The 144,179-nt window shown below is 41.6% G+C and overlaps 4 protein-coding genes and 1 long non-coding RNA gene across 11 annotated transcripts; 2 read left to right on the forward strand and 3 right to left on the reverse strand.

The window, feature by feature from the left end:
- Positions 1 to 15,268: 15,268 nt before the first annotated feature.
- On the forward strand, positions 15,269 to 46,093 carry lad1 (ladinin). 2 transcript variants are annotated; one of them, XM_067240347.1, is made up of 12 exons: positions 15,269 to 15,415; positions 16,119 to 16,307; positions 18,376 to 18,661; positions 19,472 to 19,548; positions 19,805 to 19,967; positions 20,162 to 20,221; positions 20,716 to 20,759; positions 20,872 to 20,914; positions 21,268 to 21,311; positions 21,487 to 21,553; positions 23,154 to 23,285; positions 45,483 to 46,093. In XM_067240347.1, the coding sequence occupies exons 1-12, from the start codon at positions 15,378 to 15,380 to the stop codon at positions 45,579 to 45,581; spliced, it is 1,242 nt and encodes a 413-aa protein (XP_067096448.1). In that variant the 5' UTR covers positions 15,269 to 15,377; the 3' UTR covers positions 45,582 to 46,093. The 2 variants fall into 2 exon arrangements, with proteins under 2 accessions (XP_067096448.1, XP_067096449.1); XM_067240348.1 differs by having other exon boundaries at positions 15,332 to 15,415; positions 18,376 to 18,637.
- A 1,509-nt stretch (positions 46,094 to 47,602) lies between these two features.
- On the forward strand, positions 47,603 to 56,605 carry tnnt2a (troponin T type 2a (cardiac)). Of its 2 annotated transcripts, XM_067240859.1 has the most exons (12): positions 47,603 to 47,652; positions 48,260 to 48,337; positions 51,647 to 51,667; positions 51,917 to 51,938; positions 52,108 to 52,171; positions 52,699 to 52,815; positions 52,970 to 53,047; positions 53,150 to 53,257; positions 53,633 to 53,742; positions 53,873 to 53,963; positions 54,216 to 54,256; positions 56,283 to 56,605. In XM_067240859.1, exons 2-12 carry the CDS (start codon positions 48,277 to 48,279, stop codon positions 56,314 to 56,316), a joined length of 747 nt encoding a protein of 248 aa, XP_067096960.1. In that variant the 5' UTR covers positions 47,603 to 47,652; positions 48,260 to 48,276; the 3' UTR covers positions 56,317 to 56,605. The 2 variants fall into 2 exon arrangements, with proteins under 2 accessions (XP_067096960.1, XP_067096959.1); XM_067240858.1 differs by lacking the exons at positions 47,603 to 47,652; positions 48,260 to 48,337 and having other exon boundaries at positions 50,952 to 51,938.
- Positions 50,649 to 91,434, reverse strand: LOC136946502 (plakophilin-1). 5 transcript variants are annotated; one of them, XM_067240855.1, is made up of 15 exons: positions 90,710 to 91,432; positions 89,222 to 89,337; positions 86,731 to 86,904; positions 86,460 to 86,641; positions 86,011 to 86,152; positions 84,860 to 85,067; positions 84,438 to 84,606; positions 84,073 to 84,190; positions 83,051 to 83,218; positions 82,787 to 82,960; positions 82,467 to 82,620; positions 68,516 to 68,702; positions 68,068 to 68,152; positions 67,612 to 67,699; positions 50,649 to 50,938 (listed from the first exon to the last, which is right to left on the reverse strand). In XM_067240855.1, the coding sequence occupies exons 1-14, from the start codon at positions 90,882 to 90,884 to the stop codon at positions 67,625 to 67,627; spliced, it is 2,127 nt and encodes a 708-aa protein (XP_067096956.1). In that variant the 5' UTR covers positions 90,885 to 91,432; the 3' UTR covers positions 50,649 to 50,938; positions 67,612 to 67,624. The 5 variants fall into 5 exon arrangements, with proteins under 5 accessions (XP_067096956.1, XP_067096955.1, XP_067096957.1 ...); XM_067240854.1 differs by lacking the exon at positions 50,649 to 50,938 and adding an exon at positions 65,726 to 66,685 and having other exon boundaries at positions 67,624 to 67,699; XM_067240856.1 differs by lacking the exon at positions 50,649 to 50,938 and adding an exon at positions 65,726 to 66,682.
- Positions 91,435 to 99,615: 8,181 nt separating this feature from the next.
- Positions 99,616 to 100,277, reverse strand: LOC136946535 (uncharacterized). The gene is made up of 3 exons (XR_010876911.1): positions 100,086 to 100,277; positions 99,890 to 99,992; positions 99,616 to 99,712 (listed from the first exon to the last, which is right to left on the reverse strand). It is a non-coding gene; the product is annotated as an uncharacterized lncRNA (long non-coding RNA).
- Positions 100,278 to 119,383: 19,106 nt separating this feature from the next.
- On the reverse strand, positions 119,384 to 120,574 carry LOC136946443 (piggyBac transposable element-derived protein 4-like). Its single transcript, XM_067240780.1, has one exon. The coding sequence runs from the start codon at positions 120,572 to 120,574 to the stop codon at positions 119,384 to 119,386; it is 1,191 nt and encodes a 396-aa protein (XP_067096881.1).
- Between the last annotated feature and the right edge of the window lie 23,605 nt (positions 120,575 to 144,179).

The following is a 144,179-nucleotide window of genomic DNA, read 5'->3' on the forward strand; positions in this document are numbered from 1 at the left end:
GTGATGAGGTGCTGTGTAGGGTACTCCTACAGGTGAGAAAATATGGTGCCCAACTAATGTGCTCCTCTAAAGGAAAAGTGCACCGCCAGTGGATAAAATGTGATATAGTGCAATATAGGTCACCTTACAATGGGATAAACTTGATGTTCCTTTCTGATAAAAAACCTCATAAATTGGATGCCCTTCCAAGTGAGAAAACATGTTGAAATACCCTTGCAATGGAGAAAGTAAAGAAAATGAGATGAGGTGCCCTACAGTCTCACCTACAATGTGCCCTGCATGCATTACCAAAGCGGGTCCCATGATGACGGGGGTCCCTGCCAAATAGGGCCTGCCCGACGCTATAGTGAACTAAACGGCTGCTTAGTGCCCCCGTGGCCACCAGAGGGCTCCCGCAGTAGGGCTGAAATGATTTGTCAACATTATCGACAACGTTGACAATTAAAAAAAGTCGACAATTTTTCTGTTGTCGACTAGTCGTTTGATCTCATATGACCTATTGAAAGGGCCTGTAATTACGCAATTTGATCAGTGCAGCGCTGTAGCTCTAGACTGTAACGCTACCTCCCGAATGCAATCCAATAGAATAGAGCTTTGCTATGCATACATGCAGGGTGGAACATGGGAGCACAACGTGCATGTTGGAGCATCTAAGGCAAAAACATGCACGAGGCATGAGAGGACATATAAAACTAGCCAGGATAGCCGTTGTTAACGACACCAGTTGATAAAAAATGGCTAAATGTCTGTGTCCTCTCAAAATTTACGCATAGGCCTACTAACACCCTAGCAACATGTCCACAGACAGCGGTTTGACAGTAGTGCACGACCATAATGACACTTGGAAATTCAGACTTCCGAGTTACACCTAATGTTAAATCTTTTTACAATTAGTGAATACAAATCAGAAAAGAAAAAATAAATAATATTATTAACATTATTAAATAATAACATTATTGCAGTAAAGTGATAGATTAAAGCGATCTAGCATAGGAGTCGGGACAGTTTTGATAATCTTAACAGTATTTAATTTATTTTTTACATTTGCTTTACATGTATTTTTTAAATGAGAAGGAATCTTTAATAAAGGAGGCACTGTAGGATTTAAGTTATTTGATTTTAATTATAGTTTATTCATGCTCTGCGTTTTGGCACAGAAAAGAATTTAAACCAAAAGCAATTATAGTGTTTAAATTGCTTACAGTAAATTATTGCCTTGTTTATTTTGTTACTTTTCAGTACACAATGGACAGTATGCCACTTAATATCACTTTGAATATGAGCGTGCAGATTAACACCAGACCACTCTAATGAGTTAGCTATTTTTTTTAATTAAAAACCGTAGAAGGGTAAAAATATGCCCAGTTGACATTATGTAAGCAACAAAGCCAAACATAATACAATAGATAATGGGTGTGTAAGATTTATAGTAGGTGTGCAAATTCTCAAGCCTTGATAAGTCAATAGTATTGGTGGCCTGAGGTGGTGGGGCGCCCCACAATAAAATGTTGCCTAGGGCCCCTGAAAGGCTTTGGCCAGCTCTGCCGCCAATTTTTTATTTTTATGTTCAGGAGTCATTTTTATGTTCAGGAGTCAGGTGGCTGAGCGGTGAGGGAATCGGGCTAGTAATCCGAAGGTTGCCAGTTCGATTCCCGGTCATGCAAACTGACGTTGTGTCCTTGGGCAAGGCACTTCACCCTACTTGCCTCGGGGGAATGTCCCTGTACTTACTGTAAGTCGCTCTGGATAAGAGCTACTGCTAAAATGACTTTATGTAATGTATCTCTCAAATCCTGCTTACATTCAGAAAATACATTGTATGGTCATCTAACAAATGTTTTCTGTGTTTTTGTAAGGGGTTAATAACTGCACTGTCCCATGCTTTTTCCTTTAAATACATTTCCTTTCGGTTAGGTTGACTGTATTTGATAGTAAAAGACAAAGTAAATTGTTACCATCGATGACACAATAAAGCAAAATAAAATACTAATTCCCATTGTTACGCTAGTGGTATGGTGACCATATGTTCTCTTTTTCCCGGATATGTCCTCTTTTTCGGACCTTAAAAAAGCGTCCGACCGGATTTCAGAATTTTTGAACATGTCGGCTTCACTTGCTTTATTATGTGCATCTGGTCTAATATTGCATATTTGCATTTCTTTAATCCCTCTGTGTAAATCCAGCCTTTTCACACACCAAGTGGTCAATTATAAGAGGCCTGCAGAAACTATTGGCCAAATTCCTGCCAGTCAATATCTCTGTGAACGTGCGAGGCGTGACAGTAGCAGCAAATAACAGCAGAGAGGAAACAATGCCCAAACTATATAAGTATTTGTGTGTCATCCTAATAAGAAGTGTTTTTTTCACTGTATTAAAGCGAGGTTGTTTTCAGAATTATTTTTGTTTTACTAGTTGAAGGTCTCTTCACATCCTGATAGCAACAATGGGACAATTTTGTTTTCAACCAATCATTGCATTCAGCCCAAATGTAATGATAAGATGTACTTCCTGTCTATCAATCTATATTTGCAAACCTCCACACAACGTGTTTGCGCCGACAATCACACGTGATTAGCGCAGGTTCAATGTTGCTGTGCAGAGCGAACATTTCAATGGAAGGCGAACAACAGCAACCTCCAAGTAAAAGCCAAGACTAAAAGAAAGACTGTAGAAACATCAACAAATTAAAAACGTCTGGATCAACAGAGGTCAATAAACTGAATCAACAGGTGTTTCTTTTCCACGCTGGAGGCAAGTGCGTCAATCGAATTATCTGAAAACCGTTGCCTTTCAAAGCTAGCTTGCTAACTGCTAGCCTCTCCAGGGGCGGACCTTCAGGAAACGCCTCACCGTGAATGCCTGATGGCCGTCGATAAGACGGGGAAAAGGGAGGACGCCTAGGAACGGGAGACAAATAACAGGTAGAGACAGGTTTAACACATTGAATGTAGGGTGGACATGAAGGGTGCGAGGCAACAGTAACCTAACAGCCGAGCGGCTAATGACCTGTGCAATCCGAAAGGGTCCGATGTAGCGGGGGGACAGTTTGTGGCTCTCTACCCGAAGAGGCAGATTCCGGGTGGACAGCCACACCCACTGGCCCACACGATAGTGGGGAGCCGGAGTTCTGTGGTGGTCGGCTTGCCGGCGATACCTGGCGCAGGTGCGCAGGAGAGCTGCCCGGGCCTGTTTCCATGTCTGACGACAACGCTGGACAAACAGCTTGGCGGATGGAACCCCGACCTCCTCCTCCTGCTCCAGAAACAACGGTGGCTGGTAGCCGAAGGCACACTCAAAAGGGAAGACACCCATGGAGGAGGAGGGCAGAGTGTTGCGGGCATACTCCACCCAGACCAGGTGTCTGCTCCAGGTGGTGGGGTTGTCCGAAACCAGACATTGCAGTACTGTCTCCTGGTTGGCCCGCTCTGACTGGCTGTTGAATTGGGGATGGAAACCTTAGGACAAGCTGACCGACGATCCGATAAGGGTGCAGGATGCCCTCCAGAACTTAGACGAAAACTGAGGTCCCCGGTCCGAGACAATGTCAATGGGAAGCCTGTGGATTCGGAAGACTTGCTGAACCACCAGCCGTCTCCTTGGCAGAAGGCAAGTCGGGTAGAGGTATGAAATGAGCAGCCTTGGAAAAGCGATCCACTACGGTAAGTATGACCATGTTGCCATCAGACGGAGGGAGGCCACTAACAAAGTCCAGAGAGATGTGAGACCATGGTCGCCTCGGAACAGGAAGTGGTTGCAGAAGGCCTGATGGGGTGTGACGTGGATTCTTGTTTTGGGGACACATACTGTACTCGCAGAGACAAACGCCGGAACATCGACCCCCATGGTGGACTACCAGAAACGCAGACGGATAAAGTCCAAGGTTCGGGTTGCGCCAGGATGGCAGGTGAGGTTAGAGGAGTGACCCCATTTCAGGACCCTGGCCCTTGCTGGGCCAGGTACAAACAGACGACCAGGTGGGCCGCCTCCGGGATCAGGTTGCAGCAGCTGCGCTTGGTGGACCTCCTTTTCAATACCCCAGAGCAGCGCTTCACATTAACATTTTTGCTCACCAGCCACTGTGGCTAGTGGTTTTCCAAAGTTATCAGTAATTTCATTAGCCACAATTTTGTTGTTGGGAAATTAAGTTTTATTTGATTAAAGTTGACTATGGTTTGCTACAATTGACTTGAATAACTAGTTTTACAATCCTTTCACATGTAAATGACCATTGTCAACACCCAAATCAATCAATTTTATTATTTAGTAAAAACAAGCATCTCCAGCCCCCCTCAGCCTGATTAGCAACCGGTGCGTCGAAACCCACCCTGTCCCGTTCCACCCCGTGACAATGCCAACCAAAATTTGGCTGCGCAACCCAACCCACCCCCGAGACGAGATTTCAGGGGTGTTCCGTGTTCGCACGTCGTGAGCTTGAGTGTTGCTTCACTCAGTGTATCTGCGCCTCGTCCATTACTGGTTACAACGCTAGCAGAAATACTTGGTCGTTTCCTTCTCAGCGTGAGAAATACAATGTGTGGCGTGAGAGCGTGTGAATTGGTTGAAATTTTGATAGGTGTAAACCAAGCCCTGGGTATTTTTCTCCGCCTTTGAAAATTAAAGCTCAAATGCTCCGATCTGAAAATCTTCCCCTTATGTCATCATAAAGGGAAAGGTTACCTCCCCTTTCTCTGCTTTGCCCGCACAGAGAATTTGGCCCACCAATGAGAAAATGATCTACGACCGTGCAAGCGCAATATTGTTTTTTCCTCGAGAGACATCATGGCTTGCAATGGCAGTTAGCCCCGCCTATCTCCTCCTCATAGCATTTAAAGCTACAGACACAGAAATGGCACGTCCTAAGGAAAGCTCATTGTGGGACTGCTGTAATTCTGCACCAACGCTGAATTTCGGGAATGAGACTTCAGATACAGTATTAGGGGACCACTAAGGCCTATATAAAAGCATCCAAAAACAGCATGCCATGGGACCTTTAATTACTTGCCATCTTTTAAACCACATCCCTTCTTGTTTTTTTTATCATTGATTGGGATAAATTTATTGCAATAGAAAATACAGTAGGCCTACATTATGAAGTGCAAAATGAATTTATTTTAGATTTCAACATACTATGGTTGGGGCACAGATGGTCAGACTCGCACGTGCTTCATACAGTCGTTGTGAAGCTTCAATGTTTTGTGTTTGAATTGTTTTGACGCTGTAAAAATTGTGGACAGTCCTGCAATTGAAGGCCCACATAATATACAGTACACACAGTGCATTGCTCCGTCTTGGTACCTTAACCATTGCCGCCTGTGAAATACATTTTGGGCCTATGTACGATGAATGTGTTTTAGGAGAAGTTTACAGTTGGTTAAGAAGCTTGATACAATGAATGTTGATTCAACTCCATTTGGTAGAGATGCCATTTGCAGTTTTATGACACCTAACTAGGAGACGTGAAGTCTAAGAGACGGGAAGTCTGGGTGACCTGAGAGAGTTCTTGTCACCTGGGGGGAAGAGACAGTTGGTCTGAAGACAATGTGGATTCAACTGTATTGTTCTAAGGATTTAAACAATGACAGAAGAGATTTGGTATAGCTGCATGTCTGTAGGATGGACCAATGACTTTTGAAAACTGTTGTATCTATAAAATGGTCTGTTGAAGAATGTTCTGGGGGTTCAGGGCCATCAGCTGGGTAGTGCTGGTGGGCTGGATTCTCCCGGTTCCATTCTAGAATGCTAGATGGAGCTGTATGGAATTGTCTTTGTGTTATTGTCTTATGTTTGTGTGTCGATGAACGTTATTATGTTTAAATCTACGTCAAATAAACATTAACTCTGTACTTCACCCGACTTCCGCCGTCGTCAGTATTGCCAGTATTGCCATGGCAATACTACTTTTGAAACAAGTATTCCCTCATTTGCCTGTAGTGAGGAATCTTAAGCGATACGAAAACATTAGACCTTTCAACAGCCTACACGTTGCGCCTTGCACTGGCGAAAAAGTTTGGCAATACTACTGATACACTGGTGGTGGCACCGATGACCACTGGTATTCTTCGAGCCACTGGTGTCGAAATTCATATGTCCATATCATTCTCACTCACATGCTCCGTACATGGCGAATTGTCTGCTTCATTTTAACACATCAGATTGAGTATCCTATATGCGATTGCTGCGTGCGTCTTGACGAGAGGTTGTTTTTTTTTATCAACATTAGGCTACACCATTCTGGGAGGGGGGCGGGGGGGGGGGGGGTCGCGGGGCTAAAGCCAACTTGATGTGTTGAATGCTCAGAGAATGTCTTAAAACGTATTCTTAAAATACACATTACCGTTTTAACAAATGCTCATAATAAATCATAGCATATTGCCTAAAACCTACGGTTAGCACAAAAATAATCAGTGATACATTTGCGCCGCATTACGGTCGCAATGGCATTTCAAAAGGTCGCAAATGCAACCATTTCGGTCGCAGTGTAGTGTCCTGGGTTGCGTTTCCCGATAACGATGGATCGTAGCTGTTACGAGGGTTCTCTATGATCAAAATAACGATCCATCGTTATTTCTTACGTGCGTTTCCTGAACATGCTCGTAAGGAGAACCATCGTACGTGTCTCTTAAGTTGCGCTTAACAAGACACTGTCCATTGTACTGAAATGTGATTCTTCCGACGCAAATTTAAGACTTTAAAATGTAAGCGTTAACCAAAATAATTGACGAATTACGGTACACACAAAAAATATTTTCTGTCGCTACAGAAAACTTTACATTTATTATAGTGTACTTATTTTAGTACTTTTCAATGTACATTGTATGATGCTACATGAAGACAAAGACAATAAGGTGAACGTGCAAACTATGCTGCATCTAAGTTTTACACCGGTGTCAGTTCCCTGCAATCAGCGTGACGAGTATAAAAATGCTCAGGTAACGCCCAAACCATTCTATGAAAGACCAATGGCGTCTGATAAGAAAAGAAAGGCTGGCTTCAAGCCCGAATAAATTAGCATTCTTATTATTTTCTAGGTTCAAAGGTGCCCACACCAACAAAGAAAAAATCAAGGTGTGGGAGGAAATTGCCCAAACATTGACGGCAGTCAGTGGGGTCAGGAGAGGGGGAACTGACGTCAGGAAAAAATGGCAAGACTTTGCCAGTCTTTCAAAAAGAAAGGCTGCAGCAGTGAGGGTTTCTCTGAGCCAAACTGGTGTTGGCCCAAGCTCTGCCACATCTCTGACACCAGAGGAGGAGAGGGCAATAAACATCATTGGTGTCACTTCCACTGATGGAATCACTGGGGTTGTGGATATCCACTGAGTCTCTTTGCTACAATGCACTTAGCGATCTACGACTGGTCTGGAGCTCTCGTTAATCTACGAGGATTTTCAAGTGCTTCTTTAGCTACGATGGCTTCGGGAAACGGCCCGTACAACTCAGATACATCGTACGATGGACTCTACGATCAACTTAGGCTTACGACGCTTTCGGGAAACGCACCCCTGGTCATGTCAGCTATACGACCAACAGAATGACCGTCCAAGGCTGTTGCTTCAATCGGTGTCTGGAGAGGGCGAGTAGGTATTCCCAGTTGTTTGAGAAGAGCAGAATCCATAAAACACTCCAGTTCGTCCTTAATAGGCCCGGATAATTCAAAGAGGAAAGCATCAAACAAGGACTCAGGATTCCACAAACTGTCTGCAGCGAGGGTTCGGAACCTAATCGCATAGTCGGCGACACTGCTGGACCCTTGTTTTAGCAGCAACAGTTGATGTCCTGCCTCTCTGCTGGATTGTGGAACGTTGAACACCTTTTTTAGCTCTGTTGTAAATGCCTCCAGGCTATGACAGACGGGTGAGTGCTGTTCCTTGACAGCGGTAGCCCAGTCCAGAGCTCTCACGGACATCAGGGTAATGAGATATGCAACTCTAGACTGTTCAGTGGGAAAGGACAATGGCTGGAGATCAAAGATAAGGGAGGTAAGTGGGGCTCCTGTTGATGTAGTATGGGGGGTTGAGAGGCGGCTGACTCGGGACAGGCAGCTATTGGGTTAGCCTCTCCAGGTGCTGATCGAGACTCTCAGTAGCTAGCCTCTGGTGCGCTCTCTGTGCCCGAAGCTCCTCCATCGAGGCACGTAGACCCTCTTTGTGACGACCCAAAACAACCCCTTGGTGGGCTACGGCATGCTGTAGGCGATCGAACTCCGCTGGGTCTGTCATGGCCAGATCGTTCTGACAAAAGGCAGGATAGTGGACCCAAATGCGAACAGGAAGCGGGGTGGTTTGTAGTAGAACAGTTTATTTGTTCACAAAGCAATCTCGTAGTCCAGGGGCAAACACAGGTGGCAACAGAGTAGCAAGGCAGAGTTACACTGGGGCAGGCAGGCTCGTTGGTCGGTGGGCGGTCGGTATCGGGGCCGAATGGCAGGGGTACACTGGGGCAGGCAGCTTCGTGGGCGGTGGGCGGTCAGAGGTCGGTATCAGGCCGAATAGCAGAGATACACTGGGACAGGCAGGTTCGTGGTCGGGAGGCTAAACAGGCAGAGATCAAAACAGTGAAGACAGAAAAAAACGAAAACTAGAAACAGGAATACTTAGTGTAGCACAGTCAACAGACCAACACGGTACCATCACACCTTCTCCTACCCCCGACAAGGAAAGGGTTTTCCCCCTTGTCCTTATCTCCCAGAGGAGAAGCTTCAAAGCTTCTGGCCCAGCATGGGGTCAGAAACAGAGGCCACAGGGCCCACAGTATTCTCTGAATTCAGACAAAGGATTTCTGAGGAAGAACTTTTCTGTTCTGGATTTACAAACATATTCTCAAGGACTATATGGCTCATGGACACTATTTCAATGACAGTAGTTGATGTGTTATAATGTGTGCTTTTCTCATTTACTTAGAACGTTGTTTAATTGAGGTTTGATTCAGCGTCGGAAATACACGAGGGCAAAGGGCAAAAATGCCCCTAAGAAATATAATTTTGCCCCTGATCACTAGGAGAGGGGCAAAAATTGCCCCCAAAACAAACGTTTTGTAATTGTTTTAATCGATAGGCAGAAGCGCTCATTGCCACAGGCAGCAGCACTCGCTGCTCGCTTTGTGACGCGTTTGATGTCAAACGCGTCACAAAGCAAGGGACTCAGCAGAGAAGTTGGTCTTAACTCGTACGTCGGTCATATGTCCGACTTTGTGATTTGAATTTACAACAAGTGCACCAAGCTTGACAGACCACGGTCGTAGCTATGCATGGTTTTAAGATGCACGTCCTTGTTGAAAATGCGAAAGCGTCAATCGTTGCCAAGCAAAAAAAAAAAAGTAAAAAGAATCAAAGAAAACACTTTGAATATGTAGACTACTGCTTAGTCTTATTTTTGCCATTTGGTGACAATTGCTCATATAGTAAATAAGCATATGTATTATCTTGAACAAAGGTTAAATGTTATTTCACAATTTTCAAAAAGTGCCCCCAATTTTTTTTAAATGCCCCTGGATTTCAGTCAGTGGGGGCAAAAAAATTTGGGTGCCCCCCAAAAAATACGTAAATTTCCTACCCTGGTTTGATTATAACTTCCCTTCAGGTATAGTTAAGTCAGAATCAGAATTGGTGTTTATTCGCCATGAAAGTTTGCACAGACAAGGAATTTACTTTGGCAGGAGAGCCTACCTAGGCAGCCATTTTCGGCGCCAACTAGAAAGTTACAGCATAACATGAGGAGAGAGGAGGAGAGAAAAAGGCAACCCCCAGACAATGCTCCTAGAGGAGTACAGTGTGGGAACAGTCAAAAACCTCAGCACATAAGCCCAACAACATTTACAAGACTTGCAACAGGGAGTGGGGGAAGGGGTAGACAAGCAGCATCTGGACCTGCAGCCATGGTAGGCGCTGGACACAGACCCGCCAGCCACCCTGGGGAAACAAGCAGGCGAAGGCGTTGGATGGGGGTGGGGGGGTGGTGATATCTGTAGTAGGTGAAAGTTAATGTGTGAGTAGGTCTGGGTTGGCACCCTCGACCTAGGCCACAATCAGTCCGATTCTCCCTATCCAGATTGTGTTGGCAAGGAGACATCCTTGGTCATGACCCGGGCAGAGACCAAACCACAGATGTCGGTGGGGGGGGGGGGGGGGGGAGGGAAGAGCAAGATAGTCTCGCTTCAGCGCTCTCCAGGGGAGTTGTTTTCCAGCAACGGCCTTGGCCAAGGCCTGTGCTGGTTACGGGGCCAATCTTGATATCAAAATGATTGTACCATACTAACACAACCATGTATTGTTATATTCTGAAGTTTAAGCATTCCATGGACAAATATCGGAACTCATGGCTCTAGCCACTTCACACCTGAGCAGATCTCAGGACGACGCCCAGGTGGGGAGTAACTGACCAATGAAAGAGGTCACCTTCACAGGGACCCCCCCTGTTCTTTGGAGCATAAAACCCCCAAACGTACAATCACCCCTGCTTGTTCGTAGGATTAAACTGAGGTGAACGTGTCACTCTCTAACCTATTCCTCTCAATCGGCACATTCACTGAGCGCCCGGAACTTGACAAGAGATTCCGTTTTATATTTCGTTGGACATAACGGATCATTGACTCCTTTCTTCAAACCGAAAAAAGTAACTGCGATTTGCAATATTTCTTACTTGTGACATATTGCAAGTTGTGATTTAATTGTTGATGTTTGATTGTAGTTTACAAATGATTTTAACTTAACCCTCGTTAAGTCAGTTGCCCTTGATCGTCCATTGTTACTAGAAAGGCCTACCTCTCCCTCTCTACCTCTCTCCCACTCTCTCTCTCCCTCCCCCCTTCACACGCGCTTTACACAGCCATTGTGTTGCTCGCCCTCATTAGCATCCAGCCACTGTACTACTCTGACTAACCCATAACTTATCTGGTATTTGTTCATTATAATTACATTTTCCTAAATAAATCATTGTGTATAATATTCGCGTATCTCTCACGTTATCTGATCTGCCCTACTTTCATAGAATCCACTACTTAAGATTAGACTGATTATTACAAAGGCTATTATTCAATATTATTCAATGAGGTTTCCTCTGTCCCTTTAACAAATAAGAGGTGGTGCCCCCAAGAACTACATACTTTATTATAAATTAAGTATTGCTAATCTTAAACGAGCAAACCCCGCTACATTAGTAACACTGAACGCTGGAAACAACTGTGAGACACAAGACGATCTGGCAACTGCCAGAACAGAGGTTAAATACAGAAGACAATAGGGGACACCTGGTGAGGGGTGGAGACAAACCAACAGGTGAAACGAATCAGGGTGTGACAGGATTACACATAATAGCTTTAAAGTTTGCATTCATATCAGCCCCCCCCCTTCAGCCCCCCAGCACTCTCCCACTGAATTGCATAGTAACAAACCAGACATAGGCTAAATGTAACAAACTTACAAATTCATGTCTGAATGCACAGAATAACAATGAGTCCAGTGTAGTAATGTTTAAGTTACATAAAGATCCAAAAACAATATTCTGTATTAACAGTAATCTAATCTAAAGTAGGCATGTGAATAAGCTCTGGATAAGAGTGTCTGCTAAATGACTAAATGTGAATATGTGATTTTGGTGGTAGGTTATATGCTGTTCCACTATGCAAAGCCATATGTGCCAAAACCTACTTCATAGGGGTCAGATGGCTGAGCGGTTAGGGAATCGGGCTATTAATCAGAAGTTTGAATGTGCGATTCCTAACCGTGCCAAATGACGTTGTGTCCTTGGGCAAGGCACTTCACCTCGGGGGAATGTCCCTGTACTTACTGTAAGTCGCTCAGGAAAAGAGCGTCTGCTAAATGACCAAGAGAACATGAAATTACAGTTTAATGTACCGTTTTTCTTTGATTGAACACTGCCCTCGATTAAACGCCCACTAGTGCACTGCTAGCTAAATACGTTTCAAATATCACATCAACATACCTTACTTAGCAAATGACTCTAGCTAGCTAGAGACTAGCTGTTAGTCGGCATTAGAAGGGAAGCTTACGAAAAAATAGTCAGAAAACGAATAGCAGTCTAGCCTATTGCTAACGCCTGTCTAGATTATCTATTGAAAGAACTGGAGAGAAGCAGGTGCTCTTGCGTTAGCAAGCTAAACTAGTTTACATGGTTACAGTACAGTAGTTAGTATAGGTGTTTTCGCTATCTAACTGTTCTTGCATTCCTTGCAAATCAGCGTTAATAAAAAGCAGATTAGATAGAGCTAGCTAGTCTAACTAACATTGACATTTTCTCTTTGCTTAATCGGTGATTTAGAAAACCGTACTGTTCAAACTATCTAAGAACATTACTGTAGCGAACTAACACGTTAGCATGCTAGCGCAGCTAGCCTAAAATACCGTATTTCTTCGATTAAACGTTGCCTTCAAATAAACGCCGCCCTCGAATAAATGGCGCACAAAAATGAACAATGTATAATACATCTAAGTTTAATCGAAGAAATACGGCAATAAAGAAAAAATTATAATAATTGGCGACGCCGAGGGGCCCCCAAATCAATTCTGCTGAAGGCCCCAAAAAGGATTGGGCCGGCCCTGCTGCCACTTCATTCGTTTCCGAGGGGAAACCAGATAACGATCATTGCAAGAGAAAAAACAATTCAACACACTCAACCTATCTTGTTTTAATTAAGGTTCAGAAATAATATTAATTGGCAGCAGTGGCGTACAGGAAATGACTGTGTGTCCCCGCAAGATCGGAGCGTGAGCCCCACTTATATTGAGCGCAAAGTCTAGCCTACATTAGAAGAACAAAAAAAGTGTGATTCAATTCAAAAACATTACGAAAACATATCGAACGATTAGGCTTGGGAAGCCTTTCATAGGCTTTCATTAGCCTTCATAAGTACGAATGGGCTGGGCTGTACATTCGGAGGAAACGGAGACGCGTCGTCCATTATTTTTTACAGTCTATGGCAGGGTTCCCCAAATGGCGGCCCGGGTCGACCCATTGGCAACCGTAAAGCGTGCGTAAAAGTCAGATGACTTGCGCGCTCTCTAGAGTTCTCCACTATAGCTAAAGCTGCATGTCGCCTAGCTGTCGTATCCGACTGTTTTAACCAGTACGTCTCAGATAATTGATGACTGTTGGCCAATAACAACATGGCCTGCATGAAAAAGCGCAAAGTTGCATGCTGAAGATGAATGCGGACCGTAGCTGTCTTCAAAGCAGATAATATGACCCTAAACCCTAACCCTAAACCGCACTTTATTACTATGCACGCTGTCAGTTTTACTGCCAACTACCCAACAAATTCCGATCATTAATAACTAATTATTGACAAAATAACTACATCATACAAGCACTCTGTTTCTACTATTTGCAAATTAACATCAGCACAAGAGTGCTAAGGACTGCTTCATTGCTTGTTTCATGGAACCTTAATCTAAATCAAAGAAGCCATTGGCGGGTTATGCTGAGTATTAATTAGTGTGCAATTGACATGTTGGTGAAGTTATAATGAAAAATACAAGAACATTTTTGAAGGCCTATTAAAGAAGGTGCGATTGTAGACACACACACACGCAGTGCCGCTGCTAGCCATTTTGGTGCCCTAAGCATAATTCCTTTATGATGCCCCCCCCCCCCCCCCCCCCCCTAAAAAACCCCGATTGTTTATGCCAGTTTAACTTTTTATTACCAAACATATAACTCAATACCAATAGCCTAACACAACAGCAGCATCACAATGTAACACCTATTGAGAGGTGGTGGTTCTCTGCTGTGTATCTGTCCCTAAACAGCTGGTTGAGGGTGGTTGATCAGGACTTGGCAGGGACGGACTGAGTGAAAATAGGCCCTGGACTTTGATCCAGACCGGCGCACCAGAACTGGCCCCCGTATACGCCACCACAGCTGCCCTGCCAATGCATCCACATTCTGTGTTTGATGTAATGCTAGTTACGGAGTTCCCAACGTAATGCGAGCGCGCGACACGCGCGAGCGAAAAGTTTTGGCATTTATTTGAGCGCAAAATAGTTTTTGAGCTTCATGTAAAATAAAAATCCGTTTTTCAATTGGTAAAACCTTGTCTAGTGAAGGTGATGTATTTTTGTCTCTTAATGCTTCAGCCCCACCCTTACGTTTCTTAGCCTGGTTTTCCAAATTATAAACATTTAAAACTGAAAGCATGCAGCAAGGAGCTCTCCACCTTTATTACTCATTTAAAAACGATTTGTTAAATCGAATATAAAAGCATCATAGAATGTAAAGTAAAGTAACAGCTAGCTGGCGTCAGTTACTTGTAAAATGCATAGATAATGTTTAACAGTAAAATCTCTATTTAGCTTGCACCTAACATATTTGAGTGTGCTAACATTAGCAATAACGTCAGCTAGTTCGAGGTGTATGCATAGGCTAACCATAAAATTAGCAGCACATTTCCCGTATTTAACAATGATTAAACATGGACTGAAAGTGATCAGGTGCATCGATGCACGGGCATCATTTCGCAGTTTCTTTCTCTTTCTTATTTCTGCCCCTGACTCCTGTTGTCTTTTTGATGCCATTTTCGAAAAGTTGACCCTACTGTCAAAGTTCGTCAGGCCACTGAGATAGGAAAGGGCAGCCACTGCGAGCTTGGGAAGTTGAGTGTGTATTTGTTTTTGGGGGGGGGGGGGGGCACCATCGTAACTTTTTTTGAGCAATGAAATATATCTCTTGTTCTGCCTGTTTTGTGATATACATGCCTAAAAGGTGCCTAATATTGATATACTGATATAATATCGGCATTATAATTATTAGTACTATGATGATTTTTGAGTTGGCAATTTTTTGGTGCCCCCTCAGGACTTGGTGCCCTACGCACAGCGCGTAGTGCGCGTTATGGGAGCGGGGGGTACTGGGGGGGGGGGGGGGGGGGGGGGGGGGGGGGCGCTGATGGGACCAGAGAAACCAGATCAGCCTACCCTTATAAGAAAGTTTGAGTGTAGCCTACATTATCTAATTTAAATATATATTATATATATAATATTTGGCTCCTCCAAATGTCAACATTGCATTTTATTCTTCTCCAGTGATGGGTTGGATCCGATTTTAAGCATCAACATTAGGCCCTAACTGTAATTTAACTTCAGAAAGATAATTTATTTTAAAGCTGCTATATATATATATATATATTATAGCGATTAGAATTTAACTTATATCATAACTATTAAACTATAGATTGACCACATAGCTCCGCCCCCCCCAAGGTCCTACCTCCCCTGTAATCATGTGATATTTCTTGGCTGCGCTGGCTATAGGTGGACCTCACATTTAAGTATGATTACTGCTGTGGCAGTTGTCTTTTTCCGCTCTTGAGTCAAGTGCCTCGCTCAGCTTTACTTATAATACTTTTCCCGTTCGGAGTTTTTTTCTGAAATGTCATTGAGCAGGAAAAGCTGGTCAGCTCTTACCAGGTAAGCATAAAACATTTTAAATAGACCGTTGAAACTTTGAACAGCTGTGCACTTGCCAATAAGACACATCAGCGTTTACGAATGGAAACCTGTTTCTTTATCCGTTATTCGTACATTATTTTCTGAAGTCTGAAGTAGAGTGTTATTGTCTTATACGCGGTAGACTTTCTAAAGACTCGGTGGGCTACACGACAACATTTGATTGACGTGGGTAACATTTGATTTACACTAGCTTGAACTAGACTTGAACTACGGTTGACAATGGTTGATTTCATGTGAGCGGACTATGTTCAATCTACCTGCACAATTATGTCTTGGCCATGGTCCAGTCTCTTTTCATGGCATTTGTGAAGAGAACTTGCTGTATTGACAGCTATCAGGGCTGGGCTTCTCCCTAGCGTGAAGTGATTATATGGACAGCAGTCTTTGCGTTTCTTGATTGTAATTCCCCAGGTGAGCTAGTTATACAGGTTATATGTAACAGTTCATTGATTGCAACCAGAACATCAATATTTCCAGTTTGCCAAAGACAAATAGTGAACTAAGAGGTTATACTCAGCACCACTGAAAGTCTATATCTCACTCTTACTATTCTAGTACTGTGTGTCATGTAGTTAAGGCAGTGATTAGATGAAGATGTAGAGAATGTGAGTGTGTGTCTGAGTATAAATATTGAGAATATTTGTATGTTCGTGCGCCCTAGCCTGACCCGCCAGTGGACGATGGAGGACGAGGAGGAGGTAGAAAGGGAGAAGAGGCGGAGGGTTAGGAGCTCCATCAGCACTGCTGACCCTGATGAGCTTTCTCCCGGACACTCCCCCAAAGGCAGCCTCACCAATGAAGGCGCTCCTGAGCAGATCTCCAGCAATGACAGTGCTGCGGCTCGAAGCAGGTCAGAGGAGAAACCCTTTTGTGTTACAAATCAGACATCACTTTCAGTTTAGCTGTCAATGCCATTGGCCTGTTCTCATAACATGTATTTACAATTGTTCTCAATCGCTTAGGCTTATTTTTTACAAATATATTTATTATAAATTGTACCTCCGCACAGTACGTAAGACTATTCCATGTCATTCCACGTAATAAACATTTATGAAAAATAATATCTAATCAGATTTTGATAATTGAATAGATAATTTTGCTTGTGATGTCTCACATGATTAAATATTGTTTAGTAATTTTGAAGAGATTCACTGAGAATCAACTCATCAACAAGCCATGTGCATGTTATTATTGTGCCATAACATGAGGGATTGCTTTGAAATGAATAGGAAATTCAAATCTGGTGGGGACAAGTAACTACTTTGAGATTTGAACTTGTTTTGAAAACGATTATTCTCATTCAAGAATGGAGTAAAGCCTTAGAGAAAAACTGTTAAGTAAGAGACTGCAGCATGTTGAATATTGCTTGTGGCTAGGCATACTCTTTAAGTCATTCACATATCTTACCCAGGGTTCAGTTCATCCTTGGGGAGTGTTTCAGTTCAATTCTGTAGCACCTTTTACTATCTACAAGTATAAGTGTGAATGACAACATTCATGGGTAACATTGTCTAAACATCCCTTAAAAAACTGCGATTTAATGCAATCTTTACCAAAATGGACAATTCAACTTCTCACCTGAACCCCTGATGCTGATTCATCACCAACCTGCTCAACATCTGTATCTTCAGGGTGCTTTTTTTCCTTCACAATAATTCATCAATTTAATACAGACACTAACCATGCTTAGTTGATGGCTGATTGGTCGAGCTTACAGGGATAGGCATATTACTATCCAAGGGATCATATAGGCCTACTTATTATCAGTTAATATCACTTTTGAGTTGCTAGCCTGCTGGTACTAGGCTAAACTGGCACAGTCCCATTATGTGGGTAGGTTAACTTTATCATTCTGGCTTCAACAAGAACACACTGGTCGAAAGATTGCAGACGCTAGGGATAGATTTAATACAAGCAAAAGTTACATGCTCTACTACACTAACAACTTTTAAAACATGTCCATTGTACAATTGGTGGCGATGTAAGGCTAGCAGGTTTGCACTGTGTGTGTAGTTTTCCTACTAGTTAGCTAACTAACAACGACCTTCTTTATATCTACTTACTCTCTGGGTGGTGAAAAAATGTCTGATATCTCTCTTCTTTTTGGGTGACATTATCTCACTATCTATAAAGCACAAAAGGGTCAAAAATATCAATGCTGAGACCAAACGAAATACTAATATGAGGCTTTATGATTTCCTGGCGTACTGCCAGCTCTCTTTCTGCAAGTCACGATTCACGAAGTGTTTCTGACTCTGCCACTTCAGCCAATTAACTTAAATGACATCATCTTGTCTCGCAGGCTCGAGGGCGCATTGGTTAACTTGTAAATGTATTTTTCACTTTTCTCGGCGACGAACGTAGTATAGATGAGTGGTTCTCAAACGCGGAGGACAGGTTTGAGAACCACTCATCTATACTATGTTCGTCGCCAAATGAATGGGTCGATGTCTAGGTATGCAGAAGCCTGACCCATTCATTTGCATCAGGTGTGTTGGAGCAGGGAAACATCTAAAACGTGCAGGACAGGTGGTACTTGAGGACAGGTTTGAGAACCACTGGTATAGATGATAATATGAATGAGTTTTGCAAATAGATATCTTTTTCGAAAATTAACAAAATATTGGTGGGGATGATTGTTTCTCCCAAACTTTGGTCGTTTCTAGTCCCTATGGTCCCTATGCAAACCTACGCCCTTGTGTCAAGATACTATATAATATATAACTAACAAGTGTACATTTCTATCTGTGTTTTTGAAAATGTTATCTTAAATTAAAAGATATATATTTTACAAGGAGATTCTGTAAAACACAAATAATAAAAAGTATATAAAGAAGGTATAGTAACAGAGAATGAAAGCTCTCTTATGATTTATTGCATTATTTGAATGGGCTTGTGTCTGTGTGTGAATGTTGTAGTGCAGAGCAGATACAGCTGGACTTTCTGAAGATCCTGCATGTCCGAGATGAGAAGAGGAGGAAGAGGCATGTGGAGACGCTGAGACAACAAAAGGAGGGGGAGGAGAAAGGAAGTGGGAGCCAACAGGTCAGGGTGGAAATCTTGGGGGACCTAGATGCAGAAGAGGACGAGGCAGAGGAGGAGACAATAAGGAAAGAGAAGAGTCCTCCACAGGCAGCACCTACTTCCGTGAAGGGCTCCGGTCCTGCCTGCGCCTCTACGGTAACCACCAGCACCGATCCACAGGTGTGCGAAGGGAGATAGTGTGCGTTTGTGTGTGTGCAAGAGATCAAGTTCAATCTAGGAAGCTTTCTTTATTCTGCTAGTGTCTTTGCTGTCCCTTTATTCAGTGGTTTCCAATACTGGTCCTTGGGCCTCTCTGCCCTGCATGTTTTAGATATTTACCTTTTCCAATATGCCTGATTTAAATGAATGGGTCGTCATCAGGTTTCTGCAAAGCTTGATAACAACCCATTAATTTCAAACTGGGGTCCCAAGGACCAGTATTGGGAAAAGCTGCCTTAGTAGTTAATTTTCTTGACAATCATTTGACATGTATTCATAAACAGTTACATTCTTATTACACTACAGAAGTACAGCCTACTGTCTGCTGTTATACCACAGAGGGTTTGTTGGCTGTTAATTATCTGCTGGTTTTATACCACCAGGAGAGACGGGAACCTTTCCCCTTGACCAGAAAAGAAGTTGCACACATCAAATTCTGACCTTTATTCACACAGACATGAAGGCACACACGCACACAAAATACAAAAAAATAAACACATACAAACAGTAAAGGCTGCTGCATATTCACAGAAGCTGGCACAGACCGACTGACATACACAAACACTTTTCTTTTTATCTTAATGTTGTGGTTGTGGTTTTTTATACTTTGCACTTAAGTAAAAGGCTATCATCTTAGTGTTATCTTTTATAGCACCATATAATTACTGGCAACATAGCCATACTCTGTTGTGTAAGTCAGGTGAGTCCTTGTCTTGATTGGGGTTATGTTTGTTATATGTAATTGTAATATGTTCTGCACTGCTTTTACAGCATGAAAATGGTTCCTCATTGAGAAACAAAGACTCAAGCACCAAACCACCACCAATAGGTTCTCATAAGTTTGTCAGGTAAGATGGACTAGACACATAAAAACAGTTTTTACACGTGTTTTTACAACGGCTTCTGACTGTATTCCCTTTATCTCCCTCTCTCTCTCTCTCTCTCTCTCTCTCTCTCTCTCTCTCTCTCTCTCTCTCTCTCTCTCTCTCTCTCTCTCTCTCTCTCTCTCTCTCTCTCTCTCTCTCTCTCTCTCTCTCTCTCTCTCTCTCTCTCTCTCTCTCTCTCTCTCTCTCTCTCTCTCTCTCACGCACTCCATCTCTGTAGTTCTATGTCCATCTCCTTTGACAACAGCTGTAGTCATACTGAGAGGATCAACCCTACAACTCCCACAAGCCCTCAGTCCCCAACCCTATTTTCAGCACTGCAACCCTTGCCTGCCCAGACCCCTAGAGGGGCCCAGAGCCCAACCCAAAATGGACAACTTCCAGTAAAAAAGCTGCTCAGACACACACACGTTTGGTGATATCTAATTCATTAAATTATGACATTCCCGAGTGTTGCAATCACACATTGCATTTCACTCTATTTTCTCTTGTTGGCGAGTAACCTATATTACATTATGACTTAGTATATTTGACAAGTTATGAGATCTCTCAGTAACACCTCTGATTCATACCACAGGACAGTTCTAACAGCCGTCCTGCCTTCGTCAGACAGAGCTCCAGGACGGCCTCTTATAGGGTGATTACTCACACATGCACGCACACAGACATAAACACACATCTTCACAAATGTAGTTATAATCAGTGCACAAGCCCACTCATCCACTATCTCTACATAACATGTACCCCACTCACACATACCCCTGCACACCCAAACCCAGTACACACACAAACACACACGATTCTGACAGTAGAAGATGGACACTGATTGTTCCCTATCCTAATTTGACTGTCAACTCAAGTCTATATACATAAGTGCTCTCATTCAAGGAGCGTCTAGGTTATTTTCTTGTGTCACCCGAACCCAGCAATAACCTTAGATATTAAGTGCCATACTGCCTGTTGTAATGTTACCTGCTTTTACTGTAATCTCTGTTCAACTTCTGACATTGGAACATTGACTGGAATGTCCATATCAGTTTAACATTTCCAAGTTGATATGTAGTGTGTAGTATGTATGTGTGCGTATACAGTTTTTACTCCTCATGCTTAAACTCTTCTGCTCTTCCACAGATGCTGAGAAAGCAAGAAGAAGAAAGAATGCCTTTACAGAGGAGGTGCATGCACACACACACACACTAACACAAACTGCTACTACTGTAATATGCTGTAGTTGTTGGTATTTCTTCTCATGGTGAAATTATAATATCTATGCTACCCTTCCATCAGTGCGAGTGTGCGGACCACCTCCAAGGCCTTTGAAGCTAACGCGGTGAGACTGGCAACCACACATTACAATACATTAAATTACAAGCTGCGTGATAAATTCATTCTCCATATTATACTTATCCAAGTTTTAAAGAAATCTGTTTTGTGCATTTAAATTAGTTGAGAATGAGCTAATATATCTTTCTGGCAATCTTTGGAGAAACAGCTATATCTATAATGTTTTTACCCTTCAAGTAATGTCTTCACATCACTAGCATTGTGTATTAATGGAAACATAATTATCCTATATAGAAAATTTATTTTGAGTAACAGCATTATGAAATGCCAATTAAACTTGAATCACAGTATCTGGAGTTATGAAGAAGATACTGAAGGTGTATAATTTCTCCTACTTAGGACCAGGAGCAGGAAGAAGACAATACATCACCTTTCCAGAGAAAGTGAGTGTGGATTAAAAATGCACCATGTATCACTAGCCTGTCATGTTCCATGTTTACTTTCAGTCATGCTCAGCTTGAAAAAGATGTGGCTCTACAACTATTATTCTGCCCCTAAATAGGGTTACAGGAAGTAGTTAGAAGTAGTTGGTGGTGAATTCTGTCATGTTCCTTCCAGCTCCAGGCAGAGGGTGTCATCCCGCACCATCCAGGAAAAGATGGAGAGACTGGCTCATGCTGCCCAGGTTGGATGTCAAGTACTAAACACAATGTTACACAACACAACAGAACACAACACTAAACACATTGTTACATGACGTTGCATAACAAGATGTAACATAGTGGTGTAGCGGGGTTTGCTCGTTTAAGATTAGCAATACTTAATTTAATAATAAAGCATGTAGTTCTTGGGGGCACCACCTCTTATTGTTAAAGGGATAGAGGAAACCGTATTGAATAATATTGAAATAATAGCCTTCGTAATAATCAATCTAATCTTAAGTAGTGAATTCTATGAAAGTAGAGCAGATCAGATAACGGGAGTGATACGTGAGGATTATACACAATGATTTATTTAGGAGAATGTAATTATAATGAACAAATACCAGGTAAGTTATGGGTTAGTCAGAGTAGTACAGTGGCTGTATGCAAATGAGGGCGAGCAACACAATGGCTGTGTAGAGCGCGTGTGAAGGGGGGAGAGAGAGAGAGAGAGGGGTAGAGAGGGACAGGTAGGCCTTTGGGGTAACAATGGACGAGCAAGGGTAACTGACTTAGCAAGGGTTAAGTTAGCTAAATTGTAAAATACAAACAAACATCAACAATTTAATCACAACATGCCAATATATCACAAGTAAGAAATATTGCAAATCGTAGTTACTTTTGTCGGTTTGAAGAAAGAGTCAAAGGTTCGTTATGTCCAACGAATAGAAAGCGGAATCTCTCGTCAAAGTTCCGGGCGCTCAGTGAATGTGCCGATTGAGAGGAATAGGTTAGAGAGTGACCGGTTCACCTCAGTTTTAATCCTACGAACAAGCGAGGGTGATTGTACGTTTGGGGGTTTTATAATCCAAAGAACAAAGGGGGGGGTCTCCGTGAAGGTGACCTCTTTCATTGGTCAGTTTCCCCCCACCTAGGCGTCGTCCTGATATCTGCCTAGGTGTGAAGTATCTGTACCTTTTGAGTTCTGTTATTTCAAACTGTCCATGGAATGCTTAAACTTCAGAATATAACAATACAACATTCATAAATGGTTTTGTTAGTATGGTACAATCATTTTGATATCAAGATTGGCTGACTTAACTATCCTTGAAGGGAAGTTATAATCAAACCTCAATTAAACAATGTTCTAAGTAAATGAGAAAAAACACACATTATAACACATCAAATACTGTCATTGAAATAGTGTCCATGAGCCATGTAGTCCTTGAGAATATGTTTGTAAATCCACATAAGAAAGTTCTTCCTTATAAATCCTTTGTCTGATACTGTGGGCCGTGTGGCCTCTGTTTCTGACCCCATGCTGGGCCAGAAGCTTTGAAGCTTCTGCTCTGGGAAAAGGACAAAGGGGGAAGACCCTCTCCTTGTCGGGGGTAGGAGAAGGTGTGATGGTACTGTGCTTTGTCTGTGGACTGTGCTACAGTGGCGCCTAACTTTTCACAGTTCAGAGTAAAACAACACAACATCACAGAATCAAACCAAACAGTACAACATAACCCACAACCACACAGGATTACACCTTTTGTTGACAATATAAAAGCTGTGTTGCTCATTGGATGTGTGCTTGTAAGAGAGTTAAACTACTTTCTCTGTTCATGTCCCTCCTCCCTACCCCTCTCTCTGTAGAAGTCAGATATGGTGCGTTCTCCTGATGTGGCACAGAGGACCCTGTTCCTGCTAGATGAGGTCTCCAGGAAGAGAGGACTGTTTGAGAAGGATCCAGCTGCCACCCAGGCAAGCCCTGGGTTGCTCAAACAGGTAGAAATATCATAGGGTCGGAATACTACAGTTTCATTCCAATCCTTCACACTGATCTTAAATGGACAGGGTTGGTATAAGTAACAGTAATTCCATAAATCCTTTGAGAGGATCCTAACGTTCAAAGACCACACCAACAACTGAATAAGTTTGGTAGTTTCACTTGAAGGCATAACAATATAATGTTCCAGGCAGACTCTGGATGTGGCAGAGGAACTCTGGGGTGTTATCTCAGTAGATTACCCTTGAATTGTCTGGATGTAGAAAGGAAAGCTGGAGAATAGAGGAGGAGATGGGGAGGGGGTGGGGCATGAGTAAAAACACAAATTAGTAGAGAAATATTGTATTTATGGTCCATTATTGATTGGTCCCAGGTCTATTTTGTGATTTGTATCAGATGGGAATTAGGTGTGTGATTGATGTGACTGTCTTGATTGTCATCAGATAGGGATGGGTATAACCAGGCTTTCCAAAACAGAGACAGTTTAAACACTTGTGTCGAAGATCTACTAAAATAATAATGCAAGGAATATCTTTGTGTGTTTGTCTGTCTGTCTTTCTTTCTGTGTGGTTTTATAGTGGGATTGTAGGGCAACAAGTGTCCAATGATTATCTTGAGAAACGGGTACTGTGCAAAGTTTTAATTTTGCAGGTGTACATTTCAGAACCCATGGGTGCGCGGTGCCGCATTTGGATAAGGGCTTTGAGATCCCCCCCCCCCCCCAAAACAATTACAGCCAGTTTTGCGATTGATCCCCTTCAGCCATATTGTGGTGGCACTGTACAGTGGCGGATCTCTAGAACATTTTACATGGGGTGGCAAAGGAGTGGCAAGAGGTTGCAGGGTGGCATGGGTAAATGGTACGTGGGAATCCCTATACAGTTAGGTCCATAAGTATTTGGACATTGACACAATTTTCATCATTTTGGCTCTGTATACCACCACAATGGATTTGAAATGAAACAATCAAGATGTGCTTTAAGTGCAGACTTTCAGCTTTAATTTCAGGGTATTTACATCCAAATCAGGTGAACGGTGTAGGAATTACAACACATTTTATATGTGGCCCCCCCCTTTTTAAGGGACCAAAAATAATTGGACAAACTAACATAATCATAAATCTAATTGTCACTTTTAATACTTGGTTGCAAATCCTTCTGTCTGGAACCCATAGACATCACTAGACGCTGGGTTTCGTCCCTGGTGATGCTCTGCCAGGCCTCTACTGCAACTGTCTTCAGTTCCTGCTTGTTCTTGCGGCATTTTCCCTTCAGTTTTGTCTTTAGCAAGTGAAATGCATGCTCAATTGGATTTAGGTCAGGTGATTGACTTGGCCATTGCAGAACATTCCACTTCTTTGCCTTAAAAAACTCTTTGGTTGCTTTAGCAGTATGCTTCGGGTCATTGTCCATCTGCTCTGTGAAGCGCCGTCCTATGAGTTCTGAAGCATTTGGCTGAATCTGAGCAGATAATATTGCCCGAAACACTTCAGATTCATCCTACTGCTTTTGTCAGCAGTCACATCATCGATAAATACAAGGGAACCAGTTCCATTGGCAGCCATACATGCCCACGCCATAACACTACCTCCACCATGCTTCACTGATGAGGTGGTATGCTTTGGATCATGAGCAGTTCCTTCCCTTCTCCATACTCTTCTCTTCCCATCATTCTGGTACAAGTTGATCTGGGTCTCATCTGTCCATAGGATGTTGTTCCAGAACTGTACAGGCTCTTTTAGATGTTTTTTGGCAAACTCTAATCTGGTCTTCCTGTTTTTGAGACTCACCAATGGTTTACATCTTGTGGTGAACCCTCTGTATTTACTCTGGTGAAGTCTTCTCTTAATTGTTGACTTTGACACAGATACGCCTACCTCCTGGAGAGTGTTCTTGATCTGGCCAACTGTTGTGAAGGGGTTTTTCTTCACCAGGGAAAGAATTATTTTGTCGTCCACCACAGTTGTTTTCCGTGGTCTTCCGGGTCTTTTGGTGTTGCTGAGCTCACCAGTGCGTTCTTTCTTTTTAAGAATGTACCAAACAGTTGATTTGGCCACACCTAATGTTTTTGCTATCTCTCTGATAGGTTTGTTTTGATTTTTCAGCCTAACGATGGCTTGCTTCACTGATGGTGACAGCTCTTTGGACTTCATATTGAGAGTTGACAGCAACAGATTCCAAACACAAATACCATACTTGAAATGAACTCTAGACCTTTTATCTGCTCCTTGTCAATGAAATAACAAACTCCCTTTATGAGGGAATGACATACACCTGGCCATGGAACAGCTGAGCAGCCAATTGTCCAATTACTTTTAGTCCCTTAAAAAGGGGGGGGCCACATATAAAATGTATTGTAATTCCTACACCATTCACCTGATTTGGATGTAAATACCCTGAAATTAAAGCTGAAAGTCTGCACTTAAAGCACATCTTGATTGTTTCATTTCAAATTCATTGTGGTGGTATACAGAGCCAAAATGATGAAAATTGTGTCAATGTCCAAATACTTATGGACCTAACTGTATGTGAATGGTTTTAACAAGACAAACACAAAAATACTTTTAAACTACGGTAGTTATTGTTTAATCATGCCCTTACACACTACAAGCGTTTTTGATTCACGACAGGAATAAGCATTAATTTCAGTGCAAAATAGTTTTTTTTAGCTTTATGTAATACGAACATTACATTGGACTCATTGTTATATTTCCAGAAATTACAACCCCAATTTTTTTTTTACCTGTGAGTAAAATGAGTCGGGGCTTTTGAGAAAAATATTTTTCCCACCCTTGCAGGAACCTAGATTTATGAAGTGACAGATCTTTCTTTTTTTACCTGGCTTTTTCAGTTCCTCCTGGCATCTTTTTCCCATCCATTTGATTATTTTCGCATCAGCTTAATCTTGCTAACTTCCTCCACAACAATAAATGACGGTTTAGGGTTGTCTCCATGGCAACAATCTTGGTACACGCAATTGTGTTTAAGAAAGAGAGCATGCGCGACAACTGAAAACTGCACTTTTTAATGCACGGTCTGATCATGCGTTTATTTAAATTAAAACATAGTGTAGCCTATTAGTTTACTTATCAGTCACATAGTAACTTAACAAACTTAGCACATATCGTTTTATTCGGTGTGTGAAAAAACAAAGAAAAAGCAGGCGATCTGCTGGTCCAATTTATGAGCGGGCAGAGCAGCCTACCGGGAATTTCTCCCGATTCTCCCGATGGCCACTCCGGGCCTGTGCTCAGTGTTCAAACTAAACAACTAAGTTCTAAGTTCTCTTGTATTATTGTTTTTATTGATTTTATGTAAAGCACCTTGAGCTACAATTCTTGTATGAAATGTGCTATATAAATAACGTCTTACTTACTTACTTACTAAACAAAACTGCATCTTTAAAAAAGTTTAAAAAGCAAAATGAAAATTCAAAATGAAAATTCAAAGTACAATATTTGTGTCCAAGATGCAGTGGACTACAAGTATAAAACAGCAGACAATACTCAAGTACTTATTAGGTGTGCTTTGCCTTCGGCAAGGGCACAACCTTTGTTCTCTCACATATATATTATTTATTATTGTTTATTTCGCCCCCCTAAGGATCAGTCAATATTTAGACTACATACACAACGGCGGTGTCAAAAGGTTCGTCTTGTTAGCGATTGCGTTGGTTGTATTTTTATTTACGTTCCGTTGCATGGTTTAAGTAGAAATTGCGTTTTTGTGGCGAAAAGTGAAGCTAACGGTGGCTAATTTGCTAGCCACAGTCACTGACCTTACTAACGTCACTACGTCACTAACGTCACGAAAACGCGTGACTATCTTTGGCAGAACATTCGTTTCGCATCTGTTAACTTGGGGCATAGCTAGGCTAACTATAGCTTTACTGCAAGGCAGCTGCAGAAACGCCACAAGCAAAGAGGCCAGGGTGATAACTATTTACTCATTTTACTTTGTGATATGACACACAATTGTGATGTGTAATGTACAATATAAGCTGATATTATTAAGGAAGTACATCTACTTTCGTAAACAGTAGTCTACTATTTCACTGAAGTATTAGCATCATGACATTAGCCTGTGTTGCCCGGGCAATACATACTACAGTGTTTATTGTATGCACCTTCCTGCCAAAGCAAATTCCTTGTCTGTGCAAACTTTCATGGCGAATAAATCCCTTTCTGATTCTGTTTCTGATTCTATGATGTATCTGTTTTCAATCGTTAAAAGAAACATTCCTCACATATATATTTTCGTTGTAGGATTTATTATGACATTAGATTACAAGTAAACGATTTGTGGATGAAATTATCATTACCTGTGGTTTCAATCCAGTGTATCACTGCAACGCTGTAGCCTACGCGAGACACTACAAAAACATCTACACAGCTGTTTAGGAAGTCAAACGGCGACAGAACATGTTCGGCACTCCCCTTACTTAAATCAAAAGTCTATCTAACTACTAACCTGAACTTCATTGCCACAGCCTAAACTTTGTCAATCTGTTCATGAAAATAATTAATTTCAGCCTAAACCATACAACGGAACGTTAAATCCAATTCAACCAACGCAATCGCTACCAAGACGAACACAGCAGTAGTGTACCGTAGTAGTACAATTTACCGGGGCAGCTTCTCCACACAGGGCTATATCGCATTTTGCGTTGTTACTGACAATGATCGCTACCAGCGAGCTTTTTATGAATGAGCGATTTTCCACTAAATAAATGTCAAGCTTATTTACGTTTTGGGGGGCATATTTTCAGTTAGCAGATGGTACTGTTTGAATCGCGATTCCATCTTCTACCTGCCGGTAACATCGTAGAATAATCTTCAAAGGAGGTTCTTTGTTAATGACTGAATGCAACGAGTAGGCTAAATGCTTGAAAATATCACGAGAAGGGAAACATTTAGAAGGACGTTTAAGTCATAGAGATTAGGTCAATTTTTACACCGGTCTGCCAAATTTATTCGTTTTGATTCAACGATGAGGCTGCCTCTTGCAGGGGAAATGAGAAGACATCTATTTCATTCTACACTTCACTTTTTCACTTCACATTTTCAGTTGTAAATGAGCAGCAAAAAAAAAAAATGCTTTTAAATCTATGTAATCTTTATAAATAATAAGTATGCATTTTTATATAACATATACAGAAATATCAGTTGTAAAAATGTCATTCAAAAACGGACCCCTGTGCAACCGACGCAAGCAAGCACACCCTACAATTTCCCCAGAAATTGTACCCTCTCTAGTTATAATTAGGGTTCCTCCGGTAGGAGGAAACCAATAGTTTTTGTTAGTTTTATTGGTGGCCAAGCCGCAAAGCGGTGCAGCCACCTCAAGTGTTTCTACCTTTTCTTATAATTGGTGACCAAGCCGCGAAGCGGCGCAACCACCTCAAGTGTTTCTACCTTTTCTTATAATTATTATTGGTGGCCAAGCCGCGAAGCGGCGCAGCCACCAATAATAATTGTGTTTCTACCTTTTCTTATAATTAGGTTCCTCCGGTAGGAGGGAACCTATTGTTATTATTGGTATTCTTATTATTCTTATTATTATTTTTCTTCTCCTTGCGCCGCAATATCTCAAAAAGTCCCTGGTCATAAATTTTCTAATTTGGCACATTGATACTACATCCAAGTGGGTACCCCCACACCAAATATGGGCCACATCGGACCATAGGGGGCGCCACAGGCCACGCCCAAAAGTCCGATTTTCAAAGTGATGGCATTTCCACCCCATTGCTCCAATTCTTCTGAAACTTGGTGTGCATGCCTCATTTTTCATGAGGAACAAAAAAGCCTCAAGGACCCATAAGGTCCGCCATGATGGATTTTCCTGTACTGTGATAATTTGGGAAAACCTTCAAAATTCCTCTTCTCTTGAACCAAAGGTGAAATTGACTTGAAATTTGGTACAGATATGTATCATTGACGTATTTAAAAACCTTACTTAAGGCAATTGAATCAAGTACAAAATGGCTGAAATGGGTGTATTTATGTAAATGTCCACATTGCCTCAATATGTTTGTGTCACTAAATCAAATGTATTTTTGAAGGATGGTTCAAACCTAATAGGCTTTAAGGTGACATGCCCCTGAAGTCCCATGCAAAGTTTCACCTTTATATGTTGAAATATGACTGAATTACAGCTGTTTGAACTTCGACCAAATCTGACAATGCTCGCCATTGGAGAAACAGCTTTTTTTATTATCCAGTTTTGTGTAATCCCTGTCTGGGAATGTCTCAATTGGCTGAGATGTTGTGCTGGTAAGCAAAGGGTTGTAGGTTCAAAACCAGTCAGAGGCATAGTTTTTAATTTTTTATTCTGACAAAACGGTTTCTAGTCTTCCGATCAATCCTCCGGTTGTAAAAACATAGCAATGCGTGTTTATTTGAGCCCATCACAACACTCTGATCATCTGTTTAGCGAGACTGTGTAAACCACTGCAAAACAAGCCAGGTTCACCACAGTATCTAACTACTTGTAGTCTACGCATGGTAGAGATAACTCTAATGAAGTAAATTGATTGTTCAGGTGGATCCCTTGCCTGTTGCACAAATTCATTTCAGTAACCTAAGCCAGGACACATTCCCACTAATGCTAGGCATGATTTAAAATTCCCTTCCATGACAAGTTATGGCACTCCAAACAACCTGTTTAAAAAAACGATGAGAAAGTTATTCTTTACAGCAGCAACCAGTCATCCCGTTGTCCGTTTTTATAGGAAATGTACAAGCAGTTTCAACTTAGGCTGAATCTAACAACGCTTACCACAGGAGAAACAGCTTACTTTTTTATACAGTAACTGAACATGACAATATTCAACACTGAGAATAGCTCAATGGGCTGGCATGGTGACCTTTAAAGTATAAGGTAGTTGGTTGGATTCCAGCCATTATCTTTTGGCCTGTCATAATTTTGATTATCTGTTTAGTTCAAAAGGATTACATCATTCTGAAATACCATGCACAATTTCATGCAATTTCACCTTGAAATGTCAACCGTTTCTTAACCTCTGTCCCAAATCTGACCAAAGCTAATACTCTGCCCTTTTACTTCATACAATCTCAACAGTTGGTGTGTAGCAGAGAGGATAGAGAGACTGACTTGTGACCTTATGCTCATGAGTTCAAATCCCCATTCAGCCTGTTGTTGGCCAAACATGAAGTAGTTTTGCTCCCTTGTTGTCCAACTCCCGATATTATACAGTGTACATGTTTATAATATTTTGCCATTTTGCGGAGGAACCCGCATCGCTGCTTGCAGCTATATTTATTATTATTATTATACATCTGCCATGGGAGTTTATGGCAGCCCCTAGAACCACATGGTCAGAAGTTGTGAAATTTGGCACACTCTTTGGGACCCGTCCCCTCATCACTTTCACCAAGTTTCATGTCTCCCATTCCAACCCTCTAGCGCCACCAATGGGTCAAAGTTGAAGGTGTGTTTACACACGTTACCTTTGAACCATATGCCGCATTTTCCAAAATGAGGTATCATTGGATTCCCTGGATCAAGACAAGTTCAACGCACTCTATGACGTCATACCCAGTCATATAGATTCTCCGCCATTTTGAATGTTAACGAAAAGCGTTTTTTCGCTACTCCTCCTACAATTCTTGACGAATCTTCTTCAAAATTATTTGAGGGGCAAGGGGACTAAGAAAATGTTGAAAATAAAAAATGTAATTGTTCACTTTCGGTAAATGTATTGTTCAGTTCAATGTTTTGAGAAGCTTGTGGACATAGTGGCGGATTTTTTTTACAAGTACAGTTTTTGGATCCCCAAAGTTTTGCCCCCCTGTAGATCCGCCCATGGCACTGTAGGTTACTGTACATAGCGTTGGAGCGTAACTTTAGCTGAGTTCCACAAAGCGCTTGAACAACTGATCTCACGCAACAGTGTGTGAAGTCAAAATGCTGTGTATTGCTCTGATGAGTGATTTATGAACATTTAATATTCCTATAAAGTGCATCGCTTTCTGTGACAAACTCATCAAAGACAAGCGGATTCCGTAAAAGATTTCAAATGTCAATATGGCCAGGTGAGCAGGGTTTTCTTTATGGAGGAGATGCTGGCTAGTTAACTAAGAGAAAGACAATATATATGTACATGTTAGTGATATTTAACTATGTTACTTGTAGGCTATATATAGTCTAACTTCACTACGCTGGTGTCACGGGTATGTAACAGACGTAGCCACGCTCCGTCTGACAAGGTAGTTCGCCACTCACAGGATCTGACTCTGACTTGCCAAGCGCGACCACTACCAACTACGCCAAAGAAAAGCTAGCTCTTCTTTGACGCGGATGGCCTCTTACATACCTGAGGAGCGAGTTTCACGGTTCTCACTACGTTACACTCACGCCTCTGAAACTCACTCAGGCGGTTAGCTGACGCTAACCTAGTGAATCCGGGTCACGGCACCAATGTCACGGGTATGTAACAGAAGTAGCCACGCTCCGTCTGACAAGGTAGTTCGCCACCCACGGGATTTGAACGCTCTGCCTCCTACTTGCCAAGCGCGACCACTACCAACTACGCCAAAGAAAAGCTAGCTCTTCTTTGACGCGGGTGGCCTCTTACATACCTGAGGAGCGAGTTTCACAGTTCTCACTCCATTACACTGGTATCAAACAGCCAACCATGTGTTTACCACGATTAAAACTATCTGATCAGTTCTCAAAATGTAAACATTGTTTATGAAAAAAATCCTGATTGATGATTGGGTTGATTGTCCAGCCAACATGTTATTCAGTTGTTTCTAAATGGTAAACTGTGTTTAAGAGCTGGCATACACTCAAGCAGAAGAGACAACAAAACCTTACATCACAAATCAGCGGAGACATTTTGGAAGATTGACGACGCAAAGTTAAAGGCAGGGTAGGCAATAGGTGCAGTCGGGGAGGAGTTAAAAAAACAGCTCGGCAAAGTCAGACATTCCTGCTTGTCGTGGTTAGCTGCATTGACATCAGTCATGGCGGATCAAGCGCTGTTTGCTTACTTTATCGCTGACAAACTGCATGGTCGCGAATTTAATTGTTTTCGCATTAGAACTTGCACGAACCAGTGCACTGAAATTTGTCATTTTATGTATTGGGTTATGTTAAACTCTCTCCAATCTGCAGATTGATAATACAACCAGAACTCAACTAAACGTAGTCTTTCCGGAAGAGGTGGACAAAAACACTTTCTTCAACAATAGTAGGCTATTGCAGTCTGTCAATAAAGGCAAATGTTTAATTCATTTGTACTGTTTGGTCCGGATTTGAGCATTGGCGAAACTGAAGGTGTCAGAATAAATACAAAAAACGCGTCAAAGTTGTTTTGTGTGAGTCTGGACTAGGGATGCACCGAATACAGGATTCGGTTTCGATCGAATATTGGGCTTTTTGACGGGGTTCGGTTTCAGCCGAAGCTTAGAATTTTTTCCACCGAACCCTATGCTTGCACTACGCGCTACGCTGGTTGACATAATGAAGCCGTTGATTACGAAAAGGTGTTTACGTAGGTGGACCGTTCAATGAAGTAGGCTGAGAGAAGGTGAACATGGAACTCGTGAGCAGAAAAGTGTTGTTTGGCAGTACTTTCAGTCTAAAGAAGGCGATTCAAGTCCAGCTACATGTTCAATTTGCAATGATGATTTGTCTCGTGGTGGCAAGGACCCTAAACAATACACAACATCTCCGCTGTTAAAACATTTGCGTATGAAACATCCGAAAGAAATTAAAGAAATCTAAAAGGCTAATATTTTGGATATTGATTGGATCTTGAGATAGGGTAAACATAGGCATATGGTAATTGTCAAAATAGTTTTTCCCACTTGTTTTCCTGGCATAATGTTGCCTATTCTCTTTTTTAACAGTAAAAAATAAATAAAAATACACTGCTGTGAACGTTGTTTACTTCATTAATGTGTTTACTGTGTTAATGGACTGAGGATGGGAGGAAGATTCGGTTTCGGATTCGGCAGAATCTTAACCAGTGGATTTGGTATTATGCCGAACCCCAAAAATCTGGATTCGGTGCATCCCTAGTCTTGACAATCATGAAATAGCTGTGTCGTCATTAGGTGTGTTGGACTTCATGCGCTGCCGGCGATGCATGAAGTCGAATACACTTATTATAACCCGTGCAGTTGCTCTTGAGAAAATATGCTCAGCTACACAGCTGGCAGTTCTCAAATCAATCTCATGGTACTTTGATGGCATACGTCACAGTGACCTAGCCTGCCGGAGGCGCTGACAGCTGGCTGGAAGAAGTGCATGCTGGTTAGACTTTTTGTCGACTTGAGACGGCGCCGCAAGTTGAACACACCTAATGTTGTTGAGAAACACTTTTTTACACCTATGGGCTGAATACACAGCGACACGCGCTGCCCAAGTGCCATGCCATGTGTCATTGTTGTGTGTGTTCTTACATGTGAATGCGACATGGGGTAATTCGTGAAAAAAACAATGCTGCTCTCTCAGAAGCTCTCTCTCTTTCGTGGACTAACTACACTTGTCTCCCGGCAGTTCTGTAGTCAGGCAGCGCGTTCATGTGTTTTGTGGGAGTGGCTTTGAAGGGAGGGGGTGGGATATTATGGTTTGAATCGTTTGGAATTCGGGAATCTCGGGAAACGTCCGGCTTCTGAACTGGTTGCAGTTCCACTCTGGTTCCATATGAGGGCGCTCACCAGTGATTGCAGAATGAATGGAGATCTATGGAGCTATACCCCTCCAAATCCACTTGTCTCTGGATATGATTTTTTTGTCTCGTAATTTTAATGTTGCATTCGAAAGAGGAGGCAAAGAAAATACACACTGCTGGGTGTTTTTAAGTTACTTTTTTGTTCTAAAAAGCCTTTTAAAATGTCAATGACGTCATACACATCGTACGGACAGAGATACTGCTTTACGGCAAGCTCTTTTTTTTTCAAGCCATTGACAACACAGCTGACAGGTTAGGCTCTCCTTGTCAATACACGTGCTCGAAAGAGTTTTGCTTTGTTAATGTTTTAAAGACCACGCTGAAATGCAGAGGTGTCAAAAGTATTCACATTCATTACTCAAGTAGAAGTATAGATACTAGGGTTTAAAAATACTTTTGTAGATGTTGAAGTATAAATTCAAGCTTTTTACTAAGTAAAAGTATAAAAGTACTGGTTTCAAAACTACTTAAAGTATAAAAGTAAAAGTAGTAAGGGGAAAAAATGCCATTAAGGACAAAAGCTTAGGCACAGGGGTCTTTAATGCACGACCCCACCTCCCACCAAAAAAACATTTTTCCAAAGGCCATAATGACTTGTTATATTGAAATGTGAATGTTGAAAAATGTGGGCTGCACCTGTTTATGCCCATTGAAAATGAACGCATTTTAGTACAATGCAAATACATTAAAGAACCATATATGTGTAGCCTACTACTAAGCATTAACATGTGTTTCATGGAGCGGAAGATATGATGACTAGTTGCCTATAAGTATTGTAATGCTGCAAATAGTCAAACTTCAGAGGTATGTTCAATCATCAATATCCTTCATTCAAATTAGACGGCGAGTTTGTGAAAGCCATTCGCTCGTGGTAGCCTACTTGGGTGTGCAGAGCTTGCAGCGCATTCAAAAGGAGTTGTTTTTGCAACCAAACATGTCGAAAAATTCTTCCAGGTACGGCCAGGGATGTAGAAGGGTTGGCTAATCTTCCTAGCTACCAACCTCCTTGCTGGTGCTTGGTTCGGACATTTTGCTCGAGTTCTTTTGAGCCTCTGCCATGGACATCTTCGTAGGCTACATACGTCTGCTATTTCCTTGCTGGAGTTTGACGTGATTTTGTGTCATGTGCAGATGGATCACGTATAAATCAATAGGGTGTCGGAATGGTATATGTTTATACTTCTCATCCAACCACAATCAAATTGTTTTTTTGAACGATGACAAGCCAGAATGAAAACAAGCCGAACTGAAATTGGAGTAACAAGGCTATTTTTAAAATGTAAGGAGTAGAAAGTACAGATAACTGCGTGAAAATGTAAGGAGTAGAAGTAGTCAGCTGAAAAATAATTACTTCAGTAAAGTATAGATACCCAAAATTTCTACTTAAGTAAGGTAAGTAAGTATTTGTACTTCGTTACTTGACACCTCTGCCGAAATGTTCACCCACACACACACTTCGGATGCCATCAAGCGGGATCTCTGGTCGTAATCAGTCCTTCACTAACCGATCAGCATTCATTAGCAGAATGCTAGCGTGTTATGGGCAACAACGACTCACCTTGTAAGAGATCGAAAGGACATAAGTACTCGTTCATTCAACTTTGACCTATAATCCATGTTGAACTTTCAGAAATCAGGCGAAAGAGACAAATTTAGCCGTCTAGTTCCATAGACTCCCAGTAATTTTCCACTCATTGCCTCATTCGCTCATGCCAGCGATCACCCCCAGTGGAACTCTGGTGAAACTGCAACCAAATTCAGTACAATGGGGCTTAATAGGGAGTGGACATGCTCTCCGTAGACGACTCTGATGCAGTGGATGAAAATTGCTAGCTTCGCACAACTTGCCAACACCCAGGGTTGCCATACCTGCGGGTTTCTAGCCAAATTGAGCTAATTTGAAAACAGTGTCGCGGGTGAAAATCGTCGTGGGTGGCGGGTTTTTGGGCCACTTTTAAACCTCACTGCGGCCGCTGCATTTCTGTCCCGTGGCGGCCAGCGCTGGGATAGGGAAACAGCATGGATGGGGAAAGTTTGAGGGGAGTGTTCAGAGTTCATAACCTACACACACTTCCTTTAGTGTCTCCTCACTTTCATATAGTAATTGTTGCTCTGTGTCTCTGTTTGGTGGTGATAGCAAGCGGCATTATTAAATTATTTGTTGTAATGAACCAATGAAACAAGGAAAATATTAATCCACCAGTTCTTTTTACATTTTAACTATGGAGGCATCTATTGGATAAATGTGTTAACTCCTCTGTTGTACACCCAAAAAATATTGGGCTAGTTTTCAGGCATTTTCAGAATCAGAATCAGAATGGGTTTTATTCACCATGAAAGTTTGCACAGACAAGGAATTTGCTTTGGCAGGAAGGTGCAAACATTAAACATATAGGAATCTAAAATTTAAATATGAAGACTAACTATACTAAGGGTACATAACTAGCAAATTAAGTGTACATAACTAGCAATGGAATTAGATTAAAATAAACTATACAATAAAATATAAAATATAAGTTGCAGTTTTGGGCTGGTTCTGAGCACTCGTTGAGCTGGAATTTTTTGCTGGACCTGGCAACCCTGACATAACCTTTAATAATCGAAATTAGAAGTAGCCTAGGCCTACATGGAGTTGGATGACCCAGAGCATGTATTTTACAAAGACTGCTGCAAAAAATACAAATGTTAGCACATTATGTTGAGATGTTGTTTTGATGACTGTTGGAGAAACAAGTTGTCTAAATATAGCTTATGCCATTTTTATGTAACATGTCAGCTGTTAATGTGAAAAAGGAAAGCTCAGAGGAGGTTAAAGGCTTGGTGACTGGTGTGGATTGTGAACAGCCACTGTGCACTTGTTTTTTAAATACTGAAACATTTGTCGACAGTGACATCTACTGGCATCTACAGTATTAGCAGGTATTGATAATCTGCTTTAACCTGGTTGAATTTGGTTTAACCTGGTAAAGTCCCCAGTAGCTGTAGTAAACCAGAAGGGTATTCCAGGTAGCAGGTTTAACAAACTGTGAGCCTAACCCTGAGTTCTGAGTTGAGTTACTCTAAAATGGGAAACTCCGACTTTTCGGTTCCAGAAAAGCTGATTTGAATTTGTGAAGTAAACTCTGAGTATGTCCACTCTGAGTTAAGCGCAGGCATGAAACTATTAAAAGCCAACATCAATGGAGCTCCGATACTAGGAACCACCATTATACCCGGCAACAAAAAAAGTTGTCCTACTTCACCACACTTTAGATATGTTTTCCCAGCTAACAATTACGTTGCCCTTACGTTGCCGCAACGTCACTCGATGACCAAACATACGTTGCCGCAACGTTGCGGGACCGTGCATCTGTGGGACGCCAGAACGTAACCGCAACGTAATCTTGTGCCGTTGCCAGTCCGTAACCGCGACGTTGTGGCAACGTTATTTTCCGACGTTGCCAGTCTGTAACCGCGACCTCCTAGCAACGTAATTTTGTGACGTTGCCAGTCCGTAACTGCAACGTTAACTAAGTAACCTATATTTCTCAATTCTACTGCTTATATTGGGGCGGTTCATATGCAGACCTCATTTGCCCAAAATGCTACTTGTTCTTGTATAATAGGCTACATGGTAGCCAACTTTAGGAGGACTATGTTTGTGTGATGTGTAGCCTAACTCCAGCTAATCATAAACAAGGCAGCATTTCCATGTAACATTGTCATTTTTATTTCAAACAAAGTGCCAAACAGTGAATTAAAATCTTCTACCAGTCCCCGCTAGAGGTCCTGTCTGTTGGCCCTGACAATGAAGCACAAAATAAGTTAGTGTTCTATCAACATAATTGCATGTGTAAAAAGGCGCTATACAAGTCATAAAAAAATCACATCTAAAATAATATACATCATCAAAAAAATATGTGATTCTAGATTTTTGTCACATAGCCATGTGAAAGGTTGGATATGGAAGCTGCAATCATGATTCATTCACCTGGCTTGTTTTGAATGGGCTGCCGGGGTGTGTTTGAGTGTCTCCTCTATGAGGAGCTCCACAGCTTTCTCTCCCAGTCCCGTCTTCCACTTCATCACAGCGTCTGGAATTAGAAGTCATGAACTTATTGTCAGCACCAATGTGAACGCTGAACACTGCGTATAAGCCATAGTTCATGGCATCTCCAAACACTTACCACTCTCTTTCGCAACTCCAGCACCTTAAGGCGCTCCTCAAGATCTTGGAGTTCAGCCTGTGTTTGGGCCACCTGTAGGTCCATCACTGGCACCTCTTCAGTGTGTCTGCCCTGTAGTCGCCTGAATAGGAGAGCCTCTCGCTGGTTCTCCTCCAATGTCTCCATCTTCTGGAGCATAACCTGTAATGTGTCTGTCATTAAAGACAAGTAAAACAAGTTTACAAGAGTTAGCATGATTGGCATACACTGTGGTTCTTCTAGATTAGCTGTAACATTGATGTAAATAACAAATGTTACCTTGAATGGTTGTATACAAAGCATATATTTTTTTGAGTGTCTTATTTACATTTACATTTAGTCATTTAGCAGACGCTCTTATCCAGAGCGACTTACAGTAAGTAAGTACAGGGACATTCCCCCGAGGCAAGTAGGATGAAGTGCCTTGCCCAAGGACACAACGTCAGTTGGCATGACCGGGAATCGAACTCCATACTTATATTTGCACTTGCCTGGCTGCCAGCTGTTTTCCTGGGCCCCCAATTGGTTCACCTCCACCAGACCAGAGTTGACATCTAGGGGTATGGAATCTGGTGATGCAAAAGTTTTAAGTCATGCTTTTGCTTCAAAACATAGCCTTTAGGTTGCCATGGCTCATACAATTAGTCACTGTTTTAAACGGTCATTCATTACTTTACCATCATTTCCCAGGGACACAGTGCTAGGCCGTGTGACGGTGGTAGGATAATCTGTACAGAAATGAAAATGGAATGTAGTTTATGTACATAGTTACAGCCTATTGATATTAAAGGAGTAGCATTGCACATATGTGATCGTTCGAAAGCAGGGCCCCACATCGTAGCGTTGCACATGTGTGATTCTGAACATTCCAACCGACTGTTTTCTGATAGACAAAAACTATATGACAAACGCTATAGTATGGCTTCAAAATTTACAATTAGTAGGCTAACAAGTAACACTAGCAGGTAGTAGCATTGCTACGAGTATTATGCTAGGTTGCTAGGTAATGGAAGCTAATTAAAGCTACTTAGCTGCCGTTTTGGAAAAATAACTGGTGCAAGCGTCGGAAATATTTAGAACTCACGCATCTAAAGGTTAAAACGAATAAATCCAAAAACAGATGTCATGTACAAATTGGAAAATTTAGTGACATGATACTTTTATAGACGCCATTGCTGTGCATGCCATGACCGACTGTGATTAAAACGTGATCAGCCACGCTAGCTCCACAGTCTTTGAAAATTCCGGGCTAAATAAACTATTTTGGGACAAGGTTTTTTAACAGTTCTGAACGTTTATTTTCACTGATTCTTTTGTGGGTGATTTGTGAGACGCTAAACTTTGATAACATGTAGGCCTATGCATTTTCAGTATTTCAACATAACTTTCTGGAGGGTTTAACCTCTACTGTACTGTAGCTAGCGAAATCCTAACGTAAACAATGTGAATCTGATAGCACATAAACAGGCTAAATGGACTAAATTTCAAACATATACGTATTAGCATGCCCCATCCAATTTCTGAAAATATGTTTATATATTTAAACTATTTCTGTAAAGAAACTCACCTTTGAAGTAGCTAATTTCCAGTTGAAATCCAATGCGTACAAGACGGTGTTGAACCCCTGCAAAATCTCTTCTGAAACCCCAGTTTCAGCGATGCGTTGAAATGGGCATGCGCAAAGTTGTTGCTCAGGGGCAGACTGAGGGTCAGGTTTGCTAAGGAAGAATTGTAATATTCTGTGATGACTTGTCTTTGGAAATGAAACTCTTAAGAGTCGCTTACCTTTTGGTCACCTTTAACAATTTTGTATCACAAAAATTATTGGAGCACAAATTTGCATTGTGTGTCATACAGCTTTGGTGTGCTATACAAAGAATGTTTGCTTAATCATGTTACACATCACACATTGATTGCTTTTGTACATGTTTATAGTAAAGAATGAAAGACTAAATTATATTCCAAATTCAGTATTTTATTTATTAAAGCTATGTTTCTGCATATGAGAAAATTGATGACCAATGACATGCTGGGGCTGAGCTGCACATTAATTACATGCATTGCCTACATTTATACGTGCTGGGTGCAACATTTAATATTGTGTGTGATTGAAATTCATGTAGACTATGGCTACATTGCAAAAGTGTCAGAACTGAGAGCAGTCCAGTGTGATCTGTCCATCTCTGGATAAACCACTAGCCTATATTGCACTCGAGATCCGTTGTCCTGCGACCAAAGAGCGACTTAACCGCAACTTAACCCATGGTACCAAAATGTATGTATCCAGCCGACCAAGGTACAACGTCACGGCAACGTTGTCCACGGGACCAAAAAATAACGTAACCAGCCGACCGAGGTACGACGTCGCGGCAACGTTGTCCACGGGTCTAAAAATAAGGTAACCAGCCGACCAAGGTACAACGTCGCGGCAACGTTGTCCATGGGACCAAAAAATAACGTAACCAGCCGACCAAGGTACAACGTCACGGCAACGTTGTCCAGGGGACCAAAAAATAACTTAACCAGCTGACCAAGGTACGACGTCGCGGCAACGTTGTCCACGGGTCTAAAAATAACGTAACCAGCCGACCAAGGTACGACGTCGCGGCAACGTTGTCCACGGGTCTAAAAATAACGTAACCAGCCGACCAAGGTACGACGTCGTGGCAACGTTGTCCATGGGACCAACTGGCAACATTCCCTTTATAACGTTGCTACGACGTTGCCACGACGTTGCCAGAAGGTAACGTCGCGGGTTACCAACTGATCACTTACTGGCAACGTTGCCGCAACGTGTTAGCTGGGTTTATTACGTGTTTAGGGTCAATATGAGCACAGCCTATTCCGGAAAAAAGCAACACGGCTGTAACAGCGTATACAATTGCCGTGGGAGACAATTGCTGCCGAATCAATGCATACATGCAGTAGACAGTCCATACATTGAACATTTAACCCCACTGTCCGTTAATATTACAGGAGAAAAAATGGTGGACTTAGCATGGAAAATAGCATGTTCAATGTTATATTAAATATAAAAACATACTACAAACAGATAAGGCATATTTTGCTTAGGCCTATACGCTTGTGATTGTAGCCTCTATGTCACTTTGGTTTTAATCATATTCGATACATATGATACAAAGTAAATATCGGTTGGTGCCTATTTCAAGTTGTAGTAGCAGTTACCCCCAACAGAATGCTTTTCATCACAGAATGATAATGATGATTACGATGATGAAGAGACATTGACTGGTGCCGCAGAAATGGATGCCTGGTAGCGGCTTTAGTGAAAACTTTGAGTTGGTTAACCCTGAAAAGAGGCATACTCCGGGTTTTTTTCGTTCCAGAAAGAGAGGTTAGGAAAACGTTTGGTCAGTGTCCATGGTAACTTACTCTGTGAACCTAACCTGCTCGCCAGCAGGTTTTCCATGACAAACTGGTTAATCAGACCACGATTGGATCATTCCCTGATTAATATATATTTGAGCTTCAAAATTTTTCTGCAGAATAATTCAGCTATGACACAGTGTGGACATGTTCTCAATTTGGAACACAAACACGGAACGAGATGGGAGAGCAGTCAGAGATACAATATGCTATAATAATGTATAATTGAACCATTACTTCCCCTTTGTCATATAAAGACAACATGCCTTTCATTTTATGATGTGTTTTTTATTCTCTGTAAGTGAAAATGCTGGACAGTAGGCAAACTCTTCAGCCTCTGATGGTGGTGGGGGTGGTGGACTCCCCCACCTGTTCTCTGGGCCTCTGCCTTTTCTCTGTTGGCTCTAACAGATGTCAAATTAGAATATGTTCAGTTAGCACACATTTTGAGAGTTGTATGTATACAAAATCATTTGCTTTCAAATGGACAAAATTAAATACTGGCAATATTTTTGCTCTGAAAATTTAGCCACTGAATGCTGTTTAATGAATCTCAACAACATCACAATTGCTTGTATTGCAATTATATCTTACCGGTTTAAAGTATACATTTTTATTTAATCTTCAGTTGCTACCAAGTACGTTTGATGCCTGTTGCGTTGCACTTGTGTGAGAACATACAAATATTGAATAAGTGGAACACAAGATAAAACCCTGTTTTTTCCCCAAATTATGCATTGACTCTGTAACAATTTTCTGCCACGGCCAACTCACGTTCTTTTGCTACTGCTATTGCTTTTTAAATATTAAATAGCTGTTCATGTCCCTGTCCATCATCCCTGTGCCCAAAAAACCAAGGCCAACAGGACATAATGACTACAGACCCGTCGCCCTGACCTCTGTGGTAATGAAGTCTTTCGAGCGCCTGGTGCTGGCACACCTTAAATCCATCACTGACCCTCTACTGGACCCCCTGCAGTTTGCCTACAGAGCCAACAGGTCTGTGGACGATGCAGTTAACATGGCCCTCCACTTCACCCTACCTCACCTGGACTCCCCAGCATCCTATGCCAGGATCCTGTTTGTGGACTTCAGCTCTGCCTTCAATACCATCATCCCCGCCCTGCTTCAGGACAAGCTCTCCCAGCTGAACGTGCCTGATTCCACCTGCAGGTGGATCACAGACTTCCTGTCTGACAGGAAGCAGTGCGTTAAGCTGGGAACACAAGTCTCTGACTCCTGGTCCATCAGCACCGAATCACCTCAGGGCTGCGTCCTTTCTCCTCTGCTCTTCTCCCTGTACACCAACAGTTGCACCTCCAGTCATCCGTCCGTCAAACTCCTGAAGTTTGCGGACGACACCACCCTTATTGGGCTCATCTCTGGTGGAGACGAGTCTGATTATAGGTGGGAAGCGGCCAACCTGGTGACCTGGTGCAGCCAGAACAACTTAGAGCTCAATGCTCTTAAGACAGTGGAGATGGTTGTGGACTTCAGGAGGAACACAGCCCCACTCACCCCCATCACCCTGTGTGACTCCCCAGTCAACACTGTGGAGTCCTTCCGCTTCCTGGGCACTATCCTCTCCCAGGACCTCAAGTGGGAACTGAACATCAGCTCCCTCATCAAGAAAGCACTACAGAGGATGTACTTCCTTCGGCAGCTGAAGAAGTTCAACCTGCCAAAGACAATGATGGTGCACTTCTACTCAGCCATCATTGAGTCCATCCTCACCTCCTCCATCACCGTCTGGTACGCTGCTGCCACTGCCAAGGACAAGAGCAGACTGCAGCGTATCATCCGTACTGCTGAGAAGGTGATTGGCTGCAATCTGCCTACCCTCGAGGACCTGCACACCTCGAGGACCCTGAGGCGAGCGAGGAAGATTGTGGCCGACTCCTCCCACCCTGGACACTCCCTGTTTCAGTCACTCCCCTCCGGCAGAAGGCTGCGGTCTATCAGGACCAATACCTCACGCCACAAAAACAGTTTCTTCCCTTCCGCTGTTGGCCTCTTCAACAAGGCCTAGGGACCACACTGACTCAAATGACTTATTGCTTAAAACACTCAGCTTTTGCACTGCACCACAACATGGTATCTTGTACATTTGTATTTTTTGTAATATTTGTATTTTTGTATTTTTATATTGTAATTTACGGCAACTTATATTTTATTGTATATTTAATTCTATTCTAATCCCACTTAGTACTGCTAGTTTATGTACCCTTAGTATAGTTAGTCCACATATTTAAATTTTAGGTATATGTTTATTGTATGCACCTTCCTGCCAAAGCAAATTCCTTGTCTGTGCAAACTTTCATGGCGAATAAATCCCTTTCTGATTCTGATTCTGATATTTGACATAAACAGTCATTAATATTTACAGTTTGTCTGGGGAGAAAGTCTTCAAGTCTTTTTTTTCCTGTTGCCATGATGAATAGTGTTATCTGTGTTCCAATGATAAGGGCTTTTTATATCCTCAGGCAGAAGCTTTACTCAGAGTTAATCACACTCAAAGTTGACTAAACTAATTTCTACCACCGGTTCTGAAACCATCAACTCGAGTTTGACAGCTCAATCAGTCAACCCAGAGTTGTGGTTTGAACTCAGCATAATGTTAACCCTGCTTTCTAAAATACCCCAAATGTCACAAACTAACTCTCACAAATATCTGAGTGGCCCCATATAGCTCATTTCAATACATTCTGAATGGAGTGTCCCCAAAACCAACCACTAACAGCAAGGTTTACAAGTGAAGAACCACCCCCCCCCCCCCCCCAACGCTGATACCTGTCCAAGTTATCATTGCTTAAAATTTATTTGGGGGAAAGTCTTGTCATTAAGACCACTGTCTGACAGCTCAATCAGTCAACCCAGAGTTGTGGATTGAACTCAGAATAATGTTAACCCTGCTACCTCAAATGTCACAAACTAACTCTCACAAATATCTGAGTGACCACATTTAGCTAATTTCTATACATTCTGAATAGAGTGTCCACAACACATAATTCACCCAAAGCTATTGCTCTCCCTTTTGGTCTGAGCAGGAAAAGCGGACCTTCAATTGTCAGCTGTATTGGCAAGTTCGCGAGATACAAATTTGTGTGGGCTATTTGTGGATTTGTTGTATCATACAACTAATGTTGCTCAACTTCTAGGATGAATCTATCGTCATCCTTAACATAAATTCCTTTGACTTCTGGCCTCCTTTCACCGATGTAGTGAAGTGTTAAACGCTTTGTAAAAAATTAGGAGTCCTAAAATTAGGACTGACACACTCATAATTTGTTTGTGTTTCTCCTAAATTGGCAAGATATTTTATGTATACGGCCCCTGATCACTCCACTCTCTCTTACACACACACACTCTTTGTAGTTTTTGACCAGAGGAATAGGCAGGAACTTAGGTAATACATTAACATGACCCACCTTGTACAAACTATGACATCCTGACACAATACAATCATTGGTGGCTCTCACCAGGAATAATCCATTCATCTGAGGGTAATCTCTTGCAGGGAGGATAAAGCTGTAACCGCCGGGTCCAGTTGATATCCTGGCTTCCATTTACATCATTATTTTTCTCAGTCGCTTTGGTACATTTTTTAGATCACAGTTGAAATTCTCAAAACTCTTTGTTGAACCTCAACATCATCTTGCTCTTGTGCTCATCCTAAAAACAATTTCTAATGTTTTTTTATTTTTACAAATTGGCAACCAGCCAGATTCCCTGTGAGTCATGCTTACCAGATGCATTTTGTAGTGTGGAGTGGGTTAGAGGTGGTTGTCTGTGATGTGGGGGTTAAGGGCTTGAGGTGTGTGTGGATTTTGAAGTGGTGTGTTTTTCTGTGCATGTGTATATTCATTACTTGCATGTGTGGTCATTTTAAAATCAATTACACTCCACATCTCTCTGTCTCTCTAGGACCTGAGGCATGTGGACATCGTCAGTAAGAGAAGTCTGTTTGAGAGACGAGGGGAGGTCTCCCCAAAATCAACCACCAACAGCAAGGTTTACAAGTGAAGAACTCCCCCCCCCCCCAACCCTGATCCCTGTCCAAGTTATCATTGCTTAACATTTATTTTGGGGAAATACTTGTCATTAAGACCACTGTCTACCTTTTCTTTTTCTGTTAATGCTATTTTCCCCCGCAAGAAAATATAAAAAAGATTGAGAAGTACATGATCAGAGGAGAAAAGTGTGTGGGGGAAAAGCTCTGTGATGCTCTGTGCTTAATTCTCTAAGGAAACTTTGGAGTCTCCTTTTAAGTCATTTTGACATTAGGGTGATTCTTAAAGCACTTTGCAGTGGTGATGGCGCTTCATTTGATAAATGTCCATTCCTGAACTGAACCGGCAATACTGGGATTTTAATTCAGTGAATAAGGTGTGTGTGTGTCTGTGTTTTGACCCACATCTGATAAATAAATGCCTTTGTGTCCCTACTAGAGCAGAGTACTGCTCAATACACTGTCTCTCAGGGCACAGTACTGCCTGACACACTGTCTTGCAAATAAAGTGTTATATACCTACAAAGCTCCATTGAAAGTATATTTTTTCACTAATTCTAGATAATGAAATATCGGGTTGTATTTTTCCAAAAACCTTGCTTAGTTCTTCTGTCCTTGCTTAGGCACTGTTCTGACTCCTGACAAAAGATGGAAAAGGACAGACACCTCTCCTCTACTCTAAAAACAGTTGCTCAAGAGGGGGGTGATAAGAGTGGAATGCATGTGTTTTTTCAATGGCAGCCTGCCACTGTGTGTGTGTGTTTTCAGGTTGCGTGTGAGTAGATTGTGTGTGTATTTTAAATTCTAGGTGTGTGTGTGTGTGTGTGGCACCAGTTTGTCCACAACAACAGAATTATCCTTTTTTGGAAGTGATGATAAGGGTGTGTGCATGCTATCTCAGAAGTTATTAATAAACACAATGTGTCCCATGAAGCCTCTCTTCCACAAAACCATTCTCTGTGGATCTTTCTTTCTCACTCCATCTCTCTCCTCCAATCTATATTTGGTCACATATCTGTTGGCCACTAGCACAGCTGAGGACTTCTAACAGACTGGTGTTCTTTTCCGCTGGTGTCAAAAGGGATCTCTCCATCTTTTTGTCTCGCTCAGGTAAGTCTTACTTATATTTTACATGAACTGGAATACCATGGAGCATGCATTTATGTTGGTATTACAGAATGAAGTCAAATTGACGAAAGTTTCTATTTCGTATTGTAATCCAAGAAGGTTCTATTTAGAACTCCTTATGGTTCTTTTGTTGGTATTGTGGATATAACCACTAATGAGAAACTTTGAGAACCCTGGTTTAAAGCATAGTTCCTTTAGTGATGAAACTGAGAACATTTAAATCCTGTAATGGTTTTACAAACTCTTGTTGGTGTTAGAATCAGAGAAAAATGAATTTGTCTCTGTGCTTAGGTTTGCAGTAGAACTACAAATACCAACATGTCTGACAACGAGGAAGTGGAGGAGTACCAGTAAGTCACACATTAAACCTTCAATATGCACCCTGCTACAAGGTCACATAAGAGCTATAGGTCTTGAGTGAATTAACTGTCAGGAATGTGAGAGGCTACCAATCGAGTGTCTTTCACTGAAACGTGATCTGGCTTCTGGTTATTGCAATACTTTATATGAAACATACAGTTTTACTAGTGTAAGGTTTGCGTTGTGTATACTTAACCTAATATAAATTAGCTATTTGGAATAAAGGTATTCAATTTGTCTTTTCCCACAGGGTGCAGGAAGGTAAGAATATGTGTTTGTGGATCTGTGTTTGTGACTGCATGGGGTAAGTTTAACAAAGTAAAAAAAAAAAAATTGTACAATATTTTGACAAACCAGATGACCTTGTCATTCTGTACATTTGATGAAGAAAGACTGTGACTGAAAATGCCTGGCCTATCAACATAAATGAGTTGAAAGATTGTGTAAATGTGGGTATTTGGATATAGTCATTGACTATACATTAAGTCAGTTGATTATTTGCTGGTGGAGTGTGTGTCTTGTGATAAAAACAAACAAATCATACTTTTACTGTTTTCCTTTCCCTGCATGTGTGTTTCTCAGAGGAAGTGGCTGAAGGTATGACCCTGCTCCATTTGCTATGTAATTACATGTACCCCTCTGCATCCAGTACAAGTGATCCTTTTACTTGACTAGAAAAGTCAACATTCATGAGAATGCTATTCAGTTAGAGTCTTGGAATGGTGAAAACTGTGACAACATTGATTAGTGTGTAATAAGTCCAAGATCTTTAAGTGTGTGTGTGTGCATATAACAGATGTATTCCTTCATCTCTTTCTATGTACGTCACATCATCTGCTTTTAATTGAACAAATGTCATTTGAATCAATACAGCAAGATTATGATCCACAACTATTGATCAAATCAACATATTGTTCTGTATGCATAGAAGTTATAATATGTGCTGATGAATGATGACTTACAGCTATTGGTGAAATGTACATTGCATTTCACCAGTTTAACTTGAGAGGAATGCTGCAATTAATCATTTGTTACTTATCCAAGTCAAACAATCTTTATTAAAATCCCATTGTGGTCAATGAGATGTGAGCAGTTGGCTATCTTTGGATGTCATGGATTGTGTGTGTGTTTTAGTATGTGTTTGCTGGTGCTGCTGGCGGTTAGCTGATCCTACTAACAGTGAGCCTTTACTTGCCTTGCCCAGCGGAGGAAGGGGAGGAGATGGTGGAGGTGGAACAGGAAGAGGAGCAGGAGGAGGTGCAAGAGGAGGAGGCAGAGGAAGGTAGCGCTAAAGGCTTTTGCTAGCCTGTTCTCATTTGCTGTGTCATTGCTTTAAGATGTTAAATGCAAAGCCCTTACATTAGCCTTAAAATTCACATTGGCATTGAACAAAGCTTTCTTCCTGTATGCCACACCCAAACCCACACACCGACCTTATCATGCAAGCACTTGAACTTCCAGAGCACGGTAGCTCACTCAAGACCCCGGAGCAGTGTTGGTAGGCTGTCTACCTATTATCTGTCCTCTTGTCAACCAGAGTCCAAGCACACACACATTTGTACAATCATTGACACACGAATACAGTACTTTAGGTAATTCATAACAGTAGAGCAGTGAAGTATGTGAGTATCAAGGCCTGCGGAGCATCCTAAATTGTCTGAACAAACTCTTTCTGAAAGAAACATAGACACTTTGACTGGTTCTCAGGAGTTAACTTTATTTATTTAATTGAAGCCACGTAATGGTTCTGTCATGCCAAAAACTGTCCAGGTGCCAAAAACTGTCCCGCCTGACGTCATAATGTAGTTCCGGACAGTTTTTGGCACCCGGCCATTTTTGGCATGACAGTCCCACTGTGTAAATGTGCACTCATGCCTACTGTATGCTATTAACCTCATTTTAGGATTCTTTATTTTAAAAATAATTCGGTACTTAATGTCTTCCAGAGCAAAGCTCTGGACGGGTCACTAATGTGAGACAGGGAATATCCATTAATAACCTAGCTCATCACAGCATACTGTACACAGTCCTTTCCTCTCAGAGACAATTCGCATTGATTCAATGCTGTCAACGTTGTGAGCAATAGAAAGAATATTGGGGAGGGGGCACACTACAATGCAGCCATCAAAAATCCAGTGCTTCCTTTGTGGAATGTTGTGTTCTGCACAATATTGCCATGCGTAATGAATGACACTCAGTGCCACTCAGACATTACAATGAAGACTGCAGGGCTGTAGGCAAGTGATGGAGAGCGAGATGAGGCAGTGGCAAACGGCCAGGGTATTGCACCCACAGAACAGGAAAATAGAGATGTTTAGCCAAAGTTTTATTACTTATTAAGTGAATGCCCATGGCAAACAATCTTTATTATAATCCCATTGTGGTCAATGAGATGTGAGCAGTTGGCTATCTTTGGATGTCATGGATTGTGCATAGCATAGTTTACATAAAAAATAAATAAAACAATATTGAAATGTATATCTCCGTCTTCTCCCATGGATGCGTCAGAAATAGTACCTATGGGACATGACAATGATCAACAAGTCCTTTTTGTTTAATTTGAAGTGTATTCATTATTCAGGCAGATTATTTAGATATATCTAATCAGTTTTTTTCTATTCAGTTAAGACATGATACACAATTATTGATGGTTTTGCATTATTGATAATATAAGTTTCACGTGGATAGAAGTTTTACAGCATAGGAAATGTATTGTGCGTACAGTACATATCTGAGTTTTTTATGTTTTTAAATCCGCGTTGGTGAACTTTCCTCTCAGTCTCGTGAAGTTAGGTTGTCTAATCTCTGCATAGCTTCTCACTTCTTTTATCTCAACCCCTATGTGTACCGCCAGGCTCCTGATTGGTTAAATAGACCAGCCAGATTACTAAATTATGCAATTATTCCACCCACATGATGGAGCCCGTCTCACTGACTACCGGATCAATTATGTAAGCAAGATATCAAATTATTTTCATTTCATTTTGTTAGACAATAGCGTTACACGGTATCCCGGTGCCTCAGAAGCTAACCTAGTGCATCTTCGGTTCTAAAATGTCTGCCTAGGTGTTTCACAGGTGTATGCTGTATTCCCACAACAATTTTCTCTTTGCCCACCAGAAAATGGGCATCATCCAGGGCATCATCCAGCCGTGCACCCCAACTTTAGCAGCTTTGCACTGCTAAAGAAGGGTCGCACATCTACCATACTGTGCTTCTTTGTATGTGCTCCACAGTGATGGAATGATCTAGATAAATCCCAGTCCTTCTGATGAGGTTGGAAGAGACACCTCAAGACACATCACAATCTGCATGGACTAACTACCTTTCAGTTGGCCTAAGGACACCCAGAGCTGCACTTAGCAGTACAATACTTCTGGTGGCTTTTTCTGAATGTTGTATTTGAGACCTTTGACATCCTGCTGTCACGTAACTGACTGCACCCACAAAATGTAGATTTTGTGATGTAATTTCAATTTACACATGCTGCTTTGAATGAAAAGCATCTGCTAAATGGACAAAACGTAAATCTCAACATTTCACATGCGTTAAAAGACAGTGCACAAGAAGATCTGCGATGTCTTAACCAAAAAATTCTAAAAAGCCATCTACACCAGAAACTAGCTATTTCAATCAGGAGAGACCTGGTATGAGTAAAGTGATGTTTATTACCGAATGATAATCGTACTACAATGTTTGGAGCTTAGACCCCATGGGGAACAATAGATCACTGGGCGCCTGCCCAAGATCCGAGAAGAATCCCCCACGGAGTCCAGACACTGGTGGTGGTGGCGGCAGCCGACGACCAACGAGTCGAAGACAGAGACAAGAACCGGGTGGCGACGGGGAGGTGGAGGATCGCTCACTTGATAGCCTGGACAAACTACACGGGGAGAGAATCTTATTTAAAGGCACGATCATGTGATTCTTCGACAGCCTGAACCATATGACAGCCCAACATAGGAAAGAGGGAAAGAAGAGCGTTCTTAGTGGGGGGAGTTAGTAGTGAAACATTGTCAAATGTTTCCTTACTTTTCCCTGCACTCGGGCAAAGATGCGCGAGTGCAGGGAGTGGTCTTGCCTGACTGAACTTGCGCTATGCTTCATTTGGTTTGCATGGCTGGATGGTGATTACAATGAGAAGTGCAGTTCAGAACTTTTATTGAGTTACGCAGGGGCACACACACTGTGTGTTTCTGTCTGTCTGCAGACACACCCAGTGTAATGTCTCCATTCCTCATTCACCACACCCCACTCTACAGAGCTCAACGGTCTGTCAGACAAATGTCCTCAAGGGGGTAACTGCCACAGTTACGGAAAAACAAAACAAATCACATTCAAGGGTGACACACATCCTTAACACATGTATGTCTGTGTGAAATAACTAGGGGAAAATTCCTTGAATTTATTATTAGTTAGTCCCCTCAATCTTATTTTTTTTAAATGCCAATCCTCAAGCTGAAAGAGGATGTGTTTTTCGTGTGTATGTATTTGTGTGTGTGCACCATGTGTTGTCATACAGATATATCTAGAATACCATACCTTCTTGCAAACCCACACACACACTTTTAACCCTCTCTTATGTTTGCAGAGGCAGGAGAGGAGGAAGGAGGTAAGAAATTAAGTAACGAAGGATGACGAGATAGTATCCCCTTGTACACAACCTGTTTATGGCAGGAATGTTACCCCTTTATGTCTTGTAACCTGACACACCCTGATAGTGTGTGTCAGTCATTCTCACTTCTACCCGTGTTATTGTATTTGAAGCATGACAACCATCAGTTTGAGCTTGTCTGTCTGACAGTCATGCTTAAAGATAACTCTCTTTTCTGTTTGTCCTTCCCTGTTATTTTGTCTATAGAGGAGGCCAAACCTAAATTCAAGTGAGTTCTCACCCCATTGCCACACGTACACTCAGAATACACTCAAAACTAGAGGTTTTGTTAGAGAGAGTTCTTTCTATTATTTTCTCACTACACTTTTCTTCTTCTTTTCCTATGTTTTCTCACCTTTTTATCTCACAGTTCACCTTTTTTCCTTCCCTCCTTCAAGGCCTTTTATGATGCCGAACCTCATCCCTCCCAAGATCCCAGATGGAGAGAAAGTAGATTTTGATGTGAGTACAAGAGTTGCCACTGGGGATTAAGCACTGTATACAATTAAACCCTACAGTAGATTTGTTGGAAGGTTCAAGAAGGTTCACAAAGGGTTCCTACAGTATGTTGACCTGGCAATATCTCCTCAAAACCTCCTTAAAATCCCTTTTTAGATTCTGTTAGAAATGTTTACGAAGAAAGAAAAAAATACATAGAAAATAGTTGTATCACACTTTGCCATGTTTGCCTTGTCAGCATTTGTCATACAAACAATAAATAATTGATCACAAAAAAGAACGGGTTGTGTGTGACTGTGATGTCTGAAGCTGCCTTGCCTTTGGGCATCCCACTGTGAACCGTAGCATGCAGACAAGTTATGATGCTCATTTGTAGACCTATTTTTCATGTATATAGAATCATGTTAATCAAAGAGAAGTACAAATGATTTATGATATGCATCCTTAAGATGTACATTAATATACACATGGCATATTCAAATTGTCTTTATTTCTCAATTTTCTACCCCTTTTCATCCCTCCCTGTCAAGGACATCCATCGAAAGAGAATGGAGAAGGACCTGAATGAACTGCAGACTCTGATTGAGGTCCACTTTGAGAGCAGGAAGAAGGAAGAGGAGGAGCTTGTCAACCTGAAGGACAGGATTGTGAGTGGCCTGCGCCCCTGTCACAAAAATGCTGCTACTGCTTTCCCATGGCCCTAACCAAAACTCTGAAAGATCAAAGATGATCGATACCAGTAATAAATCTATAGAAAAACTTGAATATCTGACTAATCCCACTTCCTGATTTGTCCTGCAGGACAAGCGTCGCTCTGAGCGAGCCGAGCAGCACAGGATCCGCAGTGAACGTGAGAAAGAACGACAGAAGCGTCTCGAGGCAAGAAACAATCTCCTTTGGTCTAATATGAGAACAACATCCTTTCACTGACACACACATAGAACAATGAAAGCTAACCCTAGCCCTATACCCCCCCCCCAGGATGAGAGGACAAGGAAGGAGGAAGAGGAGTCCAGAAGGAAAGCTGAGGATGACGCCAAGAAGAAGAAGACACTGACCAGCCTGCACTTTGGAGGCTACATGCAGAAGGTCAGAGCCTGAGTGTGAGGAATGGAAGGGGAGAGGGAAGTGGGAGGGGAGGGATGGATGGATGGAGAGAGGAAAGTGGGAGGGATGGAGGGGGAGAAGAGAAGGTGAAGGATGGAAAGGAGGGGGAAGGGGGGTGGGAGGGTGTTAGATAAGAAGGGTGCAGGATGAGATGGGAGCAGGAGGGGGAGAGGGGAAAAATGGTAGGGTGAAGGGGGAGAGGAATAGGTGGAGGGTTAGAGTTGGTGCTGAGAAGGGATTGTGGAAGAGGTCAGGGATGCAGTATAATGGAGAGAATGGCTGTCCAAAGAGGAGGGTGATGTGGGGGGACAGGGGTAGGTAGTTGGATATGAATACATTGTTCACTTAATCTTTCAGACAGAGAAACGCGTGGGCAAGAGACAGACTGAGAGAGAGAAGAAGAAGAAAATCCTGAACGACAGGCGCAAATCACTGGATGTGGAGAATGCCGGCCAGGACAAGCTCAGGTGAATTGAGCCCAACCGTTAAGTCCCAGCTTTCTAGAAAGTTAGAATGCACAGGACCCCATAAACACAAGGTACCCTAGAATGGTTAAGGAACCAAAGAATGTGTGTGTGTGCGTGTGTGTGAGCACAGGGATAAAGCTAAAGAGCTGTGGGATTGGATGCACCAGTTGGAAGCTGAGAAGTTTGAGCTCCAGTACCAGTTCACTCGGCAGAAATATGAGGTGAGCACATAATACAATGTAAACATCATAAGGGTTTAACTCAGAGTTAACTCAATACTGAATCTGTAAAGACATGATGATTATAGTGCCAAAATGCATAAGAAGTACTGTGTTTTATCTTTAGATAGTATTTTCATTGTAATGGTAGATATAGCATAGTGTCTTGCAATAAATTATTTAGTTAACTACTGTAAGATGTAATAAAATACATACTGTAGTCCATGTGGTTCTAAATCTCCTCTCGTGTTCCAGATTAATGTGCTTAGGAACCGTGTGAGTGACCACCAGAAAAGGTGAATGCATTGAATTCTCCCCTTGTATATTTTTTCTGCATCTCTCTCTCCAGCTCTAACACCCACACAGGCACACAATGACACACACACACACAAACTGGTGCACACGCACAAAATTGTGCTATACAAAGAAACGCCTGAAGTGCGCACACGCACAAGCGCAGATGCTCATCCAAAGGGAATGAAACTCTTCCACTCCCAGGGAAGGTGTTGTTGACTGGAAAGACTTGTGTTGTGGGCAGAGACAGGCACTTCAGTATTTGGGGTGAGTAGGCCCCTATTAAAGCCTCTGACGAGTAGGTCACAGGAAAAGTGCATAGACACACCCTGCCAGAGACACACCTATCCTGTTGAAGTGTAATTTGCAACTACTGTAAAGTAGAACAATGGCTACATTTCTTGAATTTATGAACTAGGACTAAAGATTATCTTTCTCTCGCCATAAAACCTGCAGTATAAGGCCATCTTTTACACTACCCTAAGATCCCATAGGCTTTATACCAAATGCACACATAAAATAAATTATTGACGAGGCCGTTGTAGTTAAGACGCAGTAGGCCTCATTTACTAACAATGGCGCAGTTTATGCTGCGTCTGTTTTTGCGAGTTCGGTAATAGCGCCCGCTATGCTTCCTCATTTAGCGTAGTATTTATCAAACCTGACATTCATCAGGCAATCAGTGCATACTCCGCCCATTAGCGTAATTAGCGCGCCTCTAAAAGAGGAAACACTGGGCCCGCATGTATCTGTCATGGATATTCCTACGGGAAAAGAAAGCGCAAGCTTAAATTTAGCGACGTGCATGAAGTAACAGCAAACCTGAACATATAACAGGGCAGATCATTTACATTTACATGTAATCATTTAGCAGACACTTTTATCCAAAGCCACTTCCAAGAGAGAAGCCTTACAAAAGTGCATATGTCAATGGTCATAAACAACGAGTTAGCCCCCAAAACATTGCAGGTAACCAAAACATGAAGCATACGAACATGAAAAACATCCACAACCTTGAAAAAAAAAATTGGCCTATGTCTTCGCCTTGCTCGGATCACTGCTGCCATTGAATAAGGTGCATTTGTACACACAGGAAAACACACCTGGTTTACACCTGCTTTTAAGAGGCAGAGAATTTCCCCCACAGAATAGAGGCACGCACTTACTAGCAGTCTTTGTAAATACCACTGAATATATAATTACTTTACGCGCACCCTCCCACCTTATTGGGTGGAACTCCCACTTTCCCCATGACCCTCCCACTTTCCCTATGACCCTCCCACAAATGCATATTGAAAGCGCAACTTGCCTGTTCTCGCTCATGTGGCAGGCAATCTTCGATTTTACCTAAGTGCGCCCTGTTTGTAAATACCCCGCATCGGTTGAGTCAGTCTTTGCGAACAATTAACGCTTGGAAACAGGCGCAAAGGCCTTGATAATTGTGACTCAACCAGTTGTCTTTCAATGAATCTTATATTGGGAAAGTATTTATCAGGTCACACTTATAGCATTGTGGGTGCGGTCCCCAGTCCCCCTGTGGGTGAGTCAGTTGGCGAGTTTATCACCACACAGAAACACACGGACATTCATTGTAAATGAAAAGAGTGGCTCACTTGAGGACTGCAGCCCACAAGGTGTACAGATGTGCACAAACTCAGTATGATGGTGGGATAGCTGCCTACATTGGAAGATCATCTGTTGCAGCTGTCATACGCCAACACAGATTAAACCACATGTGCCTGTGTGGGTGCATGCATGGCTTCAAAATGTTGAACTAAATGTGTTTTTTTTTTTATACCTGCTGTCTTTCCTGAAATGCATTGACCATAGACACAAACTCAGCCTTTTCAGACATATTGATAATGGATGGTGATAATATTGTAGAGGTGGTTTCCTGATTACATATGTCTCAGAAACATGTCTATGCAGATTGTCTTTTGCTAGGGGTTTAAACCTAAACCTCTAAATCTAGACAAGGTCAAAGTCTGAATCTAAATCTGGTCTCTGACACGGGTCTCCTGTCAACAGCTCCAAGAGGACCAAGAGAGGCCTGAGAAAATAAATGTCTGATGAACTGAAGAACTTTCAATCTGAATAAATCTTTTTGTCTCCTTTTCCATTTGTATCCTTGCCCTATCTCTCCGTTTGTGTCACTGTCCCCCCCTCTCTCCTTACCATTGATGGGTCAACCGTTCTACATCCTCACCTTCACCTCTCTCACTCCACTCTAACTTTCCTTGCTGTCATGATGACAGTTTCATTTTCCCGATTTTCTTTCTTTGGTTCAAAGTTCTGTTACTTTCTGCTAATGTAACGTATGTTTTCCCCAAAGTGTGTGAGTAGTGTAAATAAAAGTCATCTAAATACAGAATAATTTTTTTATCTATGCAAATTTAATATAGTTTTATCTATGCAAATAGTCTGTGTGTGTGGAGTTGCCAGCACCTACAGTATTGTCAAGTTAACAAAGACATGCATGGGTAAAAAGCCTTTAGCATGGTCTGTGTGGGTGTGGGTGTGTACACCTTAATACTGACAGACAGGCATGAACATGCTAAGATTCACAGAAGGAAACACCCCAGCCTCCACCCAAACATACAAAAACACCCCAAACTCCCACAATGACTGAAATACGTGCCCCTTCCATATACACACAGATAATAAAAATGAGGGAGAGAAAACGAGAGAAGGGAGACAAGAAAATATGTTGACAGAAGACATCTGAGGAGTGTGACTCACCCAGTTACTCACACAAGGAAATACTTTGTGTGAAGTGTTCCACTGTCTGGATGTTGTCCAAACCTTATTCGTTTTTTTGTATACATAAAAGATGGTTATTTCAGAAAGGATTTAAGGAACCAGAACATTGCATAAAGGCTTGTTTTCTTTAAATCTATTAAATAGCCATTACTACGTTTTTATATGTTTCACAGTTTCTCATTCCGGGTTCCAATTATAAGCCATTCGCACTCACAGCATGAATTTGTCACTTGAGTTTGTTTGTTATTTACAAGGGCATTAGTGGGGAAAAAAGTGCTGTGGAGACCACTTCTCGGGTTTGTACTCTACAACTCGTGGGTCGGCCTCATTGCACACACAGTGAAACATGGAGCCATATGAGCGAAGCAAGTTCAGGCATGGCACTCGGGCAGCGCGCGTCATATCACCCATCGGCGTGTTCTTAGCCCATAGGCTTACCTCGATAGGCGGTGCTATAAAGTCGCACACATGCACGCACACGCATCCTCGATTGCCTTTGTGTTCATTGCTGGTCGCTTCACGTTCTATGTGTTGTGTTGGCCTATCTGTCGTTCGCGTTTCCCTTTCTGTCTCTTCGGACCCGGATGGCGTGTGCGTGTTTTGGGGATCTGGAAGAAGGTTTCGAGCTGCTTCCTGTTGGTTCTCCGTCCGAGGAGCCTGCACCGATGGGTCGGTGAAAAACTGTTCCCCTGCATGCTCCCCGGGGAAGGCTCCGGCGAAGGGCGGCTCCGTTTCCCATGCTGCTGTTGTGCTGTCCAAAAAAAGGGGGCTCGCGTCCGGGAGGCAACCACGAGCACGCGCGGCATATCTATCATCTGAGGAGCGAAATTTGCAGGTACGGAAGTGAATCACGTTCGGGTTTTTCGGTGCACTGACCTGTTGGTCAGGCGTCTGATCGATTGCGGGGTGTATGGTTGGACATATCGTGCAAGGACAAATGCAAACGTGCACGCCTTCTCAGTCTAATAGTAGTCAACAATAATCAAGCATTACGAGATGCATTGCTGCACGAGCACGCATTTGAAGAAGCAGCCAGAGTTCGCTAGGTGCCTACTTGAGCTAGTAGTGTAACTGTTTCTTATACTAAGCTGCCCTGTTTGTCACTGCTTGACTGAGCCGAACAGAAGTACTTGCTGTATTTGCTCTGTTTAATTGGTTGTCATGACTTCGCTAGTGATTGAAGTCTTTTCACGATTTCAGTTGCTCATGGTCTCCAATGGAGAGAGAACGGAGACCGTTGTTAGAATCGTGGAGCAGACCTAATCTAATCGTAATCGAGAGCTAATAGTGTCTTACTGAGTGTACTTCGTGACTGCCATCTGACTGTAAGTAACCAGAGTTTGTTTCATTCATTTGTGTTTTGCTAATTATTTACCTCTTTGACAGAGGGTAAGGGTATAGCAGCTAAATTGGTCAATAGGTAGCTAGCTAGAGATCGAGTTTCAGGGTACTTGCCGCCGAGTGAGACCCTGGCTTTGTTTACATAATTAGGGCCATTGTAGAATTTGGTTAAATCAGCCCTGACTTCTGTAATCAGATTCAGAGCTAATAGTGTCTTACTGAGTGTACTTCGTGACTGCCATCTGACTGTAAGTAACCAGAGTTTGTTTCATTCATTTGTGTTTTGCTAATTATTTGCCTCTTTGACAGAGGGTAAGGGTATAGCAGCTAAATTGGTCAATAGGTAGCTAGCTAGAGATCGAGTTTCAGGGTACTTGCCGCCGAGTGAGACCCTGGCTTTGTTTACATAATTAGGGCCATTGTCAGCTGCGCCTTTAGCATATTTAGGCGAGTAGCACTGCAGAGGCAGCCTCGTCTGGCAGCCTCGGTGCACGAAGACTCGGTCGAACAAAGACAGGGAGTCTACCTGCGGGATTCCACCGAGGATGGCCGACGTGGTGGATCACCTCTTCTGATAAGTATCACCCTATTTGTATTCTAATCCACCTACAACATATTCATAGCTCCTCAAATCCTTCTCTTCTCACATAACTGGTGCTAAAACCCTCTACTTTCTGAACAAAATTAACTCTGCTTCAAACCCCCACAAACTTTTCTCTACCTTCTCCACCCTTCTTAACCCACCTCCCCCACCCCCTCCCTCCACCCTGACAGCAGACGACTTCTCCTCCTTCTTTGAGAAAAAAGTCGCCGACATTAGCAGTCGGTTCCCTAAACCCACCTTTCCTACCCTCTCACCCTCCATGACTGACCCAACTAAATGTCTAAACTCTTTTTCTCCCCTGTCTGAGGCAGAGATCTCTGACCTCATTCTCTCTCATCGCCCCACCTCCTGTCCCCTTGATCCTATACCCTCCCCTCTCTTTCAAACCATCTCCCCCTCCATCATAACTTTTCTTCTCCATGTCCTAAACTCCTCTCTCACCTCTGGCACCTTCCCCTCTGCCTTCAAACAGGCTAGAGTTACCCCTCTACTCAAAAAACCCTCCCTTAACCCTGCCGTTCTCCAGAACTACAGACCGGTATCACTGTTACCCTTCCTTTCAAAAACAATTGAACGTGCTGTATCTAACCAACTGTCTAACTTTCTCTCTCAGAACAACCTGCTTGACCCCAACCAATCGGGCTTCAAGACTGGCCACTCCACAGAGACTGCCCTCCTTTCAGTCACCACTGCCCTCCAGTCTGCCAGAGCGGCTTCCAGATCATCCGTTATCATTCTGCTGGACCTTTCTGCAGCGTTTGATACGGTTAACCACCAGATCCTGCTCGCCAGACTTTCTGAGATGGGCATCACTGGCACTGCACTCCAGTGTATCTCATCCTACCTGTCGGGAAGATCCTACCAGGTTTCCTGGGGAGGCAAACTGTCGGGCCCTCGCCAGCTCTCCACTGGTGTCCCACAGGGCTCCGTCCTTGGACCCCTCCTCTTCTCTCTGTACACCACCTCACTTGGACCAATCATCACCTCCCATGGCTTCTCCTACCACTGCTACGCTGACGACACGCAGCTGTACCTGTCGTTCCCCCCGACCGATCCGGGGATCTCAGCTAGGATTGAGGCCTGCCTCACAGACATCTCCGCCTGGATGACCGAGCACCACCTCCAGCTGAACCTCGCCAAAACAGAACTTCTCATCATCCCGGCTAAACCCTCCATCTCCCACGATCTCTCAATCACCCTGGGATCTGCGACGGTGACCCCTTCATCCTCTGCCAGGAACCTTGGGGTTACCATGGACGACGAGCTCTCCCTCACGGCCCACATTGCTGCGGTCTCCCGGTCGTGTAGATTCACCCTCTACAACATCCGGAAGATCAGGAGATACCTGTCTGAGCACTCCACCCAGCTGCTAGTCCAAGCACTCGTCCTCTCCAAGTTGGACTATTGCAACTCTCTGCTCGCTGGTCTCCCAGCATGTGCAACCCGCCCTCTTCAGAGGATTCAGAACGCGGCGGCCCGCCTGGTCTACAATCTACCCAGACGCTCCCATGTTACCCCGCTCCTCATCTCTCTCCACTGGCTACCTATCATGGCCCGTATCAGATTCAAGACCCTGGTATTGACCTTCCGAGCAGTGAACGGGACTGCACCCGTCTACATCAAGTCTCTCCTGCAGCCTTACACCCCCACCCGCCACCTACGGTCTTCTTCAGACAACCGCCTGGTGGTCCCACCGCTCAAGACCGCCCGGTCCCAACACAAGCTCTTCTCCTGTCTGGCCCCCCAGTGGTGGAATCAACTCCCCACCTCCATCAGAGACACTGACTGTCTCTCCACCTTCAAGAAAAGGCTCAAGACGCACTTGTTCCGGGAGTACAACGGTACTTAGGAACGGTTCGCTTGACCCGATGTTAGTTTCCTCAAGGATCACAATGACTCTTGCTTAGAGACTTGTTGCTCTTGTGGTTAGTGGTAACTGATTTAAATTTTTGGTTCTCGCTGTGATATATTGTTTTATTACTGTTGCTTGCTTTTTCCCACAGGTACACTTGCACTTATAGCTGTTCATGTTGTTTGGTTGTGACTTGTTTAACTACATGCTCTTATGGTTCTTCCCTTTGGCACTTACTTTGGTTGTTCACAATGTGTGCTTCATGTTTTGGCTACTCGCGATGTTTTTTGGCTATCTTGTTGTTATGATCAGTGACCTATGCACTTTGTAAAGCTCTCTCTTGGAAGTCGCTTTGGATAAAAGCGTCTGCTAAATGAATAAATGTAAATGTAAATGTAAATGTAATCTACTCGTTCGCATCGGATGACGTTTCATTCAATTCTGAAGCAGCGGTAATGATGAATATGGCGGAACACTGGAGCACATCGTCGTAGTAACATTTTAAGTAGCCTAACATTGTAGACGGCAAACGTTATCAGTTAATGGCTTACACTTAACCGGATACATTCTGAAACGGCAAGAATCGATTAAATGATAATTCATGAACATCGCTAGCGGGGATGTGTCCTATGAAGGAACGAATCTATGATGCAATCCTGTTGCTATTTCATGTGTTATGTCTCTTACTTTAAAGAGACAAATCCATACTTACAGGTCCCATGACATGCTGTTTTGGATGCTTTATACAGGCTTTAGCGGTCCCCTAATACTGTATCTGGTCTACCTTCGATCGTTTGCACACATGTTGTCTTAAGACGACATAAGAGGAACATTTTCAATCGGAGCATTGAGCTTCATTCTCAAAGGCGGAGAAGAATACCAGGGCTTGGTTTACACCTTTAAGATATACCAAATGTGTACTGACAATGTTGAACACATATTCCAGATATAATTATGCGTCAGATGAGTAACGATAATGATGAACCGAGAAGCTTGTGAGACGGTCTGCATGAAGCCAGCGTCTACGATTACTGAATGCGAATTGATGTAACAACAGGCATGAACAATCATATTGCCAGGCTTACTAATCAGGGAATCCTAACAGAACTCCAATAACCTACTACATTATGGCGGAACTGTGTTCTGAGAGTAGTAGTGTACCACAATGCCTGTCTGCGAAGGACGGAATACATGCCTGTACCTCCAGGAATAAATGCGCGGCTAGACTGGTCTGCAGGGACCTCGATTGAGCAGAGTGTTTACCGGGCACCGGGCCGCCCTCCTTCTTCGCTGCGAATCCCTGGTTCTCTGTAAAAACCAAGGTCAAAGAACTGCATATTGGCATATGTGTCAGCTGTAAAACATTGAGCCACTACGCAGGCCGTATCAAGGGCGGGCGGAGGACGGTCCCAGCCAGTCGTCCGCTGTTGGCCCAATGCTGTGTATTGATTACAACGTAAATGTTTGTCGCTATGCTGACTGCAATAGGTATCTGCATGCTGCAGTTAGCCTGCGGGGGACGCTTCCCTGATCTCTGCCTTCGTCAAAAGGGCAAGTGAAGACCGTCAACCCCTTGTGAAAGTCTGTTCAGTGTGCGCTGGCGTGGTAACAGTTTATTTTCGGTTGATATTCGGCTGCCAGCAGTCCGCGAATCTCCGACACGCTGTCGGGAGCGCTGAGTTGGATTTGTTGAAGAGCGATCTGCACTGAACGAATTTAAGTGTTTTTCCGTGTTCTCCTCCTGTTGCATTTCCGTGCTATATTAGGCCCGGGTGGTCCGCAGTGCTGCTCTACGTTTTTCATCTTAAGATCCATAGATGGTTATTGTATGCACCTTCTTGCCACATTAAAATTCCCTGTTTGCGTGAACTTCCATGACGAATAAAGCTGATTCCGATTCTGCAGCAGCACATTGCCTTTATCCGCCTGTCACTACATAAGGTTGGGGGTGTGCACTTCCACATTAAAATCCTATGACTGCCTGGCTTCAATATTCTTAGGCATACTGTGGTGCGTTCTCTGTGAGCCCTTTTGCCTGTAAATGGGTCTGCTGTACGCTTTCATGGTGCATCGTTTCGAGTCCCGCAAGCTGCAACCGTTGTCCATCAAAGCATTGGTGGCAGGTGTCCAGTCGTACGTTCAGTGTGCGAATCCTGAACCCTATCACTCTCTTTTTACTGCACAACTACTGTAGTGTCTGCTCCGAGACAGGGGTGCTTCGTGCTAAGTCGACACCCTGCTCGATAGTGTTTCTCACGGGTTTCTGCGGTACGATGAATATGTCTATATGCGCTAGTTTCTATCCGTCTTGCGATATCACCATGCATATCCAATTTCATAATGGGAAGTGGGATGTTCACTATTATACGGAGTAGGGCCACTTCAAAACTGATGTGACGTGTAAAGGCACCCCATTGTGATGGTCCAAACGAACTACCTTTGTCCCCTATCCTTCATGCACCGGTACCTGCTGTACCGCCCCCGGGCTACACCTGATGAGCCCCTGTTTACCAGTGACGCAGCAAGGCAGCGACAGAATCATGGCTCACGCAACGCCACTGAGTTCTGTGCGAGCGCAGTGGCCTGTCCCTGGAGTTGTATACTGTGCATTCCTTCTGGATCGGGGCGGCTGCTTCAGGTATCTGCGCTGGACGTCGTGGAAGCGCATAACTCATGAGCGCTTGAAAACAGAGACTGTGACTGTGTCGGGCAATGTTTGCACAATAGAGGCTTGCATTGGATAACGCTCAGCGACTATCTACTCTAGGCATAGCGCTCAGGCTGAGCAGGCATAGCGCTCAGGCTGAGCAGGCATAGCGCTCAGGCTGAGCAGGCATAGCGCTCAGGCTGAGCAGGCATAGCGCTCAGGCTGAGCAGGCATAGCGCTCAGGCTGAGCAGGCATAGCGCTCAGGCTGAGCAGGCATAGCGCTCAGGCTGAGCAGGCATAGCGCTCAGGCTGAGCAGGCATAGCGCTCAGGCTGAGCAGGTCTGAGACCTCCGGTGACCAATGTGGTCCGCATGTATCCTGTGGCTGGGTGGCTTCGTACACACATAGCCTTAGTCGTTAATGATAGCATGACCTGGGCATCCAGAAAACGCCTTGTTTTTCGTAATTTGTAAATAATGGGATGTCATGTGGTCCTCCTGTGGCTCAGGAGGAGCGACGCTCCACTCTACACATAGTATAGACTGGCGGAGTGTTGGTGTTTTGGGGGATTTAACTTGTTGCTCCCTGCCTCATGTCATCCATGCTGCAGTGAAGGAAGTCCATTCCATTAACATTCCTCCAATGTTAAACCATTTTTCATGTATATGAATAAATGGTGAAATCAATCATGTGAGTGTCTTGACTGAACTACCAGAACTGGCAACTGTCTAAGGATGGCTTTGGCCATGTTTGTGAAAGACCTGTATTTCATTAAAGAAAAATGGAGGATTATTTATGTTTATTTATTAAGTCGAGACTTAAAACTGGTAGGAAAAGAATGCTCAAATAATCCTCTCAGACGATTATTTCAATTGAGAGGATTGTTTGAGTCTCAATTTGAATGAGACAATTTTTCTTCAAATTGTTGTTCTTTTGGACTTTGAGATCACGCATGTAACAGGAATATTGAGGAACATCAGTTGAAGCTACTGCAATAAAGCTTACCAGGTCTAGAGGTGACATGAGATTCCTACTGACTGAAAAATGTACAATGGTCTAGGATAGAGCCTAGGATCTTGGACAGTGTGGTCTGACTATACTGGTGTTTGAGAGAGGTATAGTTATTAACCCTTTCCAAATTTCACAGGCTCAGCCTATATCAAGTAATGGTCAACTGCATCAAAGGCTTTGGCAAAGTTGATAAAATAGGCAGCACAACAATGCAAGTGAGTTTGAATGTGGTGACATAATTTGACATCTTTAAAGGTACAGTGTCACATCCATACCCAGGTTGCACACGCAAGGATTCCATAGATAGACATCAAGAAAGAAGCCTGCTTATTATTCACAAGCACCACCAGCACCTTAAAGGGACAGTTCACCCAAAGATTTAAAATACATATTTTTCCTCTTACCTGCAGTGCTATTTATCCGTCTATTTTTTGGGTGCACTTTATTTGAGCAGTTTCATGTAGGAAATTTGGCAGAAAGAAAATAGTTCCTACATGAAACTGCTCAACAAAGTTTGTATTACCTTCAGTAACCATGTTAATTATATCTGGAAAGAGACATTGCTGTTGAGTTTTTCAGATTGATTTTGGGCACTTTGAACACCACAAGCCTCACCTAAAAATAAAAAAACGACTAATTAAAGAAGAAATACATAATTTTATAATAAAAGGCTTAAATAAAAATTATTAGATAATTTATGCTAACTTTTCATAAATAAATCACAAATTAAACGAAACATTAAATGTATAAATGTTAAATTTGTGTAATTATCTATTTGTGTATTTATATATTATACACGCATTTGTATATTATTCATTTGTTTACCCAAACAATTATTGTTATTTATATACTTTCATTTATCCATAGTGTAACTTGCTGCAGCAAATTTAATATGTCATCTCATCCATCAAAAGTCAGGAGGCTGGTTAAAGCTTCTGATTGGTTTTTATAAATACATTTAACGTCTCATTTACTTCGTGACTTATTTTTGGTGTCAATTATATAATTATTAATTTATTTTCTTATATCATTTGATATTCATTAATTTAAGCATAAATTATATACATTTTGTTATATTAGTTTTATATATTTAGTTTTGGCCATTGAAGACCTCCAATATGGAGGCATTTGAACTTTCGGATAATCATCATGATTCACACTTCATCACCAAAAACATATAAATTAATTAAAGTGATACAATACATAAATATCTTATTCCTATTATTCATACTTATCTCAGACCGATGCAATAAAAATATAAAATGTTCATGGTTTTCTGCAGATTTATTTATTACCCCGCGATTCCGTCCATGTTTTGCGTACCTGTGGTATGTGGTCCTAGTAGTGGCATTGGTAAAGTTGACATTAGGCAGACTACAAATGTCAAAATGTTCCATAAAGCTTAATAACAAAGAGCTGCATCAAAATCACTAATAGCAGTGGATAAATGTGAACAATGACTGTGGGGGTTCATCATTTTGTAATCTTTTTTTATTTTATGTTTAAATAGAGAGCAGGCTCTTGCCTTTCAGAAGACATTAACATATTCTTTAACATAGTAATCCTGTTATGAAACAGGATTCTATTTTAGATCATTTGTGAATTGTGAACATTTGTGTTAAATCAATTTTGTAACAACAAAACATGTTGCAACGCAGTGTGGAACATCAAAGCAAAACATACTTTTAAATTATTGCAGGTTATATCAACTGTCATCATGTGCAAGTGAAATTTGACTTCAAACGCACAATTCCACTGTTTCAATAAGTATATAAACCCAAACGCACTCTAAACAAAATTTGGAGTTTTAGAGTATCTCCAGCCAACCAACAAACTCCCCCTCCGGGATTACATTCCTCATCGGTTATCTTAACACTGAAAATTTGACTGTGAATCCACACACATGCCTCCCATCCCTCACACACTAGCAAGCTCCACACAGACATACACAAACACAGCCTTAAGGTCAATTTTTTTAACAAATACAAATATGATCACCTTAAACTGTTAAGCTGTGTTAAGTTGTTTGATACAAAAAGTAAGTACTTACTTTTGAGTAAAGTAAGTTATTAACTGAACACATAGCCTATTTAAGTATATTTTCCTGTGACATTAACTGAAGAACCACTTTATTATTCTGTAAAAGCTTCTCCGGTATCATCTTGTCTCAGAAAAGGTGTCCACAGCAGTGTCCCAGCTTGCAGGGACTAATCTGCTAGTCACATGCAGTCACAAACACACATGCACACAGACACAAACAGGCATGCAGAAACAAGCACATATGCACACAGAAAGTATGTGTGAGAAAGATATTATGTTACAAAAAACATTTCCCAGTGCCAGGAAGGCAGACACCAGTTTACTGAAAAATGAATTCTAGTTATGCACAATACATATTACAACACTTAAGTTGACTACCATGTAGCTACACAGATGCCTGTGGTAAAACATTGTAGGAACTGCTATGTAATCAAATGAATTTGAAGTATTAGCGGTATAGGTTATTATAAACTGCAAGAAGGCACAGTATAGGTGAGGGGTGTAAGGAGTGAGTAGTTTTTGTGTTACCAAAGAAAGATCACAAATTAACATCCACCACCTATAATCTTCATAGGAATTAACAGAAAAGGCTAGAAGGGTTTTCTATGCCATTAACATTAAAGTATCAGAATTTATTTAAACACCTGCAGAAACATTTAATCAAATGGAGTAAGTCGCATGGAGAAATTTCGAATAAAATTGTTGAAATACATACTAAGATTGAAACATGGTGAATGACACCAGCAGGGCAAAGGTGTCTGTTCCCAATGTATGCATTGAAATACAGAAAAAAAGCTGTATGCTTTCAACAGGCTGACCATCAATTTCATAAATATAAAGCACTGATGAGAACAAGAAATCCAAATAGGAGGATCCCATAGACCAGCTTGTTTTAGTGCTCACAAATGAGACAACCTCTCAAACACCTTTTATCTCATATGAAACAATTCCAACATGAACCAAAAACTATTATACTACTGAAACGTTTTTGTTCAATGTACTGTTTGTTTTAATCTATGATTTGGAACTTATTTGTTCATTTATTTATTGTTTATTTCGGTTTCATTCTATGACAGTTCAAAGATTTATGTGAACACTTACCTCAGTCACTTCCTCAGTCTACGACCTGCACTGACTTGTGGACCGCAGTAGTTGTGTCATTGACAAACACAGACTTGTTCATTCCAAGCTGTAACACACACAAACCACACAATTATACCTTGTTAATTTAAATGTCCTTTATGTTTCCTAAATCTTTTCTCTTTTGGTGGCGTATCATACATACAGTATGTTTAACCTAAATATACAAAATATTGATAAACTATTTGGTACCACTGTGCTTTGCATGTTTTGTCAGTCTGTCTCATCTGATTGATTATAGAACTCTCTACATCGTATTGAAAATCCCTTCTCATCTATCGCCTTTGTTTCGGTTTCATTGAGAACCTGTATTCCAGGATTCCTTTCCTTCCTTTGTGCTTGGAGGCCAGGTGAGGCAGGGAGCTGAGAATAAGGATTAATGAATGCAATGGAAAGAAAACACCCCTGCATGTGTACCTTTTTCAGCAGCCCTTGCATAGTCTTTTCATTCCAGAGGCTGTATAACAAGAGGGAGGCTGCTTTGCTAGCCTTGGGAAAAGACCTGAGAGAGACAGAGAATGAGAGACGCAGATAGAGAAAGAGACAGAGGAGAGAACAGACTAAATATATATGTGATAATGTACTGAAAGATCATCTGGCAGAGGGGGAACCTGTTTTTTATGTGTTACATGAGTTGTATACAGGGTCAGATGGCTGAGCGGTTAGGGGATCTGGCTATTAATCAGACGGTTGCCGGTTCGATTCTTGCCATGAGAATTGATGGTTGTGTTCTTGGAAAAGGCACTTACCCTACTTGCCTGGGGGGAATGTCCCTGTACTTACTGTAAGTCGCTCTTGATAAGTCTGCTAAATGACTACATGTAAATGTATACAATTGCTGAGGACTTTTTGATGGATGTCTTACCCGTTTTCACTGAGGTCACAGAGTGACGTCACCAGGTCTGTAGTAACAACTTTCTTGCCGATCTCAGGGTCTGCTAATAGCAGACTGCGGGCGGTATGAGACGTGGTGGCCATTAGGTCATCATTGTTGCCCATATTCTTGCTGCCAGAGGATAGGAGGGTGACCAGGTCAGGGAGAAGTTGTTTAGCTGGACAAAAAACAAGAAGCAAATCCATGTCAGTTGGATGCATCTGGTCAGAGTTAAGAACTTGACTGATGAATACTTGTTTACTTACATTTAAGTTACATTAACTACCACTACATGTAATTTATGAAACTAACTCTAATATTAAACTAAAACGCACAGTGATACAAATAAGTATTATATAACCCAGGGTTACAGGGCACAAATTAATTCAATTTAAAAGAAAAAATATTTATGAACGTGTTATCTTCACAAAAGTGACATACAAAAGCTTTTGTTAATTTGTTGAATGGGAAAAATTATGGCAGTGTAATTCAGTCCCAGGTTAATACTGTGGCACTATGTAGGCTACATATTTTATTTTATGTTTTTGTGTTGTGATGATTCAATTGTGATAATATTGCAGTGGGTACATTTGCATATTTCGGATTGCAGGCGGGAAAGTAAGGGTCTCGCACTCTCTCGCGCGGAGAGAAAGAGGCTACCAAAAACTGAACTGAACAAGAGACAAGAAGAAAGATAGAGAATTACATTTACTGAAAAGAAAGAAAAAGAGTTATTTCTGTTATAGTTTTGTTAGTAAATAGAGAGTAGGCAAGTAAAGTGTTTCCCAACCTTTTTCCAGTCATGGCACCCTTAGAAAAGTTATAAAATGTTGTGCCGCCCCCCAAAAAATGAAAAAGACTTCACTCTGCATATCATGAATTCTCATGACTGAGTAACGTTTTTAACTCTTACCCCAGAGTCGTGCCAAAACCTTGCCGCGTGATAGCCATCGAACGGCCGTATGTAATAACAAGCTCTGATGTTCCGCTCCCATTTGCTCGCATAAAATCGAAAATTGACGGCTCTTAAGTGGTCGTGCCTTGATGAAATTAACTATAAACAAGTAATTATCTACTGCTCTGTCCAGTACATCAGAGTTCCTTCGAAAGCGTCTTTGCTAGCAGTGCCTCCCTATGTAAAAAGCAGTGAGTGGCTTTCACATGTAGGTTTTGCGCTCTGACTACTAATGAAGCTCTTCGTACTTGCCATCATGGAAGCGGCCCCATCAGTACATAAACTGTGACAGTCCTTCCAATTCAACGCCCCCTGTTCAAGATACTCTGTTGTCACACAATATATTTCTTCTCCCGTTGTTTTGTCAGGCATTGATTTACAAAGAAAAAAGTTTCCCTTATGCTGTCGCCATCTACGAATAGAACATTTTCCAGGAGCTGATATTACTTGATTTGTGTATTGTTATATTTGTTGTATTTATACTGTACTCTGTAAAAAATAAATCTAATCAATAATCTCCTCATTAGGACTGTCCCTGATTAAGATTGTCTTTGGTCGACCAAGACTCGACTGAACACTTCTGAAAATAGACTAATCTAAATGTCAAACTTTTTTTTTTCTTCTATAAATGTCCCAATGTTTTTCATCATTTTGTGTGATGTTTTACCTCACTGTTTTAAGAGATAATCTGAAAGAAATACATACTTAAGAAGGGTGATTGACAACTAGACAAACATAAATGTACAAACATTTTCCGAATCTGACTCAGTGTAGCTGCTGGACATTCCAGATTCAGCTGCTATAAAATGAGCAATTACTAATAATAAGCCTCGTGTCACCAGTCCTGTTGTTACCGAATGCAGATATAATAAAAAATGCCTGATTGGTTATTATTTCTTATCTCTTACAATGTACTACAAATTACAAATATTGTTTGTTTAATATGGTAAAACAAACATTTGACCATGTATGGAGACAATGGAGTCTGACAACTAACTTTTCTTTGATTTATAAGAACATTCCCCAAGGACTAGTTGATGTGTTATAATGTGTGCTTTTCTTATTTAAAATGTTGTTTTAATTGATGTCTGATTATAACTTCCCTTCAGGAAGAGTTACGTTAGTCAATTTTAGATCCAAATAATTGTACCATACTAACAAAACCATTTATGAATGTATATTTTGTATAAATATAAGCAATCCATGAACATTTTAAATAACTGAATTTCTTATATACTAGTGTAATAATTGGACCAATACGCTGTTCCTATTGGTCCAGAAGACGTTCTCAAAAGTTAAGAAATATATACCTCGTTTATATACCTCCTGAAAGTTCGCAGAGGTAAATAAACGTTTTTACGGACCTAGCAACAAGCGGTTGCCTTGGAGATGTAGCCATTGACCTTAACAACGTGGCATCTGCTCGGCAACAAAGTAGCCTAAATTGCCTAAAAAAAACTAAAACAACCAAATATGGTTTTTGCACAGGTCCGCAAACGCCCCGCAATCGCTTCCCGTTTTAAAGAAGTATCTGAAGCAGACAGACGACGAATTGATGTTGTTGATATGTTGCCTTGGAGATGTAGTGACGTCAACAGTGCAAGTGCAGCTGATTGGTCTGCTCCAGATTCGACCTTGATTTGTGATCTTCCCACGTATTGTTGTAGTATATAAGAAACCAAATGTTTACTCCTCGACAGGTCAGCAAACGCTTTGTCGTCTCGATTTGTCTCGGTTAACAAACGTTTCAACAAATCTCGGTTTACAAAGGTGTTTGCAGACCTGTCGAGGAGTAAACATTTGCTGTTTAGAGTTACCAGCCATTTCACACCTATATGCTAATCTCAGGACGACGCCCAGTGGAAATAACTGACCGATCAGAGTTCACCTTCAAAAGGATACCCCCCTTTCGCTTGGATTATAAAACCCTGACGCACAAGCAAATCTTGCTTTTTGGTAAGGATTCACCAGAAGGGTTTGCGACACGTCTGACCGATCCTTAACAATCAGCAACTCACTGGACCACCAGGAACTTTGATGAAAGATTCCTTTGCTCTATTCGTTTGACGACGATAACGGAACTTTGACTTCTTCAAACTGACAACAGTAACTGCGATTTTGCTACATTTCTTACTTGTGACATTGACATGTTGTGATTTAATTTGTCCGTTTGATTTAGTTTACAAATAATTTAACCTAACTTTCGCTAGGATTAGTTACCATAGACTGTCCACCATTGTTCTGAAGCAGGGGTGTCCAAACCTTTTTTCAAAGAGGGCCCGTTTTGATAATGTGAAGATGCCTGGGGGCCAATCGTCCCTTCGGTCATTTTTTAACTATAAAAGTTACATTCAAATAATACACAATTTTCATTGCCATTTGAAAAATAAAGATAATTGTGACAATGTAACCAAATATAAGCCACTCAGGCAGGCACGTGAACAACTGTAAAAACACAATTCTGCCTTTTCATTCATATCTGGAGTCAGATAACATTGAACAAACTACATGAAATACCTTTTAACTTTCATGAACTTCATTTTAAACAGGAGTAATAAGTAATGCTGTCTGTTGTCTGTTAAAACATGTAAAAGAGAGCAAAATTCAGAAGATCATTCAGACAGTAATAGTTTGTGTCACACAGGTACATAACATAAAAAGTTATAGCCAAATCTTATTCAAGAGTTTAATAAAATAAGTGCCATAAGTCCAAGTGCTTTTGAATTTTCACTGTTAATAGTGACAGATGTTACTGTTCAAAACACACATAATTTCAGATTGACCAAGAAACAGATAACTTGCTGACACTAATGAGAAGGGTGATACTGAGATCTGGATTTCAGTAAACAGGCCAGGTCGGGTTTGACGGCACTGGTTGATATGCGTAAAATGTCGCGTAAGTGGGAGTCACTTAGTTTTGACGTCAATCGGCTCTTGTTTAAATTCATGACAGAGAATGTCTGCTCACACAAATATGTGGAGCCGAATAAGCTCAGCATTTTCTTTGCAAGTGTTCGCATTTCTGGAAACCTGCCATTATCCAGCTGCCGGTAAAAGTCAACAAGAGAAAGCTGCTGGTGTCTGCCGCGCCACTCGTCGTCACACTGCAGCTCAATGAGCTCCAGCGGTGGCGGAGCATCATCAGGGTCCACGGAGAGGGGAGAAGAGAAAAGCAACATCTCCTTTTCAATAGCTGCAAAATCCCGAAAGCGTTTGTTTAATTCCACAGAAAGAGATGTGACGTCTGTTGCATACCTCTCCATTTGCGCACCGATGTTGTCCTGTGGAAAACTGTCAATGACCTCTTTCAAAGCTGGGAAATGTGCAGTGCAGGGTTCTGATTGTGACAAGTGTCTTCGGAAAAGTTGCAGCTTGCTTCAAAAGGCCTTGATGTGTGCATAAAGCTGGCTCACCACTGCGTCTCGTCCTTGAAGATTAACATTCAGTGCATTCAGATCCTTCGTTATGTCAACCAAAAAAGCCAAATATGCCAGCCATACAGGATCTGACAGTTCTTGTATTGGTTGCACCTTTTCATCCAAAAAATGTCCGATTTCCCCTCTGAGAGAGAAAAATCGCTGTAATGCAGACCCCCGACTGAGCCACCTCACATCGTTGTGATATATAAGGCCCCCGTATTCAGCCTGGATGTCAAGCAAGAACTGCTGAAACTGGCGGTGGTATAGAGCTTTAGATCGAATGGAATTGATTGCCTTTACCGCCGGTTTCATAACGTGATCAAATTTGAGAATTTTTGCGCAGAGAGCCTGCTGGTGAATTATACAGTGGTTTTATAGCGTTACCTCCTTCTTCGCTGACTATTGCAGATCAGTGTGGACAATCCACTTCGTTCACCAGTCATGGCAGGCGCACCATCGGTAATAATCCCACAAACTTAACTCCATGGTAGTTTCATATCCTCAACAGCTGCACAAACAGCAGCGAATAAATCCGTTCCTCTTGTTTGGCCTTTGAGGCTTTGGAGGTCAAGCAGCTCCTCTGTTACGTTCATGTCGTCATCAACTCCTCTTAAAAAAATCAGTATCTGTGCCGTGTCAGATGCATCTGTGCTTTCATCGCAGGCTAATGAGAAATAATCAAAAGTCACTCCCCTGTCCCCCAATTGTCTATGAATATCTGACGATATGTCCTCAATTCTCCGTGCCACAGTGTTACGAGCCAGGCAAACGTTCATAAATTCTTGCTTCTTCTCGGGGCAAATGTTCTCCACCATTGTCATGACAGTCTTTGATAAACGTACCCTCTGTAAAAGGTTTGCCATGTTTAGCTATTAACATGGCCACTTCGTAGCTTGCTTTGGTAATGTTTTCATTTGAATCATTGGCCCGCGTGAAGAATCTCTGTTGTGAAGCCAGTCACTTTTTCAGAACGGTCACTCGCCGTTAGCTTGTCAAATGCATTAGCATGTTTTGTCTGGTAGTGTCTCTTTACATTGAATTCCTTAACCCTTGTGCTGCCTTCGGGTCACATGACCCAAAGGTTCATAACGAACCATCGTTGTGTTTACCCAATACAAAAACAAATACAAATAATTTTCTTTTAACTTTCGCAATGTGGGGGGTCTGAGACAGCCCAACGGTTAAAAGAAAATGCTTCACTTTGTTTTTGTATGCGGTAAAGTTGTTGCAATACTACGGTGGGTCACAATCACTGATGGGTCAGAATGACCCGAAGATAACACAAGGGTTAAACAAGGCAACCGCCTCTTGACAAAGTAGGCAAACACAATTGCCTCGAGTGTCAGTGAAGAAATATTGTAATTCCCATTTCTCCTGAAAGCGGTGTCAACTTTCCTCTTTTTACTTGCCATGGTAGAAATGATCGGAGAACGGTCGCGGCAACGTGTGTTTGAAAGTAGGTTGGACAAGTGTGTGAAACAGTAAAGCTGTACTAACTATCACACTGTTGCCTTGTTCTCGCGAGACGAACATTTGAACAATGCCAAAGTAAAAGTCCAATACCCTAGCGGTTGAAGGAGGAATTGCATTTGAAAGTTTTATTATTTATTTCATTTAACAGTGCTGGCGGGCCATAGATGGTACATTATAAGACCGAAGCTGCGGGCCGTATGAAATCTGACCGCGCGCCGCGATTGGCTAGCGGGCCGGACTTTGGACACCCCTGTTCTAAAGAAACCTATCTCTCTCTCTCCCTTCCCCTCCCCACGGGCTCTCCACAAGCCATTGTGTATTCCGCTCATTATAATATATACTCACAGGCTCACAGGCAAACTATAACTAGTTTCAACTCAAGACTAACCCGTAACTTCTCTGGTATTTGTTCCAACTTCTTAGTTCTTCCGCGTTTTTTGTCCTTTAACTAGCAGGGCTCGACAATAACGATGGCCCGGGGCCAGTAAAAAGTAACGTCGGGACAGTTAAACTAGCAACTCACTGGCCCGATCGGGCCACTGCAAATTATTGATTGAAAAAATCAAAATGCATTGTAAAAGTTAACATCCTTCATATGTTTTGCTATCTGCTAAATGCATAAATAACTTTGCAGCTCGTGGGGCGCATAGTTGGCAAATCAAGAGTTAAGGAGTGACGAGTGGTTGTCAAATTGTAATTCTCTAATCTCTATACATTTTTTAACAACTGGCGCGAGACTGGCGCAAGACAATAAAGTGAAGATGGCAGCAAAGTAGAGCTACGAGCTGAAATGGAAGCAACTTTTTTTATGGAACGAAGGTGCACTGTGTCGTTTGTCGTATGATCCTGTCTAAAGCAGACAAAAGTGGATATTTTTAAATTTTAGAGGCACCGACAATTTTCGAAAACAATACCTGACCAGCCATGCTAGCAGTAGCAGACAGCACCTGGTTTGCGTGACAGCTAAGCGGATGGTTGACAATCCATCTTCCAGGCCGTTGACTATGCTGGTCAGGAATTTAAATGTAGATGCCCATCGTGTTATTGCACGATTTATAACAACGGCATATCACGTAATTAAGACGGGCCAGCCGTTCGCCTCGTTCCCCCAGGCTATTGAACTGCAGCAGAAGAATGGTGTCGACTTGGGTACTTAGTATCATACTGATGAAATGCTATGGAAGTTTTTATATATTAGCATTGAGGGACCAGAGGTTTCAGTTGTGCAGAGAGATGGCTGTCAGCAGGGAAGAGAGCACGTCATGTTTGAGGTTAAAAGTCAATTGTTTTGCTGACTATTACCTTTTTAGTTTTTATCACTCAATGTGATTTCATTTTTGTTCTTTTTATATCCAGGATGTTTAATAAATGGTTAAACATGTTAACAGAATAACACAACTTATAAGTCTTTGGTTTTGTTGTAACAATGATAAATTAGGCTACAACTTTTGGAGGGGGGGCCAGTAAAAATGGTCTTGGGGCCAGTAAGTTTCAAACCCACTGGCCCGGTGGGGCCAGTGCCAAAAAATGTTAATGTTGAGCCCTGACCAGTCCTGCATACTTTCACCGATTCCTACAGTTTTTGTATCAAAACGTTCAGCTCCTTCAGGAGATGTGTGCTATGTCCTTTGGTATTTCTCACTTTTATACTTTTTAAGATATTAAGGTTTTTGTGCAAATTATTCTCCCATTAAAAGTAATGGTAAATCCTTTCAAATCATTAAAAAGTGTCCTCTTTCAAACGTAACTACTTCAGCATACTTTCAGCTAGAGACACCATTCAACCTTTAAAATGTTCACAAGACATTCAGCTATTCCCAAGTGATTCAGCTTTTTCAAATATTCAGCCAATATTGAATTATGACAGTTTGAAATACATTAAAATGTTTGCTCCTTCTTGATTTTTTATGAAGGAGCAGCAAGCAGAGTGCTGCCTGCTCTTTTTCTGATATTCAACTAAATTGTCAAACAAATTCCTCTAACTTTCATATAGTTTAACTTACAGAAACAAGTTATACCTTAAAATGTAGGAAAATGGGTCCTCTTTCAGCCAATGTAACTATTAAAGAGCTCACATTTACGGCTATAAGCCTTGAAGCGAGAGCAGCCTATCAAATTCTCTCACTAACTTCAATGGAGAGTTGGGTAAAATCCGTCAGAGAAAGCAAGAAGGAAGACGATTTCGAAACTGCCGGTAGAGACATATTTCTGACATCTCTAGTTTCGGCAGAGTCTTGAGTCCCGGAAAATATCCTAATTTTATTGATTGGACGTGTAGTTTTGTCAAGTCTAGGTCAACTTGTTTGAGGTGTGGATGCTAGGTAAATGTTCGTTTTTCTCTGCCTAGCTCGTTAGCTATCACAGCTGCGCCATCACCGTGGCAACCAAACAGACACGCACCATGAATGTTTTTGAAACTGCCAAAGGATTTGTATTTCTGACCGCACAGACACATAAAGGATATCTATGATTTCGGCAGAGTCTTGGAATGAAATATACGTAATTATGTGGGCAATGTAGAACAGCGGACAGATTCGATATTTGATATTTTGTTAGTTATGGCCATTCTAGTGACGCTACTGTCATCATGGCCGCTAATAGAACGGCGAAACCAGGTCACATACGGTCTAATAACTATCATTCATTACCTAGCTACAAACAAATGCTTCGTAACTGAAGAGTATTTACTTTTTATTGGCGATATTGACAACAGAGGTTAAGGAACTTGTCTTTAATCAAAAGATGGTCTCCGTTTTCAATTTGAAGCAGTTAGTGATGTGTCGTTCGTGAACGAATCCTTACAAGGACTCGGGAGTAACGAGTCCTCTCAAAGAGTGATTCGTTCATTTTCTCGTGGCCGCGCATCAGGACTGTTGCATAGACTCGTCCAAATCATTCGTTCATTTCACTCGGTCTTCGGGTACGAGTATTTGGATCATTTTTCACGTGACCTGCATAGGCTCTGTACTGGAGGAAACGAACGATTCGTTCATTTCCCGACTCGGTCTTTCTATGAGTCTTTGGATCCTTTTTTACATTTACATTTAGTCATTTAGCAGACGCTCTTATCCAGAGCGACTTACAGTAGGTACAGGGACATTCCCCCGAGGCAAGTAGGGTGAAGTGCCTTGCCCAAGGACACAACGTCAGTTGGCATGACCGGGAATCGAACTGGCAACCTTCGGATTACTAGCCCGACTCCCTCACCGCTCAGCCAACTGACTCCCTTTTTTCACGTGACCCGCATTGTATTTTTTAGTAGGAAACAGTTTCCTCATTCCCTTTCGCGTGGCAGCGGTTTTAGTAAGACGTGAATGATATTCGCTCCAGTCATCATACTGACTGGTTTTGTTATTTTCACTTTACATTTACACTTTAACCTTTACATCTTAACCGAGAAAACCCTGCTACAGGTGCATACTGCAGACTTTTTCAGAGCCACAGACAGCGACATTCACTGCCTGAAAAAGTGCAACATACGAACTTACGTAGAAGACGAGTGGGGAACGGTGCAACAGAGAAAGATTTTGTTGCATACTAATTTTGTAGATGTTAACAACATGTACATTTTTCAACCCAGCGCATGTTAGCATGCATTAGCGAAGTAGGCCAACTTACGGTTTTCAAGTGGTACATCATATTCAACGTTGAACTATGGAATGTACACCGTTGTTGGCAGAATGTGCATTCAACATGTTTGAGTCATCCGGTACTGATCAAATGCTTCCATACCACAGATTTCTTTGCCATTTTGCTTAAAGGATTAACACCAACTGTAGACAAAGTATGGCTGAGTTTAGGCTAACAGCTACAATTGTGCTCATGTGCTGTGTGCAAAAAACTAAACAAAACGCAGATTAACGAAAGGGAAAACAGTAACGCCTTTTTATTATATATTTGAGTTGCTTTATTTGTCTTAAATAATATAATCTACAATTTCTGTTGAACATTTCTTTAATTCAGCAATGGTGACACAAGCGGGACACAATTGACTAGTCGACTGAGTGGGGACAGCCCTACACTGTAAAAAAGATGAAATTACCGCATTTTTTCTGTAAATTATACTGTTTTTTTCTGTATTTCTGAATGACAGGAAATACAGATAGAAAGACAATGGCAAACTGTTAATTTATAGTTTTACATAAACATCACAGCCAAATGTTGTTACTTAAAAATACACAAATGTCTTTTTTTTTTTTTGAAAGCTCTCTCTTGGAAGTCGCTTTGGATAAAAGCGAAAATGAATAAATGTAAAGACTCCAGAGTAGGAAAGTTGATTAGATATTTGTGTAGCGGCAACGCTCCTGTTACCCAGAATGCCCCGCGGCAAGCTGAAAAGCTAAAGGTTTAACCCCTTCAGACCTGGCGTCCATTGGAATGGACATTGCATATTTCTGGGTCTAAACCAATAGAAAATCTGTGATTTCATTATTTGAATGATGCTTATCATTCATTGGTTCCTTATTATCCAATCACAATGGTGCACAAATGACCTTTGACTTGATCTGAGAGCGCTTCAGACATCAGACAAGACAAGCATGGCTCTGAAGCTCGAGAGAGGGAGGAGTAAGTGCCTATATTTCATTAAAAATGTTAATTAATGTTCATGCTAGCCTAATACATTTTCTCTCAGCATAATTTTAACCATTTCAAGTGTTAATATTTCAAGTTATTTTGACAATATTCCATTTAATTAAGTTACAGGATTTTTTAAAAGTTTAAGGTCCATCCCAATGGACATCGGGAGTCAAGAGATATTAGCCAGCACACATTTAGTCAGTGTCTACATGCAAAGAAAAAAATACCTATAAGCATTTCATAGCTAAACTATGACTTCACAATTGATTTATATTGTGTGTATATATATTTATATTAGGTATATAACCCATTTTATCACACATGTGCTTTTAGAGTATAAAGTCGCAGACTTCCTAGATCACCTTGTAAATGGAGAGTTATCTGATCTTGACTGCTTGGATTCAGGAAATGAGGAAGATAAGAGCAGGAATGAGATAGAGGGTAAGTGTAGATGTTGAGAGTATAGTACAAAGTTGTATGCCTTATATAATATGTAAATTGCATAAAATATGAGTGAGACTATGGAAAAATAGTTATAAATCGAATTGTTTTGTTATTGGATAGGACGAGGGAGAGAGAAAAGTGACAGTGAAGAGGTTCCATGCATGCTTGAAGAACTTGAGGTGGAAGCTGAGGTTGAGATAGAAGAAAGTGTAGTGTGACACTATGATCCGTGACAGATTCTTCCAGCTTCGGTCACATTTGCATTTGGTTAACAATTTGGAGAGGCCAGCAGAGAACAATGACGTGTTTTATAAGGTACGTCCTCTCTATGATGCCCTGCGCAGGAGATGCTTGGAGCTTCCACTAGAGGAAAACCTTTGTGTTGACGAACAAATGGTGCCATTTCGTGGAGCTCTCTCCGTCAAGCAGTATGTTAAAGGCAAGCCACACCCTTGGGGGGTGAAATTATACTTCCTGTGTGGGAAAAGTGGCATGGCCTATGACTTCCTGCTGCATCAAGGCTACAATGGAAGTGTCAGAGCAGTTGAAGACGCAGCTAGGACTTGGAGCTGGAGTGGTGTACCATCTCTGCCAGCGCATCAGAGGCCAACCACAAATTGTATTTTGACAATTATTTCACGTCATACAATATTCTGGAACTGCTGGCTGAGAGGAAAATTCATGCCGCTGGAACAGCAAGGATCTGTCGCTTTGCCAACCCTCCTCTACAGTCCGACAAAGTGATGACAAAAATGCCACGAGGAAGCTGCGATGAAGCTGTAAGCCGTGATGGTAAGGTCGCATTGGTCAAATGGTGTGACAGCAGATCAGTTGTCATGGCCTCCAACTTTGTTGGTGTTGGCAGGATGGATGAGGTGCAGCGGTGGGATAAAAAGCAGAAAAGATTTTTGAAGGTGTCCCGTCCAGAGGTGGTCAAGCTGTACAATGAAGCGATGGGAGGTGTTGACCTGCTTGATCAACTTGTCAGTCTGTACCGCACAGAAATTCGGTCAAGAAAGTGGACCCTGAGAATGATCACACACGCTTTTGATCTGGCTGTGGTCAACAGTTGGCTGGAGTACAGGCTGGATGCCAAGAGGGCCAATCTCCAGACAAAAGACACCCTGGATCTCCTCCATTTCAAGATGAATGTGGCCCGGTGTCTGGTGAGTGTCCATAAACCAGTGGCAGCAAAACGTGGAAGGCCCAGTATGTCTCCAGAGCCACAACCACATGCCCACAGACCACAAGTTCAAGATGCAAGACCTCTACCTGAAGTGCAGTATGATATGGTTGACCACATGCCAAATTATGATGAGAAGACAGAGGCCACCAGGTGCAAGAGGCCATACTGCACAGGAAAAACACGTGTATTCTGTGACAAATGCAACATCCACCTTTGCTTTGTGCCACACCGAAACTGCTTTCAGGCTGCTCATCGCAAATGAGAGAATATATGGGAAAATCCGGGAGATGTATTTTTGTTATTTTCCATTTGTTTAATAGTTGTGTGATCTGTTATTAGCTTACAATATTAAAAGTATGACAATAAGATAAGATAATAAGATAATAATCAACTTAATTGTGTTTGGAGGTTCCACTGTTACATGATTCATATGTTAAAAACATGGCCTATGTAAAACTAAGTTTTCATGGCGTTTTACGCTCATTTGGTCCTGGCGTCCATTGTAATGGACATGAAAAAATACCAATAAAAACATGAGTTTTCAAAAAAGTTTTTTCCCCTTTATTTCTATGCTATAACGGAGTAAGAAGCAACTAGGAACAATTTATTTTGCCCAGCAGAAAAAATTCAGGTCTGAAGGGGCTAAGCTTAGTTAGATAAGCATTGTTTGTTTTGTTGTTGTGTTCGTTCTGTTTTGATATGTGTAATGTGATGGTCTGTAGTTTGGATACATTAAGTGTTCACCCTGAGTGTGAATGTTGTCCAGTTAGATGACGATCTAACCTGTCTAATAAACCTAACGTGCGGCGAGCAATATTCCTCTCCAATTTGCACAGCTAGCCGGCGCTACAGTTAAATCTGAAGCGCCGGTAATATCTGTAGTATCTGGATGCTGATTACAGCATCTGGATGCTGTATGTTGTGCACACGACTTGTTTTGAATGAAAATGTTAAATCGTTATCTTATTTTGGCTTTATTTAATTTTTTTTATTTATTGAAAATGCTGTTTTTTTTTTAGAGAAGTTCAATTAATAAAAGTTATATTTACCCGCAAAGAACAGCCTGTAATGTAATATTACAGATATATCTTGTAAATTTGGTACAGGAAAAAATCTATTATTTTACGGTTAATTAATGTTAATTAAAAAAACAATGTTTTTACTGCAATTTAATGGGTTTAATCTGGCGTCCTAGCTGCCAGATTGTTCCAATTTTTTTACTAGTTTTTTTTTACAGTGTACTCCTCATATAGATTAGAGTCAATATCCAAAAGTAAATCCCGTTTTCCAGAATAAGTCCCGTAATCAAATTAATATAATATAGTGATAAGATAGTGATAAACCCATAGATATTTTAAAAGCAGAAAAACCAAACTAATAAGAATAATTAGCTAAAACGTAGGGTAATCAGGGAGGACAATTATTTCACATTTTCATGTAAAATATTTTTTCAAGTTTCATTAATTTGGGGAATTACTATTTTTATTTTATTTTTTTGTGTGTTTCTTGTCATTGCATAATTTACCAATTGTTGTTTATTTATTTATTATTACTTGAGAAGAAAAATAAAACTGAAGTAATAGAGAACTAATATCCTAAATAATAACAACAAACATTCTCTTACCTCTGAAATATAGCTCATGTGTCAGTGTGTTTCATTCTGTTGTGCAAACAGGTACCATCTTTCCAAAGACCTTAATCTTCTGATCAACTGTCCCATTATATTATTATTTTCTTGTAGCAAAGTTAAACACTCGTTAAAATTGAGTAAAATAAAAGTGATAACTATTGTTTTGAAAATAGTGAAGTACGCAAATATACCTGTCGCTTGCAGTTGCAGTTAATTGCAGATAGACAAATACTCTATTTTACAGGCTGCAATCTTACCCATGGTGCTTTGCAGGCTGGCAGTGCGAGAGATGTTGCCCACTAGAGACATGGCTGACTTCTGCAGGCTGGGGTTGGGAGACTGGATCAGGGGGGATACATAGCCTAGAGCACCAAGTTTCTGAACCAGGGTCTGGCTCATCACACTTGACACCTAAACACACCGGGAATAGAGAAGGGTCAATGTAGAAAATATAAAATCTGCCAGCTAGCCAGCCTGTCTCCTAGTTACTCATTCAAACATTCCATGTCTCTCTCCCTACACCTTTCCCTCTCCCCATTAGTCCCTCCATCCATCCCTTTCTCTCGATTTCTCTCACCAGCCCCTTGTTGGCAGTGATGTTCTGCAGGGCTCCGCAGCAAGCCTCCAGTGTAGCTTCCTTCTGGGCGGAGCCGAGCAGAGACAGGTACATCTTCATGGCCTTGGAGTGACACAGCCAGGACACGCCTTCAGGCTCGCTCTCCTCCGCAGGCACAGGGTAACTGAAACTATCCTGTGGAGACAGAGGAGGATAGTGAAAGCATCCAAACCAGCCATTCTGAGCTACACTGAGCCAATGTGAAAGTATTTGTGGACTGCTCACCTCTCTGTTGATTTTGCTACTCTTGGGGCTAAAGCAGCCAATGGTGGGGCTCTTTTGTCCCCCTGGGGGCTGCTCTGTTGAGGAGATGAACTTGGAGAAGCACTGGGGGACCTCCTTCTCTAGCTGGAAGGTCAGATTATGTAGGATACACGCACAGTTCTCCACTGACTGAAAAAGAGAGGGCGAGAGAGAAGAGAATGAGAGGAGGTTGAATTTGGGTTACCATAGTGACATAGTAGTACACAGTGTTGGGAAAGTTCACTTTCTACATGAACTAGTTCAGTTCATAGTTCACAAATTTTAAAATGAACTAGTTCAGTTCATAGTTCATAATTCCAAATTTTTAACTAAGTTCACAGCTCCAAAAAATGAACTAGTAACAGCCAATATAGAACCACAGACGGTGCGGCGATGCGACACTGGTGGCTGTCGTTGCCAGATTGAAATCTCTATCTGTCTGCAATACCGCTCTCGGCCTCTACGCAACTTCGGCGCTCTCACACTTGCCAGGCAGACAGTAGAAGAAAGCACACGCAGCGATTGACTGGTTGGGCAACCCTGGATACAGTACTGTCAACGGTGTGTTTTTCGCTTGGAAGTCTCTAGAAATCTGGCACCTTATCTTACCTGAACAAAATTAAAAAGAGTGAACGTGCCGTTCACAGACTCCAGAATGAACGCGTTCACAGTATCGTTCATCAGGCAGTAATACAGTACGTTCAGTTCACGTTCACCAAAATTATAAACGAGTTCATGAACTGTCGTTCAATGAACGCGTTCAGGCACAACACTGGTAGTACATGTGAACACATTTACACTACATTCTTCTCATCTCTTGGAGAGTACTTTGTCACATGGAGGCTTTCAACTCGGCCTACATACCTCCTTACCCTGACTAATTAAACATTGTATGAAATAAATGTTTAGTCTGTAGTGGACTGTGACTGAAGCACAACTTTGCCTGAATTTCTGGTTTAGTTCACTGACAGTGGCATGCTGTGCATTTCAGTCCAGTTCAGTACCTTGTCATCTGGGTTGTCTTCAGCAATGCAAGACTGGACGTAACTCATGAGAGAGTTAATGAGGCCAGGACACACCCGCATTGCCTGTCTCTCTTCCATCCGGGCACAGCTAAGGTTGCTGCACATAAAGACATAAAACACACAGATAACATAAAAGCAAACACAACTACTCTTCTGGAGGATTATCAAATGCTGTTTAGGTGCCTCGCTGATATTTCAGCAATAACAAAATATCAAGGTGTTGTTTTGAAGAGTCCGCTTACTTTGGTAGCAGCACAAAGGGAAGTTCCAACACAAACAAACCCAGGGTGATAATTTTCAACCTGGTCGGTACAACTCAGTGAGGTGAGTGACCAGGGCATTACCGTAGGCAGCCAGTGGCACTGTAGAAGACATCCGGGTGGATGTTGTGATTGACGCTGCTCTCCGACCAGCAGGTGAAGGGGACCACCACGCTCTCGGTCAGAACAGGCAAGGCGTGGTCTATCAGCTCGCCCTTCAGCTCGTCTGCGCTGGACAGGTTCCACAGCAGACCTGCATAGGTATGGGGGGAGGGTGGGGGTCAATGAGAGTAAGGGGGCAGGTAGGCAGAGAGAAAGAGAGAGACAAAATGTATCAAGAAAGAGAGAGGGAAGGAAGGAAGAAACCACAATAGCAGAAGAGTAAGAACCAGAAAAGGTATATAGCTATAACATGAATTGACATGTAAACCTGTGTACATGCATACATGTGTTTATACATGGCATGTGCATCCCTAAACACGTCTGGGTGTGTGTGTGTTTCTTACCAGTGAGTTGTTTTTGGGTCTCCGTGGAGTCAGTCTCCTTGAGCAGCTGCAAGGCGTGGTCTATGCCCCCACAGGCCTGTACCTCCAGCTTGTTCGCCTGGTCCCTGAACACCAGGTTCCTGAGGGCTGCAGAGGCGCTCTGGCTGACAGCTGGGTGCGAACTGCTCAGGAGGGCAACCAGGGGGGGGATTCCGCCAAGCTTCAGCACCTGGGACGGGGAAGGGGAGAGACAGCAAGCATATTTAAAGGCCTAGCTGGTGTACTTCTCCCTTTTGCCTGAGGGCACAATAACTAAAAACTACAGTGTCTTCTAAATGGTAGGCAAGCAGACGGCCAAATAATGTGAGCCACACACCCTTTGTAAGAAAGGATTAAGTTGAATATTCTTAGATCATAGCAGCATCCAATATAGAATTCAACTGTTAAATAATTGAACTATAGAAGAAAATCAGGGGCCTATTAAGACTATGCTTATGTATAGATAGTGACATTGGGTGGGAGGGCTGAAAAAGTGTAGGCTATATACATTCATCAATAGTTCACACTGCAGCAAATACAGAATTACATCTGAGATACCAAGATACAACAACAGAAAAGCAAAATCTTAGCCAGCTCTATAGTTGCTTTAATTTTTCTTCCAAAAAAACGATGAGAAAGTAAATAATCCACCTCATTCAAAATGTTGCTAATGTCAACGATCACGCTCCCCAATCTATGATAGTCTATCACATAGTAGCCACTAGCACCTGACCGTACTGTCATACGTCCGCTGTCATTGGTCCAAAAGTCAGTTTCCTGTGGGCTGAATTAATTTAGCCCAAACAATCAGCCAATCAAGGGGGCATGCCTCAAAACCTGTCACACACACTGAAGATGAATGGTAGCTGATGCGTTTGGGCTGGAAAAAATAAGCCTTTTTTGTGTGACTATTTGGTGTTGCTGCTCTAGGTTCCACCAACATTTTAAACAGTCTGTTGTAAGGTTTTTTAACAATAGTTTTCTTAACTTTATTGTAAACGATAAGGAGGGCTTAAACCTGTTAGCCCATTTATACCAGCTGTCCCTGAGTATAAGTCTGTGTGTGTGTTTATAGTGTTTGTCTCTATGTATGTATACATACACACATATATACTGTATATATGTGCTCCAACCTCTTGTTTGGAGCGGTCCTCCTTGAAGGTGGTGTGTTGGATGAAGGAGGCTCCACACTGCTGATAGTTCTCCTCTGGGCTGGCCAGGAACTCCACAGCCTCCTTCAGAGTCATATCTGCCATACTGACTGTAGCGTCCACTCTGCAGAGGCATAGAAAGAGATAGAAATTCATTAAGATAAATGGGGGGGTGGATATAAAGGGCCAGTTGAAAGACAAATGGAGAGAGAAGGGAGAGCAAAGACAGAAGGTGATTGGAATGAGGAGAGAGGGGATACAAACATTGACCATTTACTTGAAATCATTTGAAAATAATTTTTCAAAAGTTTTTTCTGACATTTACTGAATGACAGTATTTGCTCATTTTATTTGACCTGGTCTTGAGCTTAGGTAAAATCCCCAGAAAATTGTTAGATATGCAACTCCATCTATAAAATCTAGACACTCACTCTGACTGTTGCTCAGTCTTGGTGGCCCTGGTGACTTCTGTGAGTGAGGTCTTTGTCTCATGATGCGATAGGACAGAGGGTGGCTGGATAATGCGCGATTGGCTGCTGACCAGGAAGCTGTTGCCACTGGTGATGGAGATGTTGCGATTCTGGAGGGTTGCATTTAGACCCTTTGCTCGTTGCTGGGATAACAGACATTAGAAAAAGAATAATAAAACATTTAAGCGTCTTTCAAAATATTGCTTTCAATATCAGACCATATGTTGGTTACCTGGGGTACAGGGGCAGGCACAGGGGCGAGGCCCAAGGCGGGGTCACTGCGACTCGGCTTGAGCCCATTGGGTGACTGGGGCCAGATTTTGGAATGCATTTGTTGCTCCCATTGGCTGGAGCTGGTGAAGTGTTTTCGCCCCACAGACAGAGAACGGCTCTTCTGTACGTTCACCTAGAGAGAAGAACAGGGGCTATTATGGTGGTGTAGGGTCCTCAAACACCCATACACAGCTTTTCTTTCCAAGGTCACGGTTATAGAGTTGAAGAGGTCAACAGGGAAAGGGAAACTTGCACAAATCTTAAGGTGCTTATTGCATCAACGTAATATTGCAAGTTTAAAAAAATACAATGTAGGCTATAATGTACACATTAGGTCAGCTCATACTTATATGCTTGTCGTTTTGCTGCTTGGGGGAAATTCTTTTCAACAAAGTATTCGTTCATTCAACAAGAACAAACGTTGAGAATACACTAACTGCAGAGGTGAGTAACAAGTTCTTTGTTCAAACAAGAGAGACCAAATACACACCAAACCAGAGCTCCTCTCATTTTACCCTTGACATTATGTATGGTATGTTATAAGCTGGCTTACATGCCCATCAAAAGTCACCACAGATTTCACTTACAGCCTCTCAATAACTAAACCAACAATACATTAGCAGACATATTTGATAATACTAATAAAGATAAAATGCATAAAAGTGTAGTTTTTCAAGACACTTATTTCCTATGACAAAAAAGACCTTTCCTTTAGAAAAACATACTTAAAATATTCAAATTCAGCCTCTTCATTTAATTTAACAACACTCTTAGTCTGACTTGGACTTAAACTGAATGTTATTGTAAGACAATACTTGGCCACAGGTAGAACATAAGTTCCCACAATGAAGCTCTGTGAGTTCTGACAAGTCTACACAGCACCTGTTAGACCAGTCTGTCTAAAACCTGGTGGTACTTCAACGTTACTTCTCAGGGATGTTAGCAAGCAATGCAGGCCTTGGAAATTGAAAAAAACTCTTTTCAAGAAAAGAAAATATATAGTATCAAAAAAAGCCATTCCTTCCCCTACACTGATTGGTCAAAGTTTATACAACCTTTAATTTTAAACAAATGAGGATACACTGCAACCAGTTGTTTGATTGTACTGAAAACTTTGTGAAGTGTGTGAGTGTGAGAGAGCTGTTTCATATCTCATGAGCAAAGATAGAACAAATAGCTTCCCATTACTGATATCCTGACTGTATCCTATCATCAATGTCGGTATGGACAAGTCTGAAATTCACAGTTTATCACCCTGGATTATCTACATCAACCTGCTTGTCTGTTGTGTGTGATCTCTTTGTATCATTTGAGGTCTTCGTTGACAACTCTGCATCCTCTACATTGGCAAGTTCCTGTTTCACCTGGTACTACATGTAAAACGTCATCTGAAAGAAGCTTGTCATGTCAAAATAACTAGAAACATGTTCTCTTACGTCTGAGAAGGAACAAACATTTTTTTAACTTTTGAATCAGTCATTTATTGATCAAGATTTCCATCCCCCCAATGCTAAGAACCCTGGGCTGGAAAGCATGGGTAGCCACAAAATAGACCCAATATGTTAATGCATTTGGTGGCTTATCAGGTTAAATAGTAAATATGGAAATTAGGGGTGGGGGAAAAAATCGATTCACATTTGAATCACCATTCAGTCTTTTAGCGATTCATAAATGTAAAAATGTGTTTTTATTTTATATTTGAATGTCATTTTTATTTTTAATCTAAAAAAATTGTGAATCGATTTTTTTATCGAATCGTGACCCCAAGAATCGAATCGTGAGGTACCAAAAGATTCCCATCCCTATTGGAAATTTCTGTATTGCAGCAAGCATTGAGCACAGCAGATTAAGGACACACTGAGGCACTACTCCAGTAGCAGAATCCCTGCAATCATCACTCTCTATAGAAATACCTCAGCTCTATGACAGGGAGTAAGGTCAACCAGCAAAATGAGATCACTCTCCTCAACAGTGGATAATCCGCATTTCAGACTTGACCCTGCCTTATCCTGTATTTGTCTGGCAACAAATCCAGTATAGCCAATCAACCTCCTCCAAATCAAGTGTGGGCAGGTATTAGATAATGTTGTGCTTGTTGAGATGTTTCCTTAAATTTGTTCAAAAGGGGGGTTAAACTAAATGGTGGTGCTGTGTGAAGAAAACATACACTAGGGTTCTGCTCAGAGACCTATATGGAAACTAACATTTCATGCATTTCATGCTTGATTCACCCGACCCAGATTTAGGTCTCGGATACACAAAGCTACCACAATCACAACAGTTGACTTTTACCCTTCCCATCCTGACAAGCATTTTCAAAATTAATTTCAATTCAATAAATTCATTATAAAAAAAAAAAATACAGTCACTCAATGGAAAGTCCTGAACTTGGCCTGGCAAGTACGGCTTTGGCTTAACATGAATGAAGGATAGTTGGTGATTTGGTTTACCGCTTTGTTGCTGGCTCCTTTTCCAGAAGAGTTGCTCCTGCTGAAAGTGTCATTGGCTTTTGAGGGAGAGAACTTGAAGGAACCAAACTCTGCAAACATAGACAAACTCTGAGGACCTGGAGAGGAAGAAGAGGGGAGAGAGGGGTCGTGCTTTATGAAATACTTAAGGAAAAACAACTATTTGTACCATTCCTAATCCATCAACTATTATTTTGAAGTATGGCACCCTTTATAGCCTTGGGTAGGTAAGTTAAAGTATGGTATAATATATGTTGACACAATAAACATATCCTATGTCCCACCCACATGGACACTGTAGTCATGGTGAGAATTAGACACAACCAAACAGTCTCCAATTGAATGGGACAGACAGGCAGTCACTTTAGTTTACTGAATCGGTTTGTCAATCTGCATGTCCTGCAATAACTAAATCAGTCCGTCATAAGTTGTGTCTGTAGGAATGACTCAGTGAGAACACGAAGCACCTGGGCTCTATTTAATCACACTAGGGCGTTGGTCTGTCTGGTTACTGCGTCTTTAGCAGATACTGTGCTCCTAATAACACAGAACGATGCAGGGGAGAAAGAGTGCACTATACATTATTTTAACACTAATTGTAATTTTGGAAACATACCTACACACTCCTACACCAGTCTTAAAGTAAGTGCAAGCATGCCAAACTACAATCTAATATATGCAAGTCCCTCAGGTAATAGTTGTCATGTTCTGCAACAAGTGCAAATTTTAGGTTGCAACATAATGCTACGCATACTACTTTGTTTTCATTGTACTTTTATCTATTTCCATCTATTTGTCTGTCACATGCAAATCCCAGAAAACAGGATGTCGCTAATAAGACAATCGATTAAACATGCATTTCAAAAGTCTTCATACATAGATTTGAGGTTTTATGGTCTACATGAGACATGCATTTGTACAGCACTTTTTGTCATATTTGCCAAAGTAACTTCACGTCTTGATAGCAACCAATATATATAAAGGTTTGACGGTAATATGAAATCATTCCGACATCTGTGGGCGTGCAATACTGTAATAAACACGACCAATCTTTGGGGTACCCTGACTATTGATTGGACGGTCTACCTACCTACCTGCGCGCCCTCTGCCCCTCCACTCACTGCTCCTTACTGTAGTTTTGTGGGAGTGGCTTTGAAGGGAGCTAAAATTGCTAGCTTCGCGCAACTTGCCTACCCTGACTTCAAATTGGATATTTGCTGTGCACTGTAGGGAAAATCCCAAGAGCGCCAAGCAATCTGGGACTATAACAATACTGTCCAGCTTTCCAACGTTGTCTTTCTTTATGTTACTCATACAATAACTTCTTCATTTTGATATTGCACAATACAGAAGGCGACCCGATACCGGGAAATAGATTTTTTTCAAAAGTAAAGGGGCCTATTTGTACTGCGCAAGTTTTTCAAATGACGCACCTTAGCGCACAGTCAACAGGCTATCAGTATATCTTACTTGCTGGTGAGAGTGATCCGTTCTTCCCTTGTTTCGACTTGCTCCTCTTAATGGTATGAACTTGATCCAGCACCCGTTGTTGCCCAGAGCGAAGCTTACTATCCGAAGGCAGTGCGAGCGATGTGTCCTCTACATTACCAATGGACCTTGCCGAACGCAACGGCTCCAGCGTCATCTTACCAATTGGTCGGTAGGCAACAATTCGTTGGACACAATAGTACAACAAAAAATCACCCACACTTTCTGCAGTCGTAGAAATGTCCGTTCCGCGTTACTACACAGTCTGGTCTCCGCCTGGTAGTCTAACATGTGTTCTCTTACCTATAAAGAGCCCCACCCATGGGACCGCGCCCCAGTGAGAGATAATTTCACAGGGAGGTGCGAAGTGTGAGGAAAGCATAAACACACATAACAGGTTATAAAATTGTATGAGAAAAAAATAATACGTTTCAGGACTTAGTTCAAAATGATATCCTAAAACTTAGGCTATCCTATTCACATTTTAGGGGGCCACTGTCCTAACATGTTATAACCTACTACTTGTCAGATCCCAATGGGTTATTTTACAAAGACAGGCAGAGAAATATGATTCGGGATCGAAATTAATTATCATTTTTGAAAATCCACATTCACACTCAGCACTTGATATAGGGATGCTATTGATAGCAACAAATAACTCATTGAGTTTATCACTTTCAGTTTATCCGGGATGTATTTGGACTCTTTGTATAGGCCCGAATGACAGGACGCAGGCTGTCAATGTCAAAGCGCTGACACAGCGATTCAACTTCTGTCTCTCCGAAAGGCCTGCATTGCACCAGTCTTCTCTGGCCAGTAGCCTACTGTGCGTAAAGCACCTTCAACTCCTCAATATATTTCTTAATAGGGATGTCACGAGAACCGATACTACCGACACATTCCGGTTCTAAAATGACAAAACACTGACGATGCCCATTTTTTGAAGCACCGTAAGTGACGACGCCAGTGTTAGCAGCATCGGTGCTGTGCCTCTTCCAGAACTGATGGGGGCAGTATACGCTTCTGAGGTTCATTCAGAAGTAAGGCACAAAGTGGAACTTGTGTATTAGAGGTTTAGTAGGGATGGGAAAACGATGCCTTGTGAAGCTTTGGTGGTTTCTTCCGGATTGTGCCGAACCAAAGAGCCGAACTATTGGCGCATTGAAATTGGAGAGCACAGGGACATCTAGTGGTCAGCTAAAATCATAGCAGCCATCTCAACTGAATGAGATGTACCAGTAGTTTCTGACGGTACTTCGCCTGTTAATTATTCAATGTCTTCATTTTTGTAAGGCTACGTGGTGGTCTAATATTCGTGTTCATTCATTAAAACCATACATGTGTATTTGAGAACTGTGTAATTTTCATACAATAAATATGTTTTACTGTGATGTTCAACTAGTCTACACCACACTTTGTAATGTTCAGCAAACAGTAAGGCGGTAGAATGCTTAAGTGTATGGAAGTATTAAATGACCGCTGATACAGAGTAGTAGCCTACACGACCACTCTGCTTATATAGCTGTCTCTTTCCTTACATTTGTGATATGTATTGTGAATCAGGGGAATACTTGTGGGGACAGTGGGGATGTGCTTGTGCAATATGAAAAGGCAGTGTACCATAACGGGGTTCGGGGGAATGTGTTTGTGCAACAGTCTGATTTGAGAACATTTATAAGTTCTTATTCAGGAACAGGATTTGTTCGACTGTACTGGGTTTCAGGCGGCTTCTCCTCTGGCTCACAAGGCACTGAGGATGCTGGTGTGCACAGAAACTGCATGGCCACTTTAAATAACTGAGGGTAAAGGGCCTTGCGTGTGACCCAGTAGTCCAGAGGGTCCTCCGTCCTGGCCACATTTGGGGGATAACATATCAAAATGTTCCCATAGTCTTGATCGCTTTCTTCCTCCGGTAGCATCCATATCGTCTTCTACTTTCTGCTCTTCTGCTAATATAACCTACTTCTCTTCTGCTGATGAACTATACTATTCTGCTAATGTAACCTACTTCTCGTCTGCTAATGATAATTCTCTAATCGTCTTCTAATAATAACTATGTACTCTACTAATGACTGTTTGCGCTTCTGCCAATGTAGTGTTCGCCTCCTATTAAGACGACAAGCACTGGTTTCTTTCCCTCTTTTAAGGTTTAGAAGTGCGCCACAACTTTGAACCAGTTCGTGACGTCTGAAGCATTGAACGTCATCAATCACGTGGCATCGTCATTTGACACAAGCTCCAAACCACTTTTTCGAAACTGTGCGTATTGGTTTTGCGACACAAGCATCGATGCGTCAGTGCCATATGTCCCATCCCTAAGGTTTAGTATCCACCTTATCCTCAGGGGGTCTACTGTAGAATTGATTATGGGTGCAACTTCCGGTGAGCTAGCGGAAGTTGCAGTTTGCTAGTAAAGCTAATGTTACGTTAGTCTCCCAACCAGCCGTCAACAATGTTTCTTTCTCTAAACTATAATTGAATTAAAACTTGGTTGTGTTATAAAATGTCATTGCGGAGCTCTGGTACCTGTTGCGCTGTTCGCGGTTGTACAAACAACCAGACGAAACTTAATATGTGGCTTCAACGACAGTGTGTTGAACACACACCCACAACCAAAATGTATTGTTGTTGTGACAAACTGTACAGTTTCCATCGCCTGCCAACAGATGAGGAACAAAAAATAATGTGGCTGAAAAACTTAGCCCTGAAGAGACCACCCAAAACACTGTATGTATGCTCATTTCATTTTGTGGACAAACACCCGACGGAGGAAAACCCGTATCCGACTTTATGGTTGGGCTACGAAAGACCTCCACAGAAGAGACGTCGGGTCCTCAGAAGGATTTACAGCTGTGCCAGGAGAAAATCAGGTAGGCTATGATTTGAGGTGTAGAGATGACACAGCATTGTAGTGTTTGTAGGCTAAATAGGCTTCATGTCATCAAAACTAAATAGTCTTAGCAGCACAATCAAACAATAATAGTGCTAATGTCTCATACCCAAATAATTGTGAACTGTATTGTTACTCTCAGATGAGCCTGAGGAGATGGATCGGGATGAGGAGCCGTGCTCGACATCAAAGCCCTCCTGTGATGCCCAAACACAGTGGTCAGACCCAGAGATGGAGGACCACATCTATTCAAAAAGGCCTACCATCACGTGCAGAATGAGTACTACATCACCCCCAGAATGACCTCATCCTGTTGCTGATTGCATTTTGGAAAGTGATGCAGACTCCCTCTTGTATACAGGGATTCCACTCACTGAGTTTTGACCCTTGTATCCTGCCTACAACCATTTGCTCCGACTTCTTCATCCATGCCTGATGTGGACCAAATCCTAATGACCTTAATGAAGCTAAGACAACATTTTGTCATGGCTGATTTAGCACGACGATTTAAAACGTCACAAGGTCAGGTCAGCAAGACAGTTGGAATTTGGATAGACATAATATCTGAACACACCAATGATCTTGTTATGTGGTTGCCTCGTGAAACAATCAGAGCAACGGTGCCCCAAGCTTTTAAAGAACGCTTTCCAAACATAACCTGTGTAATTGACTGCACAGAGACTGTCTTACAGAAAGCCAAAAATCTGAACAGTAGAAGTGAATCATACAGTCACTACTATGCCAACAACACTGTGAAATATTTAGTGGCGATTTCTCCCTCTGGAATAATCATGTTCATTTCAGATGCTTATGGTGGCAAATGTAGTGACAGGTACATAACACAGAACTCAGGGTTTCTGGACTATTTGCGTGCTGGAGATGAGGTGATGGGTGATCGTGGTTTCACAGTAAGGGACTTGCTGGAGGAGCGTAGAGTGAACTTAATCATTCCAGCATTTACACGCAAAGGTTGCCAGCTGACCAATGAGGAGGTCACTCATACACGGCGCATTGCCCACGCCCGCATTCATGTTGAACGTGCAATTAGGCGTCTGAAGGTGTACAAGATTCTTTCTCAAACAGTGCCAATCAACTTGGTCCCAAAAATTGATAAAATAATCAAGATCTGTGCGGGTCTAGTGAATTTAAGAGGTGAGCTTATTTCAAGTGAAAAGTAAGAAGACATGTAATTTCAACACACACTTCATTCATTTAACAATTCAAGAACTGTACTTAGGTATGGCTACAATCGTCGTACCTCTAATACATAACTCTATACATAACAGGTAAAGTGCTGTAAATTCCTTTACTCTAGAAATAAAGCATAGAAAGCTTAAACAAAAATGCATATAAAACAAGTGTTTTCATTAGTGTATGTTTTTTGATAAAATGTATTATCTAACTTTTTATCACATGTAATATACTTTTCTATATAATAATACAGATGTCTTTTGATATAGTTAATGTATAACTTATTTTCGATAAGTTGCCTTCCTATGTGTTTTATTAAATGAACCTGGTTTGATTGAGGACACTCCTCCCCATATTTACATTTACATTTATTCATTTAGCAGACGCTTTTATCCAAAGCGACTTCCAAGAGAGAGCTTTACAAAGTGCATAGGTCACTGATCATAACGAGATGGCCACAAAACATGCGAGTAGCCAAAACATGAAACACACATTGTGAACAACCAAAGTAAGTGCCAAAGGGAAGAACCATAAGAGCATGTAGTTAAACAAGTTACAATTAAACAACATGAACTGCTATAAGTGCAAGTGTACCTGTGGAAAAAAAGACAATCAACAATAATAAAACACAATATATCACAGCGAGTACAAACAATTTTAAATCAGTTACCACTAACCACAAGAGCAACAAGTCTCTGAGCAAGAGTCATTGTGATCCTTGAGGAAACTAACATCGGGTCAAGCGAACCATTCCTAAGTACCGTTGTACTCCCGGAACAAGTGCGTCTTGAGCCTTTTCTTGAAGGTGGAGAGGCAGTGTCTCTGATGGAGGTGGGGAGTTGATTCCACCACTGGGGGGCCAGACAGGAGAAGAGCTTGTGTTGGGACCGGGCAGTCTTGAGCGGTGGGACCACCAGGCGGTTGTCTGAAGAAGACCGTAGGTGACGGGTGGGGGTGTAAGGCTGCAGGAGAGACTTGATGTAGATGGGTGCAGTCCGGTTCACTGCTCGGAAGGTCAATACCAGGGTCTTGAATCTGATACGGGCCATGATAGGTAGCCAGTGGAGAGAGATGAGGAGCGGGGTAACATGGGAGCGTCTGGGTAGATTGTAGACCAGGCGGGCCGCTGCGTTCTGAATCCTCTGAAGAGGGCGGGTTGCACATGCTGGGAGAGCAGCGAGTTGCAATAGTCCAACTTGGAGAGGACAAGTGCTTGGACTAGCAGCTGGGTGGAGTGCTCAGACAGGTATCTCCTGATCTTCCGGATGTTGTAGAGGGTGAATCTACACGACCGGGAGACCGCAGCAATGTGGGCCGTGAGGGAGAGCTCGTCGTCCATGGTAACCATATTGGAGCATACCTGTGTGTTACAGTATATTGTATTTATTGATTGTTGAACTTTTCTACTACTGATTTTCTACAGCGCTCTAGGTGTTTGTTGTGTGTACAAGACCTGTTATGTGCTTACTGTATTTCCAACAGACTCAGGTATTTGGGGCAGAGCTTCAGCTTTTTTGTAACAAAATCATCTACTAATCTTGGAAGCATGTGTGAAAAATAAAACTTCTGGAGGTGTTTAATGTGTGCATCTGCATAGTCTTTGTCAAATGAAATGTCCAACTCCAGGTGCTCAGTTGATGTCCAGATAACAAGTTTGCAGCTCTGTAGCCCCAGGCACATCATTGTCAGCTGGGTCTGGAAGAATAAATGAAAAAAAGAGTCTTACTGGCTCATTAATGTTTTAATGAACGTTCACAAATATCTGTTGCATTAGTGCACACATAAGTAACAATATGTGTGTACCCACCTGGAGGTAGTATCCACTTTGCCCATTGGGAAAAATTAGATCATTTCCATCACTTAAGCATCTGATGTCACCATTTGGCCGACCAAGAAACTCTGCAAGTGACACATGACTCTTTTGGGGACACTTAATCTCAAGGAGCTGTGCTGAGTCTAAAATTCCATCTGGGCTGGCTCCAAACAAGGGATGGTCAGGACAAACTACCAGGCCTTTCCTCTCCACGGTGTGCCCTTGAGCCTCCATGTGCTGCATGGCTATGTGCTAATTTTCTTTTCCATATCTAGTTGCAGTATTGCCAGTAAAGATGGGATGCAAGTGTTCATTTAAGATTTTTTGTGGGTTAGTAGTGCCCCTTTCTTTGCTCTGCTCGCTGTCAGTCGCAGCTTCCTTGCATCATGCCACAGTTGTGATGCACTCTGTACCTGGGTCTCTTCGGTCAACTTCTCCACCTGAGCAGGACTTAGTTGTACATAGGTCTCATAAAAAGTGAGACATTTCTTACAGGTTAGTGTTGTGCTGTGTTCTGTATGTGGTATCTGTAGATCACACTGGCTCTGAGTAGACTCATTATTCTCTATATCTAATCTGTAACACAGTTGAAGGAGACCATCCGTCTGTAGCTGGAATAGTGGGGCCATCACAGAGGAACTGACATAATTTTTTTAATTCTGAGTGATCCTTGAAAAGTTTGGGGCAGCCTTCTATAGATGACACACTTGATGCTGATGTTGATGAGCCTGGATGAATGTGGTCTGGTTTGTGACGTTTGAAATTTATATGCTTCACCTTTTTCTGTTCTACATTCTTGCAATTTTTCTACATTCCTTGTGCCTGCATTCCACTTCCTCTGCACATCAGTGCATGATATCCCTGTCTTTCCCTGTCTGACTGCATTCTCAACCTAAATTAGAAAATTGTCTATTATAAAATAGTTGTCAGTTGCACACTAATATTACAAAATACATAAAGTGGGAAAAAAATAAAACTATCAAAAGAATCAACACTTTACCTTCCAAAGTATTGCACCTGCATGGCTGCTAGATCGCCCTGGTCCAGCAACACATGAGCACCCTGCCGTTTGTATTTCACCTGACGACGAAACTAAAACCCAGGACCGGTGATGAGGGACTTCAAGGCTCTGACTAGGCTCTATGTCTGCTTTAAGGTAGACAAGGTTGTGTCCCACCTCCTTTATTAAAACGCGACCAACTTTACTGCTGTGGAGGTACTGATAAGACTCAGAGCTTTTCATGTTGTTCATCGCTTCACCGTCCGTAGCAACAGAGTTGATAAAGTAGCTAAATATGTTGGTGTAAGTTATTTGAGGCCACTTTTTCAGGTCGTCCTCCCATCCCTCGATTGTAGAGGGCAGAGGTATGGTCAAATTGTCCCGTTTGAGGTGTAACAGGCTGTGTTCCCACATGTTTTATTTCGCAATCAAATTAGTTTGAGCGTTACCATGACAATCGCCGGCTCCGGAAGTCACGCCCATAATCTAGGAAATGGATCATGGGAGCTAGGAATAAGGTGGATACTGTATTGAATATTGTATATTATTTGTATATTAGGAGGTTTACTATATTTTAGCTTATTGGGTGTGCTTTGCCTTCGGCAAGGGCACAACCTTTGTTCTCTCACATATATATTATTATTGTGAGAATGCTATTAAGCATTCTCACTATTGTTTCAATCCTTCAATCCTTTCAAATCATTAAAAAGCGTCCTCCTCTTTCAAACGTAACTACTTCAGCATACTTTCAGCTAGAGACACCATGCAACCTTTAAAATGTTCACAAGACATTCAGCTATTCCAAATGATTCAGCTTTTTTGAATTATGACAGTTTGAAATACATTAAAATGTTTGCTCCTTTTTTTTCTTTTTTTTAATGAATGAGCAGCAAGCAGAGCTGCTTGCTGCTCATTCATAAATTCATTCATTGGGGCCAAAAATCAAGCTGTCCCACTTAGCGCTCCCCCTAGAGGCCTGGAGAACTTTCGTTGTGACAACTGGATGCAGCATTTTTGGTTTGCGTGCTTTCATTTTAGCAACGCGTTTATGTACTGCAGCGTTTTTGGTTTGCATGCTTTCGTTTTTGCAGCTTGTTTATGTATTGGGTTGTGTTGTGTGTATTTGCAGCGTGTTTTCTGAATGCTGCGCATGTGTTGTCAAATGAAGATGTTTTCTTAATTTGCTTGTGTTTTGTCTATTTGCAAGTGTTTTCTTAATTTGCAGCGCGTTTGCACATGTCGGCCACCGTACTGGACCGTTTTCTGGTCCAGGAAAATAAACGGAGGTCGCGTAGATCTCCGACACTTTTTTTAGCTAACTGCGCGCTGCTCGGTACTTCCACAGGAATTAATAAGATAGTTCATAAGTTTTCAAGATATTGAAAATGGAGCACCGTAAATGCAGTGTTTAAAGAATGTATAATACATTATAGTACAATTCTAGTACTGTAATCAATAGCTGCATCACAGGCACGGCATCCCATATAACACAGTTACGTTGCCCTTCCGTTGCCGCAACGTCATTCGATGACCAAACATTCGTGCGACGTTGCGGCAACGTGGGAAGTGAAAAACGCCATGAGGGAACGGCAACGTCACAAAATCACGTTGCCAGTCTGTAACCGCGACGTTGTGGCAACGTTATTTTCCGATGTTGGCAGTCTGTAACCGCGACCTCCTAGCAACGTCATTTTCCGACGTTGCCAGTCTGTAACCGCGACCTCCTAGCAATGTTGTTTTGTGACGTTGCCAGTCCGTAACCGCGACCTCCTAGCAACGTAATTTTGTGACGTTGCCAGTCCGTAACTGCAACGTTAATTAAGTAACCTATATTTCTCAATTCTACTGCTTATATTGGGGTGGTTCATATGCAGACCTCATTTGCCCAAAATGCTACTTGTTCTTGTATAATAGGCTACATGGTAGCCAACTTTAGGAGGACTATGTTTGTGTGATGTGTAGCCTAACTCAAGCTAATCATAAACAAGGCAGCATTTCCATTTAACATTCAGTCATTTTATTTCAAACAAAGTACCAAACAGTGAATTAAAATCTTCTGCCAGTCCCCGCTACAGGTCCTGTCTGTTGGCCCTGACAATGAAGCACAAAATAAGTTAGTGTTCTATCAACATAATTGCACATGTGAAAGGGACTATATACAAGTCATAAAAATCACATGTAAAATAATATACATCATCAATAAAATATTATGGGATTCTAGTTTTTTGTCACATAGCCATGTGAAAGGTTGGGTGTGGATTCATTCACCTGGCTTGTTTTGAATGGGCTGCCGGGGCGTGTTTGAGTGTCTCCGCTATGAGGAGCTCCACAGCCTTCTCTCCCAGTCCCGTCTTCCACTTCATCACAGCTTCTGCAATTAGAAGTCATGAACTTATTGTCAGCACCAATTTGAACGTTGAACGCTGCGTATAAGCCATAGTTCATGACATCTCCAAACACCTACCACTCTCTTTCGGAACTCCAGCACCTTAAGGTGCTCCTCAAGGTCTTGGAGTTCAGCCTGTGTTTGGGCCACCTATAGGTCCATCACTGGCACCTCTTCCGTGTGTCTGCCCTGTAGTCGCCTGAATAGGAGAGCCTCTCGCTGGTTCTCCTCCAATGTCTCCATCTTCCGGAGCATAACCTGTAATGTGTCTGTAATTAAGGACAAGTTTACAAGAGTTTGCATGATTGGCATACACTGTGGTTCTTCTAGATTAGCTGTAACATTGATGTACATAACAAATGTTAAGAATAAGAAAAAATATGTGTAATCTAGTGTCGTAAGCCGAAAACTGGATAAGACACCTCAAGTTTAGGCGTAAGTTGATAACCACAGGTCAAGCAAGCTTTGTCTTGACATTTGGTCTCTCAGCAGAGAAACAGGGACAGTAAGAGGGGGTCAGCTGAGTCAAGATAAGCATGAGTCAGCAGTTACAACGAAGAACATAACGCTTACAAGAGATAACAAGGGGCATCCACGAGAACCAAGGGCAGGGCAAAATGACATTATAGGGGTTTGGGAGGACAGGGCTAAACTGTCATTATGATAAGGGGTTTCGATGCTATAAATGCTGTCTGTATTCAAATGTTAAGCAGGCTCTCTATCTTGTGCTCAGAGAGACCTAACGTATGCTGCCTTTCTGACTTTGATCAATAAAATCTTGTCGTTGCATCTGAAAACTTGGACAGACTCCCTGCGTTCATCCTTTGCACCTGTTCGGCTAAAAAGCTAGTCACCACACTAGTTTAATTGATATAAAGACCGTATCATATAAAGACCGTTGTGCAGTGCAGGGCACCTCGGAAGATATTCTTTAACTTTTATTGTGAGAAAATGACACAATTCTAGCGGCCTACAGATGTATCACAACATTTTATGTGTGAGGACTAATATCAGATCAAAGAAGGAGACAACCACTACGCCTTATTCAGCCAGTCTAAACAGCTGCTAGATGACACTTTTCATTTTCAATGCGCCGATAGTTCGGCTCTTTGGGCCGGCACAATCCGTAACCACCAAAGCTTCACAAGGCATCGTTCGCCCATCCCTAATAACATGGTAGGCCTATGCATTTTAAGTATTTCAAGATAACTTTCTGGAGGGTTTAACCTCTAGCTAGCAAAATCCTAACGTAAACAATGTGAATCTGATAGCACATAAACAGGCTTAATAGCCTCAATTTCAAACATATACGTAATAGCATGCCCCATCCAATTTCTGAAAATATGTTTATATATTTAAAACTATTTCTGTAAAGAAACTCACCTTTGAAGTATCTAATTTCCAGTTGAAATCCAATGCTCTTCTGAGACCCCAGTTTCAGCGATGCGTTGAAATGGGCATGCGCAAAGTTGTTGCTCAGGGGCAGACTGAGGGGCAGGTTTGCTAAGGAAGAATTGTAATATTCTGTGATGACTTGTCTTTGGTGTGCTATACAAAGAATGTTTGCTTAATCATGTTACACATCACACATTGATTGCTTTTGTACATGTTTATAGTAAAGAATGAAAGACTAAATTATAGCTATTCCAAATTCAGTCTTTTATTTATTAAAGCTATGTTTATGCATATGAGAAAATGGATGACCAATGACCCGCTGGGGCTGAGCTGCACATGAATTACATGCCTTGTCTACATTTATACATGCTGGGTGCAACATTTAATATTGTGTGATTGAAATTCATGTAGACTGGCTACATTGCAAAAGTGTCAGAACTGAGAGCAGTCCAGTGTGATCTCTCGATCTCTGGATAAACCACTATATTGCACTCGAGATCCGTTGTCCTGCGACCAAAGAGCGACTTAACAGCAACTTAACCCATGGTACCAAAATTCATGTAACCAGTAGTGATGGGTCGTTCGTGAACGATCCGGCTCTAAGAGCCGGCTCTTGAAGGTGAACGTTCACTTCAAAAACACTTCAGAGGATACATCAGTATCAATGTTTGTCTAATTGTCTCTTTGTGTATTTTACCCAGATAGTGCTACGTGATTCAGAACCTTTCGTCATGACCGCCAGTCAGTGTCCGTGCAAAGCTGGCACAGCAGTGTGTAATGACACTGCTGCACTGCTCTTTCAGACAGCTCATTACTCAGAGCTCAATATCCAGGTTGTCCCCCCTGTTCATGCCTGCACAGAAACTGAACAACAATAGCACAAGCCCAGAACTACAGTAAGGGTTGAGGCAAATGTACTGTGTACTTTTGTATTGTGTATTTTGGGCATATTCGATTCGTGTATAGCTCATTTGCATATTAACATTAATTTTTAAAGAACTTGTAATACAAAAAAATGTTACTTGTCATGGGTAGTTTCAGTGTGTAAAGTTTCATTTTGATAGGAGTAAAGGAAAAAAATAGCCCCATTGGGGTGTAATGTTGCCTGACCTTATTGGCACACATCTCGGATTGATGAGAATTTAACATATTTTCTCAACTAGGATTTCTTAGGACTTTTAGTATGTTGTTCTGGACACCTCATAGAAATTACCAAGCTGCAAAAAAAATAATTTAGTCTGTCGTAAAACGCTACTTTGCCTGGACTAATAGTAACAAAGTTACATACTAGCTAGTTACAACAGTTACACAGAAAGAGACACAATATGACAACGAAGTCCAAGTGGACAGTATTTATGCCTTTCATCGCTTTCCCAAAGACCCTGACAGGTAAACTTTGTCGGTAGCGTAATCTTATGCACCTGCTAACTTTAACTTTTTTTTGTCTAGTAGTAGGCTAGTAAACTTAATTCCTTCTAGGAACTGCAGGTCCTAGCCATAGAAACCAGAATAATGATTTATATGGATATGTAAATTAAAATTAGCTTCTTAAATTAATTTGCTGAATTCATATATTTCATTGATAACTTATTTGTGTATGTACTGTAGTCTAACGTTGTAATGTTTGGAGCTAGCGTTAGGTTACCTCCTGGGAAACGGTCTAACGTTAGGCTATTATAACGTTATATAAACTCATCACTTTATTCTTACCTGTCACACTTAGCCTAATGTAGAGAGTAATATAATTGATAAAATGCTTGAACTTCTCTGTCAATATAAGTTCTTTGCATCACCTAGCGCTGCAGATATGTACGGAAGTGAGAAGCGGAAACGATTACATCTGTTTTCCGGTTCCAATGCTGGACGCTTCGCATAAGAGGTCTGGCGCAAATTTGGTGCAGATCTGCATAGTGAGTGCGACTGCTGCCAAATTTGCTGATTTGAAAATGGATCTGGCACAGATGTAAATGCTGTCTGGGACGTTGCTACAACGTTGCCGCAACGTCATGTGTTAGCTGGGACTATCTATAATCCCAGTTATTAATATTTGTGGCATCTTCACCGAATGCATCACGGGCACTGTGCACTAGTGAATATAGCAACAGGAACAATGTTCGTATGACTTTATGTGCTGAAGGATTCAAAATCATTCCAATATGTAATGATGGTATTCTATGACACAAATATGTGTTCTAGAAAGAGTGGTCTGGAGTCGCAGAGGTCCGATAATATCAGCTTTAATGCAGCAGTTGGAAATCAACAAGTACAGAGCTCTGGGGCTGTCTACGTTTCCCTACCCGCAACAGAGTTTGGGCTGGTTCACGAAGTCCAACTGGCTATCTTTCCCTGCCCCAGCATATAATATACAGTGCAATTAAAACAGAAAGATGAAAAGAGGGTTGAGCTTGTTCTCTCGTGCATCAGGGAGTTGTTCTTGCCTCCGCGTCCCACCTGCTCGGGTGTCATCTCCACCCAGATCCAAGGTTGTTTCTGAAACTGAAAAGATAGAGACACAAAGAACAGCCTGCTTCCCACACTCAGTGGGAGACCCAATGTTTAAGCCTAAGCACACTTCTAAGTTCATAACTTTAATAAGCACAATGCATAACTTTAATAAGCACAATACATAAATTTAATACATGCCTCCTTCATAAATCCTGTTGTTATATTCACTCGTGCACAGTGCCCGTGATGCATTCAGTGATTAAAATGCCACACATATTAATAACTGGGATCATAGTTAGTGCCGTGCCTGATATGCAGCTGGTGATTACAGTTCTAGAATATGTGTTGTAATGTATTATACATTCTTTAGTGCTCAGGCTTAAACATTGTGTCTCACACAGGGTGTGGGAAGCAGGCTGTACTTTGTGTCTTAATCTCTCCATTTCAGAAGCAACCTTGAAACCGGGCTGAGACGGCACCCGAGCAGGTGGAATGCGTCGGCAAGAACAACTCTATGATGCACGAGAGAACAAGCTCAACCCTCTTTTCATCTTTCTGTTTTAATTGCACTGTATAATACATGCTGGGGCAGGGACAGATAGCCAGTTGGACTTCGTGAACCAACCCAAACTCTGTTGCGGGTAGGAAAACCGTAAACAACCCCAGAGCTCTGTACTTGTTGATTTCCAACTGCTGCATTAAATCTGATATTATCGGACCTCTGCGACTCCAGACAACTCTTTCTAGAACACAGACTTTTGTCATTGAATACCATCATTACATATTGGAATAGACACAAATAATTTAAATCATGTTCCAGGCTGTACCGGGAATCCTGACACTTTTCACTATCTTCCCAAAGAACAAGACACTAGAAAGGCATGGCTGATGTTTATCTATGGGAATATCCCATTGGAAATGGGGCTAACGTTATTTCTTGTTCCTGACTGTGTTTCATTCAAATAAATAACCCGTGTTGTCATGTAAATCTACAATTCAAGATGCATGTTTGTTCAGATCTATTTTTCAGCAAGATAGCTAGAGCTAACTGAAGCTGAGTTGAATCACGATAGTTTGTTTGGTAAGCTACAGTATAGCTAGTGCTAACGTTACCCACCTAAGTCGATCCTGTTTGCTTGCACGCTACGCTAGAGCTATGTTATAGACAAACATCTGCCATGCCCGTCGAGTCAATGTTAGCTAGACTCTAGCTCATCTGATTTTTATTAATTAAAGAATATATTGTGCTTATTAAAGTTATGAACTTAGAAGTGTGCCCAGGCTTAAACATTGGGTCTCACACTGAGTGTGGGAAGCAGGCTGTTCTTTGTGTCTCTATCTCTTCATTTTCAGAAACAACCTTGAAACCGGGTGGAGACGGCACCCGAGCAGGTGGGACGCGTAGGCAAGAACAACTCCCTGATGCACGAGAGAACAAGCTCAACCCTTTTTTGATACTTGTGTTTCAATTGCACTGTATAAATATATGCTGGGGAGGGACAGATAGCCAGTTGGACTTCGTGAACCAGCCCAAACTCTGTTGCGGGTAGGGAAACGTAGACAACCCCAGAGCTCTGTACTTGTTGATTTCCAACTGCTGCATTAAAGCTGATATTATGGGACCTCTGCGACTCCAGACCACTCTTTCTAGAACACAGATTTGTGTCATTGAATACTATAATTACATATTGGAATAGACACATAGATATATGAATCCTTCAAATGGTGACCCCGACGTTGAAAAGAGGGAGTCCAGAGGGTTCCGGCCCGACCGACAGATCGGGAGAAAGACCCATACACCGGTACGAGGAGGCAGACGTAATCGTCAGAGGCGCCTCAACATAAAAAAAAGGTAAGCAGACACCTGTTAATTCAAAGTACTGCTATTCGGAACTGAGAACCCAATTTAGACGATTACTATGTTTCATCGTACCTCGTCAAACCAACAGTGGTGGGAAATTTTTAAGTTTTGTCTTCGTCAAGGGGAGGTTAGAGTCCTCTCCAAAAGGGTGGAAGTCCCTACACGTGTTTTGTCTTGTCAAGGAGAGGTTAGAGTCCTCTTCAAATGGGTGAGAGTCCCTATACGTGTTTTGTCTTGTCAAGGAGAGGTTAGAGTCCTCTTCAAAAGGGTGAGAGTCCTAACACGTGGCTTGTCTTCGTCAAGGGGAGGTTAGAGTCCTCTTCAAAAGGGTGGAAGTCCCTACACGTTTGTCTTTGTCAAGGGGAGGTTAGAGTCCTCTTCAAATGGGTGAGAGTCCCTATACGTGTTTTGTCTTGTCAAGGAGAGGTTACAGTCCTCTTCAAAAGGGTGAGAGTCCTAACACGTGGCTTGTCTTTGTCAAGGGGAGGTTAGAGTCCTCTCCAAAAGGGTGGAAGTCCCTACACGTGTCTTGTCAAGGAGAGGTTAGAGTCCTCTTCAAATGGGTGAGAGTCCCTATATGTGTTTTGTCTTGTCAAGGAGAGGTTAGAGTCCTCTTCAAAAGGGTGAGAGTCCTAACACGTGGCTTGTCTTCGTCAAGGGGAGGTTAGAGTCCTCTTCAAAAGGGTGGAAGTCCCTACACGTTTGTCTTTGTCAAGGGGAGGTTAGAGTCCTCTCCAAAAGGGTGGAAGTCCCTACACGTGTCTTGTCAAGGAGAGGTTAGAGTCCTCTTCAAATGGGTGAGAGTCCCTATATGTGTTTTGTCTTGTCAAGGAGAGGTTAGAGTCCTCTTCAAAAGGGTGAGAGTCCTAACACGTGGTTTGTCTTTGTCAAGGAGAGGTTAGAGTCCTCTTCAAAAAGGGTGAGAGTCCCTGTAGGCCTACGTGTTTTATGTTTAAAAAAGGAGAGGTTAAAATACACTCCAAGGGTTAGAGTCCCTGAACTTGTTTTGTGTTTAAAAAAGGAGCACTCCAAGGGTTAGAGTCCCTGAATTTGTTGTGTGTGTGTTTATTTTTTCTTTCCTTTGTCCTCTCCGGTACAAAAGGGTCACAGTCCCTGAAAAAGTAATATTTGTGTGAAATCGGGTTGAGTTGAACGGTATTTTAAACAGATCTGTCGTTCTTTATAAATAAATAAATCCACTAGGTGTCCTCCAAGGACCATAATTGCCTTCAGTGCAAAGTCTAACAAGTTGTCAAATTGTGAGATCACTCACTTTTATCAATCTGGGCTTTTTTCTTTGACCAAGAAGTTACAGAAATCCCGAGGAGAGTTGGAGAAAGGTGGGGGCTAAAAGAGTCCAGTTACGTTGAGATCTTACAAAGGTGATCCCAGAGGGTATACCCCTGGTTTATAAATTGGTTCGAATACAATTGGAAGAGTTATACTAGAGCAAAATTAAGTGAATAGACGGTAAACGCTAAACAGCTGTGTTGGTCAAAGAATGGTTTGAGGAAATGTATGTGAAAAATTATGAGGAAGCAATTGGAAAGTTACATAAAGGATTGGTTTAGAGAGGATCATGGAAGGTTATGAAATAAAACAAGAACGTTTTGTGGATGTGAAGAGATGATTGGTTTAAACACTGATGTTTTGAAGAGGAAACTATGAATATACTTTGAAGGTATATGGGATAACATTTTAAGTCAAAATAGTAAAATCTAGGGTTTTTAAGAGTTTTGATAAAGGTATTAGATATAATTTGGTTAAAAATGAGAAAGAGAAAATAACTAAATGTACTTTTATTTGGAGTTTAATTTTAATTTGGTTTTAAGTTTTATTTGAGAGTTTTATCAGAGCCTGGCATACTGTTTGGGATAAACAGTTAGGCTGTGATAATGTTGTATTATGAAGAGGGTTATTATAACATTCAGTTCTGAAATAATTTGGGAAGACTCATCAAGTCTGATAAATTGTGGTTATGATGGTTTGAGCTAATTGGCTCGTTTTGAACTGCAGCAAAACGAGTTATGAAGTTCTACCTATCTGACCTTTATAGAAAATATAGTTGGGAAAAATGTTTGGTTAATAGCTACATTAAGAACATTATTTGGTTTATATTTCATTTAAGAAGCATACAGATTCTGGTTTGGCATAATGAAAATTGCTTTTATCATATCTTTGATAAAAAGAGGTGTGATTTGGTAAAATAGAGAATCTAAAACAATATTGGTCTTAAACTTAACTGTTTTAAAAGACAGAAAAGGTTTTTTGAAGTGAAAGAAATTAGACTAACAGTTGATTTTCTAAAGAAGGGAACAAAGAAACAGATTGTCATTTCTAGGCATGACTAATAGGAGTTGAATATCAAATGATGATGTATTGTCTTATTAGATGCTGTTACATGTGTTTGCTCAACAATAAGAAAACTGAAGGGTCAATACTGCCTGGTAATTATAGATATGTTTACAGTGGATTGAAATCTTTCCCAGTCCTGTACCAGATGCATTAACAACATTTGAATTGAATTATAGAAGATCATAATTACACAACTTAAACCTAATGCTCACAAGAAAAGAGATGTCTTCTGCTAAATTCTGTTCCAGGTGAAGCAGTAAACCAAAGAGTGGAGGAGTCAAACGAGGAGATTGGGTATTGATTAAAGTTATCAATGAAAGGAGGGATCTTATGAGAACTTTAAAATATCCTGTCTAATTTCTGGTTTTTCTATTTGTTTCAAATTTATTTTATTTTATTACAATTCTAAAAGCTTGGCTAAAGTTGTATGTATGTGGTGAAGGGGGCCTGTGAGTATGTCCAGGTCTGCCATGGATACATGGATGTCGAATGTCCACTCTGTGGCGTGATGGTGGGTTTTCCCCTATAACATCATTAGGGTTTTCCCACTGTGTCCAGTGTGTCCTCACCACTTGGCCATAACGCTGCATAGTTTCATTGTTATTGTTGATTTGTATGCCAACATTGTGTAATCAGTAATGGGATATTTTTTAATTTGTGTTTGTTGTCACACCCTAAAAGGGTGTGAAAGGAGGGATTTATTTGAACTTTAAAAATATCCACTTTAAATCCTCGAATGGGTTCTTGATTTCAATATCTGTGTTTAATCATTGGTGTTCGACTGTTCGCATCTCATTTGACTCAGTTACTGCTTGATCATGGATCATGGGAGATAAGGTGATGCTGGGACTGTAACTCTTTTCTGCTTCAGGACGAGTCAGACCGGCGGGTCTGACTACCTAACCCCTGTTCTAAGGCCCCATTCCCCTGGAGACCCTGTCCCCCCCCCCTTCTCACTGGATGATCTACCCCTTCCCCTTGGAGACCCTGCCCCATCTGCCCCTATGCCTCATCAGACCTAGGAGTGGTCTGCCCCCCCCTGGTCTGCCCCCCCCTTCCCCTTGAAGACCCTGTCCCACCTGCCCCAATACATCATCAGATGTTCGGGGAAGCCTGTTGTACATTTATGGACAGGACCATTCAAGGTCATCGAGAGAACCTCGCACGCCCTAAGGGTGCTGGGGAAAGGAAGTACGTGGTACCACTGGAGCATGTGTTCTGCTGCTCCAGAATCCAGTCATACGTTCCAGGAGTTGGTGGAGAAGGGCCAGTGAACCTTTTGCTATTGCTACGAATGTGAGAGTCCGGAAAAGAGGGTTACGACTAGGTCAAGAGTGATACTGCTTGACCACACTAGAATTGTACTGGACTAAGAAGGTTTCCTCTATTTTACTTAAGAGTGTGCTATATCAATATCAACATGATTGTTGCTGTATCCCGTGTATCAGGTCCCTGTGAAACCGAATCATTGTCTCGGCTGTGGAGAACCCAAAGACGGGGTTCCAAATGCCGTTGCTGGGGCTGGCTGACCAGGACGAGGAGACGGTAGTTGGTCCGGGCTATGTTGATTGATCTCTGGTGTTTTCATAGATCAAAAGAGGGATTAAAGAATATATTGTGCTTATTAAAGTTATGAACTTAGAAGTGTGCCCAGGCTTAAACATTGGGTCTCACACTGAGTGTGGGAAGCAGGCTGTTCTTTGTGTCTCTATCTCTTCATTTTCAGAAACAACCTTGAAACCGGGTGGAGACGGCACCCGAGCAGGTGGGACGCGTAGGCAAGAACAACTCCCTGATGCACGAGAGAACAAGCTCAACCCTTTTTTGATACTTGTGTTTCAATTGCACTGTATAAATATATGCTGGGGAGGGACAGATAGCCAGTTGGACTTCGTGAACCAGCCCAAACTCTGTTGCGGGTAGGGAAACGTAGACAACCCCAGAGCTCTGTACTTGTTGATTTCCAACTGCTGCATTAAAGCTGATATTATGGGACCTCTGCGACTCCAGACCACTCTTTCTAGAACACAGATTTGTGTCATTGAATACTATCATTACATATTGGAATAGACACATAGATATATGAATCCTTATTAACGCTGATTTGCAAGGAATGCTAGATAGCGAAAACACCTAGAGTAGGCATGTAAACTAGTTTAGCTTGCTAACGCAAGAGCATAGGTAATGTGTGATGATTTAGTTTATTGGCAATGGGGCTGACGCGTTATTTCATGTTCCTGACTGTTTCATTCGAATAACCCTTACATGTAAATCTACAATTCACGATGCATGTTTGTCCAGATCTTTGGCAGGTAATTTTTTATCTAGCTAACTGAAGCTGAGTTGAATCACGGTATAGTTTGGTTGCTAAGCTGTAACGTTCTACCCACCTAAGTCGATCCAGTTTGCTTCGACAACAGAAGTTGAAACAACTAACGTAATCATTTCAAATGATATCTAGTCAATCTGTTTAAAACAGTGTTGTGTAGACACAATCGATTCATTTATACTTTTTATTTCAAGTCTCCACCTTCGTTGTTTCAGTGAGTGTTGGCCGTGTTGCGTCTTTGCTCAACAGCTTCACTTGTTGTAAACCAACCAATCAGCGCACAGCTTACCTATATATTCATTAGCATACCATAAAATGAGAAAACCTAGCGTTTTTTCCCGGGAAAATTTCAGAGGACGTATCAGGGGGCATAGAACATCACCCGGGCCATTTTCAGCCCAACCAATGTTACATACCCTATTCAGAGACCTTAAGGAACAGTGTGAAATACCCATAAAACCCAGTCAATCACCCCTTTAAAATGGGTTTGCGTTAACGCCGTTAATAGCGCGTTTAACTGACAGCACTAGTAATAATGCTACTTTCTCTTCTTTGAAGATAGGTTGAAAGTTGGGATTACTCTTGCAATGCATTGCACATGATGCCAAGGTTGTTCACAAACGCATTGGGAAGATAAGTACTTCGCAAGTCCCTTTGTATGTGTTTTATTTAATACCATTGTGGGATCGATCCTCTGCTGATGTTTTAAAATGCTGCTACGGTTCTAAAACTTAAAGCACCCACTTTGTGTCTAATGCTCGACCGATTTTGCATAGCTGGATATCTAAAACTTTCTGCAGACTTTTTCAGCTCCATTCTGTTTTTGTATACAAGAGAGAGCTTTTGAGAGAGCAGCATTGTTTTTTTCAGAGTAGGCTACCGCATTCGCAAGTAAGAACCCACACAACACTATCATATTGAACATTAACATGGCTAACCTTAGTATCAGCATGTTAGTATTGGTTACATTTCTTTTTAAAGTTTTTAAATCTTTCAGTTCTCGCCAGCGTGGAAAACAGGGATGGAAATTAGCACCCGACACCAGCCAAATGCAGGTGATTTTGTGTTGTGGCGGGTAAACTCGCTTCACCTACCGGCCACCGTGGCGGGTAAAAGAAAATAGTATTGCGTACTGTTTCACCCGGTTTCAAAAAATGTGGCGTTACATCTCAGGCTTAAGAGGTCCGCTGAGAAAAACCAGTTGACAAAGAGGCGAAAGTTAAAAAACGTTTTTTTAACGATGGAGAAAAGCAGACAATGGGGAGTCCCGCGATTGGTTAGTTTACGACGAGACAAATCTGATAATGTACTGCTCTGTATGTCGCCAACATGCTTCAGAAGATGCCAAAACTAATAGTTTCATTCATCACTCATTTAATGAAATGTATATCAGTTTGTGGTTTGTGTATGTATAAGAGAGAAAGAGAAAGTGTCAGTGTTTCATTGAGATTTGAGAGTAAGTGCATTTCCTGTAGAAAATGCGTTGGAATGCTGAAATATTTTTTTTTGCTGAAAATACAGAAATGAGAAAATACCCGAAAGCTGAAATTAATTAAAGAAATGTGTGAGTCACTCAAAAGAGGCAGTGTGAAAGCTAAACTGCATCATCTAACAAAGCCAAGATCTTAAATAGCCTACAATGCGGGAGAAGCTGAAAACTGAACTGTTAAACAGAAGAAGTAGGCTAGCTAGTCTTAACAAGAATATTATAGTTTTAACAGCTGAAATTATAGTTGGGATAGTAATAGCAGTAGCAGATGTAGCCTACCATCGAGTGCGTTACTCGGCTTTTGTAGGATTCAATGTGTTGATTGAATGAAACATACAGCAGTAGGGCCGATACAGGAAGACAGGCGACACTTTGTTGCAGAAGGATGATGGTGCAAGTTTTGTCCGTGGAGCATACAACGATTAATAAAAAGAATCATGTAGACGCGTTTATTGAGTAATCGCATAACTAATTACACATGTAAACGGAGTAATCGTATTATTGGCATAAACCGACAATTGCTAGTAATCGGGTTTCTCATGGTCAAGTAAACGCACTCAGTTGCGTACTATAACAAAACAGTTCCATTAGCAATAGTACTTAGTAAAAGAGATATTAGCAGCATCTGCAGAATTAGTAGGTTCTCTTAGTCTTTTAATGAGATGAGTTGACTGAATAGCTTGTCTTGTGTCACCACTAATAAGCTAATAACTAATTCCAATCACCTGTGTAAGAGACGCAGAGTGGCGCATGTCTGTTTGGTTGCCACGGTGATGGTGCAGCTATGATTGCTAACGCGCTGAGGGCAGACCGAATAACAGAAATGTAGCTAGAATCCACACCTCAAACAAGTTAACCTAGACGCAAAACTATACGTCCAATCCAAAAAATAAGGATATTTTCCGAGACCCAAGACTTTGCCGACACCAGAGATATCCTTTATAAATACAGAAATACGACTCTACCGGCAGTTTCAAAAACGTGTAACTTCTGCTTTTTCTGAGAAATGTGTCACCAGATTTGCATTGGTTTCTATGGAGCAAGAGTTGAACTTTGTCTCACTTTCGTGAACACTTTGTGAAACTGATTTTGAAGCTCCCCTCCACTCTAAGCGTTTCAGTCAGCACTCTAGGCTCTCACATACACACCCATGTAAATCTCAGAAACGGTTTGAAAAACTCATGAAACATAATCAGTGATATTTAAAAAAAGTTGAATAGATATCAAAAAGGTGATTTTAAAAAAAAAGTTTAGGGTTTTGTCAACATTTTAAAGTTTAAATGGTGGCTGTAGCTGATTGAGGAAGATTGAGGAAGAAGAAGGATTTGAAAGTTGAAGAAGTTTAAGAGGATTGAGAGGATTTGAAAAAAAAGCTCTATTGGAAAACCATGTTAAAAATATTCTGAATAATGATTTATATTAATTCAAGCATAAGAGGTACAAAGCTGAAAAGCTATAGCAGTCATAGCCTGCAACTGCTGAATTTTTTGATAGCTGAACGGTTTTAATAGCTGAAGATTTGAATAGAATAATATTAATATGAAGAAGTTGAATAAAGATTCAAAGAACAATACTTGGAGTGCTGAAGCAGCATTCCAACAATAAACTGCTTAAGTATTGTAGATCCTGTAGTACTAATTTTCACATGCAGTTACACATTGTCGGTTAAAAACAAGAAAGTGGCTGGTAGATTTTGAAATCCACCAGCCACAGTGGCCGGTGGACAACATTTTTTATTTCCATCCCTGGTGGAAAAGCAACACTGATATTGACTCTGGTTTTACTTCTTACAAAATCCAATCTCTTTTTGCTGGTAGCCCTTTCAACTACTGTTTGTTTTCTCTTCCGTCTTTTAACTGTGACATCTGGAACTGGATTCATTGCCTGCTCTTTCTCCACGATCCAAGTGCCTAGCCTGGTTGAAAACTACAGTAACGTGCATTGAGTGAAGTAGGCCATAAGGTGAACCCTATTATCGTTTCATCCTGCTCCACAGTCTGGCATATACACAATCTTTAGCTCATAAAAAAGTTGTGCTTAGCTACCCCAAAAAAGTTTGTTGCTAAAATTCCAGTCGATTGTCGATGCATCTATGTTTTATGCAGAACTAGTTTCTTCAGAGCGTAATAGGATTTGGGTGGCACGGTTCGACACATGATCGTTCTACACCAATAAGGTAGCTGCTTTTTGTCATGGATGGATATGGTTGGCAAATAGAGGATGGGACCTTGCACGTCACCTGGATGACCAGAAATTCGGCCCCTGACAGTGTTTTGCATGTGTAACCGGGTAGCTCTAGGACCCAGGAGCTTCTAGGTAACTCACAGCTGGCGCTCATTCCTTAATGAGGCCTGCAATAGTTTAAATAGTAGTATTGGAGGAAATTGTTTGCTGTGTGGGTAACCTAGTGCTTTAGGCATCGGCTCCAAGGATTCAGTGACAGCCTCCTTAGCGGGATATTGACGGACATCGAGTTGCGGGGTCTAAACGCATCAGCTGTCGGTGTTTAGTGCCTGCCACTGTTTTTCTCACATTTTGGTTTATCTTTTGTTTTCAAGTTGTTTTTGTTTGAGGATCTGTTTGATGTGCTTTGGTCGTGTTGGCTTGCCGTGAATTATTGTCATAATGTCTAAAATGAATACCTTTTGATTTTACTATTGTGTGTAAAATAAAACGTATATTTTTGATACCACCGGCTCTGTTATAGTTCATTGATTGGACAGGACACAAGTCTTAGATATAGTATTCCTAACTGAGGATCTCTCACCCCATCTGTGAGAGTGGCGTAGTCGAAGCACCCCGCCACACGTGATACACTGCAGCTGCTAAAGTGCCTGTGAGACAGGCAGATGTTCCTGTTTTTCACTAGGGCTGTGTTGCACAGACTTATGTCGTTGTTGTAACATTCAATTCACTTGTTACAACGGCACTTAGGAATGATTGGCTGGACCTGATAGTTTCCTACAGGATCACAATGACTCTTATTGAGAGACTTGTTGCTGTTGTTGGTTTGTTGTAACTGTCTTAAAATTATTGTACTCGCTCTGAAATATATTATTGTTGCTTGCTTTTTCCACAGGTACACTCTTGCACTTTTGAGGTTCTTGCTGCTCAATTGTAACTTGTCTGACTACATGTTCTTATTGTTCTTCCCATTGGGACTGATTTGGTTTCACAATGTATGCTTCATGTTTTGCTACCCGCAATGTTTGGGGCTATCTTGTTGTTATGATCAGTGACCTATGCACTTTTGTAAAACTCTCTCTTGGAAGTCGCTGTGGATAAAAGTGTCTGCTAAATGTAAATGTCTTTCATTCATTCTTCCACAAATGAAAACAACACTGATAAGATGTAAATTCTGGAGAAGGTAGGCCGGAAGGAGTCACGACAAAGGAAAGGAGTTGACTTTGGTTTACATTTACATTTAGTCATTTAGCAGACGCTCTTATCCAGAGCGACTTACAGTAAGTACAGGGACATTCCCCCCGAGGCAAGTAGGGTGAAGTGCCTTGCCCAAGGACACAACCTCATTTTGGCACGAGCAGGAATCGAACCAACAACCTTCTGATTAATAGCCCAACTCCCTAACCACTCAGCCATCTGACCCCTGGTTTATTAGTCGAGCGGCCCGGATCAAACAATCAGTTCAAGACGAGCTGATGGCATGAGTGAAAACTCTGTCTCTCAGTCGTGCTTAAATACATGAGTTGGACAATACAGATATCGATTGCACAGAATTGCTTCCTTAACGGGTATTCAGTGGTCAGTGTATTGACACACTAGAACGTTCAACAGGTGAAGTGGTCGTTAATCACATAAGCCCTATTTGTACATGATTTTCCTCACTGTCTCCCCAATGTCTGGACTGCATGCTATATTCTGCTCAGAGGGGGCCTCACTGCATGACCTCTTGACCTTACAGAGACACAAGCTGTAGGTACCCAGAAACTCTGCCTTACAGTTCCTTCCTCTTTCTATATTTGTAAATCAATTTTAAGTGATTTGCATCCTGCGAAACCTCTATACAAATGTCTAATAAGCCTGCACCCTTTAAATCACTCTGGAATCAAGTTGAATTCCCATCACAATTATCAATAATGCATGAGTTATCAGCCACCTGTAACCTATACTCGCATAACCAAAACCCCACTCCACACTTGACAAAAAGTGAGTAAAATATCATGTGGCTAATCTACTCTACACTTCACACTTAGACAATCACTTGGTCAAAACTCCTTTCCTTTTAAGGATAAAATCACCAAATGTCATCTAGTGTGACAAAACTAATTCACAACACTCACATGCTAAATATTCATAACTTTCAATAAAATTATTGAAAGTTAAATATTATTCCTTAGTACATCCCTACGACTAAGGCTGTAAACTTTTTGATCAAAATTAACATCACACGCAAACAAGCTCCCCGAAAGAGAATGTCTTCTATTCGTGGTTCAGCCGAACTCGAATGTCTCTCTTAGGCAGGACCTTTCCGTCTCCTGTACTTCTCCATCTGTTTGACTCAGTTACAATCAGAACTAGAGAGGGTACAATTTCTGGGGAAGTTGTAGGGTGTGCTTGCTTGCGTCGGTTGCAGAGGGGTCCGTTTTTTAATGACATTTTTACAACTGATATTTCTGTATATTTTATATAAAAATGCGTACTTATTATTTATAAAGATTACATCGATTTAAAAGCATATTTTTTTTGCTGCTCATTTACAACTCAAAATACGAGTGAAGTGTAGAATGAAATAGATGTCTTCTCATTTCCCCTGCAAGAGGCAGCCTCATAGCTGAATCAAAACAAATAAATTTGGCAGACCGGTGTAAAAATGGACCTAATCTCTATGACTTACCCAGCTAACACAGTTACGTTGCCCTTACGTTGCCGCAACGTCACTCGATGACCAAACAGACGTTGCGGCACCGTGCATCTGTGGGACGCCAGAACGTCTGCAAGTAATCTTGTGACGTTGCCAGTCCGTAACCGCGACGTCGTGGCAACGTTATTTAAAAATAGTTCAGGGTTTTGTCAACATTTTAAAGTTGAAATGGTGGCTCTAGCTGAAAGATTGAGGAAGAAGAAGGATTTGGAAGTTGAAGAAGTTTAAAGAAGTTTGAGTGGATTTGAAAGAAGACTCCATTGGAAACCCATGTTAAAAAATATTATGAATATTGATTTATATTAATTCAAGCATAAGAGGTACAAAGCTGAAAAGTCATAGCACCCATGGCCAGAAACTGCTGAATGTTATGATAGCTGAACGGTTTTAATAGCTGAAGATTTGAAGGCGCTGAAAGGTGTCTTGGAAGAAATAGAAGAAGAAGATGTATTGAACTAGAAAGGCATTTCCTGCTGAAAATGCGTTGGAATGCTGAAAGATGAAATTATTTTTCTTAAATTGCAGAAAATACAGTAATGAGAAAATACCCGCAAGCTGAAATGAATGTCAAGAAATGTGTGAGTCACACAAAAGAGGCAGTGTGGAAACTGAACTGCATCATCTAACAACGCTAAGAGCTGAAATACAATGCGGTAGAAGCTGAAAGCTGAACTGTTAAACAGAAGAAGAAGTAGGCCTAGGCTAGCTAGTCATAAAAATAATATTATAGTCTTATCAGCTGAAATTATAGTTGGGATAGTAATAGCAGTAGCAGATGTGTGCATTGAGTGCGTTTACTCGGCTTTCTTAGTAGGATTCAATGTGTTGATGGAATGAAACATACAGCAGTAGGGCCGATACAGGAGGACACGGCGACACTTTGTTGCAGAAGGATGATCAGGGCTCCAGACTAACTTGTTGCCTTGGTTGCACTGGTGCGCATAAATTTTTTATTTAGGTGCACCAGCACAAAATGTAGGTGCACCCAAATTTTTCCTTGCGTCGCCACAATTTCAAGGTCACCTTTTTATCACGCTCCATATACATTCATATATATTATTTAAATGATCTTAAACAAGAATAAGGAGTAGGTAAATATATTTTTTATTTGAAGCACAATCATACTGTATATATATATATATAAAAAAAAATCTTTTAAGTGCTTCACTGAGCTACCAAACTAAAACATTTTAAGCAAAATAAAACATTTCAAAATAGAAAGTGCTACTGTTTAAAAGTGCTTCCCTGAACTGAGACCTAACATTTCATGGCTCAGTCTTATAGCGGGTCCCACCTTGCTGTCCCATGCCCTTCAGATGGCCAACACCTGTAATTTGGCCTTCTTGCCCTATGGCCTTGGCTTAATCATCTTGCCACACTCTCCCTAGCATCAAAATCCTAGCTCCATGGGTTAGCTCCATGACCCAGCTTCGTAACTCAGGGGTCCGCAATTCATTTTTACAAGGGGCCACATGAGAAACCTGAAATGTGTTGGAGGGCCTCATCAATTTGCTCACTATTCATTTTCTCCCATTGTAAAAAGCAGTAAAGTATATATTTTGATTAGCTGCTACTGGTTATCAGAAGAATAAGGATATTCTGTAAATATTTATATAAATATTTTAGATTTTGGTGTAGGTCAAATAGGAAAGATTATAGAAGTAGTAAACAGTGTAAATATTTATATAAATATTTTAGATTTTGGTGTAGGTCAAATAGGAAAGATTATAGAAGTAGTAAACAGTATAAACAACAACATTTGTAACCAGTTAATCTTCACAAACACTGAAAAGTTGTTTTGCAGTATGTTAAAGATGTGGAATTGATCAACTTTATACAAAAAGCAATACGTTTTTTCAGTTCATTTTTTTATGTGAGAGAAATTGTTATTGTTGGAATGCTGAAGCAGCATTCCAACAATAAAGATTCAAAGAACAATACTTGGAATGCTGAAGCAGCATTCCAACAAATATCAGAAAAAGATATTTCATAAAAATCAAGAAGGAGCAAACATTTTAATGTATTTCAAACTGTCATAATTCAAAATTGGCTGAATATTTGAAAAAGCTGAATCATTTGGGAATAGCTGAATGTCTTGTGAACATTTTAAAGGTTGAATGGTGTCTCTAGCTGAAAGTATGCAGAAGTAGTTACGTTTGAAAGAGGAGGAAGCTTTTTAATGATTTGAAAGTTTTTACCATTACTTTTAATGGGAGAATAATTTGCACAAAAACCTTAATATCTTAAAAAGTATAAAAGTGAGAAATACCAAAATACATAGCACACATCTCCTGAAGGAGCTGAACGTTTTGATACAAGAATTGTAGGAATCGATGAAAGTATGCAGGACTACTTAACCCTTGTGTGGTGTTCATATTTTAGTTACTCAGCCAGTGTTCGTGGGTCTGCTGGACCCGCTGCATTTTTTTTTTTTTTTATTCAACACAATCAAACAATTTTAAGTTAAAATACTCAACAGATGTTTACTTCATCTCAATCAAAAGCAATATAAACAACATATAGTGTTAATAGTTGCCCTTTACCTTTGTTAGATCACATTTAGGAACTAAAGTGCTTCTGTTTTTTTAATTTTTTTTATAAAATGTGATAAAAAAGAAAATCAGTTCCACTCTGGGTTCATTGCCATCCAGATGACAAAGGCGTTGTACGCAGAGATGTCCAACATGTCAAAGAATATCACCAGTGGCCAGCGTAGGGTCCTCCTTTTGCAGCTGTAGGCAGTCACCAGCTTGTCCATGTTGTCCACCCCTCCTTTTGAGGCATTATAATCCATGATGATCTCTGGTTTTTGATGTTCCTGGCCACAGATTCTGTCATCCCTGTGCAGTGTACTCATCAGTACCACATTCTTGCCTTTCTTTGGCACATAGGATACCAGGGACGTGTCAGCCGTGAACACAAACTTGGACGAGTTGACAGGCCTGTTCTTTGTAGTCAGCAGTTGGAGCTCAGGCTTGTTTTTCCGTATTGTTCCCACCATGGTCAGCTTCCTCTTTAGGAGCTCCTGTCCCAGCTTGTACGAGGTAAAAAAATTGTCGCATGTGATGTTGTGTCCATTGAGTCCCTGAGTCATGTCCAGGACAACTCTCATTCCTTGATTTTTTTCAGGGGCTCCTCCATCAGGCTTCCCTGTGTATACTTGTAAGTTCCAAGCATATGAGGAAGTGGCATCACAGGCAGCCCAGATCTTTATGCCATATTTTGCAGGTTTAGATGGTATATACTGCCTAAAGGGGCAGCGCCCCCTAAATGGCATCAGCTGCTCATCGATGGTGACATTCGGCCCAGGGTTGTAAAACAGGGGGAGGCGTTGCACCCACTTGTCCCACACTGTCCTGATGGCAGCTAGCTTGTCTCTCTGCCGTCGAGCTGGTCTGTCATCTCGGTTATCAAACCGGATAACCTTAGAAATGATGTGGAAGTTTTCCAGGGACATTGTTGCCCGGAAAATTTCTCTGCCCGTTTCTGCATCCCACAGGGATTCTGTGGATTCCCCTTTGGACTTGAAAACTCCCGCAAGGATGAGAACCCCAAAGTAGGCATGTAAGTGGGTTTGGTCCATCTCCTTCCACCTTTCTCCAAACACACGCCTTCCTTCCAAATGAGTGGAATCCAGAATAATTTTCTGGATTGAATCCGTGATGAAAAGCTCAAAAGCAGACTTGGTGTCCTGCACATGAGTTAGTGCCATCCGTGTTGGCCCTGGTTGCATCCTTATGACATTGGCAGCCATGCGGGGTGGCTCATTTTTTGGGCAAGAAGACCATTCAATTTCATATTTTTTTGACATCCATATTTCTCCCCTTTCTATATGATGACGGTCTTGTTCTGGTCCTTGAGCTGGCTGCTGATGGGCTGGTCCTTGAGCTGGCTGCTCATGGGCTGGTCCTTGTGCTGGCTGCTGATGGGCTGGTCCTGAGGCTCGTCTTCGTTTTTGGAGTAGCTGATGATCAATCTCATCCTCTTCTTCAAAGTCACTGTCAGAATTTTCAGAAATGTGATCCTCACATTCTGAAATCTCTTCCTCTACTTCATCGTCAAAAGCTTCTCTCTCTTCCAAAATCAGTTGCATTGCCCTCTGAGCAGACAATCTTATTAGCCCTGGGTCCAGTGGACCCAAACATCCTGTATGTAATATAAATGTGTAGGGGGGGTGTACGGTGTGTGGTCATTGAAAATGTGTTCTGATATATGTTCTTCACAGAAAATGAGCCAATAAAGAGAAACAGGAAAACAATGATATATATGTGAGAGAACAAAGGTTGTGCCCTTGCCGAAGGCAAAGCACACCCAATTACACATTTCATGACATGCAACACTATCTCTCTTAATCAACATTGTCGATGGAATCTATGGAGGAGAATGAACTTTCAGAAGAACTATCAGAACGACCTCTTATAGATTTGATGTTAACCGCGATATCACCCGTGGTGATAACCGGCATGTTTGTAATAGACTGCAAAGATTTCACAATTAGGGCCGGAAATATTGGGAAACAGCAACTCATGATCACTACAACAAGAATGATTACTACAAACACTGGTGCTAAAATACCTATAATCCATGCCACTAGAGAATTTCCTTTGAACATGTTAGCTACGACGTCCAAGATCTGATTATTATGATATCCTCCTAACACTCTGGCTTCTCGATTGGTTCTCACAATATTTTCTTGTATGTCTCTGATGTTATCAATAGCTTTAGACAAATTACCAAGACCTTCAGATTCGGATGGAAGATATGTACAACATGAATCATCTCCCACAATAGCACAAACACCTCCCTGTGCGGCTGTGATTGCGTCCAGAGCAATTCTGTTATTTATAGTAAATTCTCTAATTGCAGCAACTTCAGCTCCCAACGCCTGAAATCCCATAAGTGTGGCATTACCTACTCTCGCGACATCATGACGAGTTAATGCTATCATGTAATGATTAGAATATTGAAGTTCAGTATTCCAAAAGATGGTTTTGAATACTAGCTGAGTGCGTGTAAATATCCTGAAATCACAAGGTAGAGCACTATATCTGTCAGCCAAATCAGTTGCATCAGTGTTTTGCAAATGTACATAACCCATGGTTTCCGTATTGGAACGCTTAGCTCTTGAACCAGTGCGATGATGGGTCATGAATTCAATAGGTTCAACTACATACAATAAATCGTTAATTGTGCACATTCCACAAAGACTTCTGAATAAGGGCGGTAGGCTCGTCCATACATTCTCACCACAACACCAATTAAAGCCTGGAATGGGCGGAGTTCCCATTGCAGTAACGTGATATCCCAATCCCGGATACTCGAAGATGCTCTGACACTGTGTGAGTCGCAAGAAACCTACGTCTTTGGCACCACGAGAATCTTTTTCTACTCCTCTAATGCACACTTCATAAATTGAGGACGAATTAATGTTAGCTGAAACTTTATCAGGAACAATAGATAAATCATTAGACAAAGAAACTATATGTTTTTTGTAGAATATTGTACATCCTACTAATGATGGCAACTCTTTAGGGACAGAGAATATAGTAGCATGAGAATTCTGTAAATCTGGTTTGCTTCCCTGACTTATGGAAATATTGGAATAGATAATATATTGTGACATCATGTTTAATAATCCTTTGGCTTTGACTACCATGTTGCTAGCTTTGGCCACAGATGTTATTCAGCAAAATAATCGGTTGCAATGGAATCTTTGAATTAGGTTGTTCACCTAACAAAGGATGTCTTTGCAATACGTACTGATAAGCGAGAAGGCATATGGATGGTAATCCTTCAGAACCTTGAAGTAGAACTGTCCAATAAGGAGACAATTCTTCAGTTGATTGCGGTAACATGGAACACACATAACAAGAATTAGGAGTCAGTTTTCGAACTCTACTTTTGAGAGCGCTGTACCATAGATTACATTTACATTTAGTCATTTAGCAGACGCTCTTATCCAGAGCGACTTACAGTAAGTACAGGGACATTCCCCCGAGGCAAGTAGGGTAAAGTGTCTTGCCCAAGGACACAGCGTCAGTTGGCATGACCGGGAATCGAACTGGCAACCTTTGGATTACTAGCCCGATTCCCTCACCGCTCAGCCACCTGACTCCCCATTAGATTAGATGCAAAAGGATGGTCTTTATTGACTGGCATATCCTCATCTGTGTATTTTACTTCATCATTTTCTTTAGAGGGTCCAGATATATCATTAGGTGAAATTTCTGGCCATGATGTGGGAATTGGAACTCTCCCAAACACAGTACTAGGTGGTATCCAATAGGGAGCACATCTACTTTTCCAATAAAGTGGAAGATAAGTGTAAAGATGATGATCTCATGATTTGGCTTCACAAAGCCAAATCATGAGATCAGTAGCAGGCCACGGATGAAGTGTTCCCAGGAAGATCCTCTTATCTGGACAACCCTGAGTAAAACCCATCTCATGCACTGTTTTAACGCCTTGTGTATAACTTAAACAAGTTACAGGTGCCTTCATTCATGTAGCTTTAATAACTATTGGTTGAATATTGTCATAAGCATCCAAATCTCTCTGAACTAGAAACTTAGGAGTGAGCTTCTTCCAGAATGCATTACAATACTCAACAGTATCTGTGCTGGGCTCGGTAAACATAAGTGCTTGACTTATTATTAACCCTTGTGTTATCTTCGGGTCATTCTGACCCATCAGTCATTGTGACCCACCGTCGTCTTGCGACAACTTTACCACATACAAAAACAAAGTGAAGCATTTTCTTTTAACCGTTGGGCTGTCTCAGACCCCCCACATTGCGAAGGTTAAAAGAAAACTATTTTTATTTGTTTTTGTATTGGGTAAAATTGGGTAAACACAACGATGGTTCGTTATGAACCTTTGGGTCATGTGACCCGAAGGCAGCACAAGGGTTAACACTTCTTCACCGTCAAGTGATTTGTATTCTGCCTTAATTGCTAGCGTTGTCTCCGTCATGTTAAGGTATTCCACTTTCTGAACATAGAATGGTTTTGTTCCTGTTGTCATCAACGGATAAATTAAACAAATCATGTCTGATTCATTCATAGGAATATGATTCTGTACTTCAACTCCAAGAATACTTGCAGGTGTTGGAATATTACGTCGCACATGTGTACTAACATGCTGATCAGAGTTACAATGTTCAATTAATTCTTTTTGAACCACTATCCCTGCCTTGGTATCATCCCATGAATCATCATCCGAATTAGTAGGGTGTTCGAGCATGACCGCATAATTGACCGTAATCAACGCTAGAAGAGAGATTATGCTCCGCACGACCACGAACTTGGTTTGAGTTCTCTGTGGAGTATCCCCCATCCTTTTTTCTGGTCTCATGATCTTTCTCACGGTTCAGTGTCACTGCCAATGTCTTCACTTCTATACATCATGAAACAAAGAGAGAAGAACAACACCATATCCACACTCATGATAATTAAATATTAATATTGAGGCGAGAAATATTACCCATCCTTCGATGTTCTGTCTACTGTATCCTATACATCCTATACTGCATTTGCTATAGGAGGTGCTTGTCGAAGTTGAGATGCATGGATCCATTGGGGTTGACCTGTGACCTTAACAGCTGTTCTGATGGCCAAAAGAACCTGAGTCGGAGGTCCAAATCTTGGCTGGTCCTGCTGAGCCAATGTTTTTAAACTGCGTACCAAAACATAATCACCCAGCTGAAAATTATGAATACTCTGACCACCTGGAGTAGGAAGAGAATCTGTTACTTGTTGATTAATGTCAAAGTTAATTCATTTGCTGGTGTCTTGTCCATCAGCACTCCAAGAGGAAAAGGTCTAGCCATCAAAACTTCATGGGGAGCAAATCCTGTGCCTGAATTTGCCATCGCTCTGATTGATAGAAGCACCTGTGGCAGAGCATCTATCCAGGTTGTCTGTTTTGTCGGATGTATTTTCACCACGTTTTCTTTAATGGTCCTATTTGTCCTTTCCACTTGTGCTGAGCTTTGAGGATTATAAGGAATGTAAAATGTCCAATTAATCCCTAATGCTGCTGCTAATTGTTTGGTTACTCTAGAAGTAAAAGGAGTACCATTGTCAGAGTCTATCCCATTTGGTATTCCAAAACGAGGAATAACATGTTCCATTAAACACTTAACTACTGTTTGAGCATTTTCTTTTCTTGTCGCAAAGGCTTCTGGCCATTTTGAAAATCGATCCACTATCACTAAAAGATACGAAAATCCTCGACACTTGGGCATGTGAGTAAAATCTATCTGTAATTGTTGGAATGGACCTTCAGGTTTTGGCAAATGATCTCTTTTAGCTGGATTGACGTGTGGATTACAACGAGCAAAGATTAAGCATGTTTTAACAAAATCTCTAACTTGTTGTTCTAGTCCAATTGTAAAGAACAATTGTGAAATATAGTGCATGATACTCTTATACCCCACATGGGTAACGCCATGTACATAGGATATTAAGGATTCATACGCTATTTTTGGTAATGCTATTCTATCATCTGCAGTTTTCCATAAACCATCGTTGTGCTTTGCGCATCCCTTCTTCTCCCTAAGTAGAACTTCAGATGGCATTGCCTGATTCTGAAACGATATCAAATCATCAATAGTAAACGGAGGATTTGAAATTTGAATATTCATGAAAGAATGACTCATCCACGGTGGGAAGGAAGCATTTAACGCTGCATCTTTTGCATGCTTGTCGGCTAAATTATTACCTTTGGCAATATCAGAATCTGCCTTTGAATGACCCGCACATTTTACTATGGCAAGGTTAGTTGGCAACATCATAGCATCTAATAGTCCTCTTACTAAATCTGCATGTTGTATGGGTCTTCCTGCAGTAGTTACAAAACCTCTGTTTTCCCAAATCTTACTGAAGTCATGTGCCACTGAAAATACATATTTGGAGTCGGTATATATGGTAACCGATTTATCTTTGGCATATAAACAAGATCTAGTTAACGCTACTAATTCTGCCGCTTGAGCTGAAGAAACAGGTAATCTATGGGCTTCAATACAATTTCCTAAATTATCCACTATGGAATATCCGGAAAGAATAGTTTTATCATCTGGGCGCATTGCTGAACCGTCACAAAATAGGACAAAATCACTATGTTCCAAAGCTGTTTGTTGCAAGTCTGTCCTTACACTGGATGTAGAATTAATAATATCCATGCAATCATGAGGAGCTACATCCTCTGGTTCTGTTCCATGCAATAAAGCTTTGAGATGCAAAGCTGGATTAGTGTGTGTGGCCGTGGAAATAGTCAAATTTTGAGTTCCTGTCAAAATGTGTTCATAATTACTACGTCTTTGACTCATCATATGTTGTGTCGTAATATTCACTAAGATAATGTTCACGGTATGTGAAGTGTGTAATATTATGGGGTGTCCAAGAACTATTGTTTGTGCCTTTTTAAAGCATTAAAGCAGCGGATGCAATGGCTCTTAAACAAGGAACCATGCCCTTGACGATAAGTGGCAACATTTTACCGTAATAGGCTACTGGCCTAACTCCATTTCCATGTTCCTGTCCCAGAACTGCGGATACTATTTCACCGTTGTCTGCAACGTACATATGAAAAGTCAGTTTGTAGTCAGGTAATCCCAGTGCAGGACCAGTACACAAGAGATATTTGATATGACGGAAGGCATGTTTCATTTCCTCATTCCATTGAATGACTTCAGGAGAGTCTTTGAGTGTGGCTTTGCGCAATTCTGCGTCATGGACTGCATACTCAGCTATCCAATTTCTACAATAGTTCACCAGTCTTAGGAAAGACAACATCTAAGTTTTGTTCCTTGGTCGTACAATGTCCTTAATGCTGTTCACTCTTTCCTGTGACAAAAATCGACAGCCATCCTTTAAGATGTATCCCAGGTAGTTTACTGATTCTTGACAGAATTGGAGTTTAGCAAGTGAGGCCCGGTGTCCACCTGCTGCCAAATGTTTCAGCAGAGCTGTCGAATCTGAGACACATTCTGTCTCATTTCTTGCCGCCACTAAAATGTCGTCCACATATTGCAATAAGGTCGAGTTACATGGGAGTGATAATTGTGCCAGATGCCTATTAACCATTGCACTATAAACTGCTGCTGAGTCAACATAACCCATTGGAAGGCGTGTCCAAATATACTGTTGTTGTTGAAAGGTGAATGCAAATAATGGTTGGGTGTTTTTATGTATTGGAATTGAGAAATATGCCGAGGAGAGATCGACAACTGTGTACCATTTAGAGTCAGCTGGTAATGCTGTTAGTATTGAATTAATATCAGGTACTATAGGTGAAATAGGGATGACTGCTTCATTAATCTTCCTCAAATCCTGTGTAAAACGATACTTGTTAGTGCCTGGTTTCAAGATTGGATTAATAGGAGTGTTATTTGGGGACTGAGCTTTACATATAACGCCCTGCTGTAATAAACTGTCAATAACACGTTTAATCCCCTCTTCTTTTTCTTTTTCTTTGGATAAATGATTTGTTTGATGTAAACCGGATATTTACTCATGTTAACCTTAGTTTCATAAGGTGGTACATCCAATAGTCTCACATGATTTGCGTGTAGTGCCCATAAAGTGTAAGGCACCTCACGTAACACAGATGGTGCACATAATGATATTTTAAAAGTACCATCATTACGAATCTGTGGTTTCATGTCAGTTTGTAAATTTTTTATGAAGAAATGCGTATGTTCCAAGCCATACGTCCAGATGACAAAACTCTTATAGGATTCCTCAGTATCAGAGGATTTCACTAAATATTGTTTATACGTATCCATCAACTGAGGGACATCTGAAAAATCATTCCTAACTGCACACACAAAGGGCTCAATGTTATTAGAAACAGTCTTCCACAATAACAGAATCCCATGTGGTGAGATAAAGATGTTCCTTGGAACTTCTTGTAAAACTTCAGGATCTATAAGTTTATCTGAAAAAGGAAAATCTACTGATTTCAGATTAACAATCCTAGCAGCTGCAGCTACATTACAAGAGGCCAATTTCTTAAAACCACTAATGGTGGATAACGTTTTCACAAAATCAACATCCCCTAAAATAGATTTAGCTATGTGGCTCATCTGTCAAGTACTGGAGAATAGTTGATAAGCCTTATTCGGGGGTATGTGGACCTCAATCCCATCCTGCGAACATAAGATGGTTGCATTCAATTTAGTCAACAAGTCTCTTCCCAATAACGCCATAGGAGAAGTTGCGCTTACAATGAAAGAATGTTGTAATTTATAATCATCTATATCAATTTGTAATGGGAGTGAAATAGGATCTATCTGCGGCTTACCACTGATGCCGACGGACTGGACAGTATTTTTATTCAAAGGACAGTCAATATCTGTTTTCCTTAAGCAGGATATGGTGGCTCCGGTGTCAACCAAAAAAGGAATTCGTTTTCCTGCAATACTCAAACTTAATTGTGGTATTTCAGATGGTGTATCTGAAACATGAAATTGTGGAGCATTAATGATACATTTAACATTGTCCAGATCCATCGATACACAGCGTCACTTATCCTACATCAAATTGGCTGATGATTCTTTCTGCTGTGTATCCTGCGGTACCATGGTCGGCCTCTGAGGAGTAGCATTCCATGGTAGGGAGGGGCGAGTTTCTCTTTGAGCATGAACACCTCTCTCTTCATCCTGCATTCTTAAGAGACAATCTCTGAACCGATGACCTTGTCTGCGGCAGTATCGACACGTGCTCTTATTTCCTCGGAATGGTCTTTGTCCATTCCTATTGAACTTGGAACAGCCTCTATTTGGGGTGGAATTGTCCATGTTAAAACGTACATTCCTCGGATCCGTCAGCGTCGTTAATGTCTAGTTTAGCGTCATCTTTCCATGTTTTTTTAAATCGATTAGCATATGCGGAAACGGTCTCACCTGATTTACGTTTGCAATTTAGTACCTGCGTCACGTCATGTTCCTGGAATTCGTGTTTTTGTAAGGAGTCAGATACTTCAGCAATGTGGTCTTGTTTATGCGCCTGCGTCAACCATGGATTGACACTATCGCGGTCATATTCCTGTAACCCAGGGCTGTCAAATTCAACAGATTAAGTTGGACAAGCTTCTATCAATGTTTCTAATTTTACGTTTGGCATTAACGTAGTTAGAATGTATCGTGAATCTTTTCCACTTAAACCTGAATGCATCAAAACAGCCGTATACCAATTTATGAAAGCTTTGGGGTGTATAAATGGCTTTGGGGCGTCCTGTGAAATGCGAGAAATTTCTGACAAAGATAAAGGGCGGTCCAAAACCTTATCTCCAAGTGTCAATAACGGGCCTATAAAAGTACCTTGTCCATTACGTTGATGTTCACCTGTTCTAGACTGTAGCAAGTCCAAAATTTCCTGTTGACATTTTAGTAAACCATTCTCTAAGATGCATGTCACTACACCGTTTATATTTTTTGGGGAAACTGGGGATTGTGGATCCAATTTGACATTATACTTGTGTTGATATGCTTCTACTGCACCAACGAAAGTGTCCATCAACACACCAGTAAAACGATCGATATGAGCGTCAATAGTCTTCTTCTGTTTCAAAAAGTGAAATATCTTTTTGAATTCTGCCTGTAAACTTTCTTTGGTATATTTTAATTGTTCATCCTGGATCCGTTTCCTATCACCTTTACATTTCCTATTTGCATTATCAAAAGCCTTGTTGCAATTATCAAGCCACATGTTAATACATTGATCACGCCATTTTTCAGATATTCACCCTGAGATTCCCCGTGGGAAGACATATGTGGCAGTAGCGCGGGGACTAGTATGTGTTTTAGATTCTTCGACAGAGCCGGAGTCCAGAAACAACCAGTCGTAAATGTCATTCATCTCATCGTCGTAAGCGGGGGGGTCGTTGAAAGCGGATATTTGAGGGTACAGCGAGTTGACAGCGCCTGTGGTGTGTTTGTCTATAGGCATTCCAGGCTGAGCAGACATCTCATTTTGTTCCATAGCAAAATTAGTAAATTTACTTAGCTTTTTTTCCATTCTTCTCTCCTTTCTCGCTATATTTGCTGGCCATTGATCACCCATCAATTCCCAGGCGATATAAACCTGGCACATGTAATCAGTATCCCAATCAGAATCACTGACAGCCAGATTATCAATAAGATATTTTCGAGCAATCTGCCACTGGTGTTTATCAAGCGTAATAAGTTTTTAGTCCTTGGGAAACATTGCTCGAGTCTTACACTTCAATTTAACGTGTCTTTCAACGTTTTACTAATCACGTGCGTATCTACAACCATTAACCTAAGTTTTTATATCGTTCGAACCAGCAACGAGACTTGTTAACGGACTTTACAGTACCGGGAATCCTGCCCTTAAATTACTGACCTTCTAACCAAGTTTTGTTAGAGGATTTTATGGTCCATACATCTTACCATGACGCATCATTTCATATGTCCTACGCAGATACAAAACCTTTTAACCAATTAGAAGCCATGCGGAACCAGCCCTTGCTCACGGTCTTTGTCCTGCATCTGTTACGTAGCCTATCATTCCCCAAGAAACTGCAGTAGCGGTTAGAACCAAAACTGTACTGTACTGTAGTGAGTGATACGTGACAGTGGAGCGAGTGGTACGTGACAGTAGCTAGTGGTACATGCCAGTGCCTCCGCTGGTACCAGACAGTAGCTAGTGGTACGTGACAGCGCCTCCACTGGTACATGACAGTTACTGTTCTGGTGATAGTGGTACGCAAGTGTCTCGTGGCAGTTGCATTGGGTGTCTTGCAGCTTTTGTTTACTGTCGTGTAACTGCCCCGCGGCAATTTTAGAATAGGAGAACAGGCTATAAACTTTTATTTAAAAAAATAAGTTAAACTGTTCGTGCTAACAGACTCCAAACCATACTTTTGATGTCTCACAAGCTCACCATACAAAGAAGTCGATTTAGACATTATATTGCATATAGTGTAATGGTGTGACTGTAATGTAAAGCAGACTTGTACACACGTAATGAATTAGTAACAAATTATTTTACTCAGAGTAACTGAATTTAAGCGTGCACATGAGCCACCGTTCTAGACTCTCGTCTGTAATGCACATCGTTGTGTTGTTATCAGCGCCTCATAGTGGCGTATATCATTAATTGTAATAACTGAAGTCAATATTGGTAGCCTACATTTGCATTTCGATACTCTGAGTAAATATAGTTGTTAATAATAGTTAATTATTTTCATATGAAGCACCTTGTCAATAAATGACACCCTATGATTGCAAATGTACTTTCTGGGTATTATACATATTGGAAACTAAAAACACTCCTGGATACAAATCTGTTTAAATCACTCAGATATCTTTATCACATCTGAAGTTACATCATTTTAAAGTCGACCTGTGTCAAAAAGTGATATGGGAGAAAATCCTTTTGTTCGTAATGACGTTGTGAATGTAAATGTCAGTTTAAGTATAGGCTACATTAATAACTTCTCAGCAAGTTATTTCATTGATCAGTTGTTATGGGCTGTTGCAGCACTCAAAAGAGCAGGCAAACTAAGCATTTGATTTGACATGGCCTTGAAAATCTCGCTAGCTGACATGTCCAAAAATTGAAATTAATAGTTTTTCATAAGTAATCATATACTTTTTGTACATTACAATGAAGTTTAGGGTGTTAACTATACAAAACATCAAAAATCTCAATTTTGACAGAAAACGATTTTTTAATATTTTATGGCTTATAGCCAACAATGAGCGGCCGCGACATCTACGGGTTTCCGCAGGCCGCCACACATACTTAAAAAATTATATTCTAAAATAGCCGCGGTGCAGTTAGGCTACATGGCAGTAGACAAAAGCTGCAAGACATCCAATGCAACTGCCACGAGACACTTGCGTACCACTATCAACAGAACAGTAACTGTCATGTACAAGTGGAGGCGCCGTCACGTACCACTAGCTACTGTCATGTACCAGCGGAGGCACTGGCATGTACCACTAGCTACTGTCACGTACCACTAGCTCCACTGGCACGTACCACTAGGTGCTAGTAGAGGCGCTGTCACGTACCACTAGCTACTGTCATGTACCAGCGAAGGCACTGGCATGTACCACTAGCTACTGTCACGTACCACTAGCTCCACTGGCACGTACCACTAGGTGCCAGTAGTGGCACTGGCACGTACCACTAGCCACTGGCACGTACTACTCGCTCCACTGTCACGTACCACTCGCTCCACTGGCACGTACAACTAGCTACAGTACAGTACAGTTTCGGTTCTAACTGCCTCTCAGAAACTGTTAGGCCTATTCGTATTATCATTAATTAACAGTCATCGCGTGAAATAAGGTACAGTTTTGCCAATGTCCTATTAATCCACTAGACTATCTCAAAGTCGTGCCTCCTGCCTTCTCTTCATACAGAAATCATCTATTCCCCTTTACATTTAGTCATTTAGCAGACGCTCTTATCCAGAGCGACTTACAGTAAGTACAGGGACATTCCCCCGAGGCAAGTAGGGTGAAGTGTCTTGCCACACAGCGTCAGTTGGCATGACTGGGAATCGAACTGGCAACCTTCGGATTACTAGCCCGATTCCCTCACCGCTCAGCCACCTGACTCCCTATATATCCTTTATAAATATATTTTGAACAGGTTCGTTGTCTTAACAGCTGTGGGACCACAGGTAAGCAGAAGTTAATATAACCATTCAAAAATGACAAAGTCTGCTCACCTGCTGGCACCCTTTTGCTGAAGATCACTGTTTGTTGATGCCACTTGATAAGATGTAAATTCTGGAGAAGGTAGGCCGGAAGGAGTCACGACAAAGGAAAGGAGTTGACTTTGTTTGATCCGGGCCGCTCGACTAATAAACCAATCAGCTCAAGACGAGCTGATGGCATGGGTGAAAACTCTGTCTCTCAGTCGTGCTTAAATACATGAGTTGGACAGTACAGATATATATATATCTGTTCAACAGGTGAAGTGGTCATTAATCACATAAGCCTTATTTGTACATGATTTTCCTCACTGTCTCCCCAATGTCTGGACTGCATGCTATATTCTGCTCAGAGGGGGCCTCGCTGCATGACCTCTTGACCTTACAGAGACACAAGCTTGTACCCAGAAACTCTGCCTTACAAACACTGATCAACCATAAAAACAATCTTTATGAAAAGCATGAAATATATATAAAACTGTACAAAACAGAATAAGGAATAACAGATTAAGGACACACAGTCCTCAGTGTCAGGACAGTTATCTTCCAGTTCCTCAGTTTCTTTTGTGTTGGCACAATTACAACAACAACATAAGTCTGTGCAACACAGTCCTAGCAAAAACAGGAACATCTGCCTGTCTTACACGCACTTTTGCAGCCGCAGTGTATCACATGGAAAACACTGTCAGGGGCCGAATTTCTGGTCATCCAGGTGACGTGCAAGGTCCCATCCTCTATTTGCCAACCATATCCATCCATGTTGACAAAAAGCAGGTACCTTATTGGTGCAGAACGATCACGTGTCGAACCGTGCGACCAAATCCTATTACGCTTTAAAGAAACTAGTTCTGCATAAAACATAGACGCATGTGATGTATTGGTTGCTATCAAGATGCTAAGTTTATTTTGGCAAATATGTCGAAAAGTGCTTCTCAACAACATTGCCAAATCTGTTGCTATGTATTTTCTCTGTGTCATGTTTCATTTTCTGTTTGATTACTTGATGCTTTTTACATTTAGTGTTTGTCCAGGTTTTTGTACTGTATTACCATTGTAAAGCGTCCTTGAGCTCAGGAAAGACAAAAATTGTAACATAATAATATTATTATTATTACATTACATCTTTAACAACTATTTGAATAAAAAAAAATAATGTACGTCTACCTAAACTCACCCAACCAATATTTCTCAGTGTCCTCCCAGTCAAAGCAGTCTAGAACAGGGGCTGATCCCACGTATGACTCACATATGGAACATGGCCATAGACCTTTCTTAGAGAGTACAGGTGAGTAGTTGACAAATATAAATTTTGTTCTTTTTTCCTTTTTTGTATAAAACACAGTTTTTGATGACAAGAGTCATATCTATGTAGGGTGAAATCTGATATTTGAGAATATAAAAGGGGTCTCTAACTTTGTCAATCTTTTTAGGTTTTCTTGAGGGACGTCATATCCTGTGGTGTGACACCGGTGGACATTTTCTGTCACACCAAGAAATTAAATATAAAATAGCCATGCGGTTTTTATAAACAGGTCCATGTAAAACAAAGACATGTTTAACCATTTACTGCATTTTAAATGAAGACAATACTAACTAGAGAGGGTACAATTTCTGGGGAAATTGTAGGGTGTCGGTTGCACAGGGGTCCGTTTTTGAATGACATTTTTAAAACTGATATTTCTGTATATTTTATATAAAAATGCATACTTATTATTTAAAAAGATTACATAGATTTAAAAGCATTTTTTTTTTGCTGCTCATTTACAACCGAAAATACGAGTGAAGTGTAGAATGAAATAGATCTTCTAATTTCCCCTGCAAAAGGCATCCTCATCGTTGAATCAAAACGAATAAATTTGGCAGACCGGTGTAAAAATTGACCTAATCTCTATGATGTAAACGTCCTTTTAAGTTTTTCCCTTCTCGTGATATTTTAAGGCATTTAGCCTACTCATATTGCATTCATTCATGAATAAAGAACCCCCTTTGAAGATTATTCTACGACGTTACCGGCAGTAGAAGATTGAATCGCGATTCAAACAGTACCATCTTCTAACTGAAAATATACCCCAAAAACGTAAATAAGCTTGACATTTATTTAGTGGAAAATCGCTTTCATAAAAGGCTCACTGGTAGCGATCATTGTCAGTAACAACGCAAAGTTTGAAGCTTTTTGAAGTTTTATAGCCCTGTGTGGAGAAGCTGCCCCGGTAAATTGTACTACTTCAGTACAGTAGACTACTGCTGTGTTCGTCTTGGTAGCGATTGCGTTGGTTGAATTGGATTTAACGTTCCGTTGTACGGTTTAGGCTGAAATTAATTATTTTCATGAACAGATTGACAAAGTTTAGGCTGTGGCAATGAAGTTAAGGTTAGCAGTTAGATAGACTTTTGATTTAACCCTTGTGTTATCTTCGGGTCATTCTGACCCATCAGTCATTGTGACCCACCGTCGTATTGCGACAAATTTACCTCATACAAAAACAAAGTGAAGCATTTTCTTTTAACTGTCGGGCTGTCTCAGACCCCCCACATTGGAATGGTTAAAAGAAAATTATTTGTATTTGTTTTTGTATTGGGTAAAATTGGGTAAACACAACGATGGTTCGTTATGAACCTTTGGGTCATGTGACTCGAAGGCAGCACGAGGGTTAAGTAAGGGGAGTGCCGAACATGTTCTGTCGCCGTTTGACTTCCTACAGCTGTGTAGATGTTTTTGTAGTGTCTCGCGTAGGCTACAGCATTGCAGTGAGCAACACTGGTTTGAAACCACAGGTAATGATAATTTCACCCACAAATCGTTTACTTGTAATGTAATGTCATAATAAATCCTACAACGAAAATGTATTTGTGAGGAATGTATATTTTAAAGTTTGAAAACAGATGCATCATAGACCACTGTAGTATGTGTTGCCCGGGCAACAGAGGCTAATGTCATGATGCTAATGCTTCAGTGACATAGTAGATAGTTTCCAAAAGTAGATGTGGGCCTACTTCCTTAATAATATCAGCTAATATTGTACATTACATTTCATAATTGTGTTTCACATCACAAAGTAAAATGAGTAAATAGTTATCACCCTGGCCTCTTTGCTTGTGGCGTTTCTGCAGCTGCCTTGCAGTAAAGCTATAGTTAGCCTAGCTATCCCCCAAGTTAACAGACGTGAAACGAATGTTCTGCTACAGGTAGTCACGCGTGTTTTCGTGACGTTAGTGACTTAGTGACGTTAGTAACGTCAGTGACTGTGGCTAGCAAATTAGCCACCGTTAGCTTCACTTTTCACCACAAAAACGCAATTTCTACTTAAACCATGCAACGGAACGTAAATAAAAATACAACCAACGCAATCGCTACCAAGACGAACCTTTTGACACTGCCGTTGTGTATGTAGTCCAAATATTGACTGATCCTTAGGGGGGCGAAAATAAACAATAATAAATCATATATATGTGAGAGAACAAAGGTTGTGCCCTTGCCGAGGGCAAAGCACACCCAATTATATTAATTTTTATCTGGTGAGACAGTGAAAATGCCATGTCACATCAACAACCCAGCTTTACTTCTTCCAAAGGTGAAAGGCCTTTACAGGACAACATTACACAGATATGGCAATAGATTTAGAAATTCACTTTGCACATTGTACAATGTATGTGCTTTTCCCAAAAAGAATTAGTCAGGCTTAGGCAGAAGTGCTTGGTGTGTTAGCATCTGGTTCTGTGCAACAGTGATGACACATAGGAAACATCGAGTCTTTTCTGATTTTAACACTGCCAAGTTCACAACAAGTGTGTGTATTTCCTTATTGGCCAGACATGGTGAGAGGTTTGGTTCTCACTCTTTTGTTAAACATTTATTATAGATCTGCATATACCTTAATACATAAAAAATATAGACACAGTCATGTTAAGAAAAAATGCAAAGATTTGACGACAAACAAGATAATAGCTGACATTTTGGTACGTTGAAATGGTTGTGAACTGAAGAGTGGATGTTTCCCAAAGACACAACTACATAAAATGGCTTCATGGGAAAATACGCAGAAATTTTTTAGTGGGGCATTCATTTGAGGGGCTTACGAGACAACAGTTTTGGCAACAGCTTGTAATTCTATGAGACAGAACAGAACACTGCTCAGAGAGCATGTCTGGGAGTCGGTTTTGGCAAATTTACCTTTGCCTTTGAAGTCCTATCTGTCAGCTGGGTGTGTAAGGTGTAGGGGGTAAAAGGTTGGTAACATGTAGGCATAATTGTGACAAGCTCTGGTGAAAAGGGGTTGTTGTCGACATTCCGTATTTTCTGCAAGGAGCCTTTTTTTTATACAGTTCTTTTTCTTGCATATTACAAAAGTTAAAGTGTTGAAAATGTCACTCAATATAATAAATAACATGTTTAGGATCACTAAATACTAGTGTCAAACCTTCAACACGGCCATTTCTGATCACCTCAGTAAGACACAGTACTAACGACCACATGAGCACAAGAACCCCCAACTTTGCATTATACAATGCCACTATCTTTCTGGATGAGCCTCAAAGGGCTGATACCAGACTTGGCATCTTCTTTTCCCCAGGGAAGGGAGAAGGGACATTTAAGAACATTTAATGGATTTACAAACATTTCTCAAAGAAAATACTGTTTGTGGACACTAAAAGGATTATTGGAATTTGTGTGTGACAATTTATGCTTTCCCTTTAATGCTATGTTGATGTAATTTGATGTTTTAATGTAACATCCTTTCCTGTTATGATAAGTCAGTCAACCTTGATATCAAAATTATTTTAATCTACAAACCAAACCATTTACAAATGTTGTATAGATCCAGGCCGTAGCTATGGAGTCAACAAGACCGCCCGGTCCCAACACAAGCTCTTCTCCTGTCTGGCCCCCCAGTGGTGGAATCAACTCCCCACCTCCATCAGAGACACTGACTGTCTCTCCACCTTCAAGAAAAGGCTCAAGACGCACTTGTTCCGGGAGTACAACGGTACTTAGGAACGGTTCGCTTGACCCGATGTTAGTTTCCTCAAGGATCACAATGACTCTTGCTTAGAGACTTGTTGCTCTTGTGGTTAGTGGTAACTGATAAAATTTTTTGGTTCTCGCTGTGATATATTGTTTTATTACTGTTGCTTGCTTTTTCCCACAGGTACACTTGCACTTATAGCTGTTCATGTTGTTTGGTTGTGACTTGTTTAACTACATGCTCTTATGGTTCTTCCCTTTGGCACTTACTTTGGTTGTTCACAATGTGTGCTTCATGTTTTGGCTACTCGCGATGTTTTTTGGCTATCTTGTTGTTATGATCAGTGACCTATGCACTTTGTAAAGCTCTCTCTTGGAAGTCGCTTTGGATAAAAGCGTCTGCTAAATGAATAAATGTAAAATGTAAATGTAACATTGGGGGGGACAAAATCTGCTGGGGAGTCTGAGGGTCCCCCCCTGGAAACGTTTTACGTTTAGTTATGAATATGATAAAAAAAATTATGATAATTTCGGACAGTGTGCGTGGTTGCCGTAGTGTAGCACATTTATATTTTATTAATATTTTTATATCAATATATTGGGGGGGGGGATTTTTGACCAGATTTTAATATATATTTATGATTACGGCCCTGGTGTAGATATATTATGATGTATATGCAAGGTATGAACATTTTAAGTGTAACCCAGGAAAAAAAAAAATATATGATTTAGTTCATAAGTGAATAAATAGTATCAAAACGTACCCGAGTAAAGTTCATATTAGTTATAAAATGCATGATTTAACCAGGTTAAATAAGATTAAAATGAATATCCAAGTTTAGTAGTAATGCTATTAGTTGTCATGTTAAAAAAAGGTATCCTGGTACTTTAAGATAGTGCTGTTGTATCAGGGAGTCAGGTGGCTGAGCGGTGAGGGAGTCGGACTAGTAATCCGAAGGTTGCCAGTTCGATTCCCGGTCATGCCAACTGACGTCCTTGGGCAAGGTACTTCACCCTACTTGCCTCGGGGGAATGTCCCTGTACTTACTGTAAGTCGCTCTGGATAAGAGCGTCTGCTAAATGACTAAATGTATCAGCCAATCAGAATAACTGTAGCTCTTCCTGTGGCGGGAAGAAAGTGAGTTGCAAGAGATGAACGCTAGAAGAAAGACCTTAGCTTGACTGAGGCCGATTTATACTACTCCGACTCCATTACTGACAGACGGACTGAGTTGGACGGATTTGTTGAATTTATAGTACTCCGAAGGCTGTGGGTGCTGGAAACAATTCACCGCCAGAACAGTAGGTGGCGCTGCACTGCGATGCTAGCTAGGTTATCGAAAAGTCTGAGCAAATTGACAAATTAGCCGTTTCATCAATAAAATAGGCACATTTTCAGCAACTACACTGCCCATTTCTTGTCACATTTGAATTCAGATGCTGATTTACATGTACTTTTTAGCTGAAATATGAATTGTAAAAACTTACAGCAATGGCGGTCAAAGGATTCTGTTCGTCTTGTTGGTCACGGCAAACCCGCCCCTGACGCAAGCGTTTCTTAATACGGACCAATCACAGCCAAGGGGTATCCGTAAAATGACGGAAGGATAGTCAGCAAAATCAGGAGGTGCACGTAGAGTTCTCCGAGGGGCTTGGAGAGGGCGTTCCACATCAGAGAGGGCGTTCCCTATGTCTGTCTCCGTGAAAACGGAGTAGTACAATTCGGCCTTGAGCCAGTGAGCGAAACAAGAATAGCAAACAAAAGTGTTTTATGCACTCATATTTTGATTTCTAAAAGTGTTTTATGTTTACATTTACATTACATTTACATTTATGCATTTAGCAGACGCTTTTATCCAAAGCGACTTCCAAGAGAGAGCTTTACAAAAGAGCATAGGTCACTGATCATAACAACGAGATAGCCCCAAACATTGCGAGAAGCCAAAACATGAAGCATGTGGAAAACCAAATAAGTGCCAAAGGAAAGAACCATAACAGTGCGTGTCCACTGCAGCGACACGATGCGAGCGACAACATGTTTTCCATTAATTTTCAATGGAGCAAGGCGAATCGCTTGCGTGGTGCATTGTGGGTAGCGACGCGACCGAGTTGAGATTTTCTCAACTTGATGCAAATGAGGAGCGATTTTCGCTAACGATGGCCAATCGGAGTGTTTTCTTGTTTCTCGTAACGTAGCAACCATGGTGAACATTTCTAGCTTTCTAGGTTTCAAGGTGGAGGAGAAAGTAATCGTTTGTGTGGCTGCTTACCCAGTCCTGTACGATACATAGCTGTATTCGTACAGAGATGTTAATAAAAAACGATGCATGGCGCAAGGTTGCCGAAGTTGTTGGTGCTTGTACTTTCAAATTCAGTCTAGTCACATTACGTAACTTCGTTCTGTGGTAACTACAGTAGCTAGCTAGCCCGGCTGGAACTCCCTATCGTATCGACAGATTAGCAGACTTAGAGTAATATAATAAAACGTTTTTTACAAGTTGTATTTTGATCGATGTTGCGAGTACGTAAACCCAAGTCTGCACACTTGGCCATGACAACTACAACAGTGACTTTAGAGAACTACATTTTACATTAATCTGTTTGAAACGCCCCCGAGCGTGGTAAACTGTGGGAAGGCAAGCGATGGCAAGCGATTGGGGTCGCTGCAGTGGACACGCACTGTAAGAGCATGCAGTTAAACAAGTTACAATTGAACAACATGAAACTCCCCACAAGAGTGCAAGAGTGTACCTGTAGAAAAAACAGTCAACAGTAAAAACATTTCACAGCGAGTACAAGAATTTGAAACCGTTACAACTTACCAACAAGAGCAACAAGTCTCTCAATACGAGTCCTTGTGATCCTGGAGGAAACTAACATCAGGTCCAGCCAAGCATTCCTAAGTGCCGTTGTACTCCCGGAACAAGTGCATCTTGAGCCTTTTCTTGAAGGTGGGGAGACAGTCAGTGTCCCTGATGGAGGTGGGGAGTTGATTCCACCATTGGGGGGCCAGACAGGAGAAGAGCTTGTGTTGGGACCGGGCGCTCTTGAGCGGTGGGACCACCAGACGGTTGTCAGAAGAAGACAGTAGGTGGCTGGAAGGCTGGAGGAGTGATTTGATGTAGTCGGGTGCAGTCCCGTTCACCGCTCGGAAGGTCAGTACCAGAGTCTTGAATCTGATACGGGCCGTGTGGAGGGAGATGAGGAGCGGGGTAACATGGGAGCGTCTGGGTAGATTGAAGACCAGACGGGCTGCCGCGTTCTGAATCCTCTGGAGAGGGCGGGTTGCGCATGCTGGGAGACTGGCGAGCAGCAAGTTGCAGTAGTCCAACTTTGAACTTCCAAGTGCTTGGACTAGCAGCTGGGTGGAATGCTCAGATAGGTATCTCCTGATCTTCTGGATGTTGTAGAGGGTGAATCTACACGACCGGGAGACCGCAGCAATGTGGGCCGTGAGGGAGAGCTCTTCATCCATGGTCACCCCAAGGTTCCTGGCAGAGGATGAAGGGGTCACCGTCGCCGATCCCAGGGTGATTGAGAGATCGTGGGAGATGGAGGGTTTGGCCGATGATGAGGAGTTCTGTTTTGGCGAGGTTCAGCTGGAGGTGTTGCTCGGTCATCCAGGCGGAGATGTCTGTGAGGCAGGCCTCGATCCTAGCTGAGATCCCCGGATCAGTCGGGGGGAACGACAGGTGCAGCTGCGTGTCGTCAGCATAGCAGTGGTAGGAGAAGTCATGGGAGGTGATGATTGGTCCAAGCGAGGTGATGTAGAGGGAGAAGAGGAGGAGTCCAAGGACGGATCCCTGTGGGACACCAGTGGAGAGCTGGCGGGGGCCTGACACTTTGCCTCCCCAGGAGACCTGGTAGGATCTTCCCGACAGGTAGGATGAGATCCACTGAAGTGCAGTGCCAGTGATGCCCATCCCAGAAAGTCTGGCCAGCAGGATTTGATGGTTAACCGTATCAAACGCTGCAGAAAGGTCCAGCAGAATGATGACGGATGACCTCTAAGCCGCTCTGGCAGACTGGAGGGCCGTGGTGACTGACAGGAGGGCAGTTTCTGTGGAGTGGCCAGTCTTGAAGCCCGATTGGTTGGGGTCAAGCAGGTTGTTCTGAGAGAGAAAGTTTGACAGTTGGTTAGATACAGCGCGTTCAATTGTTTTAGAAAAGAAGGGTAGTAGTGATACCGGTCTGTAGTTCTGGAGGACAGCTGGGTTACTGGAGGGTTTTTTGAGTAGAGGGCTAACTCTGGCCTGTTTGAAGGCAGAGGGGAAAGTGCCGGAAGTAAGAGAAGAGTTAAGGACATGGAGAAGAAAAGTTATGATGGAGGGAGGATGGTTTGAAAGAGAGGGGAGGGGACTGGATCAAGGGGACAGGAGGTGGGGCAATGAGAGAGAATGAGGTCAGAGATCTCTGCCTCGGACAGGGGAGAGAAAAGCGTTTAGACATTTAGTTGGGTCAGTCATAGAGGGTGAGTGGGTAGGAAAGGTGGGTTCAGGGAACCGACTGCTAATGTCAGCAACTTTTTTCTCAAAGAAGGAGGCGAAGACGTCTGCTGTGAGGGTGGAGGGGGAGGTGGGTTAAGAAGGGTGGAGAAGGTAGAGAAAAGTTTGTGAGGGTTTGAGGCAGAGTTAATTTTGTTCAGGAAGTAGTGGGTTTTAGCATCAGTTATGCGGGCAGAGAAGGATTTGAGGAGGGAGTGATACTTATCGAGGTCCAGACCGTCTTTGGACTTGCGCCATCTTCTCTCAGCTGCCCGAAGGATGGACCGTTCTTCACGAATGTTACATTCTGTCTACAAAGGTAGACTGTGGTTTATTTAGCTGTTTTTCAATAAGTTGACCGAAAGTTAGAAGTGTGAATATTCGAATGCTTGAAGCTACGTTTCATGCTGCAAACAGACGGCAAAGATGGCGAGCCTCTGATGAAGAATTATCAACATACTGTTGTAATTATGAAGATGGAGAAATGATCATGGTTTATATGATTGGTATACAACCACTTAATCACCTTTTTCACTTTTATATGCTATATTATTGAAAACCAGATGCAAAGCTGTTGATGGATTAGAATTGCCACTAAAACTTAGAAGAAATAAAGGCCAAATGTGGAAGTCCAGATACATGGGTTTGAGTGCCAGAGAGAGAAGTATGTGTGTAGGCCTCTCCCGTGAAGGACTACAAGGCCCAGATATTGAGAACTACAAGCGCCTGAGATCAGGGGACAGATTTATGTCCTTAAACTCAGTGTCCCTGTGCAGCTGGGCGGCAAGGCCTCTCGAGGGCCCTGGAAGGGGAAGATAGAGGAAAAGTACTGGCAATGTAAATTTTGTGACCATTGACCAACCGGGTGTGAAATACATAAATGCATCTGTGACCAGAGATAATGTACCAATGACAAAATATCATAAAATAATGGAGTACATATTGTAGCGGACCGTACTTTAGTACAGGATGGGGAGAGGTGAATCGGACAATGCACACACTGGCTCGTAGAAATGTCTTTATTAAGTAGGTATAAAAGAAACAACCCGGCAGCCTACTGCTGTCCCTCTATAAATCCCGAGCCCTACGTCCAGCCCTGTATTAAACTAATGTCCCCAACCCCAATGCGCCCAATCCCCAGAGTTGCTGGCTCCAATCGTGGTGTAGTAGTGAGTACTATTGACCACTTAGATATGCGGCGAGAGAGGAGGGTCAGAAAAAGCGACGTGCACGAGTAGCGTCGCGCTGGAGTACGCCGAACTCAGTACTCCACTCTGTCCGTTGAGGTAGCGTAATGCTAGTCCCGTCGTTGTCCGCCGTTCGTCCATGGCTCCGCGTTCTCCGACTCTGCGCACCCCTGGCTCCCGCTCGCATCAACGTCTGGTTCTGGTCACCACGACTCTGCGCACCCCTGGCTCCTGCTCGCATCAACGTCTGGTTCTGGTCACCCCGCTCGGTCACATGCAACCTCCTCTTTCTCTGGCCCGCACACAGTCCTTTACTTTCTCTCTTCCTCACGCTCTCTCTCTCTTTATCTACACGCTCCTCCAATCACCCCCAGGTGTGTCAATCAGCGCTTAATTGTCTTTGCTGGGCTGATAGACCCCACTTATCACAATATATAAGCAAATGTCCGGAGAATCGTGGTTCAATGGATTATTGAACCATGACAATTGGCGAACCAGCCAGGAGGATCAGAGGATCCCAGTCCCTGTGCGGGGAAGCCCTCGGACAAACACCCCGGCCACCAAATTTAAAAGGTAAGCAGATTTTTTATTTTTTAATATCTGCTCAATTATGTGCGTGTCGGAGGTGTGAATCCGCCCAGGTTAAACTGATCTCTTTTTCCAAAAGAACCTATTTCTTCAGATAAGATTAATACATTCATAGAGCACGGAGGCCAAAGTACGGTGCAAACATTTTTATGTCTATATGTACTCTGTGTGTCCTGCCTGTTAAGAAACCATGGTGCGGAAAGATTGAATGATTAATATGTCACGTACAGCTATAATTTGCTGGTTGCTTGCTTGCTTAACAATCTCTATCATCTTAATCTGGATCGCCATAGCAGCAAAACACAGAAATTAGGTTAAAAACATAGGCAAATTAATCTTTGCTGTGCGCTTAATCTGGAAAGTCTGCCAAGCAACTGCTGAAGCGCATAGTTTGGGAAAGCACAGACGGCTCAGACAGGACACCCATGGTCATCCGTGTGTAGAAAGAGTAGATTAGTATATAGCCTCTATCATTAGTTTAGTTCCCGGACAGGGGTAAGG

The sequence above is a fragment of the Osmerus mordax genome, chromosome 7, assembly GCF_038355195.1.
Source record: "Osmerus mordax isolate fOsmMor3 chromosome 7, fOsmMor3.pri, whole genome shotgun sequence".
NCBI lineage: Eukaryota > Metazoa > Chordata > Actinopteri > Osmeriformes > Osmeridae > Osmerus > Osmerus mordax.

Excerpts from the sequence above, each read along its gene's own strand:
- LOC136946502 (XM_067240855.1), bottom strand. The coding sequence starts at position 90,884 with ATGACGCTGGAGCCGTTGCGTTCGGCAAGGTCCATTGGTAATGTAGAG. Across the intron at positions 86,642-86,730 it reads TGCCTGCCCCTGTACCCCAG|CAACGAGCAAAGGGTCTAAA; the intron begins GTAACCAACATA and ends CTGTTATCCCAG. Across the intron at positions 82,961-83,050 it reads GTAGCAAAATCAACAGAGAG|GATAGTTTCAGTTACCCTGT; the intron begins GTGAGCAGTCCA and ends CTGTCTCCACAG.
- tnnt2a (XM_067240858.1), top strand. The coding sequence starts at position 51,748 with ATGTCTTGTAACCTGACACACCCTGATAGTGTGTGTCAGTCATTCTCA. Across the intron at positions 52,172-52,698 it reads GAGAGAAAGTAGATTTTGAT|GACATCCATCGAAAGAGAAT; the intron begins GTGAGTACAAGA and ends CTCCCTGTCAAG. Across the intron at positions 52,816-52,969 it reads TCAACCTGAAGGACAGGATT|GACAAGCGTCGCTCTGAGCG; the intron begins GTGAGTGGCCTG and ends TTTGTCCTGCAG.
- LOC136946443 (XM_067240780.1), bottom strand. The coding sequence starts at position 120,574 with ATGTCAAAAAAATATGAAATTGAATGGTCTTCTTGCCCAAAAAATGAG.
- lad1 (XM_067240347.1), top strand. The coding sequence starts at position 15,378 with ATGTCATTGAGCAGGAAAAGCTGGTCAGCTCTTACCAG. Across the intron at positions 16,308-18,375 it reads AGTGCTGCGGCTCGAAGCAG|TGCAGAGCAGATACAGCTGG; the intron begins GTCAGAGGAGAA and ends TGAATGTTGTAG. Across the intron at positions 20,915-21,267 it reads AGGCCTTTGAAGCTAACGCG|GACCAGGAGCAGGAAGAAGA; the intron begins GTGAGACTGGCA and ends TCTCCTACTTAG.